The sequence below is a fragment of the Ovis canadensis genome, chromosome 1 (assembly GCF_042477335.2).
Source record: "Ovis canadensis isolate MfBH-ARS-UI-01 breed Bighorn chromosome 1, ARS-UI_OviCan_v2, whole genome shotgun sequence".
NCBI classification, from domain to species: Eukaryota; Metazoa; Chordata; class Mammalia; order Artiodactyla; family Bovidae; genus Ovis; species Ovis canadensis.
In genome coordinates, this window is record NC_091245.1 from 166,052,572 (window position 1) to 166,171,944 (window position 119,373).

The window sequence follows — 119,373 nt, forward strand, 5'->3', positions numbered from 1 at the left end:
GTTATATATAGTGTTTTTTTAAAAAGCAAAATGACCAACAATAAACAAGCTAAATATATTAATTCCATTTTTGAAAAGAAAATCTTACACAGTAGATGACTGCTGAGCTGTAAGTCCTTTTTTTAAAAAAAGTGTTTTATTGGGCAGGATTTTAGGTATGAACTTGATAGAAATATGATGGAACAATAGTCAACATAATTCATTTTAAGCAAGTGTATGTTATCTTTTTATTAAATATGAACATACTGTTCCACTTAAATTATTTTCATGCTTTTTAAATAATTTACGTGTTGTTTTTGCTGGTGAATTTATATCAATCCCAAGGAACAAAACTAGTTAATCCTGTTTAATGTGTTGACAAGAAAGTAAAATCCATTTTACAAAGGAAGGAAAGCCAAATGTTTATGTGGGGAAGAGTGTATTATCAAATTAGTATGCTAATTTTGGAGATATGAGTCATTGCGTGCTGATATGACTTACAGATATATTTTGAAAGATTTTCTTTAGAAGATAAGGATAGAAGAATATGTGTGTCATATAGAAAATTTGAGATAAAAATCCAAACCTTTTTATTAAGAGAAAAAATTACTGGGAGTTTTTTAAACTATGATTTCATGGAAAGATATGCATCTGTGTGAAACTAGTTCTTCACAAAACCAGAGACGGAAAATGAGCGGGAACACACCCTGCGACACTGATGGGCATGTTAGGGCACCTAAGCACAGGTACTTATGTCAGCTACAAAGGGGAAGGTGAAGTGAAGTCACTCAGTCGTGTCCGACTCTTTGTGACCCCATGGACTGTAGCCTACCGGGCTCCTCCATCAAGCACAGGTACTTATGTCAGCTACAAAGGGGAAGGTGAAGTGAAGTCACTCAGTCGTGTCCGACTCTTTGTGACCCCATGGACTGTAGCCTACCGGGCTCCTCCATCAAGCACAGGTACTTATGTCAGCTACAAAGGGGAAGGTGAAGTGAAGTCACTCAGTCGTGTCTGACTCTTTGTGACCCCATGGACTGTAGCCTACCGGGCTCCTCCGTCCATGGGATTTTCCATGTAAGAATAGTGGAGTGGGTTGTCATTTCCTTCTCCAGGGGAACTTCCCGACCCAGGGATTGAACCCGGGTCTCCCACATTGCAGGCGGACGCTTTACCCTCTAAGCCACCAGGGAAGCCCCAACAAAGGGCGAAGCTGGAGCTATATTTAGCATGTTTGCAATAAATCTGGAGATTATTATAATAAATATTTAATAAATTAATATAATAAACTATTATAATAAATCCATAACAAATAGACTAAAAGAGTTCTTGAGGTTATCACAGTTAGGGACAACAGGACAAATTGGTTTATCCATCTCTGGATAAAGATTAGCTGTATAGAGATTAGCTCTATGAGTAGGCAAAGAAATGTAATTTGAGGGGCTCTAAACAATTCTCCTAGTCAAAATATTTCTTCATCTCCATAGCAACGACATATTCCACCATTAGAATGTTGAGACAAACATGGTGAATAGATTTTATCTTTCCTGACAAGTGAGCAAGTAAGAGCATGACTGAACGATTAGGGATGCTGTTCAGGGATTCAAAAATGAAATGTGTTATTCTCCCCCAGTTTAGAGGCAGCCCATGTTCCACATGACTTCCATGAAAGTAGGGGTGCAGACTGCATTCCCATGGCTTACCACAATGCCTAGCACCAGTTGAGGTGCTCAAACACTATATGAAGAAAGGCAGGAAGGAAGGGAGAAAGACAAGAAGCAAAAAATTAGGATTACGGTCTTGAAAGTCCTGGTGTTAAAATGGAAATAACTTCCTCAGAAAGTGTGACTCGTTTTCTCAGTAGTGTAAAGTCAATTCAATCTCTATTTTACCAGCTATTCAGCAGGAAACAGCCCAGATGGAGAAATGAGGCACGATTCTAGGAAGTGATCACTCACACACCAAGGCAAGACCATGCCCTAAGCATGATTCCTGGAAGACTGGGACAGCCTGAGGATGCCAGGCTGCACAGGAAGGATCAGAGCTGGATTCAGCAGGGAGCAGGGCCCTGAACCCAGTTATCTTAGTTCTGTGCTGGCTGAACACAGAATGTGACTACCCAAAGAGTGCATCACCTGGGCACTCTCTTAAGAATCTCACGTTGTCACAAGAAAAAACATAAGGCTGAAATTTATCACGACAAGAAGTCTTGCAGGGCCAAGTTATGAGCATCAACGAGATGATTTTTTTTTGCATAATTTCCTCAGCAACCTGAGGGCTGTTACACTCTCCACTGTCTCCTCTTTATCCCTTCCTGTAAAGTGTGTCATCTCTCTTCCTGTCATCATCAGAAAGGCATGTACTGAGTTTAACATTCTCTTGGTGTGGGAAATTATATAGTGACACACAGTGAAAAGAAATACACAGGCATGATCTCTGCTCCTCACAAATTTGTCTAATGAAGGACATTAAAATGGAGAGGGAAATGGCAACTCACTCCAGTATTCTTGCCTGGAGAATCCCATGGACAGAGGAGCCTGGTAGGCTACAGACCTTGGGGTCGCAAGAGTCCGACACAACTTAGCAACTAAGCCAGACAGGACATTAAAAAAGGAAAGAAAATCGCATAGGCTATTTACAGTATATAAATTGAATAATATGAAATAAAATTAACTAATGTGCACGAGTTGTTTCAGTCATGTCCCACCCTGCGCAACCCCATGGAGTGTAGCCTGCCAGGCTTCTCTATTCATGGGATTCTCCAGACAAGAATACTGGAGTGGGTTGCCATGCCCTCCTCCAGGGGAATCTTCCCAACCCAGGCATTGAACCCCATCTCTCTCATGTCTCCTGCATTGACAGGTGGGGTATTTACCACTAGTGCCACCTAGGAAGCCCATAATTAACTCATTTAATTGGCTAATGTAATTGACTAATATTAAACTAAACAGTTTAATAATAGACATTCTAAATAGACTTTCCTGGTGGTTCAGACGGTAAAGCGTCTGCCTACAATGTGGGAGACCCAGGTTCGATCCCTGGGTTGGGAAGATCCTCTGGAGAAAGAAATGGCAACCCACTCCAGTACTACTGCCTGGAAAATCCCCTGGACCAAGGAGCCCAGTAGGCTACAGTCCATGGGGTTGCAGAGTCGGACACGACTGAGCGATTTCACTTCAAACTAAATAGGACTTCATACTTCATAATACTTTTCCCTCTTAATTTTTCCTTCTATTTAACTAAACATATTTAAATATGTAGCCCCTACTTAGAGGGAACTAATTTTTGAAATAGATTTATTACTCTCTTCCTGAGTAAATACACACTAAGAAAATAAGTCTTATCTGAGGACTGATGACAGGAAACGAATCTCAAAATTTAATAATTATGTGTGCTTCTATGTACTCACATCTGAAAAAATGAGTATTGTGGTTAACCAGACTTACAAGGTTAGTTCATATATTTCAAAAAAGATAAGACATTTATTGATTTATGCATCATTCAATAAATATTTGTTAAGCATTTTATTATATACTAGACACAGTGCCAAGCACCGTGTACTATGAGTCAAACAAGACTTTTGCTCTCTTAGATTTTAAGTAATCCAAGGAAGGAAAATGTTAAAAAAAATTTATTAGTTTAATAATGCTTCAGTTCAGTTCAGTTCAGTTCAGTTGCCCAGTCGTGTCCGACTCTTTGCGACCCCATGAATCGCAGCACGCCAGGCCTCCTTGTCCATCACCAACTCCTGGAGTTCACTCAGACTCACGTCCATCGAGTCAGTGATGCCATCCAGCCATCTCATCCTCTGTCGCCTCCTTCTTCTCCTGCCCCCAATCCCTCCCAGCATCAAAGTCTTTTCCAATGAGTCAACTCTTCACATGAGGTGGCCAAGGTACTGGAGTTTCAGCTTTAGCATCATTCCTTCCAAAGAAATCCCAGGGCTGATCTCCCTCAGAATGGACTGGTTGGATCTCCTTGCAGTCCAAGGGACTCTCAAGCATCTTCTCCAACACCACAGTTCAAAAGCATCAATTCTTCGGCACTCAGTCTTCTTCACAGTCCAACTCTCACATCCATACATGACTACTAGAAAAACCATAGCCTTGACTAGACGGACCTTAGTCAGCAAAGTAATGTCTCTGCTTTTGAATATGCTATCTAGGTTGCTCATAACTTTTCTTCCAAGGAGTAAGCGTCTTTTAATCTCACGGCTGCAATCACCATGTGCAGTGATTTTGGAGCCCAAAAAAATAAAGTCTGACACTGTTTCCACCGTTTCCCCATCTATTTCCCATGGAGTGATGGGACTGGATGCCATGATCTTCGTTTTCTGAATGTTGAGCTTTAAGCCAACTTTTTCACTCTCCTCTTTCACTTTCATCAAGAGGCTTTTGAGTTCCTCTTCACTTTCTGCCATAAGGGTGGTGTCATCTGCATAGCTGAGGTGATTGATATTTCTCCTGGCAATCTTGATTCCAGCTTGTGTTTCTTCTAGTCCAGCGTTTCTCATGATGTACTCTGCATATAAGTTAAATAAGCAGGGTGACAATATACAGCCTTGATGTACTCCTTTTCTTATTTGGAACCAGTCTGTTGTTCCATGTCCAGTTCTAACTGTTGCTTCCTGGCCTGCATACAGATTTCTCAAGAGGCAGGTTAGGTGGTCTGGTATTCCCATCTCTTTCAGAATTTTCCACAGGGATTTAAATGTAATGTATTCTATTCCTTCAGTCTCGTTTTATCAGAAGCTCCATGTTCCCTATTGAGATGTTAGACCCCTGAGCAGGATCTGCAGGGGGCGGTCTAAAAACAGATCTTGTAGCATTTAGTTCATCAGTCCCCTCAAAGATCTATAAGTGCCTTGGGGAGTCATCAGAGTATGGAGAAATAGGAAACAGACATCTCTGGGGAGCTAAGCTGAAGGCTCTGGGCTTTCCCCCATCCCACCCACTGTGGTGAGAAGAGGCTTGCCTCCCCCTCACTCTGCTTAGTCACTTGAGAAGGGACACAGGCACCCTGGAGCTTGAGGAACCTATGAAAGAATGTCTGACCTACCTTTGAAAAGTTAAAAGCTGTAAGGGCTTGGCTAGATGAGGCTGAGGCAGCGAAGCAGCGAGAAGTCAGATTGAGTTGGGAGAGACCTGCATTTCCACTGTTCAGGTATCCACTAGCCGTTCCTGTTACCTGAGGACTGAATGTCTTTCCCCACAGACGGAGCTGACCTGTGGTCCCAATAAAAGAGAACTCCTAAACAACCTGAGAGCACCAGGACCCCAACAGGGAGGAACCAGCCTACCAGGAAGCCAGGCACTGAAGGGACAGCGGTGGACAGACAGCTGAAGGAGAGACACTGACTTCTCACGCTAAAGGAGCTGCACTAGAAAAGTCTGTGGAGGGCAGTGTCTGAGAAACTCCCCACAGCGGCCCTTAAAAGAGAAAGAGCAGCACTGTGTGTGGGCCTCCATAGCCCCAAGGTCAGAGGACAACTGAGGCAGCCACACAAAACTGTTCTTATTCCTAGTCTACTCTTCCCACGGTTTGACCACAGAGGAGTGACTGTCTGAGGAGGAAAAGTGACTGAGGGCAGAGAGAAGAGGCCGGTCAAGTCTCCTCCCGGCCAGAGGCTAGCCTGAACAAAGCAGAGCATGGAGTTCCAACTCGGAATGGTGTTTTAGTTTTAATATTTCACTGACTAGACTGATTATCAGACTGGACTGAACTTTTTTGGGTTGCTGTCAAAAAGAACTACTTCATTAATTATTTGTATGTGCTCGGGTACTTAATCGTGTCCGACTCTTTGAGGCCCCATGGACTGCTGCAGCACACCAGGCTCCTCTGTCCATTGGATTCTCCAGGCAAGAATACTGGAGTGGGTTGCCATGTTCTGCTCCAAGGGATATTCCTGACCGAGGGATCGAACCCATGTCTCTTGCGTCTCCCACATTGGCAGGTGGATTATTTACCACTAGTGTCATCTGGTAACCCAAAAACCTACCCTAGACTTTATTGACGTGTGGGAAGAATGGATCAGTGAAGCTTAAACAGAGCGATGATAGAGTCACTCTCAAACTTGGGAGTTTACTACCTCCCACACTGAAGAAATTCAGAGAGCTGTGAAAACATAAAAGGGAGGATTATCCTTTGATAGATGGTCAGGAAAAACTTTGCTGAATAAATAAATATTAAGTAAATTTTTATTAGAAAAACAAATAGGAATTCTTCTAACCAAGGCAACAAAAAATTTTAAACATTTTCTAGTATAGCACTTCCCATGAAATGTGCAAAAATCACAAAAGCCTAAGTGATTAAGTTGACAAAAAAAAAAACTGCACCCTCTTCCTCTGTTAGCTCAGGGGGGGAAATCTCAAAGTTTTACCTTGAAGGATTCCTTACAGAGCTTTCTCTCCAAAGTATTGAACTTGAACTCTTATCTATCAGTTCAGTTTCTTGCATAGATAATCTAATTTCATGTATACACTGTAAAGTAAGGTTTTCTAATAATTTCAAGGGTTATCCAATCAAAACCTTCCCTCTTGCTTTCTGAGGGATTGCTCTTTGCAAGGCTATGTGGGAGATTTGGGGAGATGCAAAGATTAAGTAGGCAATAAGATCAGGAGAGAAGATACTATGTATAGTAATCAATGTTAAACAAGGTAGAAAGTGACAGAAGCTACAGAAGGGGGCTGCTCAGAGTGATATAAATGTTCAAGAGAATAATACATTTGAGGTGAACTTTATTCTATTCTGCAAATAAATGGTCATGATTTTTGAAATGACATAACTTCAGCAAGATTTGAATAAGTGGAGAATATTATTCCAGAAATACAACACAACAAGAAGCACGGATCTAAGAAATTGCAAACTGGGTGGAGTTAACAGCGAGTCTGATCAAAGTAAAGGAATGGGACAGAAAATGTTTCAAAGATGGAAGTAGCTAATGCTAGAGTTTGGAGGTGAGACTAAAACTAGACAACACCAGATTGCTTCTAGAATCATTGCTTCATAAGCAATGAGGAGTCACTTAATGTTTTTAGTAAAAGGTTGATGTGATCAAGTCTATGCTTTTGCAAATCAGACTAGCAGAATGTGTAAAATGGATTACAGGAGAGAGAGCTGGCAGGAAGGCTACTGTCACCATCCAGCAGCCTGAACCAGAGGAGGCCAGCAGGCTTCCAGTGAGACAGACGTTATGTAGAATCAGAAAGCTCTGGTTAAGGCAAGGGAACAGGAAGAATCAAAGATGGTGTCACTACCGAAAGTCCAGCAGATGGGGAAAACATGAAGAAAACGGGAACTAGAGAAATGATGAGAAGAAAGATGAGCTCCTTCTGGATATACTAAGTTTTAGAGAGCATGAAAATATTCAAATGGAGCTACTTTGAAGATACTTAGAAATTTAGACCTAAGGCACAGAAGGCAAGACTGAGAATCTGAAATCATCTGCTGGTTAATTATGTTGTTGTTGTTCAGTCGCTCAGTTGTATCCGACTCTGTGAGCTCATGGACTGCAGCACACCAGGCTTCCCTGTCCTTCACTATCTCCTGGAGTTCACTCAAAGTGATGTCCAGCAAGTTGATGATGCCATCCAACCATCTCATCCTCTGGCATCCCCTTCTCCTCTTGCCTTGAATCTTTCCCGGCATCAGGGTTTTTCCAATGAGTCGGCTCTTCACATCAGGTAGCCAAAGTATTAGAGCTTCTGTTTCAACGTCAGTCCTTCCAATGAATATTCAGAACTGATTTCCTTTAGGATTGACTGGTTTGATCTCTTTGCAGTCCAAGGGATTCTCAAGAGTCTTCTCCAACACCACAGTTCAAAAGCATCAATTCTTTGGTGCTCAACCTTCTTTATGGTCCAACTCTCATATCTGTACATGACTACTGGAAAAACCACACCTCTGAGTATACAGACCTTTGTTGACAAAGTGTTGTCTCTGGTTTTTAATAAGATGTCTCTGGTTTTGTCTAGGTTTGTCATAGCTTTTCTTCCAAGGAGCAAGCGTCTTTTGGTTTCGTGGTTGCAGTCACCATCCATAGTTAATAATGGTTACCATTTACTGAAAGTTTCAGATGTGCTAAACACCATGCAGAGTGCTTTACATGTGTTATCTTACTTAAGCCTCAAAACAAACATGAAAAGTGAACCCACTGAGACCTAAGAAGTGCTATAACTTTCCCAAATCTCTCAAGCAGTAAAAAGAAGAACTGGGGTTATGAGCAAATGTCTAAATCCAAAACACATGATTTAGATGTGAAAGTCATGAGTTAACTAGAGAGTAGCTCTGCTAGGGGCTTCCCTGGTGGCTCAGAAGTAAAAAATCTGCCTGCAATGCAGGAGACTCAGGTTTCATCCCTGGGTCTGGAAGATCTCCTGGAAAGAAAATGGCATCCCATTCCAGTATTCTTGCCTGGGAAATCCCAGGGACAGAGGAGCCTGGTAGACTACAATACATGGGGTCACAAAAGAGTCCAACACAACTTAGCAACTAAACAACAAGCTCTGCTTGTTTATCTAGAAGGCTGTCCGGTACCTGGGGTGGGGAATTCCTACTCACCTTCTGTGGTGGAAGGAGAGAGAGACCACAGCACCTTCTACTCAAAGACTCAAGGCCTTTCCCTCCCCTTCCTGCTTCCAGTCATCTTCTTACTGCAAATGGGATAGTTATGATAATAAAATTGGATTCTGCTGCCCCTAAACTGATCCTGAAAGAAGTATTAATCCCACGTGTTTGAACCCTTTCTAGTTATTTTTTAGATAATTTCCTATCGTTTGTATCTTTGAATGTGCCTTTAAGTCTTGAGCAAGAAAAATGCCACTCCTCAACTTATTGTAAGTGTTCATGAAAAACACCCATGAATTGCCCTATGGTGTGTATCCCTGAAATCCACTGCCACCCTCAGTACTTAAAATGAACTGTCCAAACCAAACTGTATTGCATGTGGTAGCAGTTCATTTCAGGAACCCGAGGACAAGCCACAGGAACCCAAGTTCCTCCTGTTCTCTCAAAGGACCTGGATCCACTTTAAATGAGATAAAGTCAGATTTTTTTGAGGCAGCTAATCTTAAACCGAGTTTCCCTGGTGGCTCAGAGGTTAAAGCGTCTGCCTCCAACGTGGGAGATTCGGGTTCAATCCCTGGGTTGGGAAGATCCCCTGGAGAAGGAAATGGCAATCTACTCCAGTACTCTTGCCTGGAGAATCTTAAACCACCAACTGATGGTTAGTAAAATCACTGAAAGACAAAAAAAAAAAAAAAACAAAAAAAAACAAACCCTCATTACTGCAGACTTATTTAGGAAAAAGCATAAAAACACAACTTTTTAGAACTTCTTCCATTTTGAGATGCAAGAATGGTTAAAGAGCCTGTCTATAATGAAGTGCTGTATTTTGAAATGAACCTTAACTGGAAACCAGACTTGCCCTGATAATGTAGCCCTGGCCCTGATCCCTGCTGGCATGCAGCCACAGGACAAGCCATGACAGCTCCAGCTCCTGCCCAGACTGGAGCCTGACCCCATAGGCTGAGCAGCAGCTGCCTCCTCCCCATGGGCGGCCTTGTTTCCAAACAAAACCCCATAGTTTCTGAGCTCTTATGCTTTGGGAGCTATGTACCTTCTTATTAACATTTAACCTGCACAACTGTCTATTCTCATCTTTCATCCTCAAGCATTTCTGGTTTGTGTAGAGGTTAATGTCAGTCACTCATATCTCTGTACTTTCTGGTTCTAATCAAAAGAGAAGGAATGCAGTGAACTGACAAGCAGACAAGGATCAAAGTATTCACTTTCTCTGTGGAGACCTAAGCACCCTATAGGCTTCCCAGGTAACTCAGCTGGTAAAGAATCTGCCTGCAATGCGGGAGACACTGGTTTCTTGGGTCCAGAAGATCCCCTGGAGAAGGGATAGGCCATGAAATTAAAAGACGCTTACTGCTTGGAAGAAAAGTGATGACCAACCTAGATAGTATATTCAAAAGCAGAGACATTACTTTGCCGACTAAGGTCCGTCTAGTCAAGGCTATGGTTTTTCCAGTGGTCATGTATGGATGTGAGAGCTGGACTGTGAAGAAGGCTGAGTGCCGAAGAATTGATGCTTTTGAACTGCGGTGTTGGAAAAAACTCTTGAGAGTCCCTTGGACTGCAAGATCCAATCAGTCCATTCTGAAGGAGGTCAGCCCTGGGATTTCTTTGGAAGGAATGATGCTAAAGCTGAAACTCCAGTACTTTGGCCACCCCATGAGAAGAGTTGACTCATTGGAAAAGACTCTGATGCTGGGAGGGATTGGGGGCAGGAGGAGAAGGGGACGACCGAGGATGAGCTGGCTGGATGGCATCACGGACTCAATGGACGTGAGTCTGAGTGAACTCCAGGAGATAGTGATGGACAGGAGGCCTGGCGTGCTGCAGTTCATGGGGTCGCAAAGAGTCGGACATGACTGAGCAACTGAACTGAACTGAACCCACTCCAGTATTCATGGGCTTCCCTGGTGGCTCAGACGATAAGGAATCCACCTGCAATGCAGGAGACCTTGGTTCTATCCCTGGGGTGGAAGATACCCTGGAGGACATGGCAACCCACTTAAGTGTTCTTGCCTGGGGCATCCCCATGGACAGAGGAGCCTGGCGGGCTACAGTCCATGGGATCGCAAACTGCTGGACACGACTGAGCGACTCAGTGCAGGACAGCACGATCACGCTACACTACTCCTACTGGGGGTGGGGGTGGGGTGTGGGGGTAGGGTGGAGGGTTGTAGGTGGGGGTGGTGAAAGTACTGAATTAAAGAAACTAATTTAGGATGAAGCCAAAAGAAATGAGGCTACTTGTTACCTCCAGCCAAATCTGAACCTTAGGACCTGGACTGGAGTGTCTTGGCCAGCAGGCAAACCCTTCGTACATTCTTAGGCAGCAGTGGTATGATGGATGGGGGCCCATCTCAAAGAACCCGGTTATCAGCAGAAGAGAGTGCCTGAAAGCACAGGAAAGAAATAGCTTCTAGAAGGCAGGCACCATGCCAGGTCTATTTACTCTGCAGAGCCCACTGTCTCCTTTCAACAATCTGCCGAGAAGAGAATCTTATATCTTACTTTTAAATATGGCTTTCAAACACAGTTTTCAAACATAGCTACTCACTGGAATCACTTGGTATGGTTTAAAAAAATCATAGTGACCTGGCCACATCCCAGGTCAACTGAATCAGAACCTCTAGAGAACAAATCTCTAAAGTTCTCCAGGAAATTCCAACATGCAGCCTAGGCTGAGAACCACTCACTGGGGTGGCCAGGTCAATATTGGCAAACCCATCCACTCAATGCAGCCAGTCGTAAGCACTTTTGAGTGACTTATTTATGCTGAGAAATTTACATAATCCTCATTGCAACTCTAGGAGGTAGGTATGATAATCATAGCATTTCACAGATGGGACAAGTGGGACTTGGAAAGGCTAAGTGACAGACCGGGGATGACATTTTAGTATACTGAATCCTGAGCTCGATAGGATTCCCTCAGCAGTAAAGAATCCACCTGCAAGGCAGGAGATCCAGGTTCGAACCCTGGGTCGGGAAGATCCCTGGGAGAAAGAAATGTCAACCCACTCCAGTTTTCTTGCCTGAGGAATTCCAGGGACAGAGGAGCCTGGAGGGCTATAGCCCACAGGGTCTCAACAGTCAGACTTAGTGCCTAAACCACCAGCACTCCTAAACTGGATATTTAAACATTATATACTTTGTTGCGTGCCATGGGAGATTATGCAAAGGAGACTCAACACTGCTTGTGTATATCACAATACAAGCTGAGCAGAGATAAAAAAAAAAAACACACACAAAGACTGGGTGAGCCTGTTACACTGTAGAACTGAGATAGAGTTCACATCTGAGACACTGAGTCTAAGGATGGAAGGTGATACATCACCACATAACTCAAATATTTTAAAAGGTGAAGACAAAAGAGAATTCTCTCTCCTTAATTCATATTTTTAAAATGCTGCAAAGATAGAAAACAATATAAATTGGATCTTACAAGTTTGCTGAAAGTGTACAAACGTTAATATGTCAATGTTTTAATTTTGCTAACATAAATTTTAACACTAAAGAGGATTTGAATGACTCTTCTTGAAGAGAGCAAATAATTATTCTAATTCTTTATGCAATTTAGAATTTTCACATAATTTGAACCAAGGGAAAAATAAATCTCATTACAATAGTGTGTTGGAATACCTGATGAGCAAAAAAAAAAAAATTCCTATACATAAATGTGTTATTTCTCTTTTCAAAGTATGAATCATCACTCCTTTATGAGAAGAGGGCTGAAAGGAGGACAAGAGACTCCACCTGTGTGTGCCAGGACAGAGGTGGGCGGAGTTTGTGAAATAAGTTTCATCTTCAGAACGGTACCCATTACCAACTCCTTTAGCTGTTGGGAAACTTTTCAAAGTGTTGCAGGCAAAATCAGCTTAAAACAACAGCTGCTTTCATTTCTGGTGAAAGCTTGCTGTTCCGTCACTCAGTTGTCCGACTCTTCATGACCCGGTGGACTGTAGCCTGCCAGGGTCCTCTGTTCAAGGAATTTTCCAGACAAGAATACCAGATTGGGTTGCCATTTCCTTCTCCAGGGGATCTTCCCGACCCAGGGACTGAACCCATGTCTGTTACACTGGCAGGCAGATTCTTTACCACTGAGCCACCAGAGAAGCCCCTTCATGAGGGTTAAACTTTAAAATGCCCTCACATTATTTTACAGTAATTGAAAATGATTGGATCTATATTATATATGTCTCAACAGTGCTAGTCTGCAATTTAGCAATTATCTCTGGGATAAAGAAAAACAAACTCTATTTATTTGTTGTATAATCATCTCATTCTCACTGGGGTCACCAATCAGTTCACCTGTGACTTAACTCCATCCATCCTCCCTGTGCAACCCCCAGCCACACACACACAGAGACACACACAGACACACACACAGACACACACACACACACACTATTTAGGTCTGGTAAAACTTGAACACATTACAGTTAAATGCTCGAGAACTTAATGTATCATGACCTAGACAGCAGGCACACAATGTTAATTGAATAAATAACTTCCGCCCTTTTTATTGCATCAACTTTTAACTGTGTTTATCTCTATCCTTAAGAGATTTTCTAAAATGATTTTTTGCTGAAAAGGATATAGAAGACATTTATTCATATCATGAAATGAGGTTAGGAACCATAAAATTAAGATCTTAAAACACGTTTCTTAATTCTCAAGTTGCCATAAAACTCACATTTTGAAAAATCTGAAAATTATTTTGCTTGGGGGTTGCTTTCAAAGATTAGGTGAAGAGAGATTAATAGCACATTCTTTGCCACAGATTTTGTGTATTAGTTTAATCAAAAATGGTTACATATCAGTAATTTCATATGGTTCCACCTGATTAGAATCATTAGATAGCTGCTGCTGCTGCGGCTGCTAAGTCACTTCAGTCGTGTCCGACCCTGTGTGACCCCATAGACGGCAGCCCACCAGGCTCCTCTGTCCCTGGGATTCTCCAGGCAAGAATACTGGAGTGGGTTACTATTTCCTTCTCCAATGCACGCATGCATACTAAGTCACTTCAGTCAAGCCCAACTCTGTGCAACCCTTATGGACAGCAGCCCTCAGGCTCCTCTGTCCACAGGTTTCTCCAGGCAAGAATACTGGAGTGGGTTGCCATTTCCTTCTCATTAGATAGCTGAAAACCTGTAATATTTATACATCAAGTGAAACAATCCAAGCCTTTGTATTCCAAAGAAAAAAGCCTTCGAAGGAGAGGATGACCTTAGCTACTCTGAAATACACTAAAACTACAATACATATTCAGCACCAGGGTTTATTAAGGAAGGAATCTACTGGTGAGGCTCAGGAGTTGGGTTCTGACTGAGCTTCCTCAGTGCACGTGAAAGACGGGTGTTGGAGTAGCAGTTAGATAACTCTGGGGTAACAAGAAGCAAAGATATTGTTTAAAATAACTAACTTCCAAATCCAAAAATGTCATGTTGGTCATTAATTTAAAAATCCCATTCCCCAAAGAGTGTTGTGCTTGTTCACCTAGCTTTTGTACCTTCCACAAAATGTGCTGAAAGGCAGTGAAACTTCAAGAGTTAGGAAGAGGCAGAAAACTGAGTAACCAGCCATTCCACAGGCAATAACTGACTGAAGAGTTATATTGGCTTTAAGTCAGAAGCTGACTTAATTATTTAATATGGAACATAAACATCCACCAGCCATTAAATGACTTTACGAAAACTAGCCATGTTGGGACTTCCCTGGTGTCCAGTGGTAAAGACTTTGAGCAGCCAATCCACGGGGAAGGGGTTTGATCCCTAGCAGGGGAACTAAGATCCCGCCTGCCATGTGGCACTGCCAAAAGATAAAAAACAGGAAAAAAAAACTAGCCACATTAGCAATGATACATAATATTATCATAATACATGATATGTATCATAATACATGATACATAATACATGATACTTTGAAAACAGGTCTTAAAACTGAAACATAAAAAAAAATAGTCTTTTTTTCTAGTGGAGGCATCCCACATTTTCTAGAAGATAAAAAAAGAGACCCAAACAGTAGACATAAAGACAGGCCTTCAGAGCAACAATGCACTTCCCTCAGAAAATCACAGTAATCCTCATTCCGAATCCTATAGTGCTTTTTATCCTAAGGTACTGAAATTTAATAAACTCAGACACTATACACAACTCTGAGTCTCTTCTCATTTTTTATTTTTTAAAAAAGACAGATTTTGGATTTTGTAAGAAATTACTGTTACATTTTTTTTAATCTGTCAAGTACTACAGTAATGGAATAAATAAATAAGATTTTTTTAAGTTCAATGTTTATAGACGTATTTATAAAAAAATGACTGAATTAGAAGACATTAAATAATGCTGACACACACCAGGAGGGGATTAGGCAAGGAAAGGCACATCATTCCACCACAAGAGATAAAGACCATAGTCGGAAGTTAATGACCAGCCAAAGCCTTAGGTCTTGTGGTAGTTCTAGCTCTGGAGGGTCATTACGGTGGAACCTTCTTTATGGTGCTTAGCTGAAATAAACAGCAGTTGGAAAATTTTACCCGGTGACCTCAATGTATTATTTAAAACAAAGCAGTCTTGTAATAACTCTGGTGTGTGAGGAGAGAAGGAACAAAAATCCAGAAAGGTTTGCTGATACTGGAAATCCTACTGACATATTAAAGATTTAAAAAAAAAAAAAAAAAGTAAAATAAGGTTAATCGTCCTGACTGGCTGAACTGGAATTTTTGTAGTTAACAAAGTTAAAATTCCACGTAAACACTCCCTTTCTTTTAAACAGACAGTGTACAGATAAAAAACTGTAGTATTTCACTTCACATGAAACTGTATGCCAATATTTAGGGAAAAGGATCTTAGATGATTTCCTTATTTTAGATAGCCAGTCCTTGAAGACAGCACTAATATCTCTGGCTGACTGGCTGTCTACAATAGCAAAGTGAATATAAGTTTTGTCAATAAGAGGTTTCCCAAAGAAACTGTAAGTTCCAGTTAAACAGATACAGTTACATTACCGAAAAGTCTAATAGACATCAGCAGAACTTGCTATGGGTCAACCTCCTACTACCAATTTTCCTCACAAATTTGTGCCAAGACTCTACCCATTTTTTTCTGTCTGGACTCTGAACCTAGATTAGTTTGACTAAAAGATGGAATTACCCAGGTTCCATTTAAATTTTAGTTGTGTTGAGAAACAACTGTCTGCATGAATAAATAAAATGGGTTTTTAGGATAAAATGATATATCCACACAAAAAAAGTTAAATTAAAAACAATTCAGGGGGAGGTAAGGGACAATATTAATATAAAAAAAAATCATAAAAATGGCAACTGTAAAGCAGGCAGCTTCCCACTCATGCCACACGATATGCCTTCATTAAGGTGTACTCTTTCCGGTTGGTATGAGCAGCCCAGATGAAGAGAGCAGAAGCCATGAACTGTAAGGGAGCTGACACGCAAGCCAGGCAGAAGGACCATCCGAATTCACCAGACACATTCTCAGGCAGCTCCAGTTTCTGGTGGAGTAGTTCAATTCCAGCAACGTAACAACTCACTGAGCCCAGTGTACACAGACCTTGGAGGAAATTTTAGGGGAAAAAAAAAAACACAACATAGCTAGATAAGAGCATGATAAAAGGCAGTGACAGGTGATCCCTAAGGCAACAAGGAGGTAAAACTAAATTTGAAGGAGACCCACCTGCAAGGAGATGGAGAATGCCTGTGGCGATGGTGGGATACAAGCTTCGGCAGATACAAGCACAAAGTCCAATCAAAGCCCCAAAGCACATCAAACCTAGACTAACAAAAGGCAAAAGGAACTGGCAACGCCAAAGATCTGATTTCAAAAGAGAGAGAGAGAGAGAAATGAAATGTTACCATTTCAGCTTTCTCACAATGGCAATTTCTTTCATATTCTATCAGAACTTTTCTCAAAAAGTGAAAATGGGGTACTTTAATATTAAGGCTTTTTTCCTAAAGCACATTGTTCAAAACAGTGCTAACTTTCTTCTGACAAAAGCAAAAAGACACTAATAGTTAACTGTTACTAAGGGCTTCCGGTGTATCAGGCACTGTTCTATACATGCTTTGTGTATTAAACCTCCCAACATCCCTATGAAGAAGGCACTATTACCTCCATTTTATAAATGAGCAAACTGAAAGAAGATAACCTGTACAAGGTAACACAGTAAGTGGAAGAACCAGACTGGAAGCAAAACCTTCTGGTTCTACATACATATTTAAGTCCTTATAGGATCTCAAGGCAGGAATAACAAGTAAATGAGTAGTGATTATAAAAGATCTGTTAAAAGAATATACACAAAGCACAAAGCAGAGGATCTAGTGTATACCAGGAATTCAATAAATGGCAGTTTCAACTATCATAAAGTCCCTCAACAACATGGGAAAAAAGCTGATGACTTTCCAAAGCACCCCGTTACCTTTCCAAACTATGTTAATTATTATCAATGTAGGAACACCAACTCTGAACCAAATTTTACCTTTTAGGGCTAGTTCTACTTTCTGGACTACACCAATGTCTTTTTCTAACTTCCCTTCAGACTCTGTTAGTGACAAACTTCCTATGCACTGACAGGGCAAGATTGAATACTTGCCATTTATTCAGCATCCCCACTCAGGAAATGGTCATTCTCCTGGGCAGGTTCCAGTAACTCTAATAGCCTAGAGACTAGGTCCAAATCTGAAAATAGTATTTCCCAGGCAGCCTGATATTCAAGCAACAAAATGCTCTTAATAAGCACTTTCATTTTTGACATCTACACTTTTGATACCACCACCTAAGACTAACTAGATCAATACTTTTGGGAGGCCTGACACTTAAGCTGACTCATGTAAAGCTTGCAGTCAACTTTTTTCACATATCCCTAGCTGAACACAGAGAAATGAAGTGTTTAACTTAAATACAGACATATATTATTTATTCCTATTAAATTTCCTCTTTAAATAGGCCTATTAATAACATCTTTTGGTGAGTATAGATTCTGTCACCCAATGTATTAGCTGCTCAACTTCATATCTGCAATTGGATAAGTACGTATCTAACTTCTAAAATATATTATCAACAGGACAGAGTTTGTTGGGAAAACATTAAAGATGTTGTTTCAGGTTGACACAATGTACAATGTCATCTTGCTCCAAAAACAGAGTTCAACAAAAGACATATAAAGTTATTTTCCTTTTTTCCCAACAAAGTACTCACAGGTCCGAAGCAGATCAATCCCACTATTGTGGTTTCCAGGCTCAACAAATTTCTCCATGAACTGCTCATTTAGTGTGAAACTCATGCATTTTGTGACCATATCAAATGACTCTGGAATAAGAAAAACAACGACTGTTTGTTGGTTTTTTGCTTAATTTTAAACATTTAACATAAATCTGTTCCAATAATTATTCTCTGAAATAAAAGGTGACGTGGAAAAATGTTCTCAGGAGAGCAGCCTCTTTGGCCCTGAGTGACACACAGGATGGACTAATGCCCAAGAGACCAATGGTTCTCAGCAGCAGGTGTGACATGGGTACAGGAAGGCAAAAAAATAGGAGTAAAACGAACAGAATCGACAGTAAGATGACTACGAAGGAGGAGGGGACAAAGACTAAAATAAATAGAAACTTTGATCTTCTCCCCCAAACCTATTCCATCAGTCTTGTTCCCCATCTCAGGTAAACGATAATTCCACCCTTCTCATTCCTCAGACCAGAAACTTTATATAGAGTCATTCTTGCCCATAAGCACGTCATCAGGAAATGCTACAGGCTCTACCTTCGACATTTATCTAGGATCAGGCACTGCTCAGTACTAGCACCCTGATCTGAGGCGTACCCATCTTTCACCTGAACTGGTTCAACAGCCTCTTACGTCTCCTGGCTACTGTCTTGCCCAGCCACCTGTCTGTTTTCAACACATCTGCCTAGGTGACCAGATTATCTTTCCTCTGCACAAAGCCCCACAGTGGCTCCATCACACTCAGAGTAAAATCCTAAGTCCTCATCACATCTACAGAATCCTGCCTGATTGGCCCTACTCCCATTCCCAGAATACATCTCTGACAGCTTACCTAACTCTCCCCTAGCCCCCTCCCTTCCAGCCTGGGGAATTCCTTGCTGGTTCTTGAGTATTTCAGGCATGCTCCCACCACAGGGCCCTTAGAGTTGTCCCGTCCATCCTAAATGAGTCTCCCTGCTTCCGCAATTACCCACAGGGTCAACTCCTTCACCTTTATCAAGTCTTTACACAAGTGATGTTTTCCTGCTAAAGCCTATCCTGCCTTTACTATTGAAGGACATAACTTACATGCCCACCAACATCCCCTTCCCTATGTACTTTCAAATCCCCTTTATTTTACTCTATTTTTCATAGCACATCACCTTCTACTATGTAATTATCTATTCTGTTTATACTGTTATACTTATTGTTTATTGCCAGTCAGCCCTTATTAGAATATTAGCTCCCCAGGACTAGGGATTTCTGTTTTTTTCCCTAACGTATACCTAGCTCCTAGGCCCTGAACACGAAGGTGTGCAATAAATAGTTGTTGACTGAATAATAAATGATTGCTAAGATTCAAGTATCAAGTGTTCCTATGCTCTCTTAAATAGAACTGAACATTTTAAATAAAATTCAACCAACTTTCACCTCTTTCCGATCACTTTCTTTTTTGTATAAAATCACACTATCATCCATCCTTCTGATGTACAGTATTTTGAGCCTGTTGTGCTGTGATTTGAATACAGTGCTCCCCACAAGAGGCCAACAGAACTAGTCATAAACAGAAACAAATTTATAAAGCTGTTCCTTGCGAAGAACTCTAAAGCTTCCATCTTAACAACTGGAAATTAAAATTTTTCAATGTTAAGAATGCTTACAAAAGAAACCTGAGAGGTAGTTTCTTAATTTTTTTTTATTCTCGTAATGCATATTTTTAACCTAAAAACTCCATCAAGGGTTGTAAAAAGGTCTTAAACAAGCAGATTTAACCATAGAGTTGGCCAAATTATATCCTCAAGATTTAGTGGGCAAATGATAATATCTACTAAAACACAACTACATATATATGACTATTAATTCATATGTGTTGACTTGATTTTGGATACTAGTACTTTTAACAATTACCAAGTATTTAAAATCTTCCAAAGTACTTTTCTAATTATTTCCTCATGACATGTGTGAGATTAATACAACTATTTCAATGTGTGGTAAATAAGTACAAAGATTTAAAATGGTTTTCTCCAAGATAAGGACAGTTACTCATCCAACCAATATTAATGAGTACAATGGTAATTAATTAATGGAAACTGAGAAGAGAAGGTGATAGGGAAAAAGAAAAACATAAGATTTATTTCTTTGGGACGAGAAAGAACCGACAGGCATTCTAGTACATAACCGGCCATCATCGTATCACTTTCTCTATTACTGAGTAGCCACTGCAGAAGACGCAAGAGATGTGAGCTCAATTCCCGGGTGGCGGAGATGCCCTAGAGTAGGAAATGGGAACCCACTCCAGTATTCTTGCCCAGAAAACACTATGCACAGAGGAGCGTGGCGGGCTACAGTCCACGGGGTCACAAAGAGTCGCCTACTATGGAGTGTGCGTGAGTGCACGCGCGCACACACACACACAAAGGAGACAAAAGTTAAAATAAGAGAAATACCTGTCCTTTCTGGTGGGCTATACCAGTACGTGTTTTGCGGTATAGTGATACACCGTCTCCACAATCCCACTGTGCCATTATATCGGAAAAGTGCATCACTGTAAGTCTTTTCATCTGCCTCATCACTAGCAAAGTCATTCCAGATGCTTTTGTTCAAATCGCTGGAATTTTCTTGAATTGGACTCCGATACTCATACCAGAAGTCTGTGCCAATTGAGGCTGCCATGTAGACGGTAGAAATGAGGCTAAGTACACAAGCAATTACAAACGCTGTAGCAAAACGGTTATCCATTCTGGCATTCAGACTGCTCTGTTTAGAAGTTGAAAAAGAAGAAAAGTTAGACTTCAAAAACAAGTACAGATTTTGAAAGGAATTACGTCAAAATCACCCTTTACCCTATTCCCCATCCCATGGCTCTTTAAAGTAATGTATAATCGTTAATGAATTTTTTAAAAAAAGAAGCAAGCATGTTTTAAATTAAGTTCAAAACAAAACTCATTATCATGAAAGTACTTATTGAATGCTCACATACCCAGGATGCTACGGAGACAGAAGTCTTGTTCTCTAGTCTATCACCTGCACACTAAAACAGACAACACTGAAATGGACATACACATTACAGATACAAACAGCAGACATGCCCAGAGTCAGCAATGTACCTTGCATACATTTCTAATGACAGGCTGCAGAGCATTAAGTGTTCTGGGTCTGAGTGTGAAAAAGGCATAGGAAAAGGAAGCAGAGGAAATCGGCTCCTCCCAGTTTCCTCTGAACAGGGAAACCTTTTAAAACAAGGTAAAGAAAGAGTAAGGGGCTATTTAGAAGACAGCTGAAAATGTCTGTTAGCCCAGAGAGAAAGGCTGTTCCAGGCGCACGGAGGAGCAGAGAGTAATAATATGCAGTAATGCTAGATACCAATCTGCCCCTAATCCATTAAAGCTAAGTCAAGCTCCCTTCCGCTGTCAAAGTCTTCACTCCTTCCTACCTACTCGCCCCGTTCCTTATACTTTTGAACCTCCTCATCTGCAAACTAAAAGATCCTCAGCCGGAAGGAAAACTCTGAATTAGGCAAATATTAACACTCCAAAGGCGTGGACTGGGCTGAATGGCAATAGTAAATGGCCGCAGTACAATGACTCAAGGCGGATCAAGCTGAGTCAAATACTGCAAATATATACCATGAACCGCGCCAACCACCTTAAAAAGGAGCTCGAAAACAAGCTCGCAAACTGGGTTTGCTGAGTTTGGAAAATGGCAAGTGACTCAGGAGAGATCAGAGCAATCACAATCGTTAACGATAACTCCAGAAGTTGGGTTTGTATTTTTATTCTTTTTAATTCTTTTTCATTCTGATGCTCTCAAATGACCTTAAAAGGTCCTGAGCACCAGGAGCGGCGGTTCGCCCAGGCCGGACGCCTGGAGCTGTCACCTCGCGGGTCGCACCCTGGGGCTGGGGGTGGTCGAGACAAGCGGGCTCTGGGGCGGGGCAGCCGTGAGCGGTCCCCGGCCAGGGGCCCCAAATACCCGCGAAGGCCCCTCCCCGGAACAAGCAGCCAAGGGAAAAGCCCGGCGATAGCCCCCCGCTCAGGACCCACACGGTGCGGGCCGCGCCCAGGGAGGGGGCCCCCTCTTCAAACTGCTGGAAACCTCGAACGGCTACGCGACCCCCGCCCAGCGACGTCGGCACCACTCACTCACCGCCCATCCTCCTGCTCCGCCAGCTTCGCCCTCAAGCTCAAACCACAGCACCCTACTCTCCCCGCGCCTCCTCTGACGCACTTCCCTGCAGAGCCCGCCCCCTCCATAACTCCCGCGCCTCCGCCTCCGCCTCCACCCCGGGCCGGGCCCGGCCCCAGAGCCGAGAGGACTTGTGGGAGTTGTAGGAGGGACAGGGGAAAAGCTGCAGGGGGCGGCAGACGGCATTCCCGGCGCCGGGCGCGGCGCATTGTGGGAGATGTAGTTCAGCTTCCGAGGTGCGCAGAAGGGAGGTCTGAGCTGATTGTTTCTTATATTTTACTACGAAGGTCCACCGAGTAAGGCGAGGTATTTCGGGTCACTACGAATCATTAATTGTGACTAATGTGACTCAGATTTTTCCGGTTTTGCTTTCCCTACCACCACGCTACTTGTGAAACAACAATGCGATTATCCTTTTAAAATATTAACCCAATAATTTTAAAACTCTCCTACAGCCTCATTCCCATTGCAGCAGGTAGTCTTTCTGGTTTTATTAAGGCTTAAGCTTGACTAAGAAGGATGTAACCTGACAGAGTCCCTTGGACTGCAAGGAGATCCAACCAGTCCATCCTAAAGGAAATCAACCCTGAAATTGGAAGGACTGATGCTGAGCTGAATCTCCAATACTTTAGCCACCTGATGTGAAGAACTGACTCGTTTGCAAAGACCCTGATTCTGGGAAAGATTGAAGGCGGGAGGAGAAGGGGAAGACAGAGGATGAGATGGTTGGATGGCATCACCGACTCAATGGACATGAGTTTGAGTAAACTCAGGGAGTTGGTGCAATGGCACCCCACTCCAGTACTCTTGCCTGGAAAATCCCATGGACGGAGGAGCCTGGTAGGCTGCCGGCTGTGGAGTCGCACAGAGTGGGCACTACTGAAGTGACGCAGCGGCAGCAGCAGCAGCAGCAGGGAGTTAGTGATGGACAGGGAGGTCTGGCACGCTGCAGTCCATGGGGTCACAAAGAGTCGGGCATGACTGAGCGACTGAACTGAACTGAACTTGAAAGAAGGCATCCAAATAGAATGTAATGACATTCTTCAGGTTTCATATAACTTTTGTCTGCTTTCTCTTAAAGGCAAATTATATTTTCTCTTTATTGTAGTAAAGCTTCCTTTTTAAATAAATTGGTTAAAATATTAATACCAAGCATCTCAGATATGTCAAAAAAGTGAATACTTTTTTTAATGTAGTATGAAAAAGACTGAATTTTGGAGGACATTGCATTAAGCAGATAAGGTCATGAATGACCTCAGAGATTGCAGGTGACTGTATGGCAAGGGGCAACAGAGGATGAGATGGTTGGATGGCATCATCTGCTCAATGGACATGAATTTGAGCAAACTGGGGGAGATAGTGAAAAACAGGGAAGCCTGGTGCTGAAGTCCATTGGGTCTCAAAGAGTTGGACACAACTTAAGCGACTGAACAACAAGAAGTAGGGCACAGAAGCAACGGAAGGATTCTAAGGCTTCAAATACTGCATAGAAATCCACAAACAAGAAACAGCGACATCTCTTTAGTGACCCATGTGGACCCAAGAATGTGCTCTGAGAACAGCAAATGTTGTATTTCTCAACAGATACCTACAGAGACCGGGCTTGCCAGGTGGCTCAATGGTAAAGAATCTGCATGCAAAGCAGGTAATGTAGGTTCAATCCCTGGATTGGGAACATCCCCTAGAGAAGGAAATGGCAACCCACTCCAGTATTCATACCTGGGAAACCCCATGGACAGATGAGCCTGGCAAGCTGCAGCCCATGGGGTCTCAAAAGAGTCAGACTCAACCTATCAACTAAACAACAACAACCTACAGAGACAGCCAACTCAAGAACCAGCGGGACTCTCAAACACTTTCTCATCCCCCAAATCCCTTTGAATTTGGCCACAGCACAGGAAAAATGTGGGAACCCCAATCTGATACTAAATTTCTACCACCCTGATAGACGGAAGGTATATCATTTATTTTTCTATTTTTAGCTATATTTCTTTTGCCAGAATTGGTGAACTGGTATTCACATCCAGTACATAATTAAAATAAGGTAATAGCCAAATATAATATTCAAAATTACCGGATTTTCATGTAGGATATCTGATCAAAGGAGAAGTTTGTTAGAGGCATCAACTAGAGAAAATGGTAGAGGTGCCCAGGCAAATTATTAATGCACAATAAAACTCCTCGATGCATTTTTTCACCAGGAAATGTTTTCATCCATTGGCTTCATCAGAAATTCCCTACCTTCTCTCTCCAGTGAAGTGGAACTATCTCTCTATAGAGAAGTTACATGGTAAATAAAACCAGGTCAAAGAGAAGTTTGAAAAAGGAAAAGGAAGACACCACCTCAGTTCACAAACAAGGAAACTGAGCCCAGGGAATAACTGACTTCAAGCTTGAATACTGGGGTGAGCTGACTAGCTTTGTGACGTTAGAGAATTTACTTAACCTCTGCAAGTCTCAGTGTATTTTTATCTAAATTATGATGTTGACAATAGCACCTATTCCATGTGATCATTGTGAGAATTAAATGAGAAAATACATGTAAAATACCCAGTCTAGAGCCTGGGGCATACTAGACAATTGCTAAACTATTAGTATTTGCAAATATTTGTTCAACACCTATAATCTTTGAATAGGAGCAATATAAACGCGTCTTTAAAGCTCTCACTTCCCCTGGGGGCTGGAAGTAAGCCTTTTATGTTGGTCCCTGCTCACTTCAGAAGATTTAGGAACATCGTTTGTTGTTGTTTGTTGTTTAGCTGCTCAGTCATGTCTGACTCTTTGCGACCTAGCCCACCAGCTCCTTTGTCCATGGGATTTCCCAGGCAAGACCAATTTTCAACCTCTGGACCAACTTCCAAATGGCTAAGGACTGCCAGGACCAGATTTTAGGCATCCTCACTCAGCTTCACGCAGGCGATTCCCAGCCTGGGCTCATGGCATATGAAAGTCTTCATGATTCAGGAGATGGATGTATCTGGAGAGACCTTCAAAGGAGGATGAGGCTTTCAGCTATCAAATCTGCAGAATGCCTAGAAAACACAACACATTTCAGTCAGCAGTTTAGCATGGACCTGGGAGTGTCTGCACGCTTGAGGTTATGACCTTCCTGCCCACTCAGCCCAGAGGACTTGAACCACTCCATCACACCCAGTACCACCAAGCACACAACCATGTTTCTGGTCTATCTTTACATCTTGGGGTTTCTGTCTTCTAGCTGTGTTTGCTGCTCATGTGAATAAGCAAAATAAATAGTTAATAAATTCATGCAGTTAAATTCGTTTTCATTTCATGCTGCACTGTTTGGGAAACAGTAGCTTGCCTGATGTATTTTCACATAAAGATGATTTAGTGCAACCAAGTACAGATTATGAAATTTAGATTTAAAAGCACAGTTGAGCTAGTCCTCCGGCTTAATTTGTAAGGATGGTTCTAGTTTCAGCAAGAAGATATTGTAATTACACTCTACTTTAAATAAACCAAAAATCTAGTTATGCAGATATTATAACTTGTTTTTATTATGTGCTTACAAAAACAACTCTTTATGTGAGAATTCCCTCCAATACAAAACTCCCAAATACACTTAAATATTACTTTTAATTGTACTTTTTTAAGGAATTAAAAACTATATTAAGCAAAATATATATTCCTTATATTTTTCTCACATAGTTTTGTCCTGATTGTTTTCATTATGAACTTTGGAGTGCAGAAAGAAGGAAAATAGAAAAATATCAAGTTCTGGGCTCTAATCAATCATGATCCTCAAAAAGATGTATCAGTCTTTGAATTTCTTTGTACCAATTCACTATAGAACAATGCAAAGTTAATCAAGGACAAGGCAAATAAAAAGTGTGTCCAAAATAGCTCTTTCCTTTCAGTAATTCCTGTCAGATGTTACACAGAGGAACAAAACAAACTATAGTTGTTCAGATGTCCGTGTTTCTGAAGAACAGAAAATGGACCACGTGTAAACGGGAAGTTTAATTTGTCCTTTATTTTTAAAATCGTCAGTGTGAATCTTTGGTAGATAACCTCTTTCTGGGCCCCAGTGGCCTCATTAGTTAAATGGTTGTACTAGATGATCACGAATGTCACTTAAAGCTGTACAATTTTATGAATCATAATTCTGCTAGAGGAAAATGGTTGCTATAGGGCCACAGCATTGCAGTTTCATTGGGAAATGCATGTATCCTATACCTCCAGCTGAAGTAAAATACAAGAAGACAGAGTGGCAAATGTAGATGGACAAAGAAAAAGGATGAAAGCTGCATGCATGCTGATTAGAAAAGATACAGCAATTCAGACCTTTGCTGTTTCAACAAAATCAGTAATTATGGAAAATGGAAGCTATTGGAGAAGTGGGTGAAAAATACTTATTCATCACAGATGATTCAAACCTCAAGCTAATTCAGTCCAGTTCTACAAATACTTATTGACCACCAATTGTATGCCAGACAATATGCTGGGTACCAGAGACACCAGTGTAAATAAATACAATTTTTGCTGTACACAGCCTAAACCCAAATTAAATCAACAATTATGAAGAAGCCTGAAGTGTAGGTGCCTAGAATACTAAGGTCACTACTGTTTAGGTAAATATGAGATACCAAGAGAGGAAAAAATCCAACAAATGAAGCTGGGGATAATAGCAAATATGTGCCACTTAATTTGGCATGATATAGTACATTATATTGCACTAAACTCTCCTGTCAGAATAAAAATAAATAAATAACTCAGTATAAACAGAGATTTTAAACTGGACTATTTAAATGGTCACACATGATATTCAAATAAGAAATGGACAAGCAAGTGTCTCTAACAAATGAATATACAATCACTCTATCTGATAAGATTTATGAAAAACAAATAGTTTGCTTCATGATCTTTGCCATTTATCCTGGGACAAATCAGTACAGCATATATGAAGAGATTTCTTTCTGCTGGACCATCTGCTAGGTAATCTAATGAATCCTAACTAATATGGGGGTCAGAATGGTTGATAGAGAAGAAACAGAAGTAATATATCACAGTGCCAGTTGGGGTGGCTGTATTCACACAAAACCTCCAATCCACCCGTGAAGCAGAGGCTGTAAGTCACAGGTATGGCTGAATGATGATAGTAATCCACTCGGGCAGATGCCTCAGTGACAAAAACTTACTCTCTCTCCATTTTTAACATGTAAGTCAGTTTTGAACATATCTCAGGAATTAGGACACAGAGTAAGGGAGGGTTTAGAAGTCTAAATTAATTCCTAAAAATTTCTGAGATCCAGGCCAGAAGACTTCTAAGAAGTTCAAACTTAGAGGTGATTTTTAAACTTTTAAAAAAATTAGCCAAAATAATAACAAACATAATGTATAAAGATGGTTAAGATGTGTGGATTACAACAGTGGCCCTAAACTTTAGTGTGTTTAAGAATCACTGCTGCTGCTGCTGCTGCTAAGTCGCTCCAGTCGTGTCTGACTCTATGTGACCCCATAGACGGCATCCCACCAGGCTCCCCTGTCCCTGGGATTCTCCAGACAAGAACACTGGAGTGGGTTGCCATTTCCTTCTCCAATGCAGGAAAGTGAAGTCGCTTAGTTGTGTACTACTCTTCACAACCCTATGGACTGCAGCCTACCAGGCACCTCCGTCCATGGGATTTTCCAGGCAAGAGTACTGGAGTGGGTTGCCATTGCCTTCTCTGATTCAATAGCTCTGGGACCAGGTTCAGAAAGCTACAGTTTAGTAGGTATCCCAGGGGACTCTGACGTGGGTAATGTGGTCTAGCACCCACAAATTCAAAACAATGACTTTAAGGGGCCAAAAAAAAAGACCACAGTTGGGTAACTACTATAAACTTGAGGCTAGTGAAACAATATCAGATGGTCTCTGCCTTTAAGTTCCTCATGATCAGCTCAGGACATCAGACACCAAAACAACTTACCATGTGAAAGGAGGTAATAAGTAGTTTACAAGTAGCATTGTGAAAGGTCTTAGAACATACAAATGTATAGGCAATAATCTCTGTTATCAGAAAGGATGAGGGAGGGAGTATTTCTTTTCTGGAAAAATAATTCGTAAGAGGTGACATGTGTGCTGTAATTCAGTTACTGATATTTACAGCTTACTCTGTTTTGTTTTATTATTATTATTTTTCTGGCCATCACCTGTTCATACTGCCTTTTCATATGCTTATGGTGTCCAGTGTTGTTTTTGAGTTTTAGTCTATTTGGTTTCTTCATGTTTATTTCAAAGGGCGTTCAAGGTTAAAAATGACCGTCATTCAGAACTTATTTAGAACTATGACCTCCCCTACTCTATCTAGTCAGCTTTTATCGTGGGTTCTGTCTTATAACAGCTTTATACTCTTTGAGTTATTAAAAGACCAGTACTGTGCTGTTTGGGCTTCCCTGGTGGCTCAGCAGTAAAGAATTTGCCTGTACTGCCAGAGCTGCAGGAGATTCAGTTAGATCTCTCTGGGTCTGGAAGATCCCCTGGATAAGGGCATGGCAACCCAATCTAGTATTTTTCTCTGGAGAATCCCATGGGCAGAGGAATCTGCCAGAGGAGTCCCTAGGGTCACAGTTGGACATGACTGAAGCAACTTGGCATGCACGCTCACAGTATGCAGTTTGTTCCCTTTTTTGGCTCAAAACAATTTTCTAACTCAGGTTCCAAGATACTGTTGATCTGTGATGGGTATTCTCATCCTGCAGCATTCTACCACTAATTACCATAATCCAAAGTGACTATATGATAAAGCAAATCATTTTGCCTACAGGTGCTTCAAAGTTTACTGAGGAAGTCAGACTTATTTGAGATAATTGACATCAGCAGGCCAACAAATCTGGAATGCTGAAAGAAAATGTAAGGCCTGAAGAATAAATGTACAGCCAGATGTGATCCTCTGGTGTATGAACCTAAACTATTTTCCATTGTTATAATAATTGCATATGGAATTCCTGAGATAGATCTAAAATTTGTTTAATATTTTAGGCATACAATGAACATTATCTCTATAAATAGCAGAACTTCTGGCTGAAGAATGTGAAATTCTAATAGTACAATTACCATACATTTACGAGTAAACTTTAAAATATATATATATAAAATTGCTTCTTTAATGCAAACACACACAAACACAGTGTTTAAATACTTGAATATTTTACGTTTACCTCATCAATCCTTTTCAAGTAAACATTGCCCTACTTCAAACTGACAGACTGAGTTATTCTATTAAATATTTAAGGCTTGCCCAGTGGGAAAGATTTCTATCCCAGAAATGTCAGAAAGTTAATTAGCTATATCTCCTCTGCAGCCTATACTTAGGGAAGGATATGGCCTCCTACACTCCCTCAGGGACTACACAGAGCAGCCTAGGACACAAAAGAAGACAGACGGAGGCCCATAAAGCAACTCCCTAGTGACTTTCTGGAGCTGCCCCAGATCAGAGGAGCCCTCCCCCTTCCCCGACCCAGACTACAGGCCTGAGACTGAATAGAACATGAGAATCGAACATGGCAGGAGGGCACCCAGCAGGCAGGATCGTTCTTTACAATGTGCTAGTTAATTATGGAGGAAACAAAAATTCAGTGGAAAGGACTTTGAATGTTCAGCAATTATATTTTATTCTATGCAATAGTAATATTAACCCAAAACTGTAATTTTGAGGGTGACATGAGATGAAGGGACAGTGAGAAGGACACAAGAGTGTGAGGGAGCCTTGAGCTACTTCAGCCAGTAAAGAATTGAAATAGGAGTCAGTTTCAGAATTTGTTGTGTTTTACTACAGTCTTCCTAAATAAAAGGGAACAGGTGAGAGAAAAACATGATAGAATCCTTCTGCTACTAGGCTGTCCCTCAAGTGTTTTGAATGAACCTCAAATCTTCCTTTTGTAGTGCTTCCTTTTATACTGGCCACCACATCGTAGTGTCAACTAATATATGGATGTCTGTTGCCAAGTCAGTCATTCCAAAAGGGAAGTTCACCGATGTATGGAGGCACTTATTGAAAAGTCAGAGTTCAGAAGCTAAAAAATCAGTCCTATCAAAATGAAGTGTAAAAAAGAGTAGATTAGAGGGAATCTAGAGACTGGTGGAGGATAGTTATCTGAGGATTCATAAGGAGAATTCCTTCAAGGATATTATTCAAGGATATTAATGCTAACAAAAGGAAACCGCATTGGTTGAATTACAGTAACAGAAAACAATGGAAAAATAGCAGTTTGTGGCTTTTAAACCTGTGTTTGTAAGCTGCGTAAATAACAACAGTGCCTGCAATTAAACCCCAGTGAATTCATTCTTGCTAAATTATACTGGATCAAAGTAACATTTCTAAAATACCTACTAGGTGCAAGGTAGTATGCTAATTGCAGTGAAAAACACAAGACGTGGTCCCAGCATTTTGGGTACTGTTTAAAACTTACTGAACAAGACAGGATCTGTTATGCATGAACTGAAAGAGGCAAATAAATGAGAAGAAACTAATTGGAATCATAATGTTTGCCATAGATGCAGACTGGTATGATTTGGGCAAATTTCAGTTTACTCTCCATGCAATGGAAGACTATTGAAAAGTCTTCATATTCCACCAATGATATGATTGAAAACAGTACCTTGAGCATCACCACCATAAAATTCTAAAACAGGATCTCGTATGTGAAACAGGAGGCTAGATCAAAATAATTCTCAATGTTAGAAAAGCAAATATGTCTTTAAATTTAAGTAAGTAGGAGAAAAAAAAGTTAATTCATCTCCTAACTTCTGAATTTAAAGAAATAAATTGAATACCTTGAAGAAAAAAGCCAAAAAGCACCTCAGTCTTCTGTGTGTGTATGTGTGTGTGTTAGTCGCTCAGTCGTGCCTGGCTCTTTGCCAACCCCATAGGCTGTAGCCCGCCAGGCTCCTCTGCCGTTGGAATTCTCCAGGCAAGAGACTTCTTAGAGTGGTTGCCACGCCCTCCTCCAGGAGATCTTAACCCAGGTATTGTACCTGGGTCTTCTGCACTGCAGGCAGATTCTTCACCATCTGAGCCACCTCCTGGGCAAATGCAAATAAAGAAAACCATAACCACAACCACCCAGCACCTATTAGGGTGGTGTTCCTTGTGGGCCCTTTCTGAGGATTGGTAGAAACTGTGTTTTTTAATCTCTGTTTTTATGCTTGTCCCAAGATCTTTTAAGGAAGGGGGTGGGGCAGGGGGAAGAGGCAGACACTGTATAAAAGAAGCTGCCTTGAGAATTTTCTAAAATACATACAAAAACTTCCTAGGTTAGGAAACTTACCAGATTTGGCAGCTGATGGACCCAGTGATGGACCCAGAAGCAACCTCGGTTTATTTGGAATATTTCTTTGTTACAAGTCACAATCCTGATATTGAAGAGACCCACTCCCACGTTCCTTATACATCAGTCTTCCTTCCGGTCTTCTACACAGCTGTGTTCCTGATTGGAGTGTCCGGGAACCTCATTCTCATGAGTGCACTGCATTTCAAACGGGGCAGCCGAAGACTGATCGACATCTTTATCATCAACCTGGCTGCCTCCGACTTCATCTTCGTCATCACTTTGCCTCTCTGGGTGGATAAAGAAGCATCTCTGGGACTGTGGAGGACTGGCTCTTTCCTATGCAAAGGTAGCTCCTACATGATCTCAGTCAACATGCACTGCAATGTCTTCTTGCTCACCTGCATGAGTGTGGACCGCTACCTGGCCATTGTGTGTCCAGCCGTATCCAGGAAAGTCAGGAGGAGAGACTGTGCCTATGTGGTCTGTGCCAGTGTCTGGTTTGTCTCCTGTCTCCTGGGGTTGCCTACCCTTCTGTCCAGGGAGCTTACCCTGATTGATGGTAAACCATACTGTGCAGAGGAGAGGGCCACTCCCATCAAACTGACTTGGGCCCTGGTAGCCTTAATTTTTACATTTTTTGCCCCTTTGGTGAGCATTGTGTCCTGCTACTGTTGCATCACAAGGAAGCTGTGTGTCCATTACCAGCAGTCGGGAAAGCACAACAAAAAGCTGAGGAAATCCATCAAGATCATCTTTATCGTTGTGGCAGCCTTTGTCCTCTCCTGGTTGCCCTTCAATACTTTCAAGCTCCTGGCTATTGTCTCTGGCTTGCAGCAAGAACTCTACCTGTCCTCAGCTTTTCTCCAGCGGGGGATGGAGGTGAGCGGGCCCCTTGCATTTGCCAACAGCTGCGTCAACCCTTTCATTTACTATATCTTTGATGGCTACATCCGCCGGGCCATCGTGCGCTGCTTGTGCCCTTGCCTGAAGAACTATGACTTTGGGAGCAGCACCGAGACATCAGACCTCACGAAGGCTCTCTCCAACTTTATTCACGCAGAGGATTTTGCCAGAAAGAGGAAGAGGTCTGTGTCACTCTGAAAAGGACAGTGACACTTCAAGCTCTGTTGATGGGGTTGAAGGGTTCATTTGTGCCCACGACAAAGAAAGAAGAAAAGTATTTCTAATAGTATTCATAATGCTTATGAATACAAGGAAGTGTTAATTTTTAAAGAGACATCTAGAAAGTCTCGGTGTTCGTGGATATAATTAGGTTATATGCTGTTTTTTGTTTGTTTGAGCTGAATAGACTTATTTGACCCTTGCCAGTCAAGTTCACCGGGCAAAATACAACTCTTCTAAGTCTTGAACTCTGAGATAAGGCTCCTGCTTGGACCAGTTCTTCTCTTCATGGGTGTTAATGCACATTCCAGCCTTTTCCTCTCTCAGAAAACTTGATCCACACCACCCTTCATACTGGGCTCCAGAGTGGACTGCATGTAAAGGATTCCATCCAGTTGTAACTGGTGAGAAATTTGGTGACAATGCAGATAGTAAAAAAACTGTAATATACCAGTGCCTGGTAATTACTTGTTCCTGAGTAATGAAGTCAGGTTCTGGCCTTAGTCTTTGATCGCACTTAATTGGGTGATTCCATACCACCTTCCAACATTGTCTTTCACCCTATGCCATTCACAGTGACTTTGGGCTGGTGAAACCTCATGGGGAAAAAATCATTTTGTATTGTGTTTATGATTTAGGACTCACTTTACCACTTGGTCTTCAAGAATATTTTGACATAGAATAAGCTTTGACTTTCGTTTTCCTTATAAGATATATTGGTTAAAATGTACCTCATTATAATGGTGTAATAACTACTTTTCAATGAGGTTTTACTGTGCTCTTATTTTCCTTTTAGCCTTTATACATTAGGATATGACTTTGTTTTAATTATATGTTTTTAATTACCTAGTTGTCTAGTTATCAAATAAAAATATTACTACTACTATAATTGGAGGTCATCTAATGCTTAGCTACACCCTCATGCAGATTATCATTTTGTATTTTAATTAAAATGTTAATGCTGCTCATTCCCTAGAGCATCATTTGCTTGGTGTATGTAATTTCACAATTTGATCCAATAATACAGGAAGATGGGACGCTCAGTATTCAGGTAAAGGGAAAAATCTGTAACAAAAATGTTACTGATATTTTATATGCAGTTTTTTGAAACTCAGAAACCTTCGAGAACTCCTTCAACTGATAAATATTTACTGAGCCAATTCATACCTATATTCCTTTTAAAAATTTGAAGTGAAAATGTGATTAGCAGCAACCACAAAAGACGCAGCACCAAGCCTACTATTGTAAATACCTTTTGATTCAAGATAAAGTAGCTTTTTTACCTCCACTGTTGACACAAATGAATTACTATTTTAGTTTTAAATGTTAGGTTTGAAAATCAGAGAAAGCTTCAAATCTTTTCAGAGACTGCATAATTCAGGATCATCCTATGTACCTTAATATTAAGAGAAATCTCAAATATTGGGCATCTTCTTATAGTCTGTTTAGAAGTTTTGGGTTTTATAAATTGGTTAATTTATTAATTTCTCTTAAACTTTTTGGGGCTTCCCTGGTGACTCAGAGGTTAAAGCATCTGCCTGGAATGCTGGAGACCTGGGTTCGATCCCTGGGTCAGGAAGATCCCCTGGAGAAGGAAATGGCAACCCACTCTAGTACTCTTGCCTGGAGAATCCCATGGAGGGAGGAGCCTGGTAGGCTACAGTCCATGGGGTCGCAGAGTCAGACACGACTAAGCGACTTCACTTCACTTAAACTTTTATTAAATAAAAATATAATTTCATTATAAAAGTGCTCAACTATGTTGTATTAATTGCTATTAACATATCAGTTAACACTGATACCCTAACAGTGTTTTAGCAATTATCATAAATATAGAAATAAAAAGACTGTAAATCATAAGAAATAAATTTTCTTGGAAAACTTCAAAAGTGAATTCAACATAATTAAATAGATTACCAAGCGTTAAGTAAAAACAAAATACAAGATATTTACTTTTCAGAAACAAATCAACAAAAGCACTCTAACTAATCAATGCCTTTGAGAAATGCTACCTTTAGAAAACAGCCCAATCAGCTGCAGTATTTGTTAGGAAATGAAAAAACCTGGGTTACTTGGTTTAACTTCACCTTTAATGTTGGGACATTGAACAAATCATTTTAATCTTTCATATCTAAATGTCATTGGTAATATCCATGTCCATAGCATCCTTAAGTTTAAGACTAATAAATACAAGTAAAAAGTTTCCTTAAATCTTAAAAAGTTATGTAAAATGATCGCTTCTTTCATTAATTATTGAATGTTACATAAAAATTTCCAAACTAGATTATCAAATGACTCTTAATCATTTTCATTTAACAAATATTAAAGGCTATCTTACTTCTGTATCACCATTTTATTTTTCCATTTTAACACTGAAGAAAATATACTGTTGTACTTTTAAATATTTTAAGTGGATATGCTAACTGTGTGCCTTATAAAAAGGCCTTAGCATATTTTATATTCATAAGGTACCAGTTATGGAAGGAATATAGGCATAATTCTACAGATAGCATAACTCTGATAGAGAAAATTATAAATGTAATTAGTTGGTATGTCACTATGAAAACTTACCACAGAAAAGCTCTCCATTAAAGCCTGGATAAGAAGTTGTCTGATCACTTATAATTGATTTAAAAATTAAGGCACACACAGTCACAAACACACATTTAGTCCATTTGGGCCATATAGAAAGATGAAAACTAACCTGACATTCCTGGGAGTCCCACAGTTCGTCCTCTCTAACAAGTCAAAATGACCCCAGAGTGAGAACAACTCTAAGTAAGAACAGTCTTAAAGGAAGCTATGTGCGTGACTGAAAGGGGACATAAGTTACTAGGGGTCACAAGTCAATTTTTAAATAGATGCAGAAATACACAGTATGATGGGAAGCTGAGTAAAAGAAATCTTCCTCTGATTCATCTTGACTCCTCAAATCATTCTCTATCCCCCCCAAGAGATATCAGAAGTTGAGAAATGACTTATCAAATGTGCATGCCACAGAGAAAAGTGAGCCTCAGTTTTCCTGCACAGCTCATTCACAAAGTCAAGCAATAGTAAAAGAATTACAAATTTGTTTTCCAAAGAGCCCATGATGGAGCCTGCTATTAAGATGATGCCTCCACCGTGAGAGAGAGCAGTGCCATCCAGAGGAAAAGCAGAAAGATAATTCTAACTACTGGAATATTTGTAGATAAATGGTACTGGATTCAGTTGCTTTCCACAGAGCTTGTAGGTTGGATTATCCCATGCAAATGCCTGTTCTTATTTTCTGTTCTTTTCTTTGAGTCAACATTCTTTGCTTTTATCGATTCTGTGAGTAAGCAGTTATGACTAGACTTTACATGTCAGTAGACAGAGGAAAACTACTCCAGCTTTGACTTTTAATTGCAGGTGAGTGCCTCTTGTCTCTTTGTCAGTTTCTTAACAGAGCTACATTACCAAAATGTATCTGATAAGTGCAAATTTCATCCTCAGATTGATAAAACTTCAACATTAAACCAAACCTACTTTAAATATCCAATGTGTCAAACTATTAGCAAAGTGAAAGTTCTTATGACAAGTTGAAATACCATAGTATATAAACTCACCTGAAATGTTCATTTATTAATCTAAAAGAGGAAGGAGATATTCTGTTATTTGACAAGCATTAACCTAAACAGTTCTTGGTTTATGTATATGAGTACCAAATTTCTAAGATCCGATGGCACTTTAAAATACAGTGGAACCTTTTCTGAGTTGGGCACATATTATTAAGTTGAATTGTTGTTTTAGGCAAGTGGCCCATTTGAAGGTTTTATATGATAACAATGTTCATATTATTTTTGTAATGCTCTGCAGACCGAGTAAAGATGTCGCAGGCGGATTCTTTACCAGCTGAGCCACAAGCGAAGCCCAAGAATACTGGAGTGGGTAGCCTACCCATTTTCCAGTGGATCTTCCTGACCGGGGTCTCCTTCATTGCAGGAGGATTCTTTGCCAACTGAGCTATGGCAAAGCCCTAAGATATCATCAATCTGACATTATTCAGAGATTTTTTTTCTTTTCTAATTAAGAGGATTTAATAATTAGCTAGTTTACTATCACTCCCATATTAACAAGGGTTAGGCTTCCTCTATGAGCACTTCATATTTGTAAATATTGACGGAAAATTTAGCATTTTTATCTGCTAGCCTCTATCAACAGAGTCGGACATGACTGATGTCACTTAGCATGCATGCATGCATTGGAGAAGGAAATGGCAACCCACTCCAGTATTCTTGCCTGGAGAATCCCAGCGACAGGAGAGCCTGGTGGGCTGCCATCTATGGGGTCGCACAGAGTCAGACACGACTGAGGTGACTTAGCAATGGCAGCCTCTATCAATTATGATTAGAAAGATTTTATTTCCTTATTACTATTAGTTTAAATGAAATATAAAAGGTACTTTTTGCTAGAATACTTTAAGTCTATATTTGCAGAAGCTATAGACATTCTTGTGATGTTCTTAGATCAAATAAAATTTTTTCATCAATAATTGTGAGAGTAAAGACTATTTTAAAATTTTTTTAAAAAGTTTCTGTAGCAGAGTCTTTAGCAGACACTTCTGCTTTTTTTCCCATATAGACAGTGTGTAAGAACTGTCTGTTGTAAAATGCTCACAAATTCTTAAATCTGAAAATTCCAGTATAGCATATAAAATGCTCCATACAAATTCTGTAAAGTTTAACCTCTTCAGAGATACTGTACCATGGGTAGAAAATAAAGCAAAATTGAGATCTCAATTCTAAGTGTTTAGCCTGACCTGCTAATTAAGTCCTTACTCATCCCATCATAGGTCAGTGGTTTAATTTTATACTTTTATGCCTAGACCAGTGGAGTTTCTTGGAAAACAGTCAATATCTCAAACATCAAACTGCGAGTGCAAAAGGTCTATTGTACACAATGCATTATGACAGCCAGAAATTTGTTCATCTAACTGATGGATTCCTTATTATAATTTATGGATTCTGAAGCAGGCGTACTGCAGTCATCCACTCACAAAACCTCTCTTTCTCTCCCCTCCCCTCAACCTCACATCTCCTTCTCTATCTCTCTCTTTCTCTGTCTCACACACACACACACGCAAACACACAAACACGTGATGTACAAATACAGCTGATACATACCCACTGACTTCTGTTGCTAATATTCAGTCTAAAGTACTTGATAGAATGCAAGAAAGGGAAAAATAAGGCAAAGAAAAAATATAGTAAATACAAAATACAAAAGAAAATGTCATATATAAAAATAAACATATCAACTAATACAATAACATAATATTATATTGTAATAACACAATTGGTATTGTAATAATATAATAAAAACATAAATGGATTAAAATTTCCTATTAAAATTGAACCAGTAGCTCCTTCTCACAGTCATCTAATATATATGTGGCACTACTAGACTCTGTAGAATGTAAAGAGATACAGGTAAAATTTATTTCCTCATGGAGTTTACAAGCCTCTAGTTATCTTTTAAATCAAAGAATGGAGTATTGCCATCCAACAAGAACTTGATATATGCAGAGAAAATGACAAGTCAAATCACTTTATTTAATCTTTTCCAATGTTTGGAGAAAAACCTGTATTTGTCCATACACAAGTTTCTTCATGTAACTGCCATTTTGATATGGTTATTTCCTAAATATCATCTATATTTCCTTAAAGAAATGTGCATTCCCATCACTGGCATCCCCCAATGAAGATACTGTTATTGATCTTAAAGATCTTTAGGTGTAAAAGATTATTTTAAACATAAGAACACCTCTGGTTTAAATTTATTTTCAAACAAATTTTAAAAGTTATGTAAAGTAGATAAGTCTACTCTAACCTTGCCCAAAGACCGTGATTTAATGAGATGCCCTCTCTCTTACCCTCTGTTTAGACCAAAAACAAAACTGACAACTCAGGTGGAGAAGTGGTAAATGAGAAACGAAACTTCCCCCGTGGTTTCATGTTTAAAGCAGAAAAAAAAAAAAAAAAAAAAAACAGATTCAGAGGAGCTGAAGGTAGATGGAAATGGCAACTCTATTTCTAGTGAAAAAGATGTTCATGCAATGCAGATCCGACTTGCATGCATTAATAAAAAAATAGTTTAAAATTAGTAAAGAATTGAAAAATGAAGTCAATGCAGAACTGCATAACTTACACAGACTTTAGGATTTTAAATTATAGTAGTTTCACTTATATAATTCAAAGTACTGCCAGTGAACTTATGAAAATATTTAGCATGATAATCAAAGATGACCAAATAAAAAATATAATTTTACCTATTAAGTTAACAAATATTTAAACATTAAATACTGAGGCTTACCAGAATTAAAGGTGTGAAGTGTGGGCAAGACTTCTTGGGCTATTGATTGAGTATAACTTAATTAAGCTTTCTACAGTATATTTAGAAAATCTATGAAAAGAAATTCCACTTCTAGGATTTTACCACGCAATGTAATTATGGCAACATGCAAAGATATACATTCATGCATTTTTATTGCAGCACTGTTTGCAAAAGAGACTGGTACATATTAAGAGCTTGATAAATAATAGTTGAGAAATAACTCCATCTTAGATTACAGGTGAAGAAAACAGAATTCAAAGAAATCAAGTTTCACATAATTCTTAGTGAACTGAATAAAAAATGAAACCTGATTTTAGTCAAACTGAAGCCTATGCAATTTCAAAGCTCATGCTTTTTCCATGATGCCATATTTTTTTCCTCTGATTCCCTTATTACTCTTTAACAGACTCTGTTAACAACCTTCACTTGTTCATTATTTTTTCCAATGCAAATCTCTCAAATCACCAAACCCTTTGTCTGTTCTTGACTAACATTTCCTGAGGGAGAAGGAAGTTCATTTTACTGAAAGTATTTTTTTTTTCAAAAGTAAAACATTTTCTTGTAACATGTTTCCCATGATCTCTTAACTATGACCTTTCAGAAACAGCATCTTCCATCCAACAGTCACTAAAAATTCTTATCTAGAAAAACAGATGCAGGCTGCACGTAAGAAATGGACAATTATCTATTTTACTCCCCCTCCCACCCAACCCCACACTAAAGGATAGTAGCATTATGACAGAGGCTTTCACAGGAAAACACTTTTTTTTAACCGTGAATATGTACTAAGTAAGAATCATAGTTTCATTTTTTTAATCCCTCAAATATTTCTAGTCCCAGATTTCTGAGAATATACTCACAGCAAGAAGAAAAAGTAAATCTAACGCCAAAACTCACGCTGTAGACAGTGTGGGCAATGCAGCCTAAACTGGTCCAGAAATTGAAGTTCCACCATCTTTCTTATTAAGCGCTATTCATTATGCCAAGAAGCTGCCCTGATCCATGTGCAGAAGACATTCAGTAGCCAGTGCTCCTGTCTTTCAGGAACTTTGTTTACACTTTTCAGAAGGCACATTTGTATAAATGGCTTCCTGATTTCAGTAGGGACTCTCCAATGTAGTTTTGAGAAACATAGAAGTTTCTCAGATTAGGAACATTATTGTTGTTGTTCAGTCACCAAGTCATGTCTGACTCTTTGCAACCACATGAACTGTAGCACGCCAGTCTTCTTGGTCCTTCGCTATCCCCCAGAGTTTGTTCAAAAGTTTGTTCAAACTCATGTCCATTGAATAGGTGATGTCATCCAACCATCTCATCTTCTGTCACCCCCTTCTCCTTCTGCCCTCAATCTTCCCCAGCATCAGGGTCTTTTCCAATGAGTCATCAGGAGGCCACAGTATTAGAGCTTTAGCTTCAGCATCAATCCTTTCAATGAATATTCAGGGCTGGTTTCCTTTAGGATTGACTGGTTTGATCTCCTTGCTGTCCAAGAGACTCTCAAGAGTTTTCTCCAGCACCACAATTCGAAAGCATCAATTCTTCAGTGCTCAGCCTTCTTATAAACATTGTAAACTTATAAACATTATAAACTACCCCAAACATAAGGTAAAAATTTGATTTAAATTTACATTAAATAAGAAATATTTACCATGCAGCATTTTTAGGAAGGAGAATTAAGAATGTTACAAAGTAAAATGATAATAAGGTTAATAATTACTGGCCCACATTTAAGGAAAAAGAAAATATAATTTTTAAGCATAAGAAAGCATGGTACTCAAGTATTAAACCTGCTATTTATTTTTAACAACAAAGAATAATTACTTCAGCTTGTTTTATTTAGGGAATATATTAAAATATTAATAATGGTTTTTTTATATAGTAGAACCAAGGACAGATTCACTTTTAATTTTGATTTATTTTTCTTTACATTTTATGACTATTCTACATTTCCTATAATGAATATGTATTTTCTTTTTTAAACTTTAAAATAAAAGATGCTGAAATAAAATGTTACATGTGGCATAAAATACACATTAATATTTCAGTACAACTTTGCATCTTCCTCTAAAGTCAAAAATAGGGATTTTTTTAAATGTCATGTTCAATTTTAAATTCGATATCCATAACTTTGGAATGATTTAACTTTGGACAAAGTCTTACCAAATTAAAGCTTAGCCAAGTCATATTTGTTCTCATATCAAATGCAGCAAGTAATTATTTGGGTCAAAGATTCCAATTTCCTTTTCTAAATTGACTTGCCCATTAAGTTAAATGTCAGCCTAGTTTGAGTATGTAAGTGCAGTTTTTACATTATTTTTTTAAGTATTTTAACTTTCGATTAAATGTAAATTAGAACTGGTTCAACAGAATGATAGTTGACTATAGGTCTTGCCAATTAATTTCAAATGCTCTCTTTCAGAACATTTGCAAATAATATGATATTTCTGGAAAAAGTGAAAATATTTCCAAGTGAAAACTTTCTGAAATACAAGTAATGAACTTTTTATTTGAGGAGTCATATGAGAATGAATAGTGACTTTTAGCATTTTTCTACTTCACTCGGATTTAGCTACAAAGTATTGTAGCATCATTGACGTCTGAATGTTGTTTACTAAGCTTTCAAGGAAGGAGAACTACTGGCCTAACATCAATTTTCCATTGTAATAGTACAGCTCTATTACCAAGAAAAATGCACAGGGAAGATGGCTCGTAATAAATACCTACAACTCCCAACGATCTATAAAGTGCTTCACAGGTATTAACATACTTAATTTAATCCAGTCCACCTTCCTCCCTTCCCTTCTTTTCTCATAGCAGTCAGACCCTCCATCTCAATCCAAAGGTCTCTCCCCACCTTCTCTAGCTCCATCTCCAATAAATCTCTTGCCTATTCTTGTCTTGAGGTCTGCTTCTCTGCAAACTAGAGCTAACATAGGAAGAAAACTTTTTTTTTCTGAGAGAATAAAATTTTCTGAAGGTTCAAGAATTCTTTGGGGAAGTGCTTTCCTTTCCGACATGTCAAAATAGAGCATGCTATACAATGGAATAATAAGCATTTTATGCATTTTCATACTTCATATATAAAATCATATATAAATAATAGAGAATTATAAAAGTGTGCCTCTGAGAAGTATCTTGATTATCTGGCTTAAGGAAAGTCCTCAATGACACCTTAAGTAATAGGTAATAATTCTTAGTGCTATAGCGATAAGTAATATTGTAGCTATTATTGGAGTTTTCTTGCACCTTTCTCCCACTTCCCTGGAAAATTCAAAAGAAGAGTGCCTTAACATAATGGCATAACTACAAAAGTGTAGTGTAATATAGTTGGAAACATAAGAGCTTTAATATCAGAAAATTTGAGTTAGAAACCATAACAACAGACCACTAGTAACATCAGTATGAACTTGGACAAGCTATTGACATTCTCTGCCTCAAGTTTTTACCTGTTGAATGAGGATAACACTGTTTTCCATGGAGTTGTTGAGATAGGTCACACAAATAATGTCTGTTTTGTTTTTATATTATTTATTGATCCTATATGCACAAACATAAAAATATATATTTTAACAAATTTTAATTTTTAGTAATTTAATTGTGAGGACTTAAAATGTTTCAAGTTGTTGGAGTACATATAAACATCATGTAACATTGTATATTAGTCATAATATATACATACCTAAACAGGCAGACCCAAAAAACCAGCATCCTCATTCACAGCTAATAAATTTATTTTAGCTCTTGGGCAACAAATTTTATCAACTATGTTTGAGAACTATTTTTATTCAAAGCATTATTATACATTTATTATTTAGTTCTTGCTAGTATTACTTAGTTCTTGCTAGTGCTATAACCAGAGAAGGCAATGGCACCCCAACTCCAGTACTCTTGCCTGGAAAATCCCATGGACGGAGGAGCCTGGTGGGCTGCAGTCCATGAGGTTGCTAAGAGTCGGACACGACTGAGCGACTTCACTTTCATTTTTCACTTTCATGCATTAGAGAAGGAAATGGCACCCCACTCCAGTGTTCATGCCTGGAGAATCCCAGGGATGGGGGAGCCTGGTGGGCTGCTGTGTCTGGGGTCGCACAGAGTCGAACACGACTGAAGCGACTTAGCAGCAGCTGCAGCAGTGCTATAACAGAAAATATCTTTAAAGCAAGAAGAGGATTAGACATAGATGTCTTTCCTCAGAAGTCTCTGTAAGTAAGGTTTTTCAGCTGGGTTAATTAACACAGTTGTGCATGTATATCTATAACTCTATCAGAAATTATATATAAAGAGGGAAGGAGGAACTTAAGGATTTACAAAGTCACCATTTTGCTCTGAAGATAGAAGAAAGTGCTAGCTACAGGCAAGAAGTTCTCTCTTTGAAAGTCAAAGCCTTTCTTGGTTTTGACATTTTTGATGAGTTAAAGTGCAGAAAAACCTACAAATATAGATCTGCAAATGTTTAAAATGCTTCATCAGACAAAGTTCAATATGTCACAAACATTTTATTTATGTCTTTATGTAGAGAAAATAAGAAATATAGTATTCTTCCCGCTTGCCTATAATTGTGGTGCTTACAACATTGCCCTCTGGGAAAAACAACTCTGTTTTGTGGCAGGGGGTGTGGTTGGCAGAGGGACAAGGGAGTGGGAGATAGGAGACACCATCATCATTGTTGCTGATTTTCCATTTATTTTAGGAAAAAGTTCCTACTCTGTGGTTTTTTGTATCTAAGATGACTAGCCAGCTGAGAATGTAAGGTGTTGGGAAGGCTTCTCAGGGAGTTAGAACAGACGGGTGAAGCCTAGGAGAAAAATTCACCTTCTCCGACTGCACTTCAGCTCCACCCTGTAAGGACACTGACCCAGTGGGAGAGGGGAATGACCTCAGAGTCATTACCCCCTCCATATCCTCCACCATTGGATAAGCCTGCCATGAGTGTCTTACTTCAGCCACTGAACCATCTTCACACGAATGCATGACTTCCATCTTCAATTTTTCTTTAATCTTTTTTGTTTTTGTGCCTCTGCACTTTCCATTAGAGTAAAAACAGCACTAATTTTTTAACTGAATTAAAGATGCTTTACATTCTATGATGGCTTTACAATTTGCAAAAGTTTCACACACATGATTTCATATAATCCCATAATAATGTTTGTTTTTTTTTTCTCCTACCCTCTGTTGCCGCTCCCCTTTCCCTCTCTCCACTGGTAACCACTGGTTCTTTCTCTGGGTGAGTCTGCTTCTTTTGTTTTATTCACTAGTTTGTTATATTTTTTAGATCCACATATGTGAAACATTGTATTTTTCTTTCTCTGTCTGACATATTTCACTTAGTGTAATGCCCTCCACTTCCATCCACTTTGCTGCAAACGGCAAAATTGCATTCTTTTCTATGGCTGAATAATATTCTATCACATGTATGTGTGTATTCAATTGTATGTATGTGAATATATACATACAATTGAATCTTCTTTAATCCATTTATCTGTTGATGAACACTGCTTCCATACCTTGGCAATTGTAAACAATCCTGTTAAGAACCTTGGGTTGCATGATCTTTTCAAATTAGTGTTTCTGTGTTTTTCAGATATGTACCCAGGAGTGGAATTGCTGGGTCATATGGTAGTTCTATTTTTCGTTTTTTGAGAAACCTCCATTACAGTTTCCATAGTGGCTACACCAATTCACATTGCCCCCAACAGCGTACAAGTGTTTCCTTTTCTCCACATCCTTTACAACGTTTGTCATCTGCCTTCTTTTTGTTAATAGCCACTCTGACAGATGTGCAGTGACAGCTCACTGTGATTTTGACTTGCACTTCCCTGATGATCAGCAAGCTTTTCAAGTGCCTGTTGGCCATCTGCATTTCCTCTTTGGAAAATTATGCATCCACTTCTTCTGCCCATTTCTCCCTCTTTGGGAAAAGTGTGAATGCAGTCCCCCTCTACCAGAAGTTATGCGGACGAGTTTCCCATGTTTAGAGAAATCAGTCAGCACACCCAGAGTGCAATGGGTAAGTCTCACCTGGGGCAAACCACCTTCGTGATCATGGTAACTCCCCTGCCAGGTAAGTATCCCATTTTTCAATTTTTTTTTAAAATTGCTTTTTGTATGAACTATTTATATGCATTTAATATTAACCTCTTATTGGTCATATCATTTGCAAAAATTTTCTCCCATATCCCCTCCTATTAAGTAGATTGTCTTTCTGTTTTGTTTATGGTCTCCTTTGCTGTGCAAAAACTTTGAATCTTAATTAGGTCCTATTTGTTTGTTTTTGCTTTTATTTCCTTTTCTTTAGGAGAAGGACCCAAAAAACATATTGTTGTGATTTATGTCAAAGACACAAATCTGCCTGTTTTCCTAAAGGAGTCTTAACATGTTTAAAAACACACATGAGTTTTTAATATGATAAATGATTGTTTTTCCCCCTTGCTTTACTATAAAACACAGTGAGACACATAAGAAAATCCTCATGGCCTTTAGAAATAATGCATTTGAAATTTTCAATGTAAAAATCTAGTTAAATTCAGATCCAAATTGTTAGATTTATTGTGCCAAATTTCAAATGGAAATGTGGTTCTCTGCATTTTAAAATGTATAACAACTATTTATAATATTCTGTTTAATATAGACATCACTATGTGCATGACAGAGTTAAAGGCTTATTTATGCAATTTTTATAGAATACAACACAAACATTTCTGTCAAAGGACTTGTAAAATCATCTACCTCAACCCACTCATTTTTCAAGTGAAGAAACTAAGTGTAGAGTCTTATTCAGAAGCAAAAGTCCTTTGTGTTTTTTTAAAAAAAATCATTAAGCTGATACACATGGGTACTATTATAAACATTGTTAAGATAGTGATACATTTCTGTTGCTGGTGATAAGTAGCCACCCCTGAGTACTCTAAGTGCTCACCTCTCATGGCCTTTGGTCATCTTTCCTAGGAGCTCCTGGGCCCTTCAACATCAACCAACTAAAGGGTTAACCCTTTGTAAGCAGGAGGCCCTTGGGAGACAGGTTCTTCCTGAAGTGGTGCCCATGAAGATTCAGATTGTTAAACAGTTGTGAACATCACCCCTGCCTGCAGTCAATGACAGAAACTTAAAATTCCCAGCTGCATCGGACACCGGTCAATTGAGCCAGCATCCATTCCGATGCTTTACCCCTACACTCAGGCAGTCATTTGCTCCTTCCCACCCAGCTCATGTGTTTTGATAAAAGCTGAACCCACTCTCAGGCCCACAGAAAAGCCTTAACAGACTTCAGCGCCTCAGTTCCTTCCACGCCTTGGCCACAGCCACCACAGGGTGAGCATGTGACCAGTCAACTAGGCAGTTCAGAGTGCCGGGTCAGCATTGCTCTCTCCCCAGCTGGGCTGCATGGAAACTTGCAACCACCTTATTAACAGCAAGGGGGCCAGTCAGAATAAAATTAACGTGGTTAACAGTTAAGAGAGAAGACATAAAAACAAAGCAACACAAACCAGAATTTTAAAACTGAGTTTTTACTGTCATGGCTGAGCTGCTAGATTGATGAACCTAGGTCCTCCCTACATCTGGACTTGCGAGTCACCTGAACTCACCCCGTTTGTTGTTTTCTCTTGTTGTTTAAGCCCATTTGAGTTGAGTTTTATTTCAAACCTCAAAAGACCTCAAAGGTCCTCCAGCAGTTTTGCGAGAATTCTTCAGTACAGCACTTTAGTTAAATATATCACAAAGCTATGAAACAAAACAGAATTTCCCAAAATGTCTTCCAAAGAACATGAACTGTAAGAGAAGTTAATATTTATTATGGTCCTGGAGAGGAACGGCTCAATAAAGTCAACTAAAATAGACCTGGATCAACTCACAAAGAAGATTGTGGTGTACTCAAAATATAACTTTTATTTTTTATTCTTACCTAATCTTTTTTGAATGTATTCATCACAGTAATTGCCCCTTACCTGAAGACCTTGCGAGATTTATTGATTTTTCTACTTATTTTGGGGGGAAGACTTTTAAATCTCAAATCACAACATTACTTCAGAAAACAAAATAACTTTGTTCTTTTCTTCACCTAATAACCAGTTCTTTGGGGAAAGTTGGGGTGGGGTAAGTTGCCAGAATTAATAGATTAAAATATGAGATGCCTAGTAATATTTGAAATTCAGACAAATGGCATATATTTTTTTAATATAAACATGTCCCAAATATTGCATGGGATATACTTATGTTTATAATAAAAATGTTCATTGTATACCTGAAATTCAAATTTAACTGAAGATCTTGATTTTTTTTTCCAGGAATGGTAAGTAAAAGTAAGGAGAAAAGGTAAGGGGAGATATAGTTCTTACTTTGCTGAATGACTATGTTCTTTGGGTGTGGGGGATGGTGAAGGTGACTCATATGGGCCAACATTCAGGTTCTTTAAATGTTTCTTCATAGGGGAACCTCTCCAGCATCAATACTCAAGACTTGAGTGATACTCCTCATTCCCTCAGGATGTCTATGTCCCCTAGTCCATCAGCTGGGAGATATAGATTTGTCCACACCAGATATAGATTTGTCCCTATACATCTCTGGCCCTACACAGACTGGCCTCCAAAGTGCCAAAGCACTTGGAACAGTGCCTGACACAGAATATGTCCTCAGTAAACATCAGCTGTTATTAATAGTAGGAGTATCAGCATTAGTAGCAGTATAAGCGGTAGTACTGGGGTTGCCTAGGTGACAATAAAAAAATGGCAAACTGAGTTTTGATTACACTAAGACATGTCATTTTGCAAATTCCTGTGTTTCTGATTTTACTGGTCTAAAAAAAGCAAATGTGTGCTCGCTTCGGCAGCACATATACTAAAATTGGAACGATACAGAGAAGATTAGCATGGCCCCTGCTCAAGGATGAAGGATGACACGCAAATTCATGAAGCGTTCCATATTTTTAAATCCACACACCTATGGACACCTTATCTTTGACAAAGGAGGCAAGAATATACAATGGAGTAAAGACAATCTCTTTAACAAGTGGTGCTGGGAAAACTGGTCAACTACTTGTAAAAGAATGAAACTAGATCACTTTCTAACACCACACACAAAAATAAACTCAAAATGGATTAAAGATCTAAACGTAAGACCAGAAACTATAAAACTCCTAGAGGAGAACATAGGCAAAACACTCTCAGACATAAATCACAGCAGGATCCTCTATGATCCACCTCCCAGAATACTGGAAATAAAAGCAAAAATAAACAAATGGGATCTAATTAAAATTAAAAGCTTCTGCACAACAAAGGAAACTATAAGTAAGGTGAAAAGACAGCCTTCAGAATGGGAGAAAACAATAGCAAATGAAGCAACTGACAAACAACTAATCTCAAAAATATACAAGCAACTTATACAGCTCAACTCCAGAAAAATAAATGACCCAATCAAAAAAGGGGCCAAAGAACTAAATAGACATTTCTCCAAAGAAGACATACGGATGGCTAACAAACACATGAAAAGATGCTCAACATCACTTATTATCAGAGAAATGCAAATCAAGACCACAATGAGGTACCATTTCATACCAGTCAGAATGGCTGCGATCCAAAAGTCTACAAGCAATAAATGCTGGAGAGGCTGTGGAGAAAAGGGAACCCTCTTACACTGTCGGTGGGAATGCAAACTAGTACAGCCACTATGGAGAACAGTGTGGAGATTCCTTAAAAAATTGCAAATAGAACTGCCTTATGACCCAGCAATCCCACTGCTGGGCATACACACTGAAGAAACTGAAATTGAAAGAGACACATGTACCCCAATGTTCATCACAGCACTGTTTATAGTAGCCAGGACATGGAAACAACCTAGATGTCCATCAGCAGATGAATGTATAAGAAAGCTGTGGTACATATACACAATAGAGTATTACTCAGCCATTAAAAAGAATACATTTGAATCAGTTCTAATGAGATGCATGAAACTGGAGCCGATTATACAGAGTGAAGTAAGCCAGAAAGAAAAACACCAATACAGTATACTGACACATATATATGGAATTTAGAATGATGGTAATGATGACCCTGTATGCAAGACAGCAAAAGAGACACAGATGTATAGAATGGACTTTTGGACTCTGAGGGAGAGGGAGAGGGTGGGATGATTTGAAAGAATGGCATTGAAACATGTATACTATCATGTAAGAAACGAAGTGCCAGTCTATGTTCCATACAGGATACAGGATGCTTGGGGCTGGTGCATGGGGATGATCCAGAGAGATGATATGGGGTGGGAGGTGGGAGGAGGATTCAGGATTGGGAGCTCGTATACACCCGTGGTGGATTCATGTCAATGTATGGCAAAACCAATACAGTATTGAAAAGTAAAATAAAGTAAAAATAAAATTAAAAAAAAAAGCAAATGTTTCCATACATTTGAATATGGCAAGAATACACAAAAGAACTGTACAAAAAAGATCTTCATGACCCGGATAATCACAATGGTGTGATCACTCATCTAGAGCCAGACATCCTAGAATGTGAAGTCAAGTGGGCCTTAGAAAGCATCACTACGAACAAAGCTAGTGGAGGTGATGGAATTCCAGTGGAGCTATTTCAAATCCTGAAAGATGATGCTCTGAAAGTGCTGCACTCAATATGCCAACATATTGGAAAACTCAGCAGTGGCCATAGGACTGGAAAAGGTCAGTTTTCATTCCAATCCCAAAGAAAGGCAATGCCAAAGAATGCTCAGACTACCACACAATTGCACTCATCTCACATGCTAGTAAAGTAATGTTCAAAATTCTCCAAGCCAGGCTTCAGCAATATGTGAACTGTGAACTTCAAGATGTTCAAGCTGGTTTTAGAAAAGACAGAGGAACCAGAGATCAAATTGCCAACATCTGCTGGATCATCGAAAAAGCAAGAGAGTTCCAGAAAAACATCTATTTCTGCTTTCTTGACTATGCCAAAGCCTTTGACTGTGTGGATCACAATAAACTGTGGAAAATTCTGAAAGAGATGGCAATACCAGACCACCTGACCTGCCTCTTCAGAAATTTGTATGCAGGTCAGGAAGCAACAGTTAGAACTGGACATGGAACAACAGACTGGTTCCAAATAGGAAAAGGAGTCCGTCAAGGCTGTATATTGTCACCCTGCTTATTTAACTTCTATGCAGAGTACATCATGAGAAACGCTGGACTGGAAGAAACACAAGCTGGAATCAAGATTGCAGGAGAAATATCAATCACCTCAGATATGCAGATGACACCACCCTTATGGCAGAAAGTGAAGAGGAACTCAAAAGCCTCTTGATGAAAGTGATAGTGGAGAGTGAAAAAGTTGGCTTAAAGCTCAACATTCAGAAAACGAAGATCATGGCATCTGGTCCTATCACTCCATGGGAAAAACAGTGGAAACAATGTCAGACTTTATTTTGGGGGGCTCCAAAATCACTGCAGATGGTGACTGCAGCCATGCAATTAAAAGACTCTTACTCCTTGGAAGAAAAGTTATGACCAACCTAGATAGCATATTCAAAAGCAGAGACATTACTTTGCTGACTAAGGTCCGACTAGTCAAGGCTATGATTTTTCCTGTGGTCATGTATGGATGAGAGAGTTGGACTGTGAAGAAAGCTGATTGCCAAAGAATTGATGCTTTTGAACTGCGGTGTTGGCGAAGACTCTTGAAAGTCCCTTGGACTGCAAGGAGATCCAACCAGTCCATTCTGAAGGAGATCAGCCCTGGGATTTCTTTGGAAGAAATGGTTCTAAAGCTGAAACTCCAGTAGATTGGCCACCTCATGCGAAAAGTTGACTCATTGGAAAAGACTTTGATGCTGGGAGGGATTGGGGACAGGAGGAGAAGGGGACGACAGAGGATGAGATGGCTGGATGGCATCACTGACTTGATGAACATGAATCTGCGTGAACTCCAGGAGTTGGTGATGGACAGAGAGGCCTGGTGTGCTGCAATTCATGGGGTCGCAGAGTCAGACACAACTGAGCAACTGAACTGAACTGAAGTGAATCAAATGCCTGTAGAGTCCTTGAATAATACTAAAATTTTGTATCCTCTTGTACTGAGTTGACCAAAAAGTTCATCTTGGTCTTTCCATAACATCTTACAAAATACTTTAATCAAACTTTTTGGCCATCCCAATATTTTAGCCATGTAAAACCTTTTCTGAAATGTAGACATTTTCACATAGTTAGAAAATACATAATTAGGAATTATTTTGTATCTTTTATTTTTAAAGAAAGTGAGGTAAAGTGTTAGTCACTCAGTCATGTCCAACTCTTTGTAACCCCAAGGACTGTTGCCCACCAGGCTCTTCTGACCATGGGTTTCTCCAGGCAAGAATATGGAGTGGGTAACCATTCCTTTCTCCAGGAGAATCTTTCTCTACCCAGGGATCAAACCCAGGTCTCCTGCATCGCAGGCAGATACTTTACCATCTGAGTCACCAGGAAAGCCCCATTCTCCTTTAAAGAAAGGAGAATGCTTAATCCAAAAGAAACAAATATTATTAGCAACTTTGGATAAGAATATAATCATTACAAAACACAACACTGTCTATCTTCTAACCAAATTTCCCAAAAAGTGCATTTTTGTTCTGTGATTTTTCAACTTTTGCAGCTCTGCCTGAAGCCACAGTCTTATGACTTCGAGTACAAGACAAGCATCCTGCTGTCATTAATTTTTAAGCAATGTCTCACTTTCACATGCAACTCAGAAAGGGCAGAAAGAAAAACAGCAAGCCCCACCAGCATATGCCTCAAGATCACTAATTTTAAACACACAGTTGTATCCTAACCTGCCATAAGCAGCACACCAAGGAAAGGTGGGCTCTAGGTGAGTTGGTGAAAAGTCCCATCAGAACGATTGGGTCTGAGTAGTTCAGCAATCTTGAGAAGTAATTCCGTTCAATTTCAACAGACTATATTGTCATGGTATGAGTTGTGTCTCCCTCAAAAAAGATGTGTTGAAGTCTTAACCCCCAGTACCTTAGAATGTGACTTTATTTGAAGACAAGGTCTTTATAATCAAATAGGGTAACTAGGGTGGGCTTTATTCCAGTATGACTGATGTCGGTATAAAAGGGGGAAATTTGGACACAGACCCAGAGGGCTTCCCCAGTGGCACCGCAGGAAAGAACCTACTTGCAATGCAGAAGATTCAGGAGATGCAGGTTTGAGCTCTGGTTCAGGAAGATCCCCTGGAGGAGGGCATGGCAACCCACTCCAGTATTCTTGCCTAAAGAATCCCATGGACAGAGGAACCTGGCGGGCTACAGTCCATGAGGACAAAGAGTCGGACACAACCGAAGTGACTGAGCATGCAGATGGAAGACGATGTGAAGTGACACAGAGAGAAAATGGTCATCTGCAAGCCAAGGAATGCTGGAAGCTGGGAGAGAGACCTCCAAACAGACACTTTCCTAGGCCCCTCGGAAGGACCATGGCCTTGCTGACACCTTGCCTTCAAACTTCAGGTCTCCAGATGTATGAAACCATAGATTTGTTTCTGTAAGCCACCCAGTACTTTGTCATGCTAGACCTAGGAAACCAATACAGTGTATGAAAGTATGTCCTTCCAGACATCCAAATTACTAATCTATCCTTTTTTCTGCCAACTTTTGTTAGCTCATCAAATCTCAGGTTCTGCCCTTTGAAGTTAGTAGATGTATACACAAAAGAATGCTATACAATGATGATACAATGGAGATAAAATTAAAGAATGCCATTTCAGTATTTCCAATTTTTATTTAAATGGTTAAGAAAGCATCTCTTTTACTGAAGGGAGTCACAAGCATATTCTGCCTCTGAGATTGCTAGATTAAAGATGCAGGATACAGGATGCTTGGGGCTGGTGCACGGGGATGACCCAGAGAGATGATATGGGGAGGGAGGTGGGAGGGGGGTTCATGTTTGGGAACGCATGTACACCCATGGTGGATTCATGTCAATGTATGGCAAAACCAATACAGTATTGTAAAGTAAAATAAAGTAAAAATTAAAATTTATAAAAATAAAAAAATAAAAAATAAAAATAAATTTAAAAAATACTCTTCACTCTTTATTTATTTGGGGGCAAATAAATAGGGTATTACTAGGTAGGGTATTACTTTCCCAAGCAGGGATCGAACCTGTGCCCCATGCAGTGGAAGCATAGAGTCGTAACCACTGGGCCACCAGGGAAGTCCCCAGACTGCCACATTTAAAAGTAAAATATTAGTGTTAAAGACCAGGTATATTACATTAAGAATAAATTTTAATTATAATGAATAACCCTGGGATCCAAGGATTGATAGCAATTCCTGAACATTCATTGGCTCCACTCAGAGGATTATTTCCAGTAACTAACAGGTCAGAGCTTAAGTCCAGCTCAGCCTTGCACACACGGCCTCTGAGTTCCCCTGGAGCCCTCATTTACTAGGCGTGACTAAAGCGAAGCAGGGGAGGAAGTGAACAGCTTTCTTAAGCTCCCTGCCTCATACATAACCCTGACTATTTGCTGAAAACATCCACACTATTGGAAAAAAATGGCAAGAGGTTTTGTTGGCTGGATTGTGGCAGGATTCCTGGAAAAGCACAGTCCTCAAAGCATACCTCAGAAAATTCTCACAGGAGTTAAAAACAGTTTCCCTGTTTTGTATTTTTCTCTTCTCCCTATTTGTTCTGCAAAACTCCCCATGGAGGCCTTTGTCCCTCAGACCTCTAATCTGAATAGCATCACCTGTTAAGCCCAAAGTCTCTGGACAGAGAAATTAGACCAGGGAAAACAGGGCTTCAGGTTTCTAAGACTGGGATAACCACACGCTGTGGTGGGGCTTTGCACGAGCCCCTTCCGCATTGGCTACAGAAACCTCAGATTCTTACGTGTGAAATGAGGAAGCTGTACTACATGGCTTCAAACAACTTAAAAACCCTTTGACTTTGATTCTTTTGTTTTGTTTGTTTGTTTTCATCTTTATAGACATATAGTTAATTTGGCTTCCTTGGTGGCTCGGACTGTGGAGTCAGTCTGCAATGCAGGAGACCTGAGTTCAGTCTTTGGGTTGGGAAGATCCTCTGGAGAAAGGAATGGCTACCCAGTCCAGGATTTTTTCCTGGAGAATTCCATGGACAGAGGAGCCTGGTGGGCTATAGTCCATGAGGTTGGGAAGAGTTGAACATGACTGAGCGACTAAGTGCACACACACACATAGTTGACTTACAATGTTGTGTTAGTTCCTGCTGTACAGCTAAGTGAATCAGTTATACATATACATATATGAATCTTTTAAGATTCTTTTCCTACATAGGTCATTACAGAGTACTAAGTAGAGTTCCCTGTGCTGTACAACAGATAACATATGATGTCACTTATATGCATATCTAAAAATGGAATCTAAAAAGTGGAATCTAAAAAAAGATACAAATGAACTTATTTACAAAACAGAAATAGAGTCACCGATGTAAAAAACAAACTTATGGTTACCAGAGGGCAAAAGGGGGAAGGAATAAATTGGGAAATTGGGATTGACATATACAAACTACTATATATAAAATAGATAACCAGGAAGGTACAGAAATGGTATGGACCTAACAGAAGCAGAAGATATTAAGAAGAGGTGGCAAGAATACACAGAAGAATTGTGCAAAAAAAAAGATTTTAACGACCAGGATAATCACAATGGTGTGATCACTCATCTAGAGCCAGACATCCTGGAATGTGAAGTCAAGTGGGCCTTAGAAAACATCACTACAAACAAAGCTAGTGGAGGTGATGGAATTCCAGTGGAGCTATTTCAAATCCTGAAAGATAATGCTGTGAAAGTGCTACACTCAATATGCCAACATATTGGAAAACTCAGCAGTGGTCATGGGACTGGAAAAGGTCAGTTTTCATTCCAATCCCAAAGAAAAGCAATACCAAAGAATGCTCAAACTACCTCACAATTGCACTCATCTCACATGCTAGTAAAGTAATGCTCAAAATTCTCCAGGCTTTAGCAATACGTGAACTGTGAACTTCCAGATGTTCAAGCTGGTTTTAGAAAAGGCAGAGGAACCAGAGATCAAATTGCCAACATCCTCTGGATCATCGAAAAAGCAAGAGAGTTCCAGAAAAACATCTATTTCTGCTTTCTTGACTATGCCAAAGCCTTTGACTGTGTGGATCACAATAAACTGTGGAAAATTCTGAAAGAGATGGCAATACCAGACCACCTGACCTGCCTCTTCAGAAATCTGTATGCAGGTCAGGAAGCAACAGTTAGAACTGGACATGGAACAACAGACTGGTTCCAAATAGGAAAAGGAGTCCGTCAAGGCTGTGTATTGTCACCCAGCTTATTTAACTTCCATGCAGAGTACATCATGAGAAACGCTGGACCGGAAGAAACACAAGCTGGAATCAAGATTGCCGGGAGAAATATCAATTACCTGAGATATGCAGATGACACCACCCTTATGGCAGAAAGTGAAGAGGAACTAAAAAGCCTCTTGATGAAAGTGAAAGAGGAGAGTGAAAAAGTTGGCTTAAAGCTCAACATTCAGAAAACAAAGATCATGGCATCTGGTCCCATCACTCCATGGGAAATAGATGGGGAAACAGTGGGAACAATGTCAGACTTTATTTTGGGGGGCTCCAAAATCACTGCAGATGGTGACTGCAGCCATGCAATTAAAAGACTCTTACTCCTTGGAAGAAAAGTTATGACCAACCTAGATAGCATATTCAAAAGCAGAGACATTACTTTGCCGACTAAGTTCCGACTAGTCAAGGCTATGGTTTTTCCTGTGGTCATGTATGGATGAGAGAGTTGGACTGTGAAGAAGGCTGAGTGCCAAAGAATTGATGCTTTTGAACTGTGGTGTTGGAGAAGACTCTTGAGAGTCCCTTGGACTGCAAGGAGATCCAACCAGTCCATTATGAGGGAGATCAGCCCTGGGATTTCTTTGGAGGGAATGATGCTAAAGCTGAAACTCCAGTACTTTGGCTACCTCATGCGAAGAGTTGACTCATTGGAAAGGACTCTGATGCTGGGAGGGATTGGGGGCAGGAGGAGAAGGGGACGACCAAGGATGAGATAGCTAGATGACATCACTGACTCGATGGACATGAGTCTGAGTTGGTGATGGACAGGAGGCCTGGCGTGCTGCGATTCATGGGGTCGCAAAGAGTCGGACATGACTGAGCGACTGAAATGAACTGAACTGAAGGTCAGACAAATATCCTATGACTTTGATTCTAAACTCACAAGAGAGCAGGGTGTGGGTGCTACCATGATGTAATGACCTGACACCTTAGGCGAATTTTAAGAAGAAAAAAAAGAACCCTGACCAAAAAGACGGTGATGTTACCAAAGGAAAGTTAGAGGGTTTTGTGGTAGATTCCCAAGGAAAGTGCTACAGTATTAAATGATGCTACCTGGAAATAGAGAAGTAAGACTTCCAGGTGCAGCAGACCACCCATTCCCAGGGAGTGGGTCCCACTGGGCCAGCAGGATCATCACACGTTGGGTGATCCCCTAGTGAACTCTCTCTCTGTCTCTGTCTCTCCCTGTCTTTCCCTGATTGCTCTTACTTACTAAACTCTCACCTCACACTGAGAATGACTCATACTCTTTCATGATCTTAGGTAATATAACAGGATTCCAGGAGGGAAAAGATGGTAATCTCAAATTAAGATAATTTAAGAGGGGCTTAATAAAGAAAGATCACAAGGTGTAGGGCAGTAGCCTGGGATTGTAACAACAGAGCTTATCCATTCAGTTCAGTTCAATCGCTCAGTCATGTCCAACTCTTTGCAATCCCATGGACGACAGCACACCAGGCTTCCCTGTCCATCACCAACTCCTGGAACTTGCTCAAATTCATGTTCATCGAGTCGGTGATGCAACGTAAATTTTTTGGTGTGGGATAGGTATAAGTATGAGACGGGGACGACAGAGGATGAGATGGCTGGATAGCATCACCGACTCGATGGACATGAGTTTGGGTAGACTCTGGGAGTTGGTGATGGACAGGGAGGCCTGGCGTGCTGCGATTCATGGGGTCGCAAAGAGTCAGACACGATTGAGCGACTGAACTGAACTGAACTGAGGTATAAGTATCCAATACGATTCCTTAACCCCAGAAATTGTTCCTCCACCAGAGATGAAAGAGTTGGTAAAAAATAAAAATAAAAAGTTCTAAAAGTTAGCTACTTGTTATTCTTTGTAATTAAATACATGAAAGACTAGTTTTTCTTTGGATACACTCTGTGATTATATTAATACTTAACCTGTGACCAAACATTTAGACTTAAAACTGGGGGTTGAGGACTTCGCTGGTCGGCCGGTGGTTAAGAATTTGCCTGCCAATGCAGGGGAAACAGGTTCAATCCCTGCTCTGGGAAGATCCCACAAGCCGCAGGGCAACTAAGCCCGTATGACACCACTACTGAGCCCCTGCACCCTGGAAGCCACGCTCAGCAACGAGAAGCCACCACAATGGGAAGTCCATGCTCTGCCACTACAGAGTAACCCCGCTCACTGCAACTAGAGAAAGCCCACGTGTGGCAGTAAAGACCCAGTACAGCCAAAAATTAACAAAAGCAAAAACACAAAACTGGGGGAATTCACTCTAGAGCTCTCTCACAAATGCCCAGCATTGCTTCAGGAGGCCACCAGGGTCAAACTTCTACAGTCTTACCACAGGGCTCCTTTAATCTGAGAATCTTTCACGGTGTCCTGCTTTATCTGCTATGCTTATTTTAAAACCCCAGTTGGGTCAATTCTCTTAGTTGTATTTCTACCCAAAAGAATAGCAAAATTATTCGATATCTAACCTGAGATAGCAAAGCGCTTCCATTCTTCACTCCCATATACACTCAACTGATATGACTAAAAAATACGGTACTGAGTGTCTCTGTCAACAAATTCTGCCTCTGTTTCCTCCCTTAGGAAACAGAATTTTCAAAGTGATATGAATATGTACTATAAAAGCCTTCTTAGGACCTATTGCAATAAACCATTACCATATAATAATAGCTCACTCCCTGTAATCACCCTTCTGCCAGCTTACTTATATATCATGCTTCTCTTTCTCATCTGCTTCCCTTAATCTTGTAACATCCCTGGTGTTAAGGACTAGTCACAACTAATTAACATTTATCCTTCAGGTAGTGCATGCTGTAAACACTGTGGTAATCAGTGTGTTTTCTTACGGGGACGTTGTTTATAAACTAAGGCAGAATTCTTCCACTTCTGACTGAAAAGGGCCAACTGAGGCACGGAGAGCATCGACTAGGGGGATATAGCACTCTTCTGTGTCTTGCGCTTTGTTGTTGCTCAGTCCTACTCTTTGCAACCCCATGGACTGCACCATGCTAGGCTCCTCTGTTCAAGACCAATCAAATCAAATCCTGGAATACCAAAGCTGCGGGTGGGGGTGGGGGTGGGGGTGGGGTGGCCGGGAACCTTTCTTGATGTTTAAAAGAGGTAATGTTTAAGATAATAGACAATGAAAACAAAGAACTTGTCATGTACACTTGGTAACATAAACTAAGATTAGCTCCAAAGGAACATAGATAACTACGTGCTGGTTGACTTCATGGCTCATTCATTTGTTCAGCAAATATTAAGTACTCCCAAGCCAAATATTTGCCAGGCACTGTTATCGGCATTGTTTACAGGCTCTTCCTAAACTTCAGAAGTTGTCTGGAGGGCAGTCACCAGGTCATTGCACACATTAACCCTGAATCAGTCTGAATCAGATGGGTGGATCATAGATTTGCCATAACTTAATAACATTTTTTAGCTTCCCTGCTGGCTCAGACGGTAAAAAACGTCTGCCTGCAATGAGGGAGACCCGGGTTCGATCCCTGGGTGGGGAAGATCCCCTGGAGAAGGAAATGGCAACCCACTCCAGTACTCTTCCCTGGAAAATTCCATGGACAGAGGAGTCTTGTAGGCTACAGTCCATGGGGTCGCAAGGAGTTGGACACGACTAAGCGACTTCACTTCACTTCAGTAACATTTTTATTGTGGATGTTGATTTCTTCAATTACATAAGCATAAGGCATCTAATACAAACCCTTTGATCTGAGTTATTACAAAGAATGTATAAACAGACAAACATAAACACTCAAACTGAAGTCCCACTTGTTTGCATGACTAAAATTCCTTTTTTTTTTAAAAGACAAGTGCTTTGGAAAAATATATACTTGGCTTTGCCTATGCTCTGTGCTGGGCTAAACCAGTTTCTCTAATATCAAAGCTTCCTTTGCCACCAACTTGATCCACTGTCCTGTTGCCCAAAGTTCTTGTCCCCACAACTTCACTTTACCCAGTCTGATGACAAGACACTGAACTCCTGCAAACAAGAAGGAATGCTTGTGGGATACTATGCTAAGTGACTGAATAATTTCAAAATGCTATTGGTTTGTTTTCTTTCTAGAGTATACATAAACAGTAATGAAATTTCAAAGGAACTAAAATCCTTCTCCCTTTCACCGCATAAATTAATACCTCCTTTTCATACAAGTGATCATGTACAAAGCTGTTCAAAAAAGTAGTTTAGATGAGTTTCATTTAGAATTTCTCAGCTGCATATTTTGTCTTTCACCTATTATTGACAATTATTTTAATGTATACACCATTCCCAGTACTTAAAACAAAAAAATATGATTTTTTAAAAAACATAGTTAGAAAAACAACAGAGGAAAACCAGTGGGTGAAGAAAAAGTCATTGAAACAAAATTTATCTCAAGAAGAAAAGGAAACCAACAATGCAGCATAAGCAAAAAGGTCTTTCTAGAATTACACTTGTTGATGAGGAAATGACTGAAAATCAGGAGAATAAACATGCCTGCCCTCTTCTGCTATTCCAAATACCTTCTCTCTATACATAATTATGCAGAATCTTACCTTAAAGAGGAAGATCACAGGCTACTATATCACTGCTTTTTTGTTCAAACTAAAAATCATATCTTTGTGGGGTTTTTTTAAAGTTAAGTGAAATCCAAAAAGACAGATACAAAGCAAAGAGAGACAGCAAAGAAGCCAGATGCCTGCCTGTATGTCTGAAAGAAGGGTTTCTGAAAGGTTTTATTTTATTTTATTTTCTTGAAACCTTTTCAGCTCTAGCTAAAGCTGAAGCTAGCCTGAGCATCGCGTGCCATTCTTGAAGGGTCCTTGGGGCTGACTCATTTGTTTTATCATTTCTTGTGAAAACGAGAGGTGGCAACTATCACTGGAGAGCAAAGGGTGACTTGGTGACTGATCTCTTTACCAAGCTGAGGGAAGCAATCACACGCGAGGTTCAGAAGCTCCCCACTCCCTGAGAAACCCAGCAGCTCGGTAGAAAGGGAGTAAATTCTATACAAGCAGGCAGGTGGTAACTGAGAATATAAACATGAAGAAAAGAAGAATAAATATCTTTTTCAGAAATATATACCACAGTAACAATCAGAATTATTCTACTTCTCATTTATACCCTATGCTCTTAACTGTAAATAGTGCTATTTAAAATAGAATTGATCGTTGCTCAGTGTTTTAAAAATTCTCTCCCTTTCTAAATGCATCACTTCACTTTTAACTGTCCAAAGAACCCTTCATAGTTTACTTCCTCTAAAATAGGTGCACTTTTAATAGAACGGTCAGGGCAAAAGCCACAAACCCACCCATAGGACTGAAGAGTGAGCAATGGGAACAATGAGCAGGGGAAGATAAAAAGCAGTAATTGCCCTGAAAGAAGTCGTGGGAAAGTCAAGGATTCTTCTTTCCAGAGTCAATGGGGCTTGACTTCTGATTGAGTTGAACTTCGGAAGTAGACAGTAATGTCTTCTCTCATGGATTTGGGAAGGAAATTCTTGCTGTTGTTTAGATGCTAAGTCATGTCTGAATCTTTCCAGCCCTAGGGACTGTAGCCCACCAAGCTCCCCTTTTCATGGGATTTCCCAGGCAAGAACGCTGGAGGGAGTTGCCATTTCCTTCTCCAGGCAATCTTCCTGACCCAGGGATTGAACCGACATCTCCTGCATTGGCAGGTGGGTTCTTTACCACTGAGCCACCAGGGAAGGGGAAGCCCTGGAAAAGAAGTAGAAATGACCAAAACATTTGTGGAATACTTCTTGGGATAGGAGTGGGGACAGACAGACACTTTATAGACATATATTTTTAATCTTTAAAATATCCTGGGGAAGTAAATATTATCTCAAGTTTAAAGATGATAAAGTTCAGATGCATAGTTAATGGAAAAGGTGAGAAAAACAGACAGACTGACTCCCATTGTCAATCTGGAGACTAAATGTTTCAAAAGCACATCTGCCTTCTTTGTGACTAATAACCAACATATTTTTATTAATTCAATTACTGAAGCATGTCCTCCTATAGTAACTGAATTCATCTTCATTAAAGCACCGATAGGATGTTCTTATTATTAGGCTTGTTACTCAGGTGAGAAAAACGAGTCTCAGGGTGTTCTCAAGATCACTCATCCTGGAAATTATAGAGCCAAGATCAGAGCATAAATCCTGTGCCCTCAATTCTTCTGCTTTTTCAATCTTTCCCTTTGCTTTTCATCTCTGCTCCCTCCTCTCTTTATGATTCATGAGAGGGCTGTGATGTTCTTAAACTCTCACATCTACTTGCAGCCAGAACTGAAGCTTCAGCCCATCAACTTTACAGCTTGTTTCCCTGTTGAAAGACAAAGGTCCTAACAAGAGACAGCACTTTAATCCTTCATCCATCATTTGCACTTTAGTATGACAAAGGGACTGAGACTAGTTTGTCTTTAATAGACTTATTTCTTAGGGTATTTTCAGGTTCACAGCAAAATTGATTGGAAGGTCCAGAGATTTCCCATGTACCCCTTACCCTACCCATGCACAGCCTTCCCCTGGCCCACCCATGTTATGTTTTCAACATCCCCTACCAGAGTAGAATGTTCGTTACAATTGATGAACGTACATTAACACATTGTTATCACCCCAAACCACAGTTCAGAGTTCACTCTTGGTGTTATATATTTTGTAGGTCTGGACAAATGTATCATGACATATATCCACCATTATAGTAGCATGCAGTGTAGTTTCACTGCCCTAAAAATCCTCTGTTCTCTGCCTGTTCCCCTCCCTTCACCCTAGCCTTTGGCAACCACTGATCTTTATACTGGGAAATTAGTTTTTGATGGGAGGGGAGAATGAAAATTAAAACAAATGAACAATCAAACACAGAAGACAAGAGCATTTAGACTCAAGGTACATGGGTTGATGTGAGTGGGGAAACCGAAGACCTAGACAGAAACTCAAGCAACTTTATAAGTAAGTTAGACACACCTTTCTCTGCCCCACCCATCCTCACATCTTGCTGAAGACTCAGCTCAGTGGATCTGAAACAGTTTTAACAGTGAAAACCTATGTTGAAGTAAAAGCACATATTTTTACGCATAATATAAGAAGAATGTAATTGATATAAATATGTTAGCATGAACGTTCAGCTATTTTAATGAAAGCTATAATCTTATCTGCACCCCAGCATCGACCTCAGCTGACAGCCTCCAGTCCATTTTTAAAATTTCGATTTAGTTTAATGGTATTGAGATTAAAATCCAATTCATAGTAACAAATATTTGCAAATGGTTCTTTAAAGGAATTCACACTGCAGTCTAGGACTATTTCCATTAAACTGAATCAGAAGTTTGGAACAGTGCTAACAACTTGTTTGCATTCTTCAGTATAAACATGAAAGTCTAAGACACACCTAAAAATGTACAGTCAGTATTAACAGCATCTATGTCAAAATATTACCAAAATATGACCAAGTTTTGTGTTCAATTGCTTTTATCCAATTGTATTGTATTGTACTAGTCCTTAAGGAAAGAATTCACCAAAAAGCATTCCTGAGTTTTGCCAGGAACACGATCACTGAAGTATTATTATGGTGTAGTCTTAGCTGTGCATAGTCAGAGGCTTAAATGTTTAAATGACTAGTGCAAAGCTATAAACCTTTCTAAGCCAAGGGTACATCTGTAAGAACTCTATATGAACAGAGCCAGGGAAAACGCTGGGAAAGAAGACTATTTAAAAGAGCCAGCCTTGCCAAGTATTAAAGAATATGATAAGCCTCTAGTAATTAAACTGTGTGGTGGAGCAGATAATCAATGAAAGAGGGTATAGAAATAGACCCCCCCCCCAAAAAATAAGAAATAGACCCAAATACATATAGAAGACATGAATATGATCAAGTTGAACCCTTCAGTATGGAAAAAAATGAATTTGACACATGGGGGGGAAGTTACATGGGAGCAGGGTGGAAAGCTGGATTTCCCTCATTCTTTACGTCAAAATTCATTTCTGGTGCAGAGATGCACTGGAGCCAGCATACAGCCAGCTGACAAGAGGCAACTGTGCACATCTTTTTCTAACTCTGTGTTTAAAGTAAAGTTACATAGATAGCTTGTAATTGATCATGGTGGGGTGTTCACACTTCAGAAATTGGCAAATATTACAAATCAGAGCTTTTCTTTTTGTTTCTTGAGATTCAATTTTCCAGTCACCAGTTCTAGAAGGTTAAAAAAAAAAGTAAGATGTGAACCAGAAAATAATGTGAGTATTTTTCTCTTAATAATTTTAGAAATGGTAGAGAAAACTTTTTATAAAAATCCAAAATACAGTTTACTACAGAAAGTAAAAAGCTTCTACTCTGAAAAACTTCTGTAATACCAAAGTTAAAATGTCAAAATGGGTGAAAATATGTATACAGATAAAACAGGGCTAATTTTCTTAATATACAAAGAATGCTAACAGGGAAAAGAGTTATTCAGTGTAAAGATGATTGAAAGACATCAACTGACAGTTAACATAAATATGAAGCTGTCCAATAAATACATGAAAAAACTGCTCAACCTCACACCTAACTAAAAAATCCAAACTGAAAAAAAATTTTAAACCTATACAATGGCCAAAATTTAGTGTGGGTTGTGATTATGAGGGTAGATATGGGGAAGTTTATTCATTCACTGTGAGACAGGATTAAATTAAATTTGATATTATTAAGTGAAATTTAAAATTCATATTTGTTTTAATTTAGTAATTCTACTTCTAGGAATTGGTTTTAAAGACTTTCATAGACTCACAAAAGTAAGACAGGGATGATTGTTATGACTGTTTGGATGAAAGTTATGTATCACAGCCTAAGAAATTACCCCAAAACTTAAAAGCTTAACGTCATACCAAACATTATTATTTCATGCAGTGTCTGTGTGTCAGGAGCTGGAGAGCAGCTTAGCTGGGTGGGTATCTCACGAGGTTGTAGTCATGGTGTGGGTGGAGGCTGCAGTCGTCTGCAGATCTGACTGAGGCTGGAAGATCCAGTTCCAATGTGACTCATACTCATGGCTGACAAGTTGTAGGAGACCTTAGTCTGTCACCCCAAAGACCTCTCTGTAGGACTGTTGCAGTGTCCCCAGCACAGGACAGCTGGCTTCCATCAGAGTGAGCGATCTGGGAAAGAGCAAGCAGAAGCCACAGCGCTTCATAGGATTTAGTCCTGGAAGTCACACCTGACCACTTCCACAATATCCTAGTTACACAGGTCAACCCAATTCAGTTAGGGAACTGTATAGAAGAGGGCACAAAGACCAGGAAGAAAGGCTCATTGGAGGCCATCTTGTGAGGCTAGTTTACACCATTTGGACTAACAAGAAAAAAAAAAAGAATCTCAATATTCATTAATAAAATACTGGTTAAATTTTTTTTAACTTAATAAAATGTTATAGAACCATTGAAAAGAAAGAAACACCCTATCTCTGCTGTGACGGAAAAATGCCCAAAATATGTATGTAAAGCACATATCTATACTTTTATAATAAGAATCCCTTGATAGTCTTATAAAAATAGGCATATATGTACAATTACATGCATAGGAGCATGAAATATCTGCAATAGTTTACAAGGAGAGCTATCAGTGGACAGTGAAACTGGGGGTGATAGTGGTTAGGTATATATAGCTTTTTATTGTATGCTCTGAACTTATAATAGAAATGTTTGAAAAAAATGTTACTGTGCACATATATAATTTTTAAAGCTAGTTAACAATATGCTCCACAGATATTACAGGACAGACAGCCAAAGGGGGACATTATTTTACCCAAGCTTAGGCAGACTTCCTTCAGATTCTAGCTCCTGCCTGGAAGAGCTGAGTAGATAAGCAGGGAACACACAAGATGGTTTACTGAGCTGAGGACTGAGTACTGCCAGTCTTCCAAGTCTTCTAGTCTCCAGCCTCTGCAGGAATTGTCCCCAAAGTAGGAATGTGTTCTGTAGTGGATAGCTTCCTATCTGAGGCCACAGGGGCCTTTGGAGTGTCTGTCAGCTGAGATGTGCAGGAATGGTAGGGTTTGCAGTAGGCAGCAAGGACCCAGGGTCACACCACCCCGGAATGCCTCTTAACACCTTGATGTTAGCAAACCTTGGCTCCAGTGGATTTCCAAAGTGTCTGCTACCCACTGGGGCATGTGAACACCTGCTCTGGAAGATTTTCAGCTGCTGGAAGTTGAGTGATCACTCCTGCCAGATTATCTTGAATGGGTTGGAGCCCAGGAAAGCCCACGCTCAGTTTATTATAAGGCCAAGTTTGGGGTTTGAAGCCTGGAAGATGTCTTCCACTGGGTTGAGAAAGAAGATAGCTGAGAATTGTCTACAGCAACAAAATGGAGTCACAGGGTTTTAAGGGAGCCTCCTAAAAGCTTATATCAAATGCCAATAATACAATGATAATAATTATTAAAGGTGCATCTGACATTTGTGTGTGTGGGAGGAGGGTGGTGTTAGTCGCTCAGTTATGTCTGACTCTTTGCAACCCCATGGACTGTAGCCTGCCAGTCCCCTCTGTCCATGAAATTCTCCAGACGGGACTACTGGCATGGATTGCTATTCCCTTCTCCAGATGAGAAGTGCTAATTGTTCACTTACTAGTCATATCCATTTTCCAAGTTAAAAAGCTGAGAACTGGAGAGGCTAAGCAAACCTCCCAAAGATATTATGCACCTTTTTTTAAAAAATTTCGGTTTGGCAAATAAGGTGTATAACATACTTGGGAAAGTTAGCCTCTCCAGTTCTCAACTTTTTAACTTGGAAAATGGATATGATTAGTAAGCGAATAATAGTGATTAGTAAGTCAGCCAACAGCTGACTCATTGGAAAAGTCCCTGATGCTGGGAAAGATTGAGAGCAGAAGGAGAAGAGGGCATCAGAGGATGAGATGGCTGGATGGCATCACCGATGCAATGGACATGAATTTGGGAAAACTTCAGGAGCTGGTAAGAGATAGGGAGGCCTGACGTGCTGCAGTCCGCGGGGTTACAAAGAGTTGGATACAACTGTGTGACTGATGCAACAAAGCAAACTTCCCAAGGATATTATGCACCTTTTTTTTTTTTTTTTGAATTTTGGTTTGGCAAATAACTCAAAAATGTACTTAAAAAAAAGAAAAACATGGAATCAAACATTTTAAGAATTCATGAAGCACTTCTGCCCAAGGAAATAGAAGAATGCTGCTTAGTTGACCCATGACTGGAAACCATCAGTGGAACTCACAGAAGGGGAGATTTCTGTTCGGTATAAAGCATAAGCTTATTCAGAATTAAGCTATTCAATCTATTTTCCTGAGAGGTAGAGGTATTTTCCTTTACATCACTGGGAATGTTTAAGCAGAATCACAGTTACTACCTGTTAGGTATAATACAGAGAAATGTGAGCAGCTTACCATTGGGTTCTATTTCAAATCTAAGTTCCAATGTTTCTATGAGAATAAAGGCTTCATTTCGTTATGCTTTGGGTTGAATTGAATTGAAGCTTGTAATTGCACAAGGCTGGATAGAGGATATTTCTTGAGAGTGTAGGGTTTTAAAGATGATAGCAAACACTTAAGTACTTATTATATGCATGGCATTGTTTAAAGTGCTTTACATAGATTAACATAGGTAATCCTTCATAACACCCTAGTGAGGTACATATTATGTACACAGGATTTACCTTAAGATTCTAACCTCAAATTCTGGGTACCAAGTCCGTGCTCTTCAGCACTCTACAATGTTTATGCTCCGCGTAGTGAGATAGTTGCAATTACAAGACCCTTCAGGTAGAGAAGGTTTAGCTAAGACACTGCAGATAAATGAACAAACAGACACAGGAAGTGGTTTGTTGCATAATAGGGAGTTTCTATCCATGTTTCTATAGTTACACCACCAAACCACAGACTGATACCAAGAAAAAAAATCAGTGCAAGAAAACCCTCGATATCATTAACATTCCTTGATTCTGAACTCAGAACAAATCAGCTTAATCTAAAATTTTTAGTTTAGTATGGGAAAAGGAAGATAAGGAGAAAACAATGAAAATAGCATTAGTAGAACATAAGTTTCCTACCTTTTGTTTCTTTATTTTTTCCATAACAATAGGACTTCTTTTCATAGAGCTACAACCGTAAGACATTTACTGTCCCTTATTGAATGCAAATCACGGTGAGGTGCTGGTGGTACCAGCAATGAGAGGAAAGGTCTTGACTGACATCTCTGAGCTTCCAATAACTCAGTAGTTCAGTTCAACCTCAAAACCAGACCTCTGGAGGCCTGAGGTTGGAAGAACTAGAACACTTGGCTCTGGGGTGTTGAGCAAATACTCCATTCACCCTTCAGTTTTTCTCACATATGCAATAGAAATAATAGTACCTCTTTCAGAGGATCCTTTCAAATGTTGAATAAGTTAACTTGTGCAATTTTAGAACTCTGCCTGGCACATAGGCACATAGAAAACCATCAATTAGCGTTAGCTATTAATATTAGCTGGTGTGAGGGGAAATGGAACGTTCAAGTGTAAATCTAAATTTGCAAAGAGATGTTATGTTACTGAGTGGCATGTGAGAATCAGATGAGAGTTATAGATACTAAATACACCTGGGTTCAAAGTGGGGTGAGATGGTTACCAGTGGGAGTGGTAGGGGCCACTGGGGCAGACTCTCAAGGCGAGGAGAGGAGAGCCAAGAAACGGATTCTTTTGCCCACCTTTGATGTGGCATACTTTCAAATTCTGTCACGAGTAAAATTTTCTCAGCTAATCTAAGGTGGTCTATGATATAACACTTGACCACAAAATAAAAAAAAAAAATAGAAGAGAATCAAAAAGTTAAACAATAGGTGGGAAACAATGATACACAAAAGAATTAAAATGCACTAAGAAATAACATGTTATTTCCTTCCCAGATAAAACATATGTATGTATAAAAATATGTGCTTAATATTGATATTTTTTTCACTCTTCCAGCTAAATTCTTCCATCAGATTACTCGAATTTCTTAGCTTTAAAAATAATTATTATTTTTGATGTTGACCTGACAAAGTGAAAAGCAATTGACTGAGGCATCTGTCTGTATAATCTAAACACATGCACATCTACATTTTTTACTGGGAGAGGAGTAAGGGTACCTTGCAAATGACTAAATTCTTCTTCCTGACTCATCTCATTTACTCTTATTCTGACTTTTAAAATGATAACTAATCATTTACTTTGCTTTCTTTTTATGAAATATCTGACTTGTTTTAATGTCTTGAGTACACCTTACCAGATGTACTAAATACGTACTGTCTGGATGCACTTGACAGTTTACAGAACTCTTTCCCATGTACTCTATCAGTTACCTCTCACAGTAATTTTGAGAGGAACACATTACTCATTCTGTTTTACAGATGTGGTAACAAGAGTAGAGTCTGTGTGACTTTCCCTGGATCCCACAGCTTCTGACTGGTCTCAGATCTGGGCTCAGGTGGTATGGGAATGTTAGCAAAAGTATCAGAAATGATTGTTATGCCTTGAAGAGTCCTTGTCAGTTGACTGATTAAAAAAAGAAAAGGGGAGAACAGTACAGAGTTATATTTGAATCTCTGTATATAAATTTTTTGTGTTGATATTTATTTGTCTTACTTTATTTCTTTCTTTTTTTTTTTTCGCTTTCCCTATTGAAAGTTATTTTTCCTCACAAGCTTCTGAAGCCTGCCAGAATTAGCAACTAATTCCTGCAATTCCTGACTATGGTCTGGTCTCTATTCTTCAGGTGAGTAAGAAGGGGAATCAAGCAGAGACACACTGGACTGCTAGGCCTTTGGAAATCTTCCCAGGAATTGTCCTATTGTTTATCCTCATAGCTTTATCCTCATATCCTTTATAACTTTCCTTGCGGCTCACCTGGTAAAGAATCTGCCTGCAATGAGGGAGACCTGGGTTTGATCCCTGGGTTGGGAAGATCCCTTGGAGAAGGGAAAGGCTACCCACTCCAGTATTCTGGCCTGGAGAATTCCATGAACTGTATAGTCTATGGAATTGCAAAGAGTCAGACACAACTGAGCGACTTTCACTTCACTTTTTTTCCTCATTAGGGATGAAAGTAAATTGTTAAAGCTACAGACCTGTGTGTTGGCGTCATTGGCCCCAGAAAATGGGGCCAATGCAAAGGCTGGCAAAGCTGCTTCCTACTGTAAAACTCTTTAGCATAAGTGGTGGCTCATGACAATAGACTTGCAACAATGTAAGGAGTTTTTACAAAGGACTGGGCACCAGGGTTGTTGGAGGAGAGATTAGCAGAAAGCCCAAGATAATTTAGGAGCCTATTCATAAGCAATTGTTGGCCACCAGAAAGAATGTTCACCCAATCCTGGAAACAGAAACTCATGGCCTGATGAACTATGGACTTCTGAGTCTCATGAGTGGAAGGAGTAAGAAAAGCAGATGAAGAGAAACTTCATGGTTTATGAGAAAATGGGAGGGGAAAAGTAACCCCTTAAAAAGGCAAGTGGATGGTAAAGGCAGGGAAGGAGAAGATTTCAGTGGTGTGATAGTAAATTTTATGTATCAACTTGGCAGGGCCATGGTGTCCAGTCATGTAGTCAAATATTATTCTAGATGTTTCCATAAGCGTGTTTTTCAAATGAGACTAACACTTAAATGAGTGGAGCTTGAGTAAAGCAGATTGCTTTCCATAATGTGGGTAGGCCACTTCCAATCAGCTGAAAGCCTAAAAAGAACAAAAGCCTGACCTTCTTGAGCAAGAGGAAATTCTGCCAGCAGATGGCCTTTGTTGTTCTTTATTTATTTAGTTGCACCAGGTCTCAGTTAAGGCATGTGGGATCTAGTTCCCTGACCAGGGATAGAACCTGGGCCTCCTGCACTGGGAGCATGGAGTCTTAGCCACAGGACCACCTGGGAAGTCTTGGCTTTCATTTGACTTGAACTACAGCACTGTCTCTTCCCTGGGTCTGCAGGCTGATGGCATTAAAACTTAAATTGCTTAGATTTGTCAGCCTCCATAATGGCATTATGGAGCCAATTCATTAAGTTTCTTGAGTTAAAAGATAGAGAGATATGTGTCTCCTATAGGTTCAGTTTCTCTGGAGAGCCCTCATACAGGTGGGTTATAGTCCTCAGCCTACAAGGAGGGGATTTAAAGCTGGTCAACAAAAACCAGGGATTGTGCACCAAGCCAGGTGTGACTCTAACTGGCAAGTATTTGTATACTGATCTCACCTTTGACTTCTTAATTTTCCAACAATAGTTTTTCCTTGCCAACTTTTCTTACTTTTAATTGAATACATCCTATTATACTTCATGTGTTATTATAAGTCCCCTTAATTCCTTTTTAGGATGTTAGAAGTATAAATAAGTAAATAGATCCTCATCATCTGAAGCTATGATTTGAGGCTAGATTTAGTTTGCTACCTATAAGGAAGAAAGGAGTACATCAAGACTGTATATTGTCACCCTGCTTATTTAACTTATATGCAGAGTATATCATGAGAAATGCTGGGCTTGATAAAGCACAAGTTGGAATCAAGATTGCCAGGAGAAATATCAATAACCTCAGATATGCAGAGGACACCACCCTTATGGCAGAAAGTGAAGAAGAACTAAAGAGCCTCTTGATGAAAGTGAAAGAGGACAGTGAAAAAGTTGGCTTAAAGCTCAACATTCAGAAAACTAAGATCATGGCATCTGGTCCCATCACTTCATGGCAAATAGATTGCAAAACAATGGAAACAGTGACAGACTTTATTTTGGGGGGTTCCCCAATCACTGCAGATGGTGATTTCAGCCATGAAATTAAAAGACATTTACTCCTTGGAAGGAGTGTTATGACCAACCTAGACAGCATATTAAAAAGCAGAGACATTACTTTGCCAACAAAGGTCCATCTAGTCAAGGCTATGGTTTTTCCAGTAGTCATGTATGGATGTGAGAGTTGGACTATAAAGAAAGCTGAGCACCAAAGAATTGATGCCTTTGAACTGTTGTGTTGGAGAAGACTCTTGAGAGTCCCTTGGTTGAAGATCCAACCAGTCCATCCTAAAGAAAATCAGTCCTGAATATTCACTGGAAGGACTGATGTTGAAGCTGAAACTCCAATACTTTGGCCACTTGATACGAAGAGCTGACTCATTGGAAAAGACCCTGATGCTGGCAAAGATTGAAGGTGGAAGGAGAAGGGGACAACAGAGGATGAGATGGTTGGATGGCATCACCGACTCAATGGACATAAGTTTGAGTAAACTCCAGGAGTTGGTAATGGACAGGGAGGCCTGGTGTGCTGCAGTTCATGGGGTCTCAAAGAGTCAGACACAACTGAGCAACTGAACTGAACTGAACTGACTGAAGAACAAAATGATGAGGAGATACAGAATTCCAAGTGTGGGTACAAAGGAAAGTGTTTTGGTAAAAGAACAGAAAGTATTGAAATTAATTCAGAGGATAAACGTCAAACCACAGATATGTAAGCAAGAACCAAAAATTCTATATTTCAAAAGAAAAAAGATGAGTAACAAAAGGGAAATGAGTTGTTAGTAGGCCTACCTAAATTTTTATAAAAATTATGTAATTAAAAATATTTTCTGGTGTGAGAAAAGTAAAGGGTTCAAGGATATGATACAAGTAATGAAAACATTGCGATGTTGTCTTCATACATATGCTTTTCAAAATGTGTATGCTTCTTATCTAAAATATTTTTCTAAATTTAAAAAATGCAGATAAAATTTCATGCTGTGTCAATAAGAGGACTTTAGGGCTTTTCTGATTATCTGTGATTACAAAAAGACACTAGAAATCATGAGGAACAAACAACAGTGAACTCCGAATGTCATACCACAAAAGAAGAGTAGGAATGAGAAGCCTCCACCCACCTGCCCACGCGAGAATCTCGCCTGGGTGAAACATTGAGAGTAAGCCCACAGACCTCAGGAAGAAGCATTCTGCATTTAACAACTCATCTTTCCTAAATAGAAAACATCTTTCAATCTGATTTCCTTGCTCTCCTGTGGTGTATCTCACACCAATCCCACCATGAATTAACCACACTGTAGCAGCAGCACAAAGATTGTTTGATCGACAGTCCAAGGAGGAGGCCAGATTACTTGTTCCAAGTCCCAGGCTGGCTCATTACTTCCACTGAATTTCCTCTAATCTGGAGGGGATCAAGGAGGAACAGTCAGGAGTCAAGAGCTTTTCTTTAGGTAACTTTCCTTTCATTTCCATTTCATAGTCTACTGATTGCCAAGGAAACCATGTTGAGGTTTTCAGCCACTGGTAGCAAGTCCTTCAAGTTGTCACTAAAACATAATTGGAAGAAAACAAAGTAGATCTATAAAAACGGAAATGTTTATTTATTTATTTTTTTTAGGTTTCTTTCTTTACAAATACAACTCTGCTCAAGTTCCTCTATAACTCATGAGATGCTTCTGTGGTTAAGCCAGAGGGCTGTTATGTTTAAAAAATACAACCCCAGAAACAGTGGTCAAGTTGTTAGATGGCCACTGATTTCAATATAACTTCTAATCTCCCAAGCAGAACCTTTAAAGAGGTCACACATCTGGGACATTATCTAGCACTGACCCTTTGAAATGCCTTCTCTATATACATTGATATGTATGAAATCTGTGATTGTTTATTTTATGACAAATAGTTTTACTTATTAGCATAGACAGAAAAGTCACTTTAGTACCACACTGAAAGTTCTATGGATCTTGAGTATTAAAACCTGTTAAATAATTCTTTCCTAGCACATCTGACTCTTGAACTAGTTAGAAGATTCCGTGCATTTAATGAATCTTAACATGAAGTTGAAAACAGGAAGAGGTCTTTAAAACACTGATAAGGTAATGGCAATTCATGATAAAAAAAAAAATCTACACCAAGGAAACCAGAATTGAAAGAGACACATGTACCCCAATGATCATTGTAGCACTGTTTACAATAGCCAGGACATGGAAGCAACCTAGATATCCATCGGCAGACAAGTGGATAAGAAAGCTGTGGTACATATACACAATGGAATGTTCAGTTCAGTTCAGTCCAGTCGCTCAGTCATGTCCAGCTCTTTGCAACCCCATGAATTGCAGCACGTCAGGCCTCCCTGTCCATCTCCACCAACATGGTGTCCATGTCCACCAACTCCTGGAGTTCACTCAGACTCACGTCCATCAAGTCAGTGATGCCATCCAGCCATCTCATCCTCTGTCATCCCCTTCTCCTCCTGCCCCCAATCCTTCCCAGCATCAGAGTCTTTTCCAATGAGTCAACTCTTCGCATGAGGTGGCCAAAGTACTGGAGTTTCAGATTTAGCATCATTCCCTCCAAAGAACACCCAGGACTGATCTCCTTCAGAATGGACTGGTTGGATCTCCTTGCAGTCCAAGGGACTCTCAAAAGTCTTCTCCAACACCACAGTTCAAAAGCATTAATTCTTCAGCGCCCAGCTTTCTTCACAGTCCACAGAAAAACCATAGCCTTGACTAGATGGACCTCTGTTGGCAAAGTAATGTCTCTGCTTTTGAATATGGAATATTACTCAGCTATTAAAAAGAATGCATTTGAATCGGTTCAAATGAGGTGGATGAAACTAGAGCCTATTATACAGAGTAAAGTACGTTAGAAAGAAAAACACCAATACAGTATATTAACACATATATATGGAATTTAGAAAGATGGTAATAATGACCCTATATGCGAGACAGCAAAAGAGACACAGATGTAAAGAACAGTCTTTTGGACTCTGTGGGAGAAGGCGAGGGTGGGATGATTTGAGAGAATAGCACTGAAACATGTATATTATTATATGTGAAATGGATCACCAGTCCAGGTTTGATGCATGAGACAGGGCGCTAGGGGCTGGTGCACTGAGATGACCCAGATGGATGGGATGGGGAGGGAGGTGGGAAGGAGGGTCAGGATGGGGAACACATGTAAATCCATGGCTGATTCATGTGAATGTATGGCAAAAACCACCACAATATTGTAAAGTAATTAGCCTTCAATTAAAATAAATTTTTAAAAAAGAAAAAAAATTTAATAAAATAAATCTTCTCAAACTTCAAAAAAAAAAAAGAAACAACTAAATTAAAAGATGCTTACTCCTTGGAAGAAAAGTTATGACCAATCTAGATAGCATATTGAAAAGCAGAGACATTACTTAGCCAACAAAGGTCTGTCTAGTCAAGGCTATGGTTTTTCCTATGGTCATGTATGGATGTGAGAGTTGGACTGTGAAGAAGGCTGAGCGCCGAAGAATTGATGCTTTTGAACTGTGGTGTTTGAGAAGACTCTTGAGAGTTCCTTGGACTGCAAGGAGATCCAACCAGTCTATTCTGAAGGAGATCAGCCCTGGGATTTCTTTGGAGGGAATGATGTTGAAGCTGAAACTCCAGTACTTTGGCCACCTCATGCGAAGAGTTGACTCATTGGAAAAGACCCTGATGCTGGGAGGGACTGGGGGCAGGAGGAGAAGGGGACAAGAGGATGAGATGGCTGGATGGCATCACGGACTTGATGGACGCGAGTCTAAGTGAACTCCAGGAGTTGGTGATGGACAGGGAGGCCTAGCATTCAGCGATTCATGGGGTCACAAAGAGTCAGACACAACTGAGCGACTGAACTGAACTGAACTGAACTGATACGATGGAAAAGTATACATAATGATAAGTGTTTTGAGATCTTAAATAAAACGTGAGATCTTAAAAAAAATCATGGCCTTTACTTTTAAATTAATCTGATAAATGTTAGCAGTTAAAAAATCAAATAGGAATAAAGGTTTATAATGAAATGTAGCAATTCTCTGTCCCTAGGCATCTATCCGTAGTTCTGATCTACAAAAGCAACTTGTTTTAAACCTTTTAGATCTATCTTCTGTTAACTTCTATAATATTAAATGATCAGCTTAATCTCTTTTCTGAGAATATTAATTAGAGGTGTCTGTTTTCTCTGCTTCTCTGTCTTACATTTGGAAGTTTTCTTCAAATATCTGATGATCTATGATCTTAAAAAGGCAACAAAAATTAGACTGAAAACTTGAGATGTCAGGGATTATGAGGGTGCAGGATAAGAAAAGAGTTGTGCATGGTGAAAATGTCAAAGATCCCTCCTAGGGGTAAAGCTTTTTTTGTGTGTGTCTAGAACTATTCTATGAAATTGTTGTCTAGAAAAGAGCTCTTGAATTTCCTGCCCAGCTGCAGGTGAAATTCCCTTGAGAGAAAAGTCCTGTCAGGAGGTCACTTTTCAAGAAAACCCCTATTTCAGTGCCAGCCTGTCCTCTATTTTTGAAGATTTTAAATAACAGAGGGAAGTGTTTAAGATATAAAGTTAAGGGGGGAAATTAGTATACAAAATTGTGTATACAGTATGACTTGACTAAATTCAAACTTACATGAGGTAGCTAGAAAGAACTACACCAAAATACTAAGTGGTTATGGTTATAGTTATTTCTGAACAGTGGTACAAAATGTGATGATTATTTCCTTTTGATACAGCTGTTTTCCAAAATTTCCATAAAGTATAGACACTGATTTAAATATTAGGGTAAAATACTTGATTTTTAAAGAAACACATATCAGGATGCCAAAAGGAAAACTCACAGAAGTAGATACATGCTGGTATCAAAGTAAAAGAATCTTTCTGCCTTAGCTTAAAGGGTATAATTAAATATTTACTGTTTTTTAATATTTAGAAAATATGAGGATATTGAGGAAAATCCCCTTGGTATACTGAAATGGCTGCTTGCATATAAGAATCCAGCTAAGAAATAGAACACTGCTAACTTTGAAGCTCTTGGAAGCTTTGCCTCAGTCCTTTTCCCCACTCACCAGAACTATTTGTCCTTGGCTTTTCATTAGTTTTATCACCTAAACACAGTTTATGGCCTAGCTTTGCATCTTCTGAATTTTATACAAATGGAATCAAAATGTATGTTTTATTCTACAAGTTGCTTTTCTCGCCTCATATTATGTTTGTGAGTTTTATGGATAATCCTAGTTTATATTTTTATTCCAATGAACATCTCTACTGTAACATCTTTATTCAACATCTATGGTCTCCATTTCTTTTAGACAGTATCCATTAGTCCCTCTAAAACTGATGAGATATTAGCATATTTTCATTTCCTCCCCAGTGACTCCAGCCTGGGGTAAGAAAACAAACTTTACTGTTATCTTTTTCTTCCTTTGATTTATCAAGATATTCTGCTTTCTGAATTCTCCAACTTCATTTTTAGTCCTTTAAAAGCATAAAAATGTACACTATTTTTACCAGAAAGTTTTGAAATTTTTGATGTCAATAATTTTAATACTCCAATATCTTTGTGAATATATGCATTAATGTACTAATTTATTATGGACAAATAATTACATTACACGTAAAAATAGAACTTTTGAAAAGAGGATGTTTTCTTATTTTTCCTCACAGAACTATCACTCATCCACCCATTCACTCCCTCCCCCAGCATAGACACCCTCTCAATTCAGATGCGTGGTGCTCCATCTTTTCAGGATTATGTATCCCTTTGAGTCAAGTTAACATCAGGAACTCAAAGAAAAAGGCACACATTTTCTCATGATTTCAGGCAACTCACAGTTCAGGAATTCTGTAGGAACTCAAGATGAAGACCTTGCTTTAGACATTCAAAATTATTGGGATTATAGACATTGCCAACTTCAGAATCTCTTTGTCCTTAAGAGAGAAGTGAAACAGGGTGGAGCCAGTTGATAAGACAGAAACATAGTGGAATTAACCGTGCTTGATTAAATATGTGATAACTCCTGTAGATAGTCTCTCCGACTCTACCATAGCTCAGCGAAGGCGAGATCTGCATTCTCTCATCTCCTCCCTTTTCCGGCCTCCCTCTCCTCTTTTGCTGTCCTGCTCTATGTCTCTCTCATCACCCTGCTCCCTTTCTCTTCAATTTCTCAACACCCACCAGCAAAACAAAAACAAAGCTCAACACTCAGGGTTAGATTTTCTTGAGCAAACGGGCTCCACCTACTGGTTCCTTCAGGAATTTCATGTGAGTGAAAGTCGCTCAGTCATGTCCGACTCTTTGCGACCCCTCAGGCTAGACAGTCCATGGAATTCTCCAGGCCAGAATACTAGAGTGGGAAGCCTTTTCCCTTCTCCAGGGGATCTTCCCAACCCAGGGATCGAGCCCAGGTCTCCTGCATTGCAGGCGGAGTCTTTACCAGCTGAGCCATCAGGGACACCCTAAGGAATTTCATATTTAAACACAAACTTGAGAAACTGGGCTTCTCTGGTGGTTCAGATGGTAAAGAACCCACCTGCAATGAAGGAGATCTGAGTTCAACCTCTGAGTCAGAAAGATCCCCTGGAGAAAAGAATGACTACCCACTCCAGTACTCTTCCCTGGAGAATTCCATGGACAGAGGAGCCTGGTGGGCTACAGTCCATGGGGTCACAAAGAGCTGGACTCGACTGTGCAACAAACATACACTGAGAAACTAAAGAACTATCCAATATATGTCAATGAAAATAATTTTATTACCTAACACATTTTAGTACCTGAGAAAACCTTGGTAATTTATAGAGTAAGATCATTTCTAAAAATCTGAACTTAATTCCTAAGTTATCAAACATGTTTCTTGTAGCATGTATTATTTTAATATATTCTATGTAGAAACATAGTAACGTTTTAACCCTTAATTACAATCACACCCAACTTGTCCTTTTTGATTCCCTTGCTCCCTATTCTACTTGTTCAGGGAGCTACTCTCAGGACCCTTTCTTGACACCTTTCTCCCTGCTCATTTCTACCCCCCAGTTCAGTCATGGACTCTTTCTTACTACACTACACTTGCTTCTCCAGATGGCTCACCCGTTTTTTCAGTTAAGACCTTCACACAAACAATTGGTAAATATATATTTCTAGACTTCTCTCTCTTGAGCTTTAGACTCACATCTCCAAATACAAGTGTAGGTAGGTGCCTCACAGGCATGTCAAGCTCACCCAATTCACTCTTCTCATTTTTTAAATGACATCCAACCTGTTCTCTGGAGAAGGGAATGACTACCCACTCCAGTATTCTTGCTTGGAGAATTCCATGGACAGAGGAGCCTGGTGGGCTACAGTCCATCAGGTTGCAAAGAGTTGGGCATGACTGAATGACTTAGCACACAACTTCTTCTAGTTATTCACTGCTGTTTAACAAGCCACCTCAAATGTAGTGACACAAAGCAACAACCATGCTCTTCTGCTCACAGATTCTGAGAATCAGGAGTCCGAGGGAGCACAGAAAACATAGCTAGGTGGAGCTGAGCAGACCACCTTTTGCTACTACGAGAAAGATACCATATCTTCCTCACTTCATCAAATGAGAGAGAGGTGAAGATGAAAAGGAAGTGTGTGTTGTTTCCTTGAGATATATTCACTGTATTTTAAAGCCATCCTCTTGTTTAAAAGCATAAGATCAAGTACACATTAAAGAATTAAAAGTTACTCAGCATAAGTTAGTAAATTAATTTGTATTCATACTATGGACAATGTAACCTACATTTCTGTGAACAAAGAATTATTTTGGCCATAAAGCTATCAGCCCCTGCAGCCGCCCCCAACTGTGCACCCTTAAGGAAGTTCAGGATGAAAAAAAAAAAAAAAAACAATTACTGGGCTTAGTTAAGATGTATGTCAAAGGAATAATTTCAGTGAGCCCAGACTATTGCATCTCCTCATATATAGAAAAGCACTAAAATCACTACCTTAAGATATCTGGGATTTTTTGTGATTACAGTAATCTATGGATGTTTGACTACTTTTTTTCCCAGCAAAAACTCCCTTATATCCTGGCTGCTCCCTTTCTTCTTTGGAACTATTTCTCAGAACTATCTGAGAGGTTGCCATCCTGGGCTATAGTGTTCAGTAAGGTCACCAAATAAAACATGACTCTCAACTTTCAGTTGTGTACTTTTTTCAGTTGACAATATTATTTTAAACATTGAGAATATCTACCAAATTATTTTTCATAAACTACAACTTGAACTAAAAGAAATCGATAAATTGGGTCAAAATTTTGCATATTACACTCATGGTTAGAAAGACGTCAAGCAGCAGGCATGGAGTATTCTAAAAGCCTCAGGCTGCCTCATCAAATCAAAAAACAGAAGCACGTTTTACTTTAAAAATGCATTATTCACTTGCTGTTAAATAAGAGAGACTTCAACTAGTACAACTTAATTGTGAACTTTAGTTTGGAACCTCCCTAACCATCTCATAAGAAAATACATTCATGACAGAGTTGACGCAGCAACTCTTACATGACCACAAAGTCAACTTGCATTCCTAAGTGACTGAATTTGTGTCAACTGATTGAAACCATGGCGGATTCGGGTATGTCAAGTGTTACATTCAAACATGTTTTGAAATGTGAACAGGAATTAGTAAGTGAAGGATACTTTAAAATACTAATGAGTTTACCTTCTAGAATCAAAATCAAGTACACTGATTGGAAGATGGGAACAGTTTAATCACCTTGCTCTGCCCATGGATGCTGGGCTGTGTGTAGAGTAAAACCACCTACAGAAACAGGTCTGAGGTTTACATTGTGTGACCCGTGCCAGTTTCAGGTCGTAACACAAAGATAATCAGTCAAGCCATATTGTAAATGTCTAAGCTTCACTAACTTGAATATGCTAATTTATTATGAAAGTAGAATTTATATGCTTCTTTGGAAAGAAGCAACTTTCTATAAACATGGGATTTCAAATACATAGTTAATATTTGACAGGAACAATACAAGCACCCTTGAAAACAATTTCTAAATGGGTTCTTAAAAGATGTATACTGGGAACTTCTGTCTTCACAGACCAGGAATGAGACAGTTATAAAGAAAGCCAAACATGAAGCTTGATACTGAGAGAGTCAATTCCTAGGCAGGTTAAGAAGTCCAGGGTCTCAAGGAGGAGAGAGGGGTCTGAGGCTCTCAAGAAGAAAAGGACGAACATTTTTTTTTTCTACATTGCTTTGTCTTAGTTAATATAACAATGTATCTTGCTCAAGGATGTTTCTCTGTAACAAGAACCTTCTGACTAATCTTGTTCTTAAAATTTGTATACTGTGGGAGCTGGCCTGGTGAGACCTTTCTGTTGTTAGCTCTAAGCTTGTTAATCTAAGATGTATGTCGTAGGAGTGGGTCTGATAAAAGTATATAAGGCCTTGCTACGACTAGAGAGTGGGGCAGTCTCTGTTCCCCTTCTGATGTCTATGTCAGAAGCTCTCTCTTCCCTTCTTTACACTTTAAAACTGCTACACAAAAGCTCTTGAGTGATCAAGCCTGGTCCCTGGTCCCAACACTAAAACTTCAGAGATCATGAATCTGACCTCATTCACCGTAAGCTATCAGCGCCACAGTATAATGGAAAACAATGCTGAAAGGAAAAGGTTAACATGTCATTCCAAAGGTAGATGTTATAAAATGAGGATGCTCTGCTGTGTGACCCCATGGATAGACTCATCTTAAATATTTTGAAATAAGTATAGTGTATACTCAGTGACTATATGAATATACACAGTGATGAGCAAACTGCGCTGAAGGAGACAGACTCCAAGCAGAGAGAGCAGCAGCCAGAGCACAGGTTGGATGGTAGAAACTTACAAAATGCTCAGAAAAACAACGGGTGCTGACCTGAGTCTGAGAATGCCATACAAGGGAGGGTGGAAACAGAAGTTAGGGCTGAGAGATCTGGGGAAAGATGCTGGATGGCTTTCAATATCAGACTGAGGTTAGAAACTTCTCTGTAGAAGGGAGGCTGCTCAGTATATTTTAGGCCATGATTACGGGGTTCAGTGAATTATTATAGGGAGAGGATGGAGGTCGGAGTGACCAAGGACAGGTGCTGGATTGCAAACATTCAGGTGAGAGGGAACATGGGACCAAAGCAGTGATAGCAGTGGACAGAGGTGGGGAAAAGAAACATTTCAAAGGGGGACGCAACAGGATTTGACTAGGGCAATGAGGGAGGGGTGCCAAATCTATTCTGTGGTTTTGAGAGTGAAAGGCTCTGTGGCAGTCTTGAAGATGATCACAGATCCGTGGCACGCCTCCCACTGAGAGCTGGGGTACAATTCCTGCCCCTGTGGATCAGGAGCCATTCTTAGTGACTCACTTGTAACCAAAAGAAGGTGAAGAAGAGACACTGCACAGCCTCTGGGGCGAGATCAGAAGGCACTGCCTCTGCCTTGCTGGGTGGAATGTGTGCTCTGAGCCACCTGCAGACACTAGATTCACCATCGGAGCTGAGCCTAACCTCTGAGTCAGCCTAACCAGGCACAGGCGTGAGTAAAACAAACCCGAACACGATTCCAGCCTTGATGAATTGTAACAGCAAATGACTCGTGGAAGGATAAAGCATTAAAAAAAAAAAAGATTATTTGGTCTTCTAATCTGATGCTCTTTAGCATGCAGAAGTTTTTATCTCATTAATTACTCAGTTGAACAGGTGGGTAAGCAGAATACAGTCATAAAGTAGAGGTTAGAAATTTGCTCCAAAGCATCTATATCCCTCCCCCAAATTTCCACTCTTTATGACCATCAATATACTGTGTAAGACAGCAGCAGTTAGGTGTCCAAGGCATTTAGAGGTATACCCTGGGCCTCCAACAGGCTCTATCAACACACATTTGAAACAAAAATTCACTTTGAATAACAACAGAATGATTTTCCAATAGTTATGCAATTCTGCTATTTTTTCCCCTATAGTCTCATCTGTAAGAAAAAGACAAGATTACTGAAGAGTATAAAAAAACTGACATGTACCGAAAATTTATGAAATCTTTCTTAGTCCAATGACCAGACCCCAATAACCCCAAACACAAGGTTGGCAGATCTATATGATAGGGACTTTTTATTGTAAAAGGCAAACTGAAGTATACTGAACATTTTGCTCCTATATGCCTAATAATATTTTTTTTATCTGTCCGACTTTGTTGAATTATAAGTCATAAACAAAATAAAATTCCATGATTTTAAGTGTCCAGCTCAATGAGCTCTGATAAATGTATAGGCTGGTGTCAGTGCCCCAATCAATACACCAATATACAGAATATCTGCATCACTTCAAAACATTCTTTTGCTCCCTTTCACAGTGGATTCCCCTACCCAGCCCCTGGCAATCACTGATACGCTTTCTCTTGTTAAGAGTTTTGACTTTTCTAGGTTTCCATATAATGAGGTCATACAGTGAGTGTGTTCTTTTCTGTCTGGTTTTTTTTACTTAGCATAACCATTTTGTGATATTCACCCATGTTGCTGCATTTATCAGTAGACGTTTCCTGTCATTGTGGAGTAGTATTTTAACATAAGGATATCTTATAACCTGGTTACCCATTTACCTGCTGATGGGCATTTGTGTTATTTCCAAATGGCTACTGAGAATATACCTGCTATGAAAACTCAAGTACAAAACCTACATTTTTCTTGGCTAAAATACTCAGGAATGAGGAATTATGGTTTGAGTACTAAGAAATATGCATCTTTCCTAAATCAACTATCCTAGAAAAAAATGAAAAGTACAAACCTTCCTTAGGTATACTTCATAACAAAACTTATCAGCATACTTGCAGGAAGAGAACTGAAGAAGTCATACATCTTCAAGCTCTGAAGAGTCACACACAACCATACATTCAACATATTCCAAAATAATGCTTAATAACGTGTAGGAAGACACCATTCCTTATAAACTACAATATATTATGAATAAAATACATTCATTTTATTTCTTGAACAAAAAAGTCTCAGAAACTCTGTTGTGATTTTCTCTTAGGAGCAAAGGTAAGACTTGCAGAATCTCTAATTTTAAAAGAGGGTCATTTCAATTAGTGCATCTCCTAAGAAATATGTTTATAAAATGCCTACACGCTTCTTACATTAGTTAAGTCTGCTCTAATTACAGAAGGAAAATGTTTCTCACTTCCTAAATGAGAAACATTCCCTAAATTTACAACATCCCCCGATTGTTCTTAGTCTAAACCTCTGTAAAGAAGTGTGCAAATATCGGAATTCAAGGATATAAGTTTTCACGCTGAAAAGTGCATAGACTTTCAACATCAACAAAAATCAAAATGCCACTTAGATATTTCTTGTTTAAATAACAGTGATGTCACTTTACAGTAAACTGTAGGTAATCACTGAATTGTAACACATGCAGAGATTAAGAAAATTTCCAGTGTTTCTAAACATCTATCATTATAAAAATGAATATTTTACCAAATTATGGTCTCCAAAGATATAAAGATTATGATCTAAGAAACTTCAGCAATGACAAAGTAAAATTTTTACCTTCATTTCCAGCAGCTTTCTAAACTTACCATTCTAAATCTTATTGAATTAATGAAAATAAAATTTACCCCAAAACAGACTTTTGTGGCAGAAACTAAATCTTAATACATGAAGCAAAAGTAACATGAGAAGTTTCCTGAAACAAATTATAATAGTTAGATCCTCTTAACCAATTCTTGGAAATACAATGTCATTGTTTGTAAACTTGTCATATAAAATGATTCTAAAGTACAAATGAGCTTTTACATCAACCAGTTGACAAGCTGCCACCTCACTACCCATCACCAACAGCATTTGGTGGAAGCTTCCCGTGCTTAAAACACATTTCACCACCTGTCAAGGAGGCAGACTCCAGGGTAGAGAAAGAAGACTGGAACTCTAAGACACAGGTAACTAAGTGCCACACCATGGGGGTGGTGTCGGCCAGTGGATCAGGAGGTGCACTGATGTCCCCCCGGGCCCCGGGAAGGCTGCTCTGTCTGCATCAAGGCACCCAGTCCCTTGGATGGCGCAAAACTTCGAGAATTTCAGCTTCTTTGGAGTTCTCTGAGGGTGAATGCATGTACTCCCATCTGTGGAGGTTCAAAACAGAAGCAAAAACATGTAATAACAATAAAAAATAAATAAACAACATACACACCTCTTTATCTAAACTAAATAAAATTCTAAGGGTAATAAAAAGTCCTATAACTCTTTGTCTCCACTAAGCTTTCAAAAAATATTTGCTGCTAAAGAAATAAAATTTCTTAATATAATTCCTGGAGCAAAGTCTAGCTAATATTAATATTCCAGAGCCAAAACACACTTTTACTACAATCTAGGGTTTCATAAAGTATAGAACCTCAGATGATCCATGGGCAAACTTTTTTTTTAGCTTAGTACTTTTTCTTTTATTTTAATGTGTTCATTTCTATTTATGACAAAACTGTTGGTTTGTCTTTAATTTTCTCTCTGAAAATATGAATACAAAATTTAAGTAAATAATATGTCAGATTATTATATACAAATATATAAACAATGGTGAAAATGGCTAAAACTGTAGTATGAACTCTGGTAAATGGAGAAGGCAACGGCACCCCACTCCAGTACTCTTGCCTGGAGAATCCCATGGATGGAGGAGCCTGGTGGGCTGCAGTCCATGGGGTTGCTAAGAGTCGGACACGACTGAGCGACTTCACTTTCACTGTTCACTTTCATGCATTAGAGAAGGAGATGGCAACCCACTCCAGTGTTCTTGCCTGGAGGATCCTGGGGACGGGGGAGCCTGGTGGGCTGCCATCTATGGGGTCACACAGAGTCAGACACGACGACTGAAGCGACTTAGCAGCAGCAGCAAACACTGGTTTAGACCGGGGGCTGGCAAACTTTGGGCTTCACTGATGGCAGTAGACACAGGTTCAATCCCTGGATCAGGAAGATCCCCTGAAGAAGGGAATGGCAACCTACTCCAGTACTCTTGCCTGGGAAATCCCACGGACAGAGAAGCCTGGCAGGCTACAGTCTATGGGGTCGCAAAGAGTCGGACACGACTTAGCAACTAAATCACCTAGATAACTTTCCCTGTAAAGGGTTGAGTAATAAATATCTTGGGCTCTTGGGGTCACATACATTTTGCAGGCTGTAGCCTATTCCTTTTTTGCCTGTGATTTTCTTATAAAGACAGCAAAGTCAAAACCAATGAAATCTTTAGGAAAGCTATTTGTAGTTATCAATCTTCATGCTGTGTAGGGGTCAGAGGACTGGGGGTGGGGAGGGGGTGAAGAATACCTATCTTTCTCATGAGTTATTCTTACCGGGCAGTGAGAGGTAAAGACATCAAGATGCTTTCGATCCTGGATCCCGGAGTGAAGAGGCCAAACTTTGTACCCCGATCGTACAGCAGGTTAAATTCTACATACCTGAGATGAAGACATCAAATACGATTAAGAGCTTGTGAGTATAGTCTTACAATTAGTCCATAATAAATACTTCATGGGGGGAGATGGGTGGGGGGGTGTGTGGGGGTTGGTGGGCATCTTCCCACCACCCTCACCCCACCAGCTGTTAACTGGCACAGGAAACACCAGTCTCATCAGCTGACTTTTCTCCATCCGGACAGGCATAAAGAAAAGGGTATTCTATCCAGCAAACAAGAGGATATAGATTCAGCCCCAGCACAGAGCAGTTACAAAACAATAAGGTTATGTTTTCCAATAAATAAACAGGATGAACACAAAGCTTAGAACTTGAAGGCACAAAAACAATTAAGATAAGCAAATGGCACCCTTTATCAGGATAGAGCAGCTCTCTCTGGGGCTCCCATTGAGTCTGAGATGTTTGAGTCGAAGACTTCATTTCACTGCTAATAACTCACATGAACTAAGACAGTGTAAAGTTCTTGTAACTGAAAAGCCAAGAACAGTTAACAGAACTCTATCTATAGTTACTAACATATCCCAGGTATTTCCTTTCCTTAAAGTAGTTAAGCAGTCATACAATTCTGTCTTGCTGCAGACTGATGACAAAAGTCATAATGAAAGGTAGTAGTGATTTGAGTTGCAATGCTTAGCTTTATTTTCTTAGAAAAATATCCTTAACATCAACTAAAACCTGGTTCAGGATATAAGTCTGCCATTAACAGACACAGAGTCATATCTAAACTCCGTCTAGCTTAAAAATCTGTGATTTCCTTTAACATCAAAAGATTCTTTACAAAAGGGTCTTTTCTCTCCAACTTCTTGGAGATACTTCAAAAAGATCATTTCTACTAGCCAAAAAATGACTCATAAAGCTGAAAATTTCAATAAACAGTTCCCCCTTCAAATCATTTCTCAACTCCTTCAAAAACTAGTCTCTTGGTCCAAACTTCCCTCAGATATTATCATTAATGCACTGATTACTGTAATTTAATCACAACAATAACAAAAAACATATTCTCTAGATTTCAACAGTACTTCAATTTTTAGAAAGCACCCTTCACTGTGGAAACTTGCCAATGGCTCTGAGAAAATTTAAATAAGTTACATTCATGGACCCCCTTTCTACTTCTCATCATTTATCACCGATTAAGTTTTGTGCACTAATAACTAATACCTTCTTTAGTCTGTTTCAAAAGATAACTTAAGTCAATCTTCTTAACTTCTTCCTAAGACCACAGGAAAAAAACATCAGTCTCTCAACTTCCTTTCGCACCCCTGATGTTATCTTTCTGAAACGTGATATTTAAGGGATGGCTGTGATTCTCTACTTGTACTGACGTCTTGTTCAGAGACCCCTGTAAGGAGCTCCCAAATGAGCCTCTTGTGCTCATGAGCGAATCCTTGTGCTGCTTTCCTGTTTAAGTGAACAATGTTCCTTCTTGTGTAGCCTGACTTTCACCAGGTTTTGCTTAGATCTGATCTTTCCGATCCTTTCCATACATTTATCCTCTCCGAGATATCTGTAAACTATGAACCTCAGCCATTCCCTTTAATATAACTGATATCTACCTTGATATCCATCTATCCTGTTTCCCTGTCCCAAAATACAACAAAATAAGTTACAGATGTTTAGTTTCTCCGAAAAAGAAACTAGAAAAGCACCTCCTAAGACTGGAGGTTCAAGGTCTGGGGAGAGAACAAAAGTAACTGAGGGCAGGCACGTGTGTTCAACCATGTCTGACTCTTTGCAACCCTGTGGACTGTAGCCTGCCAGACTTCTCTGTCCATGGGATTTCCCAGACAAGAATAATGGAGTGGGTTTCCGTTTCCTCCTCCAAGGGATCTTCCCGACCTAGGGATCCAAGCCGCGTCTCCTGCATTGGCAGGCAGGTTCATTACCAGTGTACCACCACAAGACTAAATGAGACTGCCAAAGAAGAGGCTGTCAAGTCAAAAGATAAGCAGCCTGACCACCACAGGGGAAAGTTTTATTTGGGGCGACAGAAAGTGGGGAAAAGTAATACAGATAATGGGTTATGAATGCCATGTAAGAAAGTGACGTCAGGGCTCATAACCACAAAAAAGAGCTAGGGTTATCTTAAGTCCCAGAGTTGACTGCCATTTTAAGGCCCAGAGATAAGGACAGTAGAATGGGCCTCTTTGAAAAGTACCGTCACCTACCACACCACAGAAAATTAACCTAACACCCCACACTTCTGCCAAATTCAAAAAACACGACATGCAATGATACACGCAAATGGAACTCTCAAAATATGCTGTCAATTAATAACAATAATAAAACAAACAGAATAAGACATTATTCCTATGTCCAAAAAGTTTTAAAGGCTTCACCTCCTAAGTAGTAACAAACCCTGCTGGCTTTGCATAAGAAATCTCACGTAAAACAAGAACATTGCACTTTCCACAGAGTGTGGTTTATTTATGTATTAATTGTTTCTCTTTTTTTGTTCTTTTGTTTTACTTTTGTTTTACTTTTTTCCAGAGTTTTAATTTACCCTCTTAGGATGGTCCTCCCCACTAAACTATGAACATCTCTGCCCAGCATGGGCCCTGGCCATAGGGGCATAGGATGAATGTCAAGAGAAAGGGAAGGAGGAGAAAGGGTGCATTTGGGAAATCATAGGACCAAAAAACACACCTGTCCTTAAAAAAATGCCCCTGTTTAATAAATGTCTGACAAGAACACAATCAATTCTCATTTTCCCAAGTTTTATACACAGGGAGTAGGCAGGCACAGGCAGTTCTAAGAAAGTGTAAATAACAAACATTTATCTTTAGACTGGGAACAGTATCTAACTGAACGTTTTCAGGGCATTAGCCTTATCTCCTTCAGTTCCCAAAGCTTCATATGCCCAAGACAGAATTAATATAAATGAGAAAATCCATTTTTGTAGGCATGGACCAGTAGAACACATGCGATTTAAGATGGTAATGAGAAACCACTGTGAGCTGGAAGAGTGGCTCATCTGCAGCAGATTCACAATCACACCCCAGCTGAAGATGCCCCCGTGCGGGTCATCCAACTGAGCTCACCAACTCAGCGCACAGAGCGGGGTGGCCAAAATGAGCATCGCGGCTGGCAACACTAGCTGCTTAACCATTCACATGGAAGAAGGCCTGCAGGGTTTGAAGGCACAATGGCCTGGTTCCACATCTGGGATCTTTGATTTGCCAGCGGTGTAAACTTGGGCAAGGGACTTACTTCGCTGACACTAAGTTTTATCATCTGTAAAATGATGACAGTTATACCAGTTCCATAGGTTTGTGATGAAAAATTAGATGCAAACTGCCTAACGTACTGGCCAGCACATATGAACAGTTCCATAACAAACGAATATCATTACAGTTCCCTAACAATTTCTAAAACAATCATTTTCATTATAATGACTTCCATGAAAACCTGAAGTTAAACAAAAAAAAGGTACGATTCAGAATTTACAAAGCAGCAAAAACATTAAATGATTCTCCTACCTTGGCAGAAGGTTGGAAGGTATTGCTCGAAGAAAAACTAAAAGAAATCAGCTGAATTAAATTCAACAAGTACTTACTATAAGCCTAATATGAGTCTCTAATGTACAGACAGATTAAACAAACTTTGCTCTTTTTATAATACTATTTCACAGTGTTTTTTTAATTCACTTTGTTATTTATCTAGTTATGAAAAGAAAGCAGGGTGAGCATTAACACAGCTCTGACAAAGTACTGGCCAAGATGACCATCACCCACGGTTATTACAGTTGCTCCACTCCACCCTCCCACCTCTTATGACACGAGAAGGTTCACGCTCCTGTCGCTCACTCACCGTCCTCTGCGGAGCTGCTGCCACAGCTTCTCCTGGGGAGTGAAGGAGTCATCACAGTGCTTCTTCACAAGGGGGACGTAAGAAGGAATGATCGCCTGGGTGCAGCTCTGCACAAAGCGAAACACCTCCTCCTTGGATGGAGAGTCGAGGTCATCAAAAAAGATGCCCCCGATACCCCTCCGCTCCCCACGATGGGCTATAAAAAAGTAATCGTCACACCTGGAAAACACAGCAGGACCACAGAAGGAAAAAGAGACGTACGTGAAATCAGTGTGAGCATTTCAGCTTACAGCACCATCCCTGACTAATGCCAGCTCAGTGCCCTTTCTTTCTGTGCACATCTAAAATGAAACTAGAGTTTTAGACAGATTTCCTGCAGTTATTACCGATGTAGAAAACGCTTACACTTTTACCTACAAATCAAGTAGGCAAGTGAATACAAGTCTATCTAACGTGGCGTTGTAAGACCTTTACTGAAAAGAAAAACAGAGTCCACTCTTACTAGTCGTATTTCTTAAAACAAATGATGCTGCTGCCCTCGGAAGCATTGCTGCTTTTGCAGGAGGCAGGAACCCTCCACCAACAATGCCACCAAGTCCATGACCAGGGGCTAACCCCTAAGCTCTCTGAATCAGTTCTTATTCACCAAAGGAAGGTACAGTAAATTACCTCTAAGGTCTCTCTCAGCAATAAAACGTGATGACTCTACAGTATGCGTGACTCAGGGGAGGGTTGCTGGAAGGAAACGTTCAGAGAGCAAGAGTCCTCAGAATGTTAAAGGCTGCCCTTGTGAGCCAGCGCATGAGACTATCAATTTGGTCTACAGTCTTCCCCATCTGGGCCCACTAGAGCAGATTTCCTAAGTGACTTCCTAACTGCTAACAGCTGACTTCGTGGAAATAGTTGACTTCTTTCCATTATCTTGATATAATAAGGGTTTGTAAACAGGAAAAATTGTACAAACGAAAACTAAAAACTACTGAAAAGGTTATCGTGAAAATAGCCTTAATAGTTTAAAATTTAAAAAAAGGTGGGGGGCAGGGGCAGAAGATACAAATCCCTAGAACTGATGCACTGGTATAATTCATCTTGACTGCAACTTCTTGACTTTTTTTCACACATACATTTTATTAACAGAGTTAAAGAACAGCCAGAGCAAGGCTGTAAAGCCAGCTTTAATGAAATCATATTAATTCCACATCTCTCTTCATGGGATTATGAAATTAAGAGATTTAACTAAATACACTAAAAACTTTTTAACTAGCCTGTATCTGATATTTTCTTAATACGACTCAGATAAAGTTCTTCAGTAACAGGGATAAAAGGAAACCCCCCCCCCCCCAAAAAAAAGAGAGAATATCCCATCCTCCTGCTGGAAGGAAGCTAATATGTAACAAAAAAACAATTCTTACACCTCTGTTCCACGGCTATGCAGTGTTCAGTGGTAATGTCAAATCAAAAAGAGGTTATGTAAATGTCTTATCTTTTCTGAGGATTTTAAAACTGAACTCCATATTCTTACATAAATAACAGCAAGAGTCTACAAATGTTAGCACTAAAAACAAAGCAAAAACAACCCACCCCAAACCCTTTCTGTTCCTTCTTTTTCTAGAATGGCATTTAGCTCCAAGCAGTGATGAGTACTTTATTCTTATTCCAGTTAACTTATGCAGAGATTCCAGTTCATGTCTATCAAATACCCTGGGTAACTCTTTTCTTTATCATTAGAGTTTCTTTCACAAAGTTTCCAACCCCAGTGTTCTCCTTGTCCCAAATCTCCGGTACATTTGCACCTCTCCTAACAGTTCTCCAACTCTTCCCATGCTCTAACACATTTCTATGGCAACAACGAGATGATAATCCTCATGTGGGGTGAGAATTTAATACAGTAAGTCCCTTACATACGAACCTTCAAGTTGCAAATTTTCAAAGCTTCTACAGTTGTGCACGCCCAATCTTCTAAGTTAGTTCCCGTGTCTGGTGTACATGCAAGTACATGTGCTTCTGTGCCCTTTACAGTCCAGTACCACACAGTGTACAGTACCCTTATTTCGAGCCCAGGATGCTCAGAAGCAAGCACAAAAACGGCAGTCTGCAGCTGGTACTATGCTGTACTTCTCAAGTCACTGTACTGTTTGTTAGATTAAAAATGTTTTCTTTATTTCCTGTCTGTGTTTGTCTATTTATATATTATTTGTGTGAAAAACATTATAAATCTATTCCAGTACAATACTGTATGACTGATTGTATTACCTGGGTACCTAGGCTAACTTTGTTGGACTTATGAACGCACTCTTGGAATGGAACTTGTTTATTTGTAGGGGACTTACTGTATCCCAACTTAGGATTAAAAAGTCTCCGATTCTCAGGCATAGATCACCTTCAAGTTTATATGCTAATCATCTGGTTTAACATTAAAACCATGTAAAACTGGTATCTCACTTCTGCTGGGCAAAGAAAACAGTTCAACCTCCATAAGCTGCAAAAGGTATGTAGTGACACAGTAGTGCCTTCAGGAGCTATAGAAGGAATGGTACACATGTAGGGATCATGAGAAGTTCAATAACTTTACCTACCACTTTTTAAATCTGGGATAGAGATCTGGACCATGCTGGTCACATGCCTCCTTGAGAGTCCTGTGAAAATGGACCGCATCCTCTTGGTTCAAGTATGTTGGGGTAAGGTCACATCCACCACCAAACCACCACAGGGTGTTACCTACCAAATCAAGACATGTGATTCAAGTGGATGCTGCTCTAAAGGAAAAGTTAGACACGTTGCTTTAAATGCCGTCACCTGCAGAGGCAAGCACAGCAGCGGCATGCACTGCTTAGGAGCTTGGACAGGGTAACAGCCCAACTAATGGCACACATAGGCTGGAACTATATTTACATCCTGAGGCATGATCAACTGTACCCCATCGTAAAGCCACTGATAATGCACTGGGGACTGGCAAAGCTACAGATGTGGAAAATAATTTCCAAAAGCAAATTCTCAGTGGCAACTTAACATTGCACGTGAGGTTTCCCTTTGTTTGTAATAAATTAGTATTTGCAAAGAACCCTATGTGCACTTTTAGTTCAGGTGCATTACACCATTCTTTGCGTTGGAGGAAATATGGGGACATCAGAGTCCAGCCAACACTGCTTTCACTTTTCATGTCTAGTGTATATAATCCATTGCACCTGCCAAGGAGTAAGCCTTCACGTGCCTCCTGAAACAATTAAGACTGTACTTAATTTTTCTTGACTTTAGGTGTTATGCCTAATAACCTGTTTTAAAATACTCATTTTGCACAATAATACTTTTCACAGCTTGAGATGCTTACCGTCAGCTTCTTCCACCTCGAAGTATCTGTAGTTGAAATGGATAGTAGGAGTATGAGGATTCTTGGGGTGAATGACAGAGCTCACGCCCATGGCAGAAAACGGCAATTTACCTGGAAAGGAAAAGAGAGAACTGCACTTGAACACCAGGCTTGATACAAATTAACTCCAACATGGTTTCTGAATCAATTTTCAAAGGTTGCTTTTTTATTTATCTCTTAAAACATAATTTTTAAAAAATAACTGTGAGGAATCCCCAGCTGGTACAGAGCTTAGGACTCCTCACTCTGACTGCCAAAAGCCTGCGGTTCAATCCCTGGTCAGGGAACTAAGATCCCACATACCTCAAGGTCAAAAAACGAACAGACAACTGCTAACACTTTAGCACATGTGCCTATGTGCAAATGTGTGTGAGTGTATATATACCTACATATGTTTGTGTGTATGCTTAATTGCTCAGTCATGTCCGACTCTTTGCGACCCCATGGACTGTTGCCTGCAAGGTTCCTCTGTCAACGGAATTCCTCAATCAAGAATACTGGAGTGAGTTGTCATTAAAAAAAACTGTGAACAGGTTCATCTGGTATATGCAACTGAATGGAATTTTATAGAATCAGTGTTACTTTTACAAATAAAATTTATGGGGAGAAAAGGTTTGCAGGAACTATTAAAGGGCTGCCAAGATTGTCTGCATACTAAAAAGCAGAGACATTACTTTGCCAACAAAGGCTTGTCTCATCAAGGCTATGGTTTTTCCAGTAGTCATATATGAATGTGAGAGTTGGGCTATAAAGAAAGCTGAGCACCAAAGAATTGATGTTTCTGAACTATGGTGTTGGAGAAGACTCTTGAGAGTCCCTTGGACTGCAAGGAGATCCAACCAGTCCATCCTAAAGGAGACCAGTCCTGAGTGTTCATTGGAAGGACTGATGTTGAAGATGAAACTCCAATACTTTGACAACCTAATGCAAAGAGCTGACTCATTTGAAAAGACCCTGATACTGGGAAAGATTGAAGGCAGGAGAAGGAGACGACAGAGGATGAGATGGTTAGATGGCACCACCGACTCAATAGAGATGAGTTTCAGTACTCTGGGATTTGGTAATGGACAGGGAGGCCTGGCGTGCTGTGGTCCACTGGGTCATGAAGAGTCGGACACGACTCAGCGACTGAACTGAACTGAGATTGTCTGATTTACCATCTTTTGTCTTCAGTAGTTTTCCTCTGCTTCTCATTTGCTTTGCTGCTTCCTCAGAAAGATTTCCATGAACAACAGAAATGCTAACCCCAGCCTTTTCAAAAACATGCCCATCTTGAAGTACACAGCTGATGCCGCCACCTCCTGTGAACAGAAATGTAAAATGAGGAGAGAATGTAAGGGTTATGTACAAAGCTGAAAACTACTGCTGCAAGAAGATGGTGGGATTAGGAGTTATTTTCCTTCTCTACTTTCCAAATCTTCCATATCAGTGTATTTATAATTGTTAAATACAATAAAATTAGATAACTAGCTTAGCACTATGATATTTTCTATTGACTATAAGCAAATATTTTAACTCTTCACATCACCATTTCTTCTATGTCACTGTTTGTTGTTGTTTAGTTGCTAAGTCCTGTCTGACTCTTTGCAACCCCATGGACTGTAGCCTGCCAGGCTTCTCTGTTCATGGGATAGTCCAGGCAAGAATACTGGAGTGGGTTGCCATTTCCTTTTCTACGGGATTTTCCAAACCCAGGCTTGGAACCCATTTCTCCTGCATTAACAGGTAGATTCTTTACCACTAAGCCACCTGGGAAGCCCCTACATCCTTACATCATCCTCTAAAATAAATTACTGAAATAGTTTCCCTTCAAATAAGACCATCCAGAACGGCATCTATTTGTTATGGTATGTGAGAAAACTAAGATTAAAAACTGGAATGAATATATTTGAACTTGGCTCAGACAGTAAAAGCATCTGCCTGCAATGCAGGAGACCCGGGTTCAATCCCTGGGTCAGGAAGATCCCCTGGAGAAGGAAATGGCAACCTATTCCAGTACTCTTGCCTGGAAAATTCCATGGACTGAGGAGCCTGGTAGGCTATAGTCCATGGGGTCGCAAAGAGTCGGACACAACTGAGCGATTTCACCCTCACTTTCAAGAGTTCCATATTGTTTTAATTGGTTTTCTCTCAGTGTGCTGTTTGCCTTTTAATTTCGTTTACAGGTAATTAAAAAACAGTAGCTATCTGAATGCTTAAGGGATTCGGAGGCTTAAACTGAGTGAGATACATATTAACATTTGGGTATATGACCTTTAAGGCTTCTCAGGCAGTGCTAGTGGTAAAGAACCGCCTGCCAATGCAGCAAACGTAAGAGAAGCGGGTTCGATCCCTTTGTGGGGAAGATCCCCTGGAGAAGGAAATGGCAATCCACTCCAATATTCTTGCCTGGAGAATTCCTTGGACAGAGGAGTCTGGAGGGCTATAGTCCCTAGGGTTGCAAAGAGTCAATATGAGCTTTACTCCCAGTAGCTGGTATGTTTGTTTTTTTAAGACACTAGAATTGTTTCCTGAAGCTTCATGTTTGGCTTGTTTTATTTCTAAGAATTTTTAGAGCTGGATGGGATCCAGTACAACCCCTGTATATTTCAAATGAGAAAACTGAGGCCCGGAAAGCAAAACACCATCTCCAGAAACACACAACTAGCAAATGACCCAAACAATTTGTCTCAGTGCCTTCTAAGCATCAAACAGTATCTGTAGCAGTTCATATATATTTATGTTGTGGTGTTGGAGAAGACTCTTGAGAGTCCCTTGGACTGCAAGGAGATCCAACCAGGCCATTCTGAAGGAGATCAGCCCTGGGATTTTTTTGGAAGGAATGATGCTAAGGCTGAAACTCCAGTACTCTGGCCACCTTATGCAAAGAGGTGACTCATTGGAAAAGACTTTGATGCTGGCAGGGATTGGGGGCAGGAGAAGGGGACGACAGAGGATGAGATGGCTGGATGGAATCACTGACTCGATGGACGTGAGTCTGAGTGAACTCAGGAGTCGGTGATGGACAGGGAGGCCTAGCATGCTGCGATTCATGGGGTCGCAAAGAGCTGGACACGACTGAGCGACTGAACTGAACTGAACACTCATACAAAATTTCATTTCATAGATGAGGAAACAGAGGCACAAAAAGTAACTTTGGAAGGTCACACAGCCAGTCCAAGTTGTCTCCTGAATCAACAGTCTTCACTTAAAAACATTACAAGATAGGGAACTCCCTGGCAGTCCAGTGGTTAGGACTCTGAACCGTAACTGCTGAGGACCAAGGTTCAGTCCCTGGTCAGGGAACTAAGGTCCCACAAGCCAGAAGGCAAGGCCAGGGGAAAAAAAAAAAAAGAAGGCTTAAATAAAAAGCTACAAGACGAAAAACACTAAGAAAACCAGACTTAGTTTCATTTAAAATAAATGTGTCAATATCACAATCCAAAACCAGCTGATAAGAAGTTGCTGTAGTATTTCCAGGTAAGAAGGATCAAAAATCCTTTAAGTTTATGACCAAGATATAGGGTTTCACGGTATAGGTAATAACATGAATATATGAGTCTATAAGAACTGGGTCTTAATCCTTAAGTATCTTGCCATCTGAGGTAAACACTCTTCCAGCAGGAAATACGATGGGTGCACTTGGCTGAACTGCTAGCCATTTCTTGCGAAACCTGGGCAAAAGACACAGTCACAACACCCTCAGCAGGAGGAGTCTAGCTGGCAGTAAGCAAGAGACTCTCTCTTTCCATCTCCAGAGAAGGAGAATGGCTAAACGAACCCGGAGAAAGAGATGAAACGTAGAGACAAATCTATGCTCAATTACAACCTTGGGCATCCTTGCCTGTGGGTTAAAACTGACCTTAAGACTTCTTTGAAAAGTGCCATATAAAACTGCAAAGATTTTTGAAATGTCCACTAGAGTGACAGCAGGTTTGGAAGCCGAGGGCTGATGACCCTGTCAGTGTCAACCGTTTTAAAGGTGAACCTTTTAACCTGGCAGCCGCTGTGTAGGTACCCCTTCTCTACTCCCATTCCTTATTCTGAGTCATTTTCTCCCCGCAAACTAAAACCCGACCTCTCTTCCCCATCTCCACCTCCCGCTAGGGGCCGACCTCCTCACCTTCCTTCCTCTCCCACCGGTCCACAGAGAAGCGGGCGCCCCCGTCCACCTGTGCCAGCGCCTGGCACACCTGGGCCTGGGTCTCCAGTATCAGCAGCTCCATCTTGGTCTTCATGTCGTCCGGCCTCCTCCGCAGCTCGCGCAGGTCGGTCACCGGCGGGGCCATGAAGCAGCGGCAGCGACGGGCCAGCTCATCGTCCTCCTCCTCGGGCCTGCCGGGCGATGCGCTCTGCGCCCCGGAGCTCTTGCGCACCATCTCCGCCCGTTCCACGTGCCCGAAGGCGGCGGCGGCTAGTCCCACCAGCCCCGCCAGCCCCGCGGCTAGCCGAGTCCTCAGCCGGGAGCCGCCTCCCACCGGGGGGCCGTACCCCAGCCCGCGGCTCTGCTCGCGGCAAGCGGTACCAGGGGGGCGGCACAGGCGTCCGGCTGCGCAGCGCGGGGCCCAAGCGCGCAGCTCCCCGTAGGCGCGCAGCTCCCCGCAAGCGCCCCGCACCGCGCGCCAGCAGGGAGCCGCGCTCAGCCAGCGCAGATGCATGGCCACGCTCTCGCGCTGTCACCCCGAGCAGTGCCCGCCTCCCGCAGGCCGGCCCCTGAGTCCCCCGAGATCCCCGGGGGCAAGTGGCGCCGGTACTGGGAACCTTTGCTGGAGAAGAGATACTACCGGGTCGATCCCCGGCGGCGGCGGAGGCGGTGGCGGGCGGGAAGTGGGGGATGCCGGGATCTGTAGTCCCGGCTCCTATCGCCGCCTGCAGGGGCGCGCCGGCGAGATAAAAGAATCCAGAGTCCCCAGAAGGGCGGGTCCCATGGGAGGAGAACTGGGGTGCTGGGAGAGGGCAAGGAAAGCGAAAGCAAAGATTAAAAAGGCCTTTTTGTCACGTACAACCTCTGTCGGTTCAACCAGTCACAAGGAGAAGGCGAAATAGGGCTGGCCGCGCCAAGGGCTAAACAGAGCAGAAATACGGCCAGAGACCCCTGCCCCGACTTTTATTTTTAAACCGAGTTGCAAATCCTCTGACTCTTGTGTTTCCCTTTCCCCCCAGCCCAATTTTGGCTCCTGTTTTTGTTTTTTTCTCTTCCCCCTGGGTCTGCCCTGTGTAAATTAGGCTAGCCAGGAGTGCTGTTTGTTTTACCTGAGGTCCTCACTCTGGTCCTCTGACCTTCCTTTGTTTTATTTTCATGGGTTTTTCCCTTTCTTGTCTTTCAGCCACCACCATTCTGGACTCCTTTTTCCTTTTCTAACTACCTAATAGAACTCATTGGAAAAGACTCTGATGCTGGGAGGGATTGGGGGCAGGAGGAAAAGGGGACCACAGAGGATGAGATGGCTGGATGGCATCACCGACTGGATGGATGTGAGTCTGAGTGAATTCCGGGAGTTGGTGATGGACAGGGAGGCCTGGCGTGCTGCAATTCATGGGGTCATAAAGAGTTGGACACGACTGAGTGACTGAACTGACTGAACTGAATAGAACTAAAGCAGCATAAAACTCATGACCTGGTGTGTTTGAGTGATCAAGGAATAGAGATTTAAAAATACTTACCCTACAGTTGTAGGATGCTGCCAAATATTTTTCACGCTTCGAATAACTCCTGTTAACTAGGCAGGACATTCACCTACCCCCTCAACATACACACACACACACACACACTTTAGAGAAATAAGGAAAGAAGCTAACAGAGATTTGATAGATTTTTGGTTCCTGTATCCATGCCACAGTTCCATTATGTCTGGACATGTAAGCGTCAGGAGGGACTTCCCTGGAAGTCCAGCGGTTAGAGGCCAACTTTTCACTGCTGTGGGCCCCAGTTGGATCTCGGGGGGGAAACTAAGGTCCTGCAGCCAGGCCATGAAGCCAAAAGAAAAAAATAAAACTGTAAGAAGGACTGTTATTGGCTAATTTGTCCCTTAAATCTCCGATTTTAATTTCTAGTAGTAGATAATTAAGCCATTGGGGGTGGTTTCTACGTTTTTTCTTTGTGGCTGCTGCTGCTGCTAAGTCACTTCAGTCGTGTCTGACTCTTCGCAACCCCATAGACAGCAACCCACCAGGCTCTCCCGTCCCTGGGATTCTCCAGGCAAGAACACTGGAGTGGGTTGCCATTTCCTTCTCCGATGCATAAAAGTGAAAGTGAACTCACTCAGCAATGGAACTTCCATGGCTACAGGTCAAACCAGTTGTTCAAGGCAGATATTTTATCATCCACAGATAACTACATCCAGTGGCTCTCACACAGAGAACATTCTTGGCTGGATGGGTATACTTGACTTCCTAGCAGATTCAATGAGTGTTAAATGCCTGGATTAAGAAGTGAATAAACTACATTAGAGAAAGTTTTAGCCATAGTATAACTTGCCAGGAGGCTGAGTTGGCAAAGGAAAATGAAAGGTAACTATCGCTGTATAATGTGACCCACTGCAGGGAACACGGGGCTGAGTGAGCACCAGGAGGGGACCAAGCCCAACCTGGAAGCCTGGTAGGTCTTTTGGCAGAAGAGACACCAGAGCTGAAGAACCTTAAGGTGGTTTGGCCCTCAGCAGAGACAGGGAGAGTCCGGGGGCGTGGGTGAAGATAAAGAAACGTTGTTGCCATGGTCGACTTAGTTGCTTAGTGTCCAACTCTTTGTGACCCCATGGACTGTAGCCCACCAGGCTCCTCCATCCATGGGGTTTCCCCGGCAGGAATACTGGAGTGGGTTGCAATTTTCTTCTCCAGGGGACCTTCCCAACCCAGGGATGGAACCTGTGTCTCCTGCATTGGCAGGCAGATTCTTTACCACTGAGCCACCAGGGAAGCCCAAAAGAAACATTAGTTGGGTATTAACACTTCTTGCGGAGAAGGCAATGGCACCCTACTCCAGTACTCTTGCCTGGAAAATCCCATGGACGGAGGAGCCTGGTGGGCTGCAGTCCATGGGGTCACTAAGAGTCAGACACGACTGAGCAACCTCACTTTCACTTTTCACTTTCATGCATTGGAGAAGGAAATGGCAACCCACTCCAGTGTTCTTGCCTGGACAATCCCAGGGACGGGAGAGCCTGGTGGACTGCTGTCTATGGGGTCGCACAGAGTCAGACACGACTGAAGTGACTTAGCAGCAGCAACGCTTCTTCAGAGGTCTAGACCATTGGAAAGAATACCTCAAGATGCAAGAGAGGAGATGAAGGGCAGATGGTGTCTGTATTCAGAGAAGAAAGATCCACTGGGCAGTCTGGGACCTCAACCCCATCAGGGATACTCTTGCTGCATGCTGGATTCCAGGCCAGTGCACCAGCCCACAGTCACTAATCACTGCTAATCCCATTCCTGCCCCCCTTCTCTTTACCTGACCAACTCTTGTGTGCCCTTCAGAACTGGACTCTGGCCTCGCCTCCCATGATGCCATCCCTGACACTCGCAGGTTGACTTGGATAGCATCTCCTCCCCTCGGACCCTGTGCTCACCTCTACCTAATACTTGTCCTACAGACAACAATGTCTGTTTACCCTACCAGGCTGTGAGCTTCATTAGAGCAGGGTCTTTGTATCCCCAGCACCTACCACAGTGCCCAGAATGTAGTTGGCCCTGAATGCTTATAGAATGAATGAACAGAGGGCAGACTAGACAGGAGAAACAGCCAGGTGTTCCGAAGGAATCAAGAAGAGTGTTGTGAGACAGTGAAATGGGGCCAGGGGGGAGAAAATGAATGAAGGGAGTTAAAAGATACAAACTTTCAGTTATAAAATAAGCCCTGGGACTGTAAGCTACAAGCATGATGACTATAGTTAACAATACTATATTGTATATTTGAAAGTTGCTAAAGGAGTAGGTCTTAAAAGTTCTTATCACAAGAAAAAAATGTTAACTCTGTATGGTGATAGATGTTAACTAGCTTATTGCAACCATCATTCTGCAATAGATACATGCTTATAAAATCATTATGTTGTACAACTAAAATCAATTTAATATTATAGTTCAATTATACCTTAATTTAAAAAAAGCAAACAAACAGAAAAAGAACTGTCACTCAAGAAAGGGTTTATTTGCCTTTTCCAGATGCCTGTGATGGAATTTGACTGAGCCTGGTTGTGATGAATGAAATTCATTAATAAATGAATTCATAAATAAATAAATTAATAATTAATTAATAAATTCATTCATTAATAAAAAGGAAACTTTCTGGCCTATTAGTGCCTTAATTCTGGGAATACCCATAAAGTTAGTAAAAGATAAGCAGGCACAGGCTATTTTGAACATTTGTTCAGGCAGATAGGCTGGTCTTGAGCCCAACTGTCTGCTAGTTTCCAGATTTCCACCCCTCCCCATCCTTAGCCTTTCTATGCCCGGGGCCTCTCTCATTTCTTCTGGTTTCCAGTGCCTTCCCTACCCTCACCTTGTTATGCTATGCTTGAAAAAAAGACCTTAACAGCCTGATCAGTGCGAATTTAAACCACAATTCCTAGGGATTCAAATTGTCTCCAAGGAAGACACTAGTATGTAAGTTTTATTTGTCAGTGTAGAGTAAAAGACAAGTCCTAATCAAGCAGTTTCAAGCATCAGAAAGTTGGCAGGGATAAAATCTTGCAAGTTTACAGTAAGTGGTTAAGACTTAAGGTGTAAGGTAGAGGTTCTCATCCTTTTCGAACCAGGTGCCTGCACTGCTTTGCGTTCCATGTGACCCTACCAGCCAAAAGATTCTGGCTAGCCTTATTCCAGGTCACAAGGTATAGGTACATTATCAGTTTTCAAATCCACATGCTTCCCAGAATCCTTATGGACTTCCCCTCCTCTATGCCCTAAAGTTGCCAACTAAAACACATCTCACAACCTAAATGTTAACAGTTGTGTTTCATTTGATGATAATTTTTAGGAGGCAGCATCTCAAGTAATCCTGAGAGAACTGTTTTGAGAAGGTGAGGGGTGGAGGTGGGGAGTCAGGATTTATAGAAAATTTGCAACAAAGGGCAGGTAGTCTGAAGTCAAAGGTTATTAACAATAAAGAAAACCAGATAGCTCAAGTTAAGGAATTTAGTGCTTTTTCTATGCATGAGAAGGTGGAAGAGCCTGGGCTCTCTGAAATAATTCCTTTGATATGCACCTCACCTATGGGGCCGATATCCTGTGTTTTCACAACCTGAGTTCCCTCAGGGCTCACTAGCTCACTGTCCTGTGGTGGCTGCAATCTCTGATGGTTGTGATAGCCTTTGTTTACTGATACGGCAGGAAATATCCCATTTATCAAAGCTCTGTTGAATAACTGACTTCAGGCCTGCCAATAATATATGAGTCTCCCTTTTGTAGAGAGAATTAGAAGAGACCCTGACATCCCTCTGGTACCTTTCCTGCCTTCTAACAACACACACAGTCATAACTCCACTGCAGTTACTAAATTGTATTATGTTCACCAATTCCCAAGTCTGGAGAGCCAAACGTAAGAAATGTATTATTCAAGTGACTCAGTTTAGTTACTTTCAGCTAGCTACAGAGTCAGGCTAATTATTAGCAAAGTACTGTATTGCAAAACAGATAGATATGTTTGACTTGGCTTACTTAGGCCAATTTATCAGAAATTCTAATGGGGGTGGTTGTTGGTTTATAGGGCTTCTCAGATGTTGCTACTGATAAAGAATCCACTAGCCAGTGCAGGAGACATAAGAGACTCGGGTTTTATCCCCCGGTCAGGAAGATCCCCTGGAAGAGGGCATGGCAACCCATTCCGGTATTCTTGCCTGGAGAATCCCATGGACAGAGGAGCCTGGCGGGCTACAATCCATGTGGTTTCACAGAATCAGACATGACTAAAGCAGGTTAGTACGCACAAACGTGGATTGATAGCAGTGAGATTATCAAAGAAGTGGAATATTTTAAATTTTTACCCTATTTTTGACTGAGAGTTTGTATTCTAAACGTTTAGGTCTTTAGAGGCAAATATTTCCATGAATCATTAAAATGATTTTTAAAGCTAAATATAAGCTAAATATCCAATTCAGTCTTGCTGACTTGCTCTTTTTCTTTACTGAAGTAATTTCAAAATTAGCTTTTCATAGAGGTATAGATATTACCAAGTATTCTAGAAAATTTTTATAAAATAAAGAAAACCATGATGCCAGCCCCTTAAGTCTTTCATTTTCTGTCTTTAGCTCCTCTGTAATTCTTCCCTAGAGTAATATGTATGTGATATCTGGAGTTGCAGCAACTATTTTGTGACCAAGATTAAGAAAGTCCCATGAGAAATATATTTCTCCTTCAATATTACAGAGCAGTAATATTGAAAGAGCCTGGCTCCTGACGACATTCTCGATCGGATGCACCAGCCCTGGGCTGTCTACCTTTGTGGTTGTTGTTATACAGGAAAAAATAAAGAAGGTACTAGTTGTCAGATTTTGTTTTACTTGCAGTTTAAGTCTTTCTAATACTCCAATTATTCCCCCTTTGCTCAGATACCCACCCTGGAAGCAATCAACAATAGCTAAGGGTAGAAGATAGGATCATGTTAAGACACAGGGGACCTCCCTCTATAATTAGTGTTGGAGAGAATGGGTGGTGAGTGTGGGATGTTATTTCTAGAAAATGACAATTAAATAGAAAGGAAAATGATATTGTAAATGCCTACTTTAGAGAGAAGTTTTTGAAGATGATTCCAGCAATTGAGCCAGTGTGGATCTAAAATTAACAAAAATATGAAATTCAGAAAGAGAGGAGATAGGAGGTAATAACTTTGATCCAGACAGTTATTGAAAGCGTTATTTCCTCCAGCTTAGCTGACGCTCTCCAGATGGTCATTTGCGTGAATGCAGGAGTTCCACTTCTTTCTACCCACCCCTTCAGTATACTATGTTCTCAGCATCCATTCTAGATGGCTTAAAAATATCATGGGTCAACTGAAAAGAGGAAGCAGGGGGGTCATTTTGGAAAATGTTAGGGGAAAAGTGTGATATATGCAAGTGTCCTTTCTGTTAGGCAGTCAAGGAACAATGGGCATTAGATTGCTACTGAGTAATCTTAATGAGCAGACAGAAATAAGAATAACAATAACATTGCTCCTGGGTACCTGCCTCCATGATGACTTCACTTGCAACTGGTGGTTTTTGCATAAGAGATGAAAGCTGCTCCTCCCATTCACGTCACGGAGAATTCATCTCAGGCGGTGGATGGACTAGAATATTGTCTTGGAAAAGGAGAGGGTAACAGGCAGGAAGGCTAGGGGCCCCGAACAGAGGAACTAGGCTGCAAGTGTCAGATGTTTTTTGTCTCTCTCTTAAGTGGCAGGAGGGAAAAAGCTACAAGTGTCAGATTTTTTCCCCTTTTCTATACAAAATTAAAAGGAGGTTTCTTTTAGAATTCTGTGTTGACATGATGATACCTGGTTCCATCTGAACTTAACTTTTCTCAAACCTTGAGCTAACCGATGTCTTTTTCTTATGGAAATATTCTTCTTGAGCTATGTTAATGAATTATGTATTTACCCTAGACTCTGTCTTGCTTCAAGTCGGTTCTGCCTAAGACTCAGAACCTATAATGTTTCAACAAACCAGTGCGTTTTACCCATGGAAATGTTCTCTTAAGCTGTGTTAATGAGCCTATGTATTTACTTGGAAACCTGTCTTTCTTCAAGACTCATGTCAATCGTTTTATGGCCCAGGATGACACCTTGTGCCAGTGTTATCTCAAAATGAATGTTGTGGGGTGCGGGGCCTGGTGCCACTCTCTGAGTTCTGAGACAGTTCCTTTCTCTAATTAGCAGCCTGCTGATAGGTATGTAACTTCTTGCTAAAAACTAGCAATGGGGCACTCTTTCTGCCCCCTCTGATGTCTGTGTCAGAAGCTTTCTTTCTTTTACACTTTAATAAAACTTTATGACACAAAAACTCTGAGTGATCAAGCCTTGTCACTGGCCCTGGATCGAATTCCTCTCCTCTGGAGGCCAAGAATCCAGGCATCTTTCATGGCTCAGCAGCAATCTTTCAGAAAAATATACATTTAAAAGCCTTTTGACGTAAACCCATAAACCCAAACATTTTAGTAAGTTTAGGAGCCAAGAATCAGTTTCCTTTGTTCTCTGCATCTAGAGTGAGCTTTTCTCCCCTATCTGTTTAGCTAGAACCAGGAGTTGCTTCTAGAAGTGATGGGGTTGAATGAATGTAGAGGGAGAGAGAAGCACATTTGAAACACTTCCCTCATTACAGACACATTGAACTTAAGATCGTGGTGGTGTGTGTAAACTGAAATGTGGGTCTAGAGAGGCATAAGGACTGAAAGGGTAGATTTATGAGATACCCATAGCTGAAATGATGTAAAGTTCACAGAATAACTTTGAAACAAAGGGATAAAGGGCTCAAAGTTAGAAGACAGGGCACCAGACACATTTAGGGACGAAAGAAACAAGAACTCTTATGTCCCAGAAGCATGAGATGAGGAGCCAAGGAGGTAAGTGTGGCCAGTGGATAGAAAGCTGAACTTTCTGATTGGAGAGCTTAGTGCTGAGTACTGGATACTAGAAATTATGAAATCACTGGATGCCTTTGTAACAAGAGGTTCAGAAAACCAGAGGAGGGCAGGTAATTTAAAGGAATGTGTAGAACAATAATAGCTTGGGTAGGCACTTATCAGACTGATCTTTTGTCTGAGTTGGAAGACTTGAGCATGTTTTTTGTTTTTTGCTGAGAAGAGTGAGGCAACAGAGAGAACCAAAAAGGCAAGAATAGGCACCATTAGGAGACCCTGAGGCCAGACCCAAGGTCTAATTCCTTTGCTCCTTTTCCCAAATTGAACCATTCAACCTCCGGTAAGAGAGCACAAAGGTCAAGGGGAATAGGAATGAGGACTGAGGGAAAAGATTAAATACTTTTGGTGCTAATACATGTAGCTTCGAGGGATCAGGCTTTCTTGCTCCATGTATTTGACCCCCCCCTCTCACCCTCATTCTCACTAGTTCTGAGGCAGCCTGTCCTAGTCTCCACTGTAATTCAAGAGGTTATGAGAACTTTGTGGGATAACTATTCTCAGTGATACTGAGTCCTGGTCACTCATTCTTCTATAGACATTTATTTAGCACCTTTTATGTGCTACATTGAAAACAACCTCATAAAAGAAAGAACCACTGTTACTACCCTCACGTGATGGATCAAGAAACTGAAGCTTAGGTTTAGACATAGAGCAAGTGTGGAGTTTGTTTCTAATGTTGTTTTAACATCACTTTTCTATCTGATTGAGAGCCTTTCTACTAAAACAATGAGATCAATATTTTCTAAATCCTTACATCTTGCTAGAAACTTCAGAGTACACAAAGGAGCTAATACCCTCTCCCACTGTCCCAGAAAGAAATTCCATTTGAGCCACCAGACAATCTCCTTAAATGAAATATCACACAGTCAGTACCCATTTTGCATGGTACTTTGGGATCATAAAAATGACCATGCGAACAGAAGCTAAACCAACCAATCTTAATAATCAATGTAAAAAAAGAACTGACTGTTCTGTAATCTTTAAACTATTTTGTCAAAACATTAAAGATTTGGTTACTGTAAGTTATAAATAAAAAAATATCAAAACTTGTAAGGCTCAGAGAACCGTGCTCTGAAAAGGACACTCAGGGACAGCCTCTAGTGGACTGACAAAGTTTATTATCCAGTTGTGTAGTTTTATAATTTTCAGGGAATAGAGCATAAGGCTGACTTGCACGTAGCCATTCCAGATAAACATTAAAGCATTCAAGCATAAAATACAGTTCCTACCGCCCAAGCCATAACGTAGCTTTGGCGAAACTCTAAAGGGAGTCTTATCATGAAACAACAGTCCTTGCTCTCAGAAACAGGTGGTCAGCAGGAAGTCTTCGAACGCCTCAAGGCCGGACGTATTGACCCTTTGTCATCCGTTCCCAGCCTTGGGCACTCAGTGAACGCTCATAACCCTTTGTTATGCTCGTCCCAGCTTCCAACCTTCGTCAGGAGTGGAGCAAATATATTTTCAGTATTTGCTTAAAGCCTTTCAGCTTCTCCACAAAAACTAATATTTACTTAGTTCCCTTCAATTTAAAACATTAGAAACATTCAGAAGTAAAGTGTTTTATTTCTTTGTACTTATCAAGAATAGTTTTGGGAATTGCCTGGCTGTCCAGTGGTTAGGACTCTGTGCTTTCACTGCAAGCACATGGATTCAGTCCCTGGTCAGGAAACTAAGATATTGCAAGCAGTGAGGTGTGGCAAAAAAAAAAAAAAAAAAAAAAAACTGCCTTTTTTGTTGTATATCTTGCAATATGAAACAAGCATCTTTTCTATTCCTTGGTGAATTGTCAGTCTTCTTTCTAAGTTTGTATTAGCTTCTGATATTTTATCCTTGCACTTTTGATGTTGTCAAATATTCCAAGAGTTTTGTAATGTGAAGATTTCCTGTTTGTTTCTTTGTTTACCACCAACACTTCCTCTGGGACATCTTTATGTGGCTTGTCATAACCAGTTTTTTCATCTGTGTCAATAAGTTAACCTTCACAAAGTTCCTTTGATGCTTAATGCTGCTAAGTCACTTCAGTCGTGTCCAACTCTGTGTGACCCCATAGACAGCGGCCAACCAGGCTCCTCCATCCATGGGATTTTCCAGGCAAGAGTACTGGAGTGGGGTGCCATTGCCTTCTCCGAATGATGCTTAATGTTATGTATCAACTTGTTTGGGCCATTGTGTCCAGATATTTAGTCACATCTTGAATTACACCATCAGCTTTCACCTAGGTCTCCAGTACGCTGGTTCACTCTGCACATTTTCACATGTTGGCCTCCATAGTCATGTGAGCCAACTCTTTAAAATATGTCTCTCATTATGTGTGTGCGTGTGCATGTGTGTGTATGTGTATATATATACAAGTCCTATTGACTCTGTTTCTCTGGAGAACACAGACTAACAGTTCCTCTGGCTAAGCATCTGTGTCTCAAACAGCGGCAGTGATGACATTTCCTTGATCAGCTTTTTCTAATTCCATTTATATTCAATTAGAATTTCACTTTTTGTTTCTTTACTCCACTTTCATCTCTACTGTCCAATTATCATTTTTGTAAAATGTCACATGGATTTATCACTGGTAGACAAAGAAGCAACATAGCTACACACTCTGCTCTCTGTACGTAAACTGAGTAGCAGATGCGCAGTGGCCAGTTACCACAAACCTTTTTTTTAATTTTTATTTTACATTGGAGTACAGTTGATTGACAATGTTGTGTTAGTTTCAGGTGCACGGCAAAGTGATTCAGTTATACTGATATGTATACATCTATTATCCCATTCTTTTTCAAGTTCTCTTCCCGTGTAGGTTTAAAAAATATTGAGTAGAATTCCCGGAGCTGCACATCTGATCCTCATTGATTACCTGTTTTTAAAAATAATCCATCTTATTTATTTTTGGTTGTGCTGAATCTTCATTGCTGCATGCAGGCTTTCTCTAGTTGCAGTGAGCAGGGGCTGCTCTTCATTGCAATGCATGGGCTTCTTATTGTGGTGGCTTCTCTCGTTGCGGAGCACAAGCTCTAGGCACACAGACTTCAGTAGCTGCAACACTTGGGCTCAGTAGTTGTGGTGCATGGGCGCAGCTGCTCCATGACACGTGGGATCTTCCTGGACCAGGGATCAAACCTGTGTCTCCTGCATTGGCAGGCAGATCTCCATTCACTGTGCCACCAGGAAAGTCCGGAAGTCCCAATTATCTGTTTTGTATATAGTAGTGTATATGTGTTAATCCCAACCTTCTAATTTATCCCCCACCCCAGCCCCATTTCCTCTTTGGTAACCATAAGTTTGTTTCTGAAATCTGTGAATCTGTTTCTATTTTGAAAATAAGTTCATTTGTATCATTTTTTTAATTCCACATATAAGTGATATCATATGGCGTTTGCCTTTGTCTGACATATTTCACTTAGTATGATAATCTCCAGGCCCACCCATGTCGCTGCAAATGGCATTATTTTATGGCTGAGTAATATTCCATTGTATATATGTACTACATCTTTTTTATCCATTCCTCTGTCAATGGACATTTTGGTTGCCACCAATAGACTTTCCAAAAAAGTAATGTGATTGGTCCGTGAAGAGCATGTGCATCTCTTATCTATGTAGTGATCTGTGGACTGAAGAGCTAGCACCCAGTTTGTACTTTATATATCCATCTCTATCTCTGTCTACCACATATATGTGTGTGTGTATGTGTGTGTGGGGGGTGGGTGGGTATAGTAACTGAAATTTGAACTGTGTGGTTCGGCAACGAGTGATATTTAACTAAACCATAGTAACTAATTAAATGTATGCATATTGAAGCCATGCAATGCAAGGACTGCTTCTATTTACTTTTGAACTAATTGTCTAGGTCCATAAATCTCTACTATGAAGGACAGTCCCTTGGTCAGGAAAGAGATCAAATGAGTCAATCCTAAAGAAAATCAACCCTGAATATTCATTGGAGGGACTGATGCTGAAGCTGAAGCTCCAATACTGTGGCCACCTGATTCAAAAAGCCGATCCATTAGAAAAGACCCTGATAAAGCTTGAGGGCAGGAGGAGAAGGGGGCAACAGAGGATTAGATGGTTGAATGGCATCACCAACTCAATGCACATGAGTTTGAGCAAACTCTAGGAGATAGTAAAGGATAGGGGAGCCTGGCATGCTGCAGTTCATGGGGTCTCAAAGAGTCATACACAACTTAGCAACTGAAGAACAACTCTGATGGATAACAAAACAGGTTCTCAACTGAATCAGTAGCACCTATGTAAAAGTTGTATCATTTCATTAACTGTTATTCTTGAAATACCTGATACTTGCTTTCTTGCCTATTTTCTGTGAATAGCTGGCTGCTTAGAAAATCACATAAAAATGTTCAAATATAGAAGGTGGTTTGTGGTACAGACAACTATTTGTCCACTGAAAATCCGTTCTGCAATCCTTTCTTGAATTGTGAAAGTCACAGTTTTAATTCTAACTAATGGATGGTTTCCTGTTTGGGAATATGCAATAATGTAACATAGTAATACAGGGGATTTACATATATTTATAACACACTAAAGAGTTAATTGATTCTCTTCCCTTCCAGCTCTAACTTAAAGAGGATAAGAAAAAACAAGGTTCTAAGTGTAATCCCCTTCTGAGAAAATAAATTGAGCAGAACCTGTTGAAGACAATTAATGATGTCACGAAGCCACCACAGATAGGATGAGTAAGATCTGCCACTCTGCAGTGTGCATGTGATGTTTCACAGTTAGCAGTTACTGCGCACTAAGGCTGTGAGCCTCCATGTCTAGTCACCAGACGTGCTGGGATGAAGGCTTCCAATAATTAAATTTCCAGGAGCTGCTAAAATCTGATGAGGGACAGTTACTGCAATAATTACATAATTTTTGTGGCAAAATAAATTTAATATAGTGTTAATCAGTTAAGTTATTGACATGGAAATACTTTATCCTAATGCAGTTCTTAAAATTTGTGCATCATGCAATGTGGCTTCTCAGTAAGCAACATATTTAAAAGATCTGATTTAACATGAACAAATGCGTAACACTTCTCTTGTGCCTCAGCTGGTAAAGAATCGGCCTGCATTGCGGGAGACCTGGGTTGCGAAGATCCCCTGGAGAAGGAAAAGGCTACCCTTTCCAGTATTCTGGCCTGGAGAGTTCCATGGACTGTATTCATTAGTCAATTCAATGTGTAACACTTATGTATATGCACTAGAGGGCACTCACCTACTGTTTTCTAGTTGAGCAAAATGGTTTCAAACAAGGCTATTGAAGAATTGCCTTAGAATCTTGTTTAAAATATAGACTCTTAGACTGTAAAGGAGCCCTGTGAATCTGCATTTTTAGTAAGAGCATATTATAAGGGAGCATGGTTAAGAGGATGACTTGTGAAGCTTGACTGCCAGGATTTGAAACCTGGCTTTGATACTTGTGAACTCGGATAATTATTTAATCTCTCTTTACCTAAGTTTCCTTATCTGCCAGATACAGTCAGGAATAGCACCTATGTCTTAGGTTGTTGAAAAGATTAAGAGAGTTAACCTAGAAGATACAATATAATGCCTGGCAGTAAATATTCACTCTATTATTAAAAGTTTTTTGTTTGTTTGTTGTTTTGGTTTTTGGTTTACCCAAACAATTTTATTTGGGCAGCCCTGGGGACTGGGAAGAACTGCACATAAAATAAGGTATTGGGCCTCTTGTTGGTGAACGTGGCCTGTGCTAGCAATGCAGGACCTGATGGGGCAGTGCGAAGTTACACACTGAATTGATCTTGGAGTAGCGGAACTGCTTGACTCCTGGTCAGCGGCACTCATACTGACTGTGGTCTCCTCCACCTTCATGATCAGTATTCAGTGTGCTCAGGCACCCACATCTCTGTCTGCAGGGATTGAGAGAGGGCACGGTACATGTGTACATTCCCCCATACCTCCCATCGCATATAGGGGAAGAAGGCACTCGAGGACCCGATGGCCACAGCACCCGTCCCCAGCAGGCACTGGCTACCAGAGCCGTAGAACCTTCAAATTCATTTTGAGGGGCAAGGCCAGAGCCTCCCAAAGGCAATGAAATCCACTTGGTACTAGCACCTCTCTTTAAACTATAGCTATAAGGAACAGCAGGCTTCCTTGGTGGCTCAATGATAAAGAATACCCCTGCCAACGCAGGAGACTCAAATTGGATCCCTGGGTCGAGAAGATCCCCTGCAGAAGGAAAAGGCAACCCACTCTAGTATCCTTGCCCAGGAAATCCCATGGACAGAGGAGTCTGGTGGGCTACAGTCCCTGGGATTGCAAAAGAGTCAGACACAACTTAGTGACTAAACAAGAAACAGCAGTTTTCAGGTTTAGGTGCTTAGAAGTATTTTTTTTTTTTAATAAAGATGCACATTGATATTGTTGCAAGAAGACTTGATAACTACTCTTGAGCAGCACAAGACTATTTTTAAAAGGAAAAAGAAGATATTCTCAACATTCTACCCAGCTGGGCTAAAACTTCAGGTTCTGACCCCCAGCTAGAGTGACCACAGAATGGGAAGAACCAAAGGTACAGGATAAAGCTGGTGTTTGTATGTTCTGCCAAACAGTTTTTCCTTTATTCAGAAGTCAATGGAAAGTCATCACAGGCATTGAGGCAGAAGAAGGCAAGACCAGGTCTATACGTGAGATGGATTACTCTGCAAGCAGAGTGGGGGTTGGAATGGGATGGGTTACATTGGAGGCAGATGGGTGAGGGAGCTCGGGTAGATACAACGCTTCTCCTTTTCCAGCCCAGGGAACGGTCTCCAGAAAGCATTGCAATTATCCACATCAGTGACTCTAGTATTAACAATTTGAACCTTATAAATCTTTTCTTCTTAGGTGAAAATAGAGTTTGTTATGAAACACTCTGTGCCAACTCTACCCGATGTTTTATACACAGTACAGAGCACACAGTACCTGGAAGGCATCCTCCCTAAGTTTTGAGGCAGCCAGTCCTGCAGTGAAAGCTCATTAGCTATGCAGTCATCAAGGAAAAACTGGACTGCTTTCCACCATACCGGAGGCTATGAAAGGACCACATTCTGTGCATCAACTGGTGAGCCTGTCAAGGTTGGGGTAGATTTCCAGGAACTGTGGCAGCTTTGAAGTGTCTGACCTAAGAGAGATTAAAATAAACTTCAGTTCTGCTCTATCACACCCCAGCCAAAATGGGAGGAGCCGCCAGGGGGGCAGGAGAAAGTGGTGGAGGAGGAGGGGAAAATTGAAGTCACAGTCTCCTCGTTGGTTTTGCCTTGAATTCACCAACACTGCTCTGCTGTCATTAAATTAGTGGAGTCAACAGTGCTTGGGGAAATAGCTACAATACATGAGTCTTTTCTCTAGTTGCTGAGGAGGGGCTATGAATGATTTTATGAGAAAAGAATCCATCCCTGGGGCCCTCTCTAACAGGATCAATTCCTGCTTGCTCCCTCAGCCACGCCTCATGTATCGCCCATCTACCTAGTCACTTAGTTCCTTAGAAACATATGTTTCTGAGTTTCTGAAAACCCACAAACTATAAAATGATAAAACAACTCTTTCCTCTGTTAACATTGCAGAATCAATCTTAGACTGCGTAGAGCTAGAAAGAATCCAATCCAATGGTTTTCAAGTTCGTTTTAGTATCTGATCCCTTCAGAGGAAATCCAGTGAAGAAGTTCAAATAATATGTGAACAGAAAGCAGAGCTGCTTTTTTGAAAGGGATTTCTGGCTGGGCAATGCCTCTATCTCCAACACCCTATTTTGTGAATTAATTCTTTGAACACCCAGGACTTAAAGGAGCAAAGTCTGAAAGTCATGATTAAACAAGTTCTTCCATTTTACAGAGGACAAAAATGAGTCCCAGAGAGTTCAGAGTTATTTGGTTTCATGAGGGCTCCCCAGAGTAGTCATTTGCTAAGAAACACTTGTGAAAAAAATAATGTTTTCTTGATGGATGATGATGTAGGTACACAGATATATTAAATGCAACTAGAGCATTTATCAGTGGATATTATTTTTTATTCAGCCCCTTAATTTTCACATTATATTTTAAAAAGTAAAGGAAGTGAATTTGCCATTAACCATATGAAAATTTTTGGAATGAACTGATTCTCCCTAAGGCTTACTAAGAGAAAAATTTAACCCTAAAGTTATAGCCAAACATATGAGACTATGAGAAAATCAGAATACTCAAAAATTAATCCAGAAAATGAGTGTATCCCATGCATGCATGCGTGGTCAGTCATGTCTGGCTCTTTGAGACCTCATAAACTGTAGCCCACCAGGCTCCTCTGTCCATGGGATTTCCCAGGCAAGAATACTGGAGTGGGTTGCTATTTCCTTCTCCAGAAGATCTTCCTGACCCAGGGACTGAACCCACATCTCTTGCATTGACAGGTGGATTGTTTACCGCTGAGCCATGACACACTTTATAACTTGTATTTTTTATATATACATATAGTAGCTTTATTGAGCTATGATTCACATATTATGCAATTCACCATTTAAAATATACAGTTAGGGGGCTGAGATTGTGGAGTAGGAAGAGCCTAAGCTCACCTTCCACAGGCGTATCAAAATTACAACTATTTACAGAGCAACTATTAATGAGAAGGATGTGAAGACTAGCTGAGAAGATCTCTACAGCTGAAGATATGAAGAAGAACACTACAATAAAGATGGGTAAGAGGGGCAGAGATGTGAGATATGTGAGACCCACATTCTCAGGTAGATGACTCACAACAAAAAAGATAATTACAGACATTCTTCCCAAGGAGCTAGGAGTCTGAGCCCAATACAGAGCTCTAGGCCTAAAGAATCCTACACTGGGAGGTTAAGCCACCAAAACAACTGGCTTGGAAGGCCAGTGGGGGTTTTATATACGTATATGTGGTATGTTAGACCACAAAACCCATCTCAGTGAATTTAAGAAGACTAAAACTATACCAAGCATCTTGTCCAACAACAATATAGGACTAGAAATCAACTACAAGGGAAAAAAATTTGTGGAAAACCACAAACACACAGAGGCCAAATAATATGCTACTAAACAACCACTGGGGCTTCCCATATGATGTAGAGGTAAAGAATCTGCCTGCCAATGCAGGAGACTCAGGAGACATGGGTTCAATCCCCGGATCAGAAAGATCCCCTGGAGAAGGAAATGGCAAGCTGCTCCAATATTTTTGCCTGGAAAGTTCCATGGACAGAGAAAACTGGTGGGCATGAAAACTGATCGATAGGGTCACAGAGTCAGATGCTACTGAACGACTGAGAACACACAACCAATGGATCAATGCAGAAATCAAAGAGGAAATTAAAAAAAAAAAAAAAAAAACACCTGGAGACAAATGAAAATGAAAACAATGATCCAAAAATCTGTGGGATGCAGCAAAAGCAGGGCCAGGAGGGAAGTTGACAGCAATACAACCCTTCCCTAAGGAAATAAGAAAAATCTCAAACAATCGAAACATACACCTCAAGACACTAGAAAAAGGAGGACAAACAAAACTCAGTTGAGAATGTTTCCTTTAAATCAAAGATTAACCAATGTAGTTCACCACTGTAACAGAATAAAGAGGGGGGAAAAAAAACATAAGAACTAAACAGGCGATGATAAAGGTACTTGATAAACTTCAACATTTATTCTTGCCTGGAGAATCCCAGGGACAAGGGAGTCTTCTGGGCTGCCATCTATGGCGTCGCACAGAGCCGGACACGACTGAAGCTACTCAGCAGCAGCAGCAACAGCATTTATTTGTGGTTTAAAAACCTCTGTGGTATAGCCACACTGGGAAATAGTTTGGGACTTCTTTATAAAACTAAGCATGAAACCGCCATACGACGCAGCAATATGCACTCACGGACATTTATCCCAGAGAAGTGAAAACTTACATTCACACAAAGATCTAGACATAAATTTGCAGAGCAGCTTTATTTGTTTAGCCCCAAACTGAAGCAACCCAGATGTCTTTCAATGGGTGAATGTTTGCACAAAGTGTGATATATCCATACTAAGGAAAGCAGTAAAAAAAGAATGAATTCTTTACCTGTGAAACAACTTGGATGAATCTCCACGGAATTATATTGAGTGAAAAAAAAACCAGTTCCTGAAGATTGCATACTACATGATTTATTTGATTTGTATAAAATTTTTTAAGATGAAATTTTAGAAATTAAGAACAGATTAGTGATTCACAGGAGTTAGGGAAAGAGCTGTGCATACAAAAGGGCCACATGAGCAATCTTTGTGATGATGAAAATGTTCTGTATTTTGACTATGGTCAATTCACATGTGATGAAATCACATAGAACTAAATACACATGAGTATAAGTAAAGTGGAGAAAGAAACGGCAACCCACTCCAGTACTCTTGCCTGGAGAATCCCATGGACAGAGGAGCCTGGTGGGCTACAGTCCACGGGGTCACAAAGAGTCAGACACGACTGAGCGACTTCAATTTCACTTTCACTTTCGCTATAAGTAAAATGGGAGAAGTCTGAATAAGATTGTGGGATTGTAATGTCAAGGTCCTGATTGTAACATTACACTATATCTCTGCAAGATGGTACCATGGGAATAAACTGAGTAGATGGTACAGACTTTCTCAGTATTATTTCTTACAACTGTGTGTAAATCTACAAATTACCGCAAAAGCGAAGTTTAATTGAAAAAACTTCTCCTAAAAACCTAGTAATAGGTGAGAACTTCCAAATCTGATCAACAGTAGTTCTAAAAAGCATATAACAAACATACTTCTGGGGAAAATATTGAAAGCTTTTCTTGGATATTAAGAACAAGATAAATGCCTGCTTTCCCCCATTTTTATTTGTCACTGAATTAAAGGTTCCAGCTACAGAATAATGCAAAAATAAATAAATAAATCTAAGTTATAAGGGCAGGAAAAGAACTAAAATTACTATTAGTCATAGGTCATATGGTTGCATATGTAAAATTCCAAAAGGAAGTACAGTTAAATTTCAGAATCAATAAGTGTATTAGCAAAGCTAGAGGAAAAGTCAGCATACAAGACTGTGTAATAGTATTCAAAAATCAATTGTAACGTTAGCCAAAAGAACCCCAAAATATCTACAATATGACATTTAAAATAAAATTAAACACATGAATAAATCTACCAAAAGATATGCAAGGCCTCTACACAGAAAACTATTAGGATTATTAGGAAAAATCGTTGTTCAGTTGTTCAGTCATGTCCAGCTCTTTGTGATCCCATGGAATGAAGCATGCCAGGCTTCCCTATCCTTCACCATCTACAGGAGTTTACTCAAACTCGCGTTTGTGTATGCCATCCATCGAGTCAGTGACGCCATACAACCATCTCATCCTCTGTCGTATACCTCAGATGTTTTAAATGCCCGTATTATAAAGCGGTCAAGTTCCTGAGTTAATCTATGCAGCAGGTGCAATACTGATCCAAATCCCAGTGAATTTTTGTTATTGCCTTTTCTGAAATTGACAAGTGGTTTTGCAATTAATATTGAAATGTAGAGAGGTAAGGAAAGACAAACTGCTGTTAAAGAACATCATGGGAAGGACTTCCCTGGTCATCCAGAGGCTAAGGCGTCACACTTTCAAAGCAGGCGGCCCAAGTTTAATCCTTTGTCCCAAACTAGATGCCACATCTGCAACTAAGTTCACACGTTGCAACTGAAAAAAAGAACCTGCCACAAAGAAGATCTCGTGGGCCACAACTGAGACCCAGTGCAGCCAAATAAATTAATTTTTAAAAAATCATGGGAAATTTTGTTCTGAGAATTAGTTCACAGAACTACTTAAAACATTAAAATCTTATAGAAGTTAAAGGAGTAAGATTTGTTGTTGTTCAGTTGCTAAGCCATATCTGAGTCTTAGTTGCAACCCCATGGACTACAGCATGCCAGGCTCCCTTGTCCTTCACTGTCTCCTGGAGTTTGCTCAAACTCACGCCCATTGAGTCGGCGATGCTATTCAACCATCTTGTCCTCTGTTTCTCACTTCCCCTGCTACCTTCAATCTTTCCTAGCATCAGGGTCTGTCCCAATGAATACAAAGGTGTACAATACTGGCACAAAAAATGGACCAAAAGACCACTAAAACAGAAGAGAGCATGTAGAAATAGGCAGTGAATAGATGGATACACAATTATGAGAAAAGTGGAGGTACAGAGAAGTGGGTAAAAGACAGCCTTTTCAATAAATAGTGCTGGATCGATGTGTAAAGTTTCTGTAGCTGCCATAACAAATAACCACAAACTTAGTGGCTTAAAACAACACATTTATTATCTTACCATTATTTAAGTCAGCAGCCCAAAACAAACCTCACTAAGATAAAATAAACAATTGGCAGAAACATTCTTTTCTGGAGGCTCTAGGAGGGAATTAATTTCCCTGCCATTTCCAGATTTCTAAAACCACTGGAGAATCCCATGGACGGAGGAGCCTGGTAGGCTGCAGTCCATGGGGTCATTAAGAGTCAGACACGACTGAGTAAATTCACTTTCATTTTTCACCTTCTTGCATTGGAGAAAGAAATGGCAACCCACTCCAGTGTTCTTGCCTGGAGAATCCCAGGGACGGGGGAGCCTGGTGGGCTGCCGTCTATGGGGTCGCTCAGAGTCGGACACGACTGAAGCGAGTTAGCAGCAGCAGCAGCAAAACCACCCACATCCCCTATTCTACATTGGCTTGTGGCCCCTTTCCTCAATCTTCAAGATCAGCAGTGTTGCATCTCTCTGGCTTGTTCTTCCCTAATTAAGTTTCCTTTTGACTGCAGCCTGGAAAGATTTTATTTTAGAGCTCTATTTGGTTAAGCTGGGCTCAATCAGATAATACAGGATAAACTGGTCATCCCAGAGTCACATCTGCAAGGTCCTCTCTGCAGCAGAAGGTAACATATTATGAGGCTCCAGGGATCAGGACCAGGACATCTTTGTAGGGTCCTCATTCTGCCTACGACAGTCAACTAGATACTCTTAGTGAAAAATAAGAAAACATCCTTCACCACTCATCAAATACCAAATCAATTCCAGATGGGCCATAACTCTACATGTGAGAGTTTGAAAAATTAAACTTTTGGAAGAAAATATAGAAAAACGTTTTCATGATATGGGGGTAGTAAAGGATTTCATGACCAGAACAACAACAACAACAAAAAACACCTAAGACTGAGAAATTGATCAAGATTAAAGTTAAGAATTTTTCATCAAAATCTCCTATAAATAATGAAAATGCAAGCCACAGAGTGGGAGAAGGTATGGGCAACACACATCATCAGTGAAGGGCTGTGTCAAAGTTTGGGTTCTCCTGAAAGCAGAACCTGAGAAAAAGGCTTGGTACAGGAGCTTCCAGGGATCCATCATGTGTGTTAGGCTTCACAATAAAACAAGTTAACACCAATAAAAACAAAATTCTTAAATGTAATATCTAACATTTATTCAATGCTTTCTATGGGCTAAACTCTGTTCTAAGCATTTTATGCAAATCAACTCAGTTAATGCCTCAGACATGCCCAGAAGTAGATGCCTTTATGGGCTTCCCCGGTGGCTTAGACAATAAAGAAGCTGCCTCCAATGCAGGAGACCCAAGTTCAATCCCTGGGTTAGGAAGATCCCCTGGAGAAGGGCATGGCAACCCACTCCAGTATTCTTGCCTGGAAAATCCCACAGAGAGAGGAGTCTGGCAGGCTACAGTCCATGGGGTTGCAAAAGAGTCAGATGTGACTGAAGCGATTTAGCAAGCAAGCAAGATGCCTCTGTAATCTCTGGAGAAGGAAACTGAATCACAGTGTAGTTAATGTCCTAAAGCTACTAGGCAAGGTTGTGATGGCAGGGATTGCTGTCTGTTTTGTTGACTGCTACATTCCCACTGCCTGGAAAAGTGCCTCTTCATTGAATAAAGTTGCAAAATAAGATTCACACCCATGCTGCCTTTGGCAAATCTTGCATTCTTAACCATAACATGGAACAGCTTATAATGTTATTCACTTAAAATCTCCTATTCAGATCCAGGGTGTAAGAATGAAGATAATATAAGCAGAGAAAAATTAAAATTATTTTTTAATTTAAAAATTAAGTTTTTATTAAAAAAAAAATAAAGATACATTTAAAAATGTTATCCATTCATCTAGATTTCTTAGAAGAAAGGGGGATGGGAGAAACCAAAGGCCAGAAGAATGTTTTCAAATACTTTTCTTCCCCACAGGTTTGTTTAAGATCATATTCCCGTCTTTGCCAGCCAGCATTTTAGCCCTTGCCAATGAACTTTCCAGATCACGGAAAGCCACCTCATAACCCTTTTCCCAAGAACTGAGCCTAATCCCAACCCTCTCTCAACTGAAAGACATGTTCGTGTTGACTGTTGGTTCAGCAGTTGTGTTTCTAACCACTGAATCAAATTAAACTGAAATCAAAACCAAACACATGTTCCTCTAAGAAA

General features: G+C 40.3%; 3 protein-coding genes, 1 long non-coding RNA gene, 2 other non-coding genes and 1 pseudogene across 6 annotated transcripts; 3 read left to right on the forward strand and 4 right to left on the reverse strand.

Moving 5' to 3' along the window:
- Positions 1-14,709: 14,709 nt before the first annotated feature.
- On the reverse strand, positions 14,710-22,055 carry CLDND1 (claudin domain containing 1). Its single transcript, XM_069550720.1, has 5 exons — positions 21,912-22,055; positions 20,213-20,522; positions 17,763-17,873; positions 16,242-16,379; positions 14,710-16,118 (listed from the first exon to the last, which is right to left on the reverse strand). The coding sequence occupies exons 2-5, from the start codon at positions 20,502-20,504 to the stop codon at positions 15,898-15,900; spliced, it is 762 nt and encodes a 253-aa protein (XP_069406821.1). The 5' UTR covers positions 20,505-20,522; positions 21,912-22,055; the 3' UTR covers positions 14,710-15,897.
- An 8,891-nt stretch (positions 22,056-30,946) lies between these two features.
- On the forward strand, positions 30,947-33,231 carry GPR15 (G protein-coupled receptor 15). Its single transcript, XM_069550732.1, has one exon. It carries the CDS (start codon positions 31,236-31,238, stop codon positions 32,322-32,324), a length of 1,089 nt encoding a protein of 362 aa, XP_069406833.1. The 5' UTR covers positions 30,947-31,235; the 3' UTR covers positions 32,325-33,231.
- An 11,378-nt stretch (positions 33,232-44,609) lies between these two features.
- LOC138431044 (U1 spliceosomal RNA) lies at positions 44,610-44,768 on the reverse strand. Its single transcript, XR_011253510.1, has one exon. It is a non-coding gene; the product is annotated as a U1 spliceosomal RNA (small nuclear RNA).
- A 2,739-nt stretch (positions 44,769-47,507) lies between these two features.
- Positions 47,508-47,621, forward strand: LOC138431383 (U6 spliceosomal RNA; annotated as a pseudogene).
- A 34,212-nt stretch (positions 47,622-81,833) lies between these two features.
- CPOX (coproporphyrinogen oxidase) lies at positions 81,834-97,217 on the reverse strand. The gene is made up of 7 exons (XM_069579076.1): positions 96,474-97,217; positions 93,529-93,672; positions 92,333-92,443; positions 91,581-91,722; positions 89,005-89,223; positions 85,077-85,181; positions 81,834-83,855 (listed from the first exon to the last, which is right to left on the reverse strand). Exons 1-7 carry the CDS (start codon positions 97,006-97,008, stop codon positions 83,768-83,770), a joined length of 1,344 nt encoding a protein of 447 aa, XP_069435177.1. The 5' UTR covers positions 97,009-97,217; the 3' UTR covers positions 81,834-83,767.
- A 4,854-nt stretch (positions 97,218-102,071) lies between these two features.
- On the forward strand, positions 102,072-105,145 carry LOC138418853 (uncharacterized). Its single transcript, XR_011248748.1, has 2 exons — positions 102,072-102,258; positions 102,710-105,145. It is a non-coding gene; the product is annotated as an uncharacterized lncRNA (long non-coding RNA).
- Positions 105,146-110,947: 5,802 nt separating this feature from the next.
- Positions 110,948-111,084, reverse strand: LOC138431623 (small nucleolar RNA SNORA68). The gene has a single exon (XR_011253775.1). It is a non-coding gene; the product is annotated as a small nucleolar RNA SNORA68 (small nucleolar RNA).
- Positions 111,085-119,373: the final 8,289 nt, after the last annotated feature.

Excerpts from the sequence above, each read along its gene's own strand:
- CPOX (XM_069579076.1), bottom strand. The coding sequence starts at position 97,008 with ATGCATCTGCGCTGGCTGAGCGCGGCTCCCTGCTGGCGCGCGGTGCGG. Across the intron at positions 93,673-96,473 it reads CCGGTGGGAGAGGAAGGAAG|GAGGTGGCGGCATCAGCTGT; the intron begins GTGAGGAGGTCG and ends TTCTGTTCACAG. Across the intron at positions 92,444-93,528 it reads ACTACTGAAGACAAAAGATG|GTAAATTGCCGTTTTCTGCC; the intron begins GTAAATCAGACA and ends TTTCCTTTCCAG.
- GPR15 (XM_069550732.1), top strand. The coding sequence starts at position 31,236 with ATGGACCCAGTGATGGACCCAGAAGCAACCTCGGTTTATTTGGAATAT.
- CLDND1 (XM_069550720.1), bottom strand. The coding sequence starts at position 20,504 with ATGGATAACCGTTTTGCTACAGCGTTTGTAATTGCTTGTGTACTTAGC. Across the intron at positions 17,874-20,212 it reads TAGCCCACCAGAAAGGACAG|AGTCATTTGATATGGTCACA; the intron begins GTATTTCTCTTA and ends TTCTTATTCCAG. Across the intron at positions 16,380-17,762 it reads GATTGATCTGCTTCGGACCT|ATCTTTGGCGTTGCCAGTTC; the intron begins GTGAGTACTTTG and ends TTTTGAAATCAG.